Raw genomic sequence first — 144,179 nt, 5'->3', positions numbered from 1 at the left:
CAGAAGGGCAGCAGAAAATCAACAATATCCATCTCAGCTGAAATCAAGAGAGATGACAGTGTATTTGGGGCTCTGATTTTTGGGCAGGAACAGACATTACAAGCAGTAGATATGTACAATGCACATTTAGAGGAGGGAAATCAGCATGTACACAGTGTGCCTGAGGAACAAAATGGAACATCAGATGAAGAGGCTGTACTTTACCTAAAATATTTCTGCTTGTTTTTAAAGAAAAAACAGAACTCGACTGAGTTGGTTGGTGCTATAGCTCAGTATTTTGGAAAATTCAGATAATAAACAACACCTCAAAAGCATTCATCCATCTATTTCCTAGAAATAAATTCAGCTTATGAGTACATGTGTATGTTTACATAAAAATATGTCCATTTTTGTCCATGTATGTCAAGAGAATAAACAATGATGTGAAAGAGAAATAGCTTACAGGTCATAGAAGAGATCTTAACTTGTGATTATATAGAAGCGCAACTAGAAGCTAGTCTGGAGTTTAAAATGAAGGATGCTTGTGGACTTCAAGCATTTGCAGAGTCAGGAAGAAGCAGAGTGGGCACTGTTTCTTATCCTCACCCACTAGGTAGATTTAGACATCTGAATTCTACCAAAGTTACACTTTATTCTCTTACAACATATACTGAATCTAAGCCTTAGGATTTCATCAGATTGCCTAAAAATTGGTCCTCTGTGAAATTTGTGATTCCCTAGGCTGTCCCACCTGGTCTCTGGTTTGTTTTCCAGTCTAGGTGCATCTATGAACATAAACTTGAGGTCATCCTCACTCCAGTCTTTGAGGGATTTTGCCTGTTTTCCATCATTCTTAAAAACCTTCCAAGTTTTAAGCAAAGTAGTAAGTAGCAAGAAATTCACTTTTGGACTTCTAAGTTTTTTGTGTAGGGAATCTTAACGACAGTAGGCAGCACAGTTAAACTCTTGCATTTCACTCTGCTTGGTGCAGAACGTTATTACCAGAAGCCCTATTTACTCCAGAAATGTTTGACAACCATCCTGCCTGAATTCTGCATGGCTCTAGGGCCTTCACAAAGAAGTAATAGTTTTGAAAAAAAGAAATATTTTTAGAGGAAACTTCTGGTATTATAGAAAATGAATGCTGAAGGCCATCTGTGACACAAACACAGCTTTCTGTAGTAGTGTGATTAGAGCTAATTTTGTGCTGGAAAAATCCAGAACAGCCTATGTACCAGAAACAGGTCCACCTGTCAGCTGTCCTGCCATATTATTTGTAACTTCTTATGTATTTATGCTCTAAGTGCCTCTCTCCATATATATTAGTTCTACATGTATTACATAAAATCAATTCCTTTTTATCTCAAAAAGTATTCCAAGACTACTGTGTCTAAAAATAAGTATTTAGTGTCTTCCCCATGCTAACAGAAAATAATGATAATAAAAAGATATCATTCTTCTTCCTAACTGAAAAATAAATAGACTAAGGAGAAGCTTCACAGGGCACTCTGTGTTGAACCCTTTCCATTTAAATGAGCTCTGCCAGTAACTTCAGCTGGAGCATCAACAAGCCTGCAGTTATTTGTTCTCAGTTAAGTTTTCAATAAACTTTGATTGACGTATGTATACTTTGCTGAATTCAGCAGTACAGCATAGTAATCAATGCATTGTGTAAGTAAGCTGCTATTTTAAAAGCACCTGCCTCATAACAAATTTGAAAAATTCTTGAAGAACAGGCTATTTGTTTCATATGGCTCTGGAAATAGATACTCAAGTTGCATCTGTCTGTTCATTTGTATTTAATGTGAAATCCTTGAACAAAAACATTTCTTAAACTATGCAATCTCCTATTCCTTATTTTCATTACACTAGAATTAACTTTCACGTTTCAAGATAAATTAATTCTTAGAGAATGGAAGCAGTTGTCATTTTATCAAAATCACTGAGCAAAACTAGGTTTGAGTGTTCTGTCTAGAATACAAAGCTGAGGGAAGATCAACATAAATCTGTCCCACAGGGATTTTGCACAGAATGCTGAGCTCAGACACATGCCATGGAAATTGCTATGCAAGAGACGTACTGTGAATTGTAAACACCGTATCACAAAGCTGCTAGCCTCAGGCTGCAGGCTTGCTTTCTTTTTTGGTAGGCCTTTCATTGGTGGTTTCAGAGGACAACATGGATATTATTCTCTCATATCTAGCCCAGTTGAAAAGTCAGCCAAGACACAGCATTCCAGCCTTATTTGTTTTTGAGTCAGTTCATTCAGTAAAGCTAACAAAGTCATTTAACAAGCAAATAAACCTCAGTATGCACAGCATTTTCGTCCCAATACTCAAAAGTCTGCTGTGGCTTGGGTGCAAAGGACAGTGTTACCCCTGAATGAAGAAAGGGGCAACATTCTTCTCGACTGACCTACTGCAAAGCATTTATAAAGAATAATTATCTTTTGCTGTAATAAGAAAACAAGAACAAAGCAAGCTGTTACTTCTGTGAAATGTCTTTGGATATCTAGGCAATAATGACAACTTTAGGTCAACCGCCAAATAAGCTAGAACCTGCTCCAAGCATTAAGATTTTGAGTCTAAAGCTCAAATAAGCAATGAGACTTAAAATATGGATTGGGATTTTTTTCTTCTAAATATACTTTACTGCTGCTATATACTTCTATCCTGTAGATAATGATAGGAGGAATGAGACCACTGAAAACATCACAAGAAATCTTCTTTCCTAAATATTGTCAGTAAGGTCATAAACAACACTCACGCCTGGTTGCTGGTCCAGGCAAAAAAAAAAAGAGATAATGTAGCTCAAGATAAGTCACCAGAAACTCCTCCTCTTGAGTATTTCACACAGGAATGAACTGATGGCTTAGTTTGCCAGGACTTGCTTAAATCTAGTAACCTCATCCACCTATCAGTGCTTGACTCAGCTAGGCATCCTAAGGCCCTCTTGAGACAGATGAATCCAGGAAAAATTTGCTTGGTAATCAGACTGGTTGGCACAAACATATTTTCACCAGTTTCTTAGCATCAGTAAATGGCGAACATTTCTTTCAGCAATTATCACATAATTAATCACAAGTTGGTATGCCAACTAACATCAATTCCCCCAAAAAACTTCCACTCTAGTGCAAGCAGACTGCTAAGGGCTAACCATCAAAGAAAAATGCAAGATTGTATAATGTCAGATGCTTGTCAAGTGCTAATGCTCAGCAATGAGTTTTGGGACTCTGAGTTTTGGAAAAGAGAGCAGATATCTTTGGATTTCTTGCTTTTTTTACACAATATAGTCTTTAAGTAAACCAAAAGATTTTGGTATCATCCAATTAGTAGTTATAGGGAAGCTCCATATAACCAGCTATGCACTGGAAAAAGTGTATGCATAAGTATTTATAGGCCATCTGAGTCTATGAATGTCAAATTTTGCACATTCAGTTCTGCAGTCAAAAGTGTTTCATATACATAAGCAAATTCTTAATTAGATTGACATTTTAGGTCGTAATTGTGACCACAGTGAATCCTTTCAAATCAGATTTATATGTGGAGTAAACAAATGGAGAATCAGGGACACTAATTATATTTAAAGAGAGCCTAACACTGATCCCATACATTTTAACTTAATAAGGTCATAATCCAGAGGCAACAGGTACACTCATAAATTTGAGATTCAACATTCTCTGGTATGCAATATTTTAATGTATTATGTTAAATAAAATATTCCAATTACATTTGACTATCCATTCCTATTATGTTTAATGAGGCAGGGGGAATGAACACAGACTAAAAGCTAGTATTGAAATACATGGTTATACATATTGTATGTGTTATGTTGATTTTAAACTTCTACATACATGAGTTCAGCCTGAAGCAGAAGGTTTTTGGGTACGTGATCTTTTCCAGAACAAGTATTAATAATAAATATGTTAATTAATGATATACATTGAAAATAAGTGTCCTATCAAATATTATTTTTGGTATTCATGTTCTGAATTACCTTAATACTCACCATGTGATTCCCAGTCATCCAGTGGTTTACTTTTCCTTTTTTTTTTCTTTCAAGTTAATTGCTTGCAAATTAAGTTGATATGTGAGTAAATGTTAGTGTAGCTATTCAACAACCATTTATTCCAAGATGCAGATTTTTATCATTTATCTGTGAAAAATTAACATAAATGAAATCAGATTCATGCTGCTTTCCAAAATAAATCACAAACAGTTTTATTTTAGAACAAGTGCTCATTAACTTCCCAAATTAGAGGGAATTTTAGTGAATGCATTTTTTGCCATAAAAAATATTTTTGCCCATTCCAGAAAACATGTCTAATGCTTTTCTGTCTCTCTTTTCTTTTTTTTTTTTTTTTGTTAAAATCTATGTGTTGGTTATAGGTGGATACATGAAATAGCAGTTAGGCAATGTTATTAGCAATGTGAGCTTTTTGTCCCAGGTATATTCCCTCCAATTGCTAATTGGCAATTTCCATCAGCTTTGGTGTGAAATGGATCAGACAAAGTGAATATATATATATATATATATATGAATGACTCAACCCATGTTGACTGCAGCTGAGAATGGCCACATGCCCCCAGAACTGTTGACAGTCTTCATGGACCTTCCCTTAGGTAAGGGAGTAGGAGCTTGAGGTATGATCAGCAACTGTTTTACAGCAGTTTTTACACTTCTCCCTTCTTCAAAGTACAATACAGAAGAGCAGCTTTGGGGTTTTAGACTCAAATAGCTGCAAAATGTTATAAAGCAGAACATTATCTCAATCCTTCACTAGGAATTGCTATATGCTGAAGAAGGCTACAGACATTTAGAAAAATCTATATTAAATTTGCATATCAGAATCTTGTTTCCTCTCCCTTCTACCCCAGACTTTATGAAACTTGGTTCCCCGAATATATTCCTCAAACACATTTCAATAGATTTTCTGTCAGATTTCACCTGATGGTTTCTCTGGTGATATTGAAGAATGGGACAGCCTGAATTACTTTAATTTTTCAAATGTGGTGTTAATAAAATTGCCTACTACTGATCGCTATAAAATGTCTCTGGATTTTTCCTTTTTAATTTGCTTAGTTAAATTAATAGCAGCTAAGTTCGTGTCCTGATTCATTTTGTCTGTGCTCATAATTTAATATATTTGCATAAAACAAAGAGGAAAACATTGACTAAACTTTCAGCAATTTTAATAACCCCTAAGGACACATTATGATTATGCTAAAAGACTCAGGGGCAGGTGCTAATATTAAATCATCATATTCATACTATGTGGGCAACGGATTCATGTTTGGATTAACCTGTCACAGGAAACCCAAGGCACAGACTTGTGTGATTTTTTTTCCCCTTTTATAACACAGATGCAGTTTTTAAAGCTTTCTCAGCTATCAGTGAAAGAACGCTTATTTCCTTTTGTATCCTCAAAGCTTTAAAATATTCAGTTCTCAAGTTCAGCACAAATAATTTGATGAAGATAAGAAGTGTTATCTGCCTTTAGAATACTCTATTCTGGAAGATTTATTTTTCATGGATCAGCCAGCTGAACTAAGAAAACACAGGCAGGAACATTGCACTGGTTTCTTGGTTTGCCCAGTTCAGGTCTCTCCAGCACTCACAGTTGCTTCTCATACCTGCCTAACCTCCTTCCCAGCCTCTTCCCCACATACCCATTCTCTGTTGCAGTCTCTTATTCTGGCTAGCCCCAGTCTTCTCTGTAATCTATTTCCCACCAGCAGGGGAAATCCTTCCTCTCTTGATGGCTTTGCACCAATCTCTCTTTCATGAGATCAGTAGTCTTGCTAACTCTGTCACTTCAGTAATGGCCCTGAAGTAAATAACCTGTTTAAAAACTTTCAAACATTTCTGTAGGTGAGCATCCATTAAAGTTAATAAGTGAACATGATTTTTCTAAACTTATTAGAGCAACCTGATTTCTTGCAGCAAATGTCACTTTTCTGGTACTAGCAGAAAGTGTAAACCATGTTGCATACTGTATTTTGGAAGTCATCATCAGAGAACGTGCTCTGCAAGACATTGACCTGTTTGAAAGCCTTCATTTTTTTTACAACATTTTAGGGTTAGGATCTTATGCAGTAGACCAAAGCAAATCCAATTCTATTTGGACAGAAACAAATAATTGATACTTCAATAGTGATGACAAATAATCACCATTATTATTTTTCCTTTAAGGGAATGATGTTTCTGTTATGTTATCCCAATAGATAGGTGCTGCAAGAATCTAGGGGAAGAAGAATAGGAAGAGTGACTTTGTGTCTTTTCTTCCTGTTGATTTCAGCATATCCTTGTGCTATGTAAGTAATTAGTTTCCCATTGCCCATCACATCATCTTCTCACTCGTTCAGAGACATGCCCTCACATTCACTGAAGTATTGTGTCATCTTGTCAGTGTTGTCCTGCTTTCTCCTGCTCACTCTTCCTATAGTTTTGTTATCCCTTCACTGTCTTCCTTTTCAAGAAGGATCTGTCCGGCTGAACCTATCATATGAGGCTATCGTATATATACCAATCATCACATGCTTAACTTAAAGCATTAATGCACCGCTTCTCACCAAAGTCAGGACATCTGTGTTGTCAGGCAGCCTGACATAGCAATCTATAAAATAAAACCACTGTGCTGTAAGTACTGTTAAGTTCCTTCAAATTTACACTATCTGTAGATCTTTCTTCATCCTTTTGATTAGGGTTTAGGACAGTCTGTTCACGAATTGACAGTTTATATGTACTTTCTGGCTTTCAGTGGAGACATTAAATGCAAATTAACCTGTTCCTGCAGAACTGCATTTCTTTCTTTGGCTTAGAAAGGATATATGAATATTACTGATTATAAAGATGTTAGGTTTCTTATCTCCCCTCTCTCTCATGTTTCGTTAATTGTTCCTTTCCCAATTTTTACTATCTCCTATGTATGCAGGCAGCCTAATGCAGATTGCAGCCTGTAAGTAACACTTCCCTTCTGCTGATCTCACTCCTTAGTTTGGGTGCTATACCTATACTATTATATTACACAGTCCCAAGAAATTTTCTTACGTGTTGGAACCAAATTTCTGAAGAGTTACCTTGCTAGAATGGTCCCTGGCATAGTTTTGGTCTGGGCCAGCTAGCACACTCCTGAACAATTTCCGCGTATGGTTCAGGAATTAGAATGAGCAAGTGGCTGTTCCTAGCAGAGAGTTAAAAAGTGGTCACCTTGTTTCAGAGACTAGATTTCATTAGTACAGTTGGTCCTGGTTTCAGCTGGGATAAAGTTAATTTTCTTCTTAGTAGCTGGTACAGTGCTGTGTTTTGGATTTAGTGTGAGAATAATGTTGATAACATGCTGATGTTTTAGTTGTTGCTAAGTAGTGCTTATCTTAAGGACTTTTCAGTTTCCCATGCTCTGCCAACAAGCAGGTGTGCAAGAAGCTGGGAGGGAGCATAGCCAGGATAGCTGGCCCAAACTAGCCAAAGGGATATTCCATACCATTGAACACCATGCTTGGTATATAAACCGGGGGGAGTTGGCCGGGAGGGGCAGATCGCGGCTCAGGCATTGGTCAGAGAGTGGTGAGCAATTGTATTGTGCATCACTGTTGGTTTTTTTCCTTTTTTTTCTTTTTTTTTCTTTTTTTTTTGTTATATTCCTTTTCATTACTATTATTATTATTATATTTCATTATTATTGTTGTTAGTATTATATTTTACTTTAGTTATTAAACCATCCTTATCTCAACCCAGGAGTTTTACCTTTTTTCCTGATTCTCCTCCCCATCCTACTGGGAGCAGGGGGGGAGTGAGGGAGCAGCTGCGTGGTGCTTAGCTGCTGGCTGGGGTTAAAACACGACAAGTGTTGTGCGCCAGGAAGTGTTCGCATTTAATTCACAGCCATAGACATTGCAGATCTACAGAAAAGTTCAGATCAAACATCAGTAGCAAGTAGAGAAATGTTTTTAGCTGAAGGGTGGAAATACTGATTATTCCTCAAATTCTCAGTTTAGCTGATGATTATGATGTCTATAAAGTACTGGCTATAGATTTTTTACTGCTCCTCGTGATCTTTGTGCCTTTCCTGGACATCAGTTTTCTTCAATGTAACTACATGGTCAGTCTTTTTCTAAAATCTGAGTAGGCTCCTTTATCTTTGAAGGTCCTTTGTATTTTTATCTTTATCTTTATATATCTTTTTTATCATCTTTTCATAGTAGCCTATACAACACTCCTCTTTCCATGTCATTTCAGTAAGATCTGGTTGACAAGACGGTGGCAGTGAATAATACCATAGTAACAGAAAGACATACAGTGAGTTGCTGTTTAGGATGAGTAAAGGAGGTGGAATCACTTTTCGCCTAGGCTTATATGACAATGTGGTTTTGTACAAGACGTGAGTTTTGCCCTCACCCACCAGTCTGGGCTTTTTGCCTCTGAGAGCAAAGCAGACCAGGGATTCAGAGATTGTATATCTCTCACTTTCTTTTTATGATGACCTTTCCCATGCAGTCAGCTGGCTTTGGAGGCCAGTGCTTAGATATCTCTCTGTAATTCTTCCTGTCCATGCCTTCTTTTAGATACTTAGAGTACTAGAGAGAGCAGGAATAGACTAGACCACAGCTATACATCAAGCAAGAGCCTTGCCCTCTCCACCTGGCAATTGAATCCTTGAATAATACATAGAATCTAGCAATGGTTTGTATAGTATAGCTACCAGGTTTACCTTCATTAAAGGCTTGTACTGCAGCAGGTCATGGATTCTTCTGTTGCATTGGGAAAGAAAGTCTTCTGTTTCATATTTTCTCATCATTGGCTTCCAGAGTTAGGGACTACTACCTAGCTGACAACAGAAATTCCCACTGTCTTGCCATTTCTTCTCACTCAGGTTGCAGAGATTCTGATTGCTCCTTCTGCTGGGAGCTGGTGGGTTGATTCATGGTTCCCTGGTTGCTTGTTTGTCTGTTTTGTTTTGTGGGAGGGTTTTTTTGGGGAGAGAAGGGTGGTATGGGGAGGAGCAGGTAATCTACATAGTCTCATTTTTCAAGTTTTCCTTCTTGAACTTTCTGGACTTCTATTAGTTCAATAATTTTCCTAGTTTTGAATATTTTCAATAGTCATCTGAATGTCTTCCGTCATTTAACTTATAGCAGTCCTTCAAAACATCAGAGAAACTGCCATACTCTGCCTGAATGCCACAATTCACTTAATACGTCATAAGCATTTTAAAATTGTTTTTCAGTGCACGTTCACATTCTCTACTTTACTTGTTGGACACTTCATAATTTGTCTTAGTTCCAGCATATGTTATTAGTTTAAATTAGAGCTGCTGTAAGCAATTCATCAACAGGCTGATGTCTGATGAAGAAAGCTTCCTTACTTTCTTGTATAATATGATTATAGCTGCTCTGTTCTTTTCTGAGCTAGTGAAGAAGTGCAGACCAATGGAGGGAAGAAGGAGTGGAGGGGGAAAGAATAAGTTAGAAATAAGCTAGAATGATACCAAACAAGCTTGGAAAGTCAAACTGCAACAGTATGAAATTCAGTGAATAAGAACAGCTGCCTGTATTTGCAATTACAGACTTATGATGCAATTGCCTGTTAATGGCCCAGTTAAATTGTGAAGTAGATAAAAATATATTAGTTACACAGATAATAACAGAGATCTCAGGCTATGAATTTGCTTTATATGAGGACTTTTTTCCATGACATGGTCAATACATCAGCACAAAAAGTCTTCACAGAAAATAGTTGCTGAGCTGGTAACTCCATCATCCATGGAGACATCATGCTGCCTGGGAAAGAGTAGGACTTACTTCTTCCATGGATAGCTACTGTTGCATTTAGAAATGTAGCAGTGCTTGACTCAATAAATATTTATAATTTTCTCACTGACTTCTCTACGGCTACCATGCTACCAGTTTGGCCAGTGCTGGACTGTTCCTTAAGGGTTGGTACATGTGATACACAAACTCTCAGATTTCTTGCAGACACCCTACTTCATGGTAAGCACAGTTCTATCTGCGTCCCTCATTCTGGGCTGAAAACAAATCACGGAACTGGGCACATCTCCCAGAAGAGCTCTGGAAGTACATACAGCTTTCACAAAAAATGCCTCTGCTACACCCATGATTGTATGCCGATTGCCGCACAGTTTTGGAGAAACAATGACTTCTGAAGCTCCCAACACACTTGTTTAGGCAAGCTGTAAATAAAATCAGGATAGAAAGTTGATGCAAAAGTAAAATAGCATAGAAACCTTATGTTTCCTTCTCAGGCAGTACAGCAAGACTTCTTTGTATCTCAGTTATCAGTAGCCACAGGGTTAAGTCTAAGCTAAACGTCTCTGCAGTCAGAGGACCCTAGGGATTTGAAGCCATGGGCCAAAGTTCACCTTTCTGCTTGCCAATATTTCAGAGATTCCCACATTCTCCCACTGTGTTTCACAAGCAGGAGACACTGTAGCAAGTACAGTTAGAAGAAAAGAAGACCTCTGTAAAGTTTGCGGAGACAGTGTTACTGGAGCTGGAGACCAGACAGCCTGGGATCAGCGAGTTCCACAGTGCCATGCTGAAGCAGGTCCAATGCCTAATCCCCTCTTTCTAGACCTGTTTATCATAGCATAGTCTGCTTCCCATTTCAGACTCGCTGGAATCGACTTGTAAAAAAGAAGGGACTATTCTGCAGCCATCTTGACAAGACTTCTGTTTCCTTTAGTCCAGCACAAAGTATTCTACAAATGTCTAATTCTAGTTAGCTCCATTTTACAGACTGGTTAAATACCAGAGCTTGAAGGACCAAGCAGCAACCCGAAATCCATCCTTAGCCTAAAATTGCTTGACTGTGAGAATGAAAGGCTGTGATATTAAGATGAAAGAGCTAACACTGTGAATTATATAATGTCTTCAAGAAAGTTTGATATTGATGGTAGATTTCAACAAGTAAGTGCAGAATCATAGTCAGCTAAGTGTCCTTACAATCTATATAAAGAATTTGCCTTCTGACAGCCAAACTTCTGAATAAAAAGAGAACAGCCTCTATTACAATCCAGGTGTTGACAGCCAGCTACCCAAAGCCTCAACAAAAGCATTAGAGATTCCAATAAATTCCAAAATTTTATTTTCCTCTGCCTTCCCTGCACAGTTTCAATGTGTTAGACAATAGTCATTGTTTCCTGACTACTTAATCAAGAATGTGTTTGAATACAGTCGATTTCCATAAAATTCCTTGCTTGCAGTTTCTGAACAGAAGTTCTTTGGGGGGGGGGGGGGGGGGGTGTATTTATTTATTTATTTTGCTTTTTGTCTTTGTTTGTTGTAAAAATTGGAAATGACTAGTTGGAGATAAAAAGGAATAAAGAATGTTTAGGATTCATCTCAGAGGACTATATTTACTTCTATGTTTTTAATTAATGAGTTTAATGGTCTTACAGGCACTGTCACTATACAAAATTCCTACATCTATAGGAAACAACTTCATGCATGTGGCAGAAGATGAATAATTTCCTCACTTCAAGTTCATTGCTATTTTTGGAATTTGTAGAGGAATTTATTTGGCTAAGTTCCCCTCTGTTCAAATGGCCAATTTATTGGCAGAGGCCCAGGATCTGTCTGTCTCATCTATTTTAAAACATCTACAATGTAGACAGCCACATGTGAACTACCTTCCTAGATCTCTTCCATAACAAGTGGGGAGAAAGATGTACTGCTAGTGAATGATTTATGTCATCTCAAGGTAGGCATCTGAAGTATATCAGATGAATCATACACCAGAAGTCTTACTCTCCTCACAAAAGTAGTATAGGCAACTGACTCAGGCACAGACGTTCAAAATTAGATAAGTCAAATTCTTCTTTTGGGTTGTTGTGTTGCAAGATCAAAATGGAGACTAAGAATAGTGCTTCGATCTTTAGATCATTAAATACGCTTTAGCATGCAGATTCTAACTAACAGGTCTTTGAGAGATGAAATGCTTGGAGTAAGCAGACCCCTGGAACTGAAGTGAGCAAAAACAGGACTTAAGCTGCTGTAGGAAGGAGATCAGCAGGCTGTCCATCCCTGAAGGCAAGTCATAAAATAGATCAGGAGATATCTGGGCACAGAAGAAAACAAGGGACCACATAAAGCAACTACGTACTCCTTCAGGTAGACAAACTGCATGAAGAAGTACAGGAGGTTCTTATTTTACTGCATATAGTTATCTTTCTGATGGGCAGGTGACATATGTGCACACATTTCTCAAGGGAAAGGACTTTTTCCTGAACTATAGGACCAGAGGAGCTCTGTGGAGACAGGGAAGTTCAATAACTTCTATGTAGAGTCCTGCCGCCAGCCTCGCAGCTCCAGTTTTGCTGAAAAAGAGGAAACTGAAGAGGTTTATCAGTACAGCTTCCAGGAAAATAAAAAAAACAGTGTCACTGTCAGGCTAGCAGCTTCAATGTACCCATGTGCACACCTCAGAGAACCATTTGTGGTACAGGTACAGGCATAGCTATAAGCACTATAATGGGCCCACTGTCTATGAACCTATGAGCTATGTTCAGGAAGAGTTTTAAAATAATGGTACCAAAAAGTCTAAGATACACAGGTGTGATCTTTATCACCTGGCTCAGAAATTTGGACTCCTTTACTGTTTTCCCCACAAGTTCAATTATTTGCACCCTTCTGTCAAATTATCTCCAAAATATTATTATACCAATCTCACTTCTCTAAACAGTATGGTCAGCATAAACAATGTCAACCTACAAACTATGATACATAGAAAACCTGCATGCCAGAATACCTGTCTATATAAACCAGCTGCCATGTGAAACATACAGCAAAAGCTAAAAGATAGAGGTGAACCCTCTTATACCATTGCATTTGGTTCGCGATAGCCACCTTAGTAAATAAAAGAGGACTTTTATCCAGCAAAGATACCTAGAGAAATGGATCATATTTCTAAAGGTTCCCTGAACACCACATGAAGAATTATTTAGCTATAAGGAAAAAAAAAATCCCACTTAGCACATACCATTCTGTCCTGGAACTTACATAGACAATCATTAAACAGAACCTTTATTGGAAGAAAATCCTGGAAAGAAATCTTCCCACAGCCACATTCCTGAGCCTTTAAGCAGCTTCTCAGCCTCAGCAACGAATCAACGAAGCAAATTCTCCATAATCCCAAGTACACTGAATATGGACTGTACCTGTGCAGCAAAAGTGAGACTCACTAACATGTCTGTACTACTCGCTGTGAATACTCCCTACAGCAGAACCATGAGCATCTCTGGATGCTACACCTGCACTTGGACAGATGTAGAACATTTCACCCAGTGCACCAGATGTTACCAAGGCATATATGTAGTTGATACTAGGCAACTATTATGCACCAGCATGAACTCATATATCTAGGCTATGCATGACAGAAATATCCAGCTGTCAAGGAAAGGCATTTCCCAGAAAATAATTACTCCATCTCAATCTTTGTGGAGATGTCTTCATGACAATGAAATGTGGAGATGGTTTCAAGACAAACCTCAGAACTCTCTTCATAGCATATTATAATGTCTCACCCCAGCACTGACCTCTCCATATTCCACAGACTATACACTACGTGTCTTTTTCCCTTAAGTGGTCAGTATCTATTTATCTCTCTCAGCTTCTCATGTTCTTGCTTTCCCTCTCTGTTTTTCTCTCCCTTCAGTTCTTTTCACCCTCCCAATGTTCCCTCTGCTCCCTAGGTAACAAGACCTATTTTTTCCAGAGATCGTTTAACTGATATATAATTAAGTAAATTCTGACTAATGTTCTTAACATGTATTTTGTTTTGAAAGCTGCTACTTCTATTTTGAGACCTGGCAGAGACCTTGGGTGCATGCCCAAGATTATTTTTTTCCTCAAGAATATTAGTAGGTCTACTAAAGAACACTACTTCTGCCTTCAAAAACTTGTCCTGCCTAAGGATTCTTAGAAAATCATGGCAAAAGGGTAAAATATTCTCATGATTAGTTTTCCTAAATAGTTAAATTTCCTAAATACATTTCCTAAATACTTTTCATAACATACAATTTATGAAGTTATCATTTGTTCTTGCTTGTGCTGTGTAATGTATTCATGATGGAGTAGCAAAGAGATGAATAGTCAAGTTAGAAATTTTTGCTGACGGTATTAAGTTATTCAAGATAATAAAGATGGGGACTGATTATGAACAAGATCTTGATACTGAGTAACTGGGCAATAAAACAGTAGATGAAATTCAATGTAGATAAATGAAAAATGTTGCACATTGGTAAAAACAACTCAAATTTCTTTATGGAGTGCTGTGCTCTGATCTGATGAGATTGTGGGGCTGTGATAGACAGTTGGATTGAAAAATGTCATTCAATAGTTGTCAAGACAGGAAATTAAATGTTAGGTATTATTAAGAAAGTAACAGAGAAGACAATAGAAAGCATCATTATGCTACGGTGTAAATTCATGGTGCGCCACCTTCTGAGCTACTGTGTGGGATTTGGGTCTCTCCATAAAAAAGGGTAAATAGAATTTGAAAGGCAAAAAAGTGGTATGAACAATTAAGGATTTGGAACGGATTCTGTACGAGGAATGATTAAATAAATTAAATAGCCTCTTCAGGCTAAAGAGATGACAGAGAGCAGAACGGTGTGGCTATAAAATCATGTGTGACATGGTGAAGGTGAACAGTAAAAAGTTCAATCCATCTTCCAGTATAAGAAACAGGGGCAACAAATATGCCTTACAACACAAGCCAAAGGGAAGCTTCCCTTTGCACGCAATGCACAGACAAGCTGTGAAACTCCTTCCTTGAGGATGCTGTGGGTGACAAAAATTGACATTGTCTCTAAAAAGGATTGACTGATAGTAGAAAAATCCATTGAAGGATATGGAAAACAAAAATTACCTCCAGCCCAGTAAGTCTCAGGGCCACAAGAGGCTGAGGGTCAGGAGAGCAATTTGGGGAAGTATCACTGCCTGCTGTCAGAAACAGGCTATTGGTCTAAATTAACCTTTTACGTGAGTCCACACACACACTCAACAGCTTTTGCTGGGGCTGAATTGCCAAAAAGTTCTTAAGGAGAGCCCCTGCTGTCCCATAATTGATAGGAGTTTGGTCACTTCTTCATCAGAGTTACTGATCAGAACAGCTATCCTCTGGGCAAGTTGTTCATCAAGGCGACCATTTTTTAAGGATCTAGTCTCTGATGGCAGCTAGCATGTTAGCCAGAATGATCACATTTCACTGGTGAAGTCCTTAAACTGATAACCTTGGGCTGGTAGTTTTATACTGCCTGGCTCTAAACTTCCAGCACTCTAAGTCTTTCAGGAGTTTTAGCCCCAAAAGTTTTTGCAAAAGAGAGCAGAGCGGTGCTTGCCTTCTAGCAAGATGTGTGCACACCAACCACTTTGAACCAGTATGTATGAAGCATATGTAAAGAGCTTCCACAAACTCACAACCCAAGCATGCCTAACACCTTTAAAAATTATGCATGAGCTACAGGAAGGTGATGTCAGCTTGCTCTTCATAACGTTTGCTATGTCCTAAGAAGACAAAGCATCCCATGTGCATTTTAATTGATTAAACACTCCATAAAGGCTTCAAATTAGAATTCTCTTCTTGCATTAATTCTTAAAATTATTAATGCTATTCGTGGGCTCCAGAAATGTTATTCTTCCAAAAAATCCCTATACTTATGAGCTCACCTAAATTAGAACACACTATTTGCATTATTCATGTGGAGAACTTCATTTTATTTCAGTGGAATTATTCATTACAGGAAAGATTGTAGGTGAGTACAATCAGTGGACTTTAACTGCAGTTACTGTTCTCCAGTTTGAGCTGATTCCTGCCCATCTGCTTACCTGCTCACAGTTCTTTAATATTTACTATGATATCCGAGGACCTCCTTCTTTGTTACTTGCTATTACTGTTTTGGGTTTTTTTGTGAAAGATAGCATACAAAAAAAAAGGAGAGATAAAAAGTAAGATTACAGAGACAATCAATTTTGAGTATTTGTTGGCTTCTGAAAATTTTAAGCATCCTGGTAGCACACACTCAGGGTATCAAGGCTGGATGTATTTTCATGCCCTTTAGGGTCACTAAGAGTGCACTCAACAAGTCTCTTAGGTGCCTTTTCTGGTCCATGGCTGAATAGTACAATTTTCTCAGTCCTGAAACAGACTTTGATTGCAGTACCTGCACATATATACATGCATATATATGCATATATGTACACATGCACATATCTGTGTGGTTGTCCACTGTTCACCCTAAGCTAACTATAATAAGTTTAGGCACCTCTGGGTCTTGTTTTCAGAAGTCTTTGGTGAACACAATGATCAGGCATTCTTCTTAAAGCTAAACATTGTGAATGTTTAAGCAAAGTATTAGGATATAAAGGACTTTTGAAACAACAATTAATTTATCTCATCTAAATCTCCATTGTCCTGTGACCATGATTTAAGCAAGCCTCATTTCTTGAGGTGTCCTACAACATCCTATGTCTCCACCACTTTTCTCCTTAAATAACTCTTCACTTTCTCCAGAGACAGTCCTTCTCAAATTTCTTTTAACTTCTTTTAAGGGTTGTGTGTTGTACTGTTGGGTTTTTTTAAATTTGTGTAAGCAGGGTTTGCACCTTCTGTGGCACAGGAGGAAAGATGTCAGTGACAAGTTAGTCAGAGGCAGAAAACCATTTTCATGTTAGAGAGCAAATGGATGAATTCTGCGAAGTCACATACATCTTCTAGATCTTTTCAGAGACCATCTGACTCATGGTCTATAGTACTCCTTAACCCAGGGAAAAATATAGCTCCCATGTTTTTCCACCCATCCTGTCTGCCCCAGCTTAGGGACCAGGTTCTTGGTCAGTGTATGCTGAAAATGTCCATTAGCACTGAAGCTGCACCCATGAGCAGCTGAGAATCAGGTCTCCAACACTCATCTGTAGTTCCACTTCAGCCTCCTCTTTTCAGTTCATGGCAGGGTTCACCTTTTTATTTCTGGCCTCTGATCAAAAACGAGCTAATTACCAAAGCAGCATGGAGCTTGGATGTTTGACAAATAACATTCCATGAGAGAATAAAAAGCTGCATTTTGAAAGATAAAACAATAAAGATATTTCAACAGGAAGTCAAACAGCAGGCTTCCAACAGGGAGTGCTAAAAGGCTCCCAGATCATCATACCAGAATGGGTCTTTGTCAGCTGGCTTCATGAGAAGTGACAATCTCAGCTCGGAGTATTTGATCAGCTCTAGTTCATTTGTTCAACACGTGAGGCAACTGATACTCCAAGATCACTGCAGGAGAGGGGCACATGTAGCAGGTGCCTTCCAGAATTGCTTGGAAAATTAGTTGTAAGTTTCCTGGAGGCTGTTGGAGAAAGGAGACATGGAGCAGAATTAAGTGTTCAGCATACCCCCTCTTTGTAACTACTTGGAAGTGGGTAAGGAATAGATTCGAACTGAGTTAACTAACACAGCCACACAGAAAACACTCTCGTACCTAACCTGCATACAGAAATAACACAGTTACAACAAAGCTTTACATCCATCAAGCATGGCTTTTTGTATAGTTATTTTTAAAGCAATTCTAATAAGCCCTCTTGTTTCAAAATGATATTTTAAATTGTATTAGATGCGGTACCCTAGGAGGACAGGTTTTATTTGTCTGGAACACTGATTTTATCAGGACTTTCTTCATGGTGATGTTATAGTTACTCATGTCTGCAATAGTCAAAATAAACTGGATTTACTAATCCTACTAATTCAAGATGGCAAAGTCATCACAAGTTACAAGGTGCCACTCCATTCAAAATTACATTTACAGGACTGCAGTAGTCCCCCTTAGTTATATGACAAAGAGTAAATTTCAAATAAATCTTTAAATCCAAAACCAAGTTCTACCATTACAGTCAGTTTATTAATCAGTCTATTCTTAATAATCTGCTGTGCCATGATGCCTATAAAAATCTTCAAGACACAAGCCTATTTCTCTTAGTGATGTCTGGGTTTGAGAAAGAACAGAATTCAAAGCAAAACTTCTGCAGTCTTCATCTTTATGAGATCATTGCAAAGATATATGCTTTTATATCATAATGTATTAGAAGTATGAGAATTATTTCCTACTAAGGCCATTACATAATTAGAAAGTAAATAAACATGAGCAGAATATGCATGCTTTTTCTGTCTGCTACTAACCAAGAGCTAGCCCATGTCCAGATGCAATATTTTGCGTTGTATACAGTGGCATAAGTTTTCCATGATATTTTGTGAGTGGGCATTAATACAGAAAGAAATTTATATATGTGTTCTTATTTGTCTTAGGAAATTTTAATCATGTTTTTCTCTGACATGAAATCTATCTGATACATCAGTAATGAATATTTTGTGGCTTGCAGGACAGCCTCCTGTGTCAAACCGTAATAGGATCAGACAATCCATCTTGGTTCATGAAATTATAGTATATAATTGCAGCAGATTAGAATCATGCAGTGTGCTAGTAATCATATTAAATCACAGTATGGGTTCTGTTTTAGCAGATCATTTTCTGATTTTTAAAATGTGTCATGGCAAAACTATAGATCTGAAAATATAGGACCAAATACAGCTCTGGGGAAATAAACACACTTTAGAAGCCTGGTGCTTTATTTAAACTAATATTAAATTTCTATTTAACTTACATCTCAGAGAATACACAAAATTATTTTGATAATTCCCAGAGGACTGTTAGTAGTGTTTCAGACACTAATGTAAAACATATGTGAAACTGAGGTAAAAAAAACCAATAAGAAACAGAAAATATCTTCTGTAAGTCATCAAAAATGGTATGTTGGTATACTGTTATAATTTATAACTGTGTACACAGGGCTGAGGAAAAAATGCTCAACTAGATTTATTCACATTTAGGATAATTCTGGGGAAAAAAGTTAATAGGCTGCCCCAATATCACAAACCTCATTTGCAATTAAATGTAGATTTCCTGTTTTGAGGATCACCCAAGTGCAAGTATTTGCTTTTCCAAGTGCTTTGAAATACTATGGTGCATTAGTTCTACGTATAGATACAGAAAAGAATTCTGCTTAAGCACTTTGTCTTTCTAATGAGAGAAAAAACATACTGGATTCATCATATCATATAGCCCTAAGAGCAGGCCAAATCTGAAACTATATTTGACATGAACTCTCAGTATTTATTTCATGTTCCCTGTATGGTGCCAGCACATCTAAAAGGAATGAAAAAACACTACATCTCTCACACTTTCTCTATTTATAAATTGGAGTAATAATTTAACTTGTTAAGAGCCAAGTGCTATTCCTTATCCAAAGTATCAGTCTACTAAACCTTAGGCAGTCTTCATGCTGTTCCATAGGTTTTCTGCCCAACCTTCCAGTTAAAAGCCTTGGCTGAGTATTCTGTATATCAAATTGCTTCTTTTCACTGACAAGGGGAAAATGCCAGAAAATGGCTCTTGCACCTCGTATTATCTGATCACAAAATACATCTTTTGTTAAGAGATGTCCAAGTTCAGGGATGAGGAACGTCTCAAAACAAGCACACTTGGATAAGAAGGGAATCTTTACTTAGAGTTCATACTACTGGATCAGTCATAACTTCTCTTCTCAATGTTGTCATCCATATAGTGCTGAAATAGGCATCCAAGGAAACCAAACTAGAAATAGAAGAATAGAAATGGAAAAAGTAGAGGTTGAAATAGGAATATACATCTGATATATGTATTGCTTTATAACAACTAGACCCATCAGCACTACTAAAAATGATGGGGTTTGTATGTCAATGTAGTTTTGAATGCAAATGCAAGCAGGCTAAGGTTTTACTCCCATTTCCCAATATTTTCTTGTCAAACATAAACAACTTTCAGGTATATCCATTTTTAGTCTTTGAATAAAATACCTGTGAAAATTATGTGCCTAGCTTCATATGGTGTCTTGGATTGGAAGAAGTATTATTTTATCTGCACATAGGCAACCATGGAATAATAACCTAATTTAAATGATATACTGGGTTTTTAAATTGCAAAATAGGTAACATTTAGAGTAAGGTGAACAAACAGATTTCAAAATCTACCCTGTCTATAGAAAAACACAATACAATTTTACCAGTATTTTATTTCTCATCATAGTCACTCTGACTACTGTCATGAAGTCTAAATAAAGTTTCAGTAGGTCTGTCCGTCACCTTCAGTTCCTGGCTAGAATAAAATTTGAAACAATGAATTAAATTAAGTCAACTGTTCCCCACTCCCCCCCCCCCAAAAAAAAAAAGTTATGCTGAACTATGTTCATAACATTCAATTTTATTATGTTATTTCACATTAGTTCTAGAGCCCAAAGCAGGTTTTCGAAGTCCTAAATAAGATTTAGCATATATTAAAACATTTTCACTTTAAAAGTAAGAGTCCTTATTTCACCTTCCACAGTATTAAGTTTGGCCACAGAAACCTCACAGTGGTCATTAGACCATAAATCACTCTCTCTTTGCCAGTAGAGCTCACATTAGCAAGGTTCAAGACTTCATCAGCACGTCTGTTCACTTCTGCCTATCTCAAAGATTTCTGACAGGTTATTAATAGCCTTTGCATGAGTATGTGAAGTAGAAACACATGAAATATTATAAGGTACATAATTCCCTATGTCTCAATAATAGACTTAAAACAAACTGAAAACATGTCTACAATTATAGTTCTCCGTAATACACTCTTTATAATTCTGACTTCCACTTGAGATCCTCCTTATCAAGTCAGTAACTCTACCATCTTTCAGGTCTCTTCTAATAGCTGCTGACAACCAACTATTCCAAAGCCTCATCCCAGTTCTACATTTATAAATCACCAACCCAATCAGGAGTCATTATGTCATTGGAAATATTCTACATATCATGACATAGAAAGTCACATTGGAATATGAGTATAGAGGTAGTTCTCTGAGAATGTCTTACTTGCAAACACTAAGTCTTCATCTGCTTCTTGTGGTGGTTCTTGGTAGATGCAAGACAATAAAGCTTTATTTTTCTACAAAATCAATCATCTAGGACAGGCAACAGAATTTTATTTTTGCAGTCCTGTTTTTCCCTTTAAGAACTATTTACAGTCCCCTCGTGAGACTGTTTACCACAAAATTCTTTCTTTCTATGGTATCTTTCATTATTTAAAAATTTCCCTGCCTTAGTACTATTTTATATATTTATCCTGAACACAAGTCCTAATGCAAGTGATATATAGACAATCTTGTTCTGTGATACAGTATTAAAAGTTAGAAGTTTTCATTTTGTTTTTCCTTCTTTTTTCTTCCAACCTTGTTCACAATGATTTCTCAATTGACATGTCTGTAAATTCTGATATCCACTTCAGTAAATATCCAAAGTCTATGCTGCACAGTCTTCAAAGAAAATACTATATTTCATATCATCTGTAAGTTATTTTTCAAAAAGGTATTTTTTAAAATAAAAATTCAAATTGAAACTTCTTCAAGTAAACAAAGTTGCTGAACCTTATTCTATGCATTTGTGCCTTCAAGAATGCGTTCCAGAATGGCTTATGTGGAAATAATCGTATCAATGTCAATGGAAATTATTGGCACTGTTGATGCATTTCACTACTCTTAGGAATTTTTCTTCAAGATAGTTGAGTACTGTACGAAAAAAGACAATTCCTTAAGGAATACTACTTTGTTGAACACACTGCGATAATAAAGGCTTCTAAGGAGGTTGATTCTAAGGAATCAGCAGCCTATCTTTGTTTGAAGGCATAAGAACTTGGAACTCTACATATATGAAACATCACTGCCAGAGAAGCTAGGGTCATGTTAGCTAGAGTTTCTTACTTCACAATTAATTTAAAACTACTTTGATTCATTAAACCTTCATGTCAATGGGACAGTAGAAAACCATATTAAATAATAATTTTAATATAAAAATATTAAATTGCTTCAATTTCATCTTGACCAGTAGCTAGATAGCCATCCAGCAGAAGTCATTAATGGGAAAGTGTAGCTTCAGCTTCAGTGGTTAAAGGACTATTAAACACAGCTTATACTCTGTGGCACAGATATTGCTGAGTCAAAAGCAGAAACTCTATACCAAATGCATAAAGAAAATATCTCCTTTCAGAAAAAAGCATGTGGGTTGTGCAATTCCACATAATGTTCATGTTAGCAATTCACTGGCTCTAAGGGATGCTTGTGAGAAGCTCTGAAGCAATGTCTTATAACATACTTTTAATTCAAATCTTGCTTTGTTCCCAAACCAATTCACAATACCAAATTTCTGTAAAGCTGTCATGAGAAAAAGTTGAATAAATGAAAACTTAACTGGTAAATAAGAGCAACAAAATATGGTTCATAATTACTCAAGGAATCATCATCTACCCATGTGTATACATTTTGCAGCATATTCATAAAAATGTTAACTATTTTTTGAAAGACAGCACTTGCATAACAGTTTGTTATGAAATGTTTCATTGAAAGACTATGGCTGGGTAGCACAGAGGAAGTTGCAGCTCTTCCAGTATTTACTACTACACTTTGGGGCAGGTGGACCCTTCAGACAGGAAGGGGAAAATATGTTTTCCCTGGGGACATACAAGTGTCCATCAGCAAACAGAAGCTTTTAGATTGCAGGGAGAAACGAGAGCTCCCCAGGAGCGTACTTTACAGAGCAACAGATACGGATCACTTCAAAGGAGCAAGGAGCAGGCATGCTGTGAGACCTCCAAAGGGGTGGAAGGACAGAATTCCTACAAAGAGACTGTCTGTGCTCTGCTGCTACCTAGAAAGACACTTATTTAAGAGTTTTAAAAGAAATCCACGAGATAGGATATGTCCTGCAAAGACAACACAGACAGAGAAGATTTGTCCATGATGCCCTTTTTTTTTGTCTCCTTCAAGTGATTTTGTGCTTTCTCTGTTTTAGAAAATTCCATGGTCTGCTGCTGAGTAACCCCTGAGTTTTAAAACCTCTTCAGTGTTTTGATGTGCGCACCGTAAGGGGACAGTTTAGAGAGACTCAGCTTGAAGTGCTGTCACAAAACCACTCTTGAAAATATAATAAATGCTTGCACACATTATTTTTCTGAAAATCTTCCGTCAAAAATGTGTCGTTCATTGTATATAGGATCACATAATTGTCAGAGGCCATCTAAGTCTCTAGTTCTCCACCTCCTCCTTCCCCCAAAGTTTGTAGGGAATAATACAGTAAGAAAGCCCAGAGAATAGTTCATCCACATGTAAGAAATGAGAAACACTTCCCACCTCACTGTAACAAACTTAATAAATTCTAGTACAAAAGGCAAAATCTACGAAGAGCTAAGGTACCCTAGGAAAGTGCTAGAAAGATCAGAGGCAGCTAGCGTGTCCTAGGTTAACTGGTAAGTGACAGTTCTGCCACCACATTTCTGATAATAGAAGAGCAAAGTCCCAGAGTGATCTGGGGAAAAAAAATTAAAATCCTTGAACTCAAAGTTACTGGTTGCAGATTTGAAGGGGAAACTTCCCACACCTGCTGCCAATTACTGTGGCACCAACTAAGGGACACCTCTGCATGGTTACAAGCCATATTCATTACTTGATTGTACAGGATCCTGAGTAACCTGATTTAGCCTTGAAGTTAAAATCTCCCCTTCCACCCTTCCCAGATACTCAATCCAGGTCATGCCACAGCTCCTAAAATGGCCAGAATCAGGATGAGGAGAGTCTTCCAGCCCTTTCCTGTGCCACTTCAGGACCTGAGAAGACCAACGGCTCCTACAGAGCACTGTGTCAGCAGAGTAACACTTCTCAGGTAGGAAGCATGCCTGGTGCCTGCACATAGGAGAGGCACAGGGAAGCACTTGGTAGTGCTCACAGCAGCCCCAGTAATGCCCCATGACAGGCAGGTCCACAGCCTGCACAGACAACGCCACAGCAAGGACAGCAATCTGCCTCTAGTCTCTTCCCCAGTGCTCTTCCTCCCTGTTATACCTCCTGCCCACTCACCCCCTCTGCATGTCTCAGCTGCTGCAAGGGTGGATTCAAAACACGTGAAAGCTGACCCCAGTACAGTTATCCTCAACAAGCCCTAAGAAAGCTCACAACTACTTGTTGAACCAGCCTGTCTTAAGTCTGCCTCCAAGCAGTCCTTCCAGGACATAATCTGTAAAAGAAAGTCACCTCCACAGATGAGATGTTTGTGCACATGAACCATAGGTGTCTGCAGGGGGAATAGGTACAGACAACCATGCACTGAATTGTGCCTCCAACTCTAATAAAGATTGTTAATTTAATTTTTCTTTTTTTTTTTTCATTTTGAGGAATATCCAAAGGGGAGACTTCTATGTCCAAGCCCTTTCCAGGGCTGCCCCAATTTGAATTATGAGCTCCCTGAAGATGAGTGATGGGAAGCAGAGGCTGAGCCACATAGGGGCACGATCAATATTGGTAGGACAAATGGTCCGTTCTGACCTGGGAAGTAATGGCTTGATGTAACGTCTCTACTACACACTTTTATAAAGGCAATTTTTTAAAATGGTTGGTCATTTTTAAGTGCTGGTTATTTCTTTGAAGTCGTAAATATAAGAATTGTTATCAAAAGATAGGCATTTCAGCCCAGCTTTCAGTTTTTATCATTTCTTGTAAAAAACCCCAGGGCAATAGTGAATATTACTTTAAGTAAAAACTAACTGCTAAATGGTGGAAGAGGCTACCACTTTAAGAATAAAATTATTAGGCAAACAGTGTTCATGAGTTCACACTGACACAAATTCAAAAGATAATGTATGCATTTATTTGGCACCTGGCAATAAGAAACTAACAGGGGCAGACAGATAGCAAAGATCAGTTTACAGATAATCTTATTACAAGGTGTCCTTCAAAAAGAGAAAATGAAATTTACATTTATATCTGTATTAACCTAATCAAGGCAGATAGTACAGAATTAAAAATCTGGCTTAGGCCAAGAAATGAGTCTATGTAAACAACTGTATTCAAACAAAAAATCTGCAAATTTGGTACCCTCCTTGTGAGCGTTGCCTGTGGGCTGGGTCACTGTGCTTTGCATGGCAGGTGAAGAAAAAGCAACTGGCCATATTTTAGCTATGACTCAATTTTTTTTGCAAATCTGTTCTAAAATTATTGAAAGAAGAAAGGAAAATGTACTGTATATTTCCCTGTAAAATATTTTTACAAGACAAGTAAATGTCCCCAAAGTTGGACACACAAAGTTCAGTCTTAAAAATCATCCTGAAATAATGTGGGTAGATTTTTTAAGACTAAGGAGTTACAGACCTCTTTGATTATTTATCTTTTATCCTCAAGAGCCATTTGATTTTTGCTCAGGATCAATTTCCATGTTAATCTGTAGCATGCTGCACCCCTGATTTCTGGCAAACATCTTTGATATGTCTGGTGTTCTGTCACTATCAGAAAAAAATGATGCACCTTTAAGCATATTTCAAATCTGGAATTTGTTTAACTAATTAAATCTACAGCTCACTAACTAAATCAGCACAAATTTACTCATATTAAAGCCTGATATTACATTCAATTTATTTTATGCTTCTTACAATATTATTTTTTTTAATGTTACATAATTATATGCTGAGAACATACAACTGCATTGGATGTTGTCTGAGGAGATGTACTGGGTTTACCTGTTGTTTTGGACTGGGCTTCCTGAACTGTAGCTAGAAAAGAACATATGTATAAGCAAAATGACTTGAAATTATATGTTTTTAAAATGCTGTTGAAGTATCCATGTCTTCAGTTGCTGGGGAACTCAGTAGAAGAGACATGGTAGGGATACTAGATTTTTGTGTATCTTTTTAAATTTGGGGTTTGCTAAAAACTCCTTGACAGGTTTTACTTAAAATTATAGCAAATCAGATTTCTACAAGACTGTTGAAGAAAAATGTGCTCCTCAAAAATGTATAGCAAAGTGACTGTGAGAAAAAGAGTTCTGTGGAATGTGGATTACGTTGTTAATAATTACATTATATTATAAATAGGATTTATATGATAAATCTTATGTGTTTATATTTCATTAATTCATTCATTCAATATCAGTGACACTACAGCTGGCGTAACAGCACACTCTAATATCAGCTGTCTACTGAGTCACAAGGCTCAGTTGTGGCCACTTGTGCTCCAGCCACACCAATGCAATAAGGACGAGACTATAAATGCAAGCAACTGTGATCAACAAACCCTGATAATCTGAATGCATAAAATAAAATGCTAAGTATTCATAACAGAAATGTAATTCCAAGTCTAATACCCACCTACTCATAGCTCATACGCTTCTAAAAAAAGGAAGCCAGTTTTCTACCAGTTTCAGTGAAATGTAGCTGGGTGTCCCCTTCTTTCCAAGAGATTGTTTTCTCTTCCCAAAATATATTTATCAGTAAAAAGACCTTCCTCAGGAGCAGCAGTTAAGAGAACTTCCCTCTTATCCAACTTGTGCAAAGTCTTGAAGGACAAAAAACGGATATCAACACAGAAAGAACTGAATCTTGTGGCTCTCAAGAATTCAGAGCACTGTATTTGGCACTCAAGCTGCTTAGATAGTGCCTGGGCAGGGTTAAGCATCTCATGGTAGAAATCAAAATAGCCTAGGTTTTCAGCTGTTCATTCCTAAAACACTGGAAAATACTTAGAGGTAGAAGCGGCCACCGTAAGGAAGGACTTCCATTCATCCATGGTGATTCAAAGTGGGAGAATAATTTATCTGTATAACAATGTTCTGTCTCCTGAAATGTTTACCTTCGTGTGGCACATATGACCATAACTATAATCTTAGTTCCAACCAAGACTGCTATTTGACAATTAAACCTCATATCCTTATAATGGTAGAGTCTATCCTCAAGACTGAAAAAAAAGTATTTGTAAAGGCATGAAAATTAACATTTGGTGGGGAAATAAAATGTACCCTTTACTCTAGGTGGTTTCTAAACCTTAGCTGACGGTGCATGCGTTCCCTGGCAGACTCCTCAGGGAACCACGATACCAATGTTGGATAGAAGCCTTTAGATGCAACTAACTCATACATACTGAGTAGTTTTCATCTTTAAGTATCTCAAAATGCTTTACATGATTTTTTGCATAGATCCTTTCATTCATCAACAAAATGATGCCATTTTTGCAGTAAAATATGATATTTTGTTCCATTAGCATTATAGATCATATTTAAGAAGGGATCTTTGCAAAGGCTAATTACAAAAAGGCTTAGCTTTTAGTACTCTAACTACAGTGAACATTTGATTAATAACACTGAGGCAATTATTTTAGCAGGCTCAAGGAGGAATGAGAATCATTTCTAGTAACACCCAAGTTTGCTTTAATGGATTCATTAGATCTTGGTCATACTCAACCTGAGATTGCAGTCCAAGGGGATATGTCCATAAGCATTAGATGCTAAAAATCTAACAAAGCATAACGTCATAATGTTCTCTACAAAAATCATAAAGTCATCATGCTCTCTAACTAATCAAAAATCAGTTCTACAGAGAACTGGGTGGGAATTTTTCAAAAAAATGTTTTTTCTCACAGATTGGAAAATACTGATCCATCAGAAATAGGGCAAGAGTTAATGATTGTACAACTTCGGATTCAGATCATTCACCTGAATCGAAATAGAACTAAACCAGACTCTCTGCTTTGGTTAACATTACATTTAATATAAAAAAAAACTAGAAAGACATAAAAGATACTAGAAAGCAGATGTCCCTGGCTAGCCAATACCTATATGACTGAGTGAGTCTTTTTCATGAGAAGAGAAATACCTAGAGTTCAGACTAAAGACCGAATTTGGCAAAACAGAAATCCGAACCAGCAGATCACATTCCAAGTGAGACTTCTCTCCTGAAGCTCATTGGGTCTTCTGTGCTGTCACTCTAATTTTTGCAGTCCTCGCCAGGTTTTGGGCTAGCTTACTCCACAACGGGAAAATCCTTGAAACTTCAGTAAAGTTATATAAAATGGTAAAAATTGTTTCTTTTACAGCTATAGTTCCAAACATTTTCTTATAATCCCATTAGGAATTAGTAAACCTTAAAATGGATTAAGTAAATCATATTTTATGCTACCCGTTATCAAGACATGTTTTTGCCAGCATTCACATAAGAGTAGTTTGATATATATTCTCCACTAAAAGGGAGAAGCCCTCAATATCAATACACTTCTCACTTACAAATCATATAAATTTATTTTACATCAAAGAGTGAGTCACTGGGGATTGAAAAATTAAATTTAATTCCACTTCCCTCATAAAAAGAAAAATAAAGTGCTTTAGCATTTCCCTTGGTTACTTAAAAATGGTATAATTGATTAGCTTTGAGAGGGAATACTTATTGAAATTAACCTTTAAGTTGTCAAAGATCAAAATATTAAAAACACCCACATAAAATGCCTCAAAATTTAAGCTTCTGTTTTACAGATTGTTACTATACCTCTGAGCAGATGGGTAATTGCTTAAAACTGAGCTGATCCACTGCTTTCTCATCAGATGTACTTATTTCCTTGAAAAAAGTTCTAAAGACATGACAGACAGGAATGCCTTCAGAAAGGTAACTTTTACAAAATCATAGTTCCTGTGATTTTAAAAAGCACAAACTTCTGAGCCATTTACTTAAAACTCAGTTTTATCCTATGAAGATATTAATACAGAAGTTGATTAATATGAAAGGCTTTATCAAAATGGCAATTCAGTGCAGTTCTAGTGTTGGAAGAAAATTGGGTTATGTTTGATGATTTGACAGAGCTGATTAAGGCCGGAGAAAAAAATTATTAACATTATGTTTAATTTGGTAAAGCTATTAACCTTTTTTTTAAGCTTGTAAAATAGAATGGTTTATTACATTTTTCTTTTCCAAATGGTCTACACAACAATCATTTGATCACTACTAGCCTGTTTCTAACTACAACCTTGAGAAGGATATTAAGTCACTCATCAGTTTAAGTCCAGTTGTTCTCTAATATGCCTTCTTTTCTAAAAGTGACATTTACTTTAAAGAAACATACCTCTACTATCACAACATAGTTTCCTTCTTGCGATCGTGACCTTTCTGAGATAGTGGGAATGATGCTGTAACGACATATACACTAAAACAGACAAGAAAGAAGACCAAATCAAGATAAAAAAACCTCATTATTAAAAAAAAAAAAAAATCATTGTTATCCCAATGTATGTGAGAGGCTTGCTTTTGTCATTTATATTTTCCATGGCAGATTCTTGGACTGAAAGATCAGAGGATAAACTGGCCCTAGACAACAGTACGCAAGAGATTCCTTTTGTAAAATCTTTCCCTTTCCTCTTTTCCCATCCTTCCAGAAACAATCCCATTATCTCCACTTTCAGTCTCATTCCTCAAAAAAGATTCTATATTGTTTCCAGATTAAATCTGCCTTTCGTCTTTGCTCTCTCCTCTGCCAGTGTCTTGTGGAAGATCATGCCTTTCCACACCAACAGCTCAGATTTTTCTAATAAGCGATGGAGTTTCTGTGGCCGTTGATGGAAGCTGTGGTAGCCAGGGATTTTGCTTGCAACTTCGGGTTTCGCAGTGGTTCCTTGGAGAAGGAGAAAATTTCTTACTGTAAAGAGAAAAAAAAAAGTCAACTGTGGAACAGCAGGTCAACCATTCATCCTTCCCTTTAGCAGCTGCAATGGCTGTGACAAAGTATGCGAAATAGCCATTGAAGCACTTTCCAGGAAACAACATCTGTCTCAGTCCCGCTCTCAGAGAAGGGTAAAATGTTGCCAAAAAACTACTTTAGAAATTTGCTGAGGCCTTTGGAACAATTTTGTACCCCTCGGCTCCTTTCAAACCAGAACCCTTCCCTGTTCAGCCTGGATGCTTCATCAGCTTTTTCTAGGCTATTCATTTAGAGACGCTCATTGAAAAAAACCCGCAGTCCACCATGTATTTAGACCACTTAGTTTGTAAAAAGCTAAGTGAGGAGCAAGGCAGAGATTTTTGTGCTTTCCTCCTGTCCCCTCACCTGCCCAGCTTTCTGCAGCAGGAGCAGATTCCCCCCCTTTATTCTTCTCAGCCTTCCAGTCAATCTATTCTTCCACAAGGAAGGTAACTAGTATCATTTAAATCAAAGATTACATCCTCTCTCATGTTTCCAAAATGATGATGTCTTTGTAAGTTCCTTTTCTACTTCAGTTCTCTGGGAAATATTTATACTCGCAAGACACTGCACAGGTTCAAGGAAAGTTCTGAGGGCCTCCAGTGTCCCAGTGCCTGACCAGCTTCATGCAGATATTTTGAGCTAAGTGTTTTTAATATTTAGTATAAGCCAAAAGGATTGATTTTTTAAAATATATAGGAAACCTCCACTAGAAAAGATGAAATATCATAAATTTATTCATGCATAAATTGGAGAACTTATTTTGCTTTGTCTAAAAGTATTTCAAGGCCAGGTTGGATGAGACTTTGAGCAACCTGATCTAGTGGAAGGTATCCCTGCCCATGGCAGGGGAGTTGGAACTAGATGATCTTTAAGGTCCCTTCCAACCCAAACCATTCTATGATTCTGTGATTCTAGGATTGTATTTTAAAAGATTGCAAAAACTGGGAAAAGATAGCAGAAATTACGAAAGAAATTCACTGTAGACAGAAATATAAAAGTGAAAAGCAGTCAGAAATGCCCTTATTTTTAGAGGTGAATCCAAAATCCTGCACAGGAATACTCCTCATCTCTTGCACGATTTGTATTTTCAATCCACCTAATCTTTGTAACAAATGGAACTTGCACCTACTCCCTGCAGCCTGCAGTTTTTGCAGCTCTTGCTAAGTTACTGCAGTCTGTCATAGCATGCTTTTTTATCCAGCACAAACTTTTAGATCCCATGTTCCATCTGGGCTTGTGGTGGAACCAGTCATTTATTTTGTCTCTGGTCTTTACTCTAAAACGCAGTTCCTCGCCTGCATTTCTGTACTTGAGACATCAGACTCCAAACGCTAAGTGCCAGTCATCACTGAGGGCTGAGCTGTACCTCCCCAGCCTCCTGCCACTCCCCAGGTAACTCTGAAGTATAGGTTAAGTGTTCGGGAACAAGAACTTAAAGTGAGGAGAAAGCATTTTTTAATTTTCTTTCCCCGCAAACAAAAACATACCTCTATCAGCATGAAAGAGTTGCAAATGTTGGCAAAACACAGACATCTGACTGCAATTCCTTTTTCCTTCAGTCCTGGCAATGCCTGGTAGTTCTGCATTTTTTTATTGATGTACTTTTAGAAACGGCAAAGCCTCTTTTGGCTCTTTTCCTTATCCACAAGCAGAGCCTTGAGAAATGCCTGGCTGACTTGACTCTATATCTCTCTGCAAGGTGAGAAACACCCACGCCTTCCCCAGCCATGTTATACATCACGGTGAAGATACTCGCTTTCCAGCCTAGACCTGCCATCATCACACAACACAAAGTACAATCAGAAACAGAGTTTCAGCCTACCGTGCAGGTTACAGTAGTGAATGAGATTCACAAAACAAAATTAAATTCACAGACTGGCACACACTTATTCCAAAGGCTGTCATGCAACTGTTTTGGTGTTCAGATTTGGATACAGGTTTGGGTATCCAATCACTCCATCAATTTCCATTCAAGCACGTGTTAACAACTCAGTGTACCCTTCCTGAATTAAACCTTATTCTCTGACACTATTATGAGTGCATTAATGGTAATGACCCTTGATGTACCAACACTATGAAGACACGAGAAATATCTAAGCAGAATGAAGTCAACAGCAGTTTTCCTTAAGTTGATATACATAAATTATTTTAATCCTCTAAAAGCCAGTTTGGGTGAACTTGGAAGGCAAGGGAAGGCGTCTTGTCACATGGGGTCAGGAAATCAGCATCTGAGACACTCTGGGGACTGCTTTTTAAAAAAAAGGATATAGAAACTGAAAGAGTTAAAGGAGGCCTTCAAGTACACAATATCCAGTTTCTCTTCTCCTCCAGGAATTTTTTGGGCGGACAGAACCCACAGAAGCAACAGAGAAGGAGCTTTGTACACAGTGGTCTCTACACAACGGGCCGGATGGAGCCAGAGTCACAAAGGTTCACCACGTGAGGAACATGCTTATTGATAAATTTACTCCTGCACTTGAGGTGGGTATTCTTCAGTTAGTGGCAGGGGCAGCTGGTGCCAGTTTTAGTGCAAAAAAAGGGCAGGCAGTGGTTTGTAGTGGGAACAAAACAACACTCCCTCTTACCCTTGGTCTAACTCCTTGTTTCAGAGAGTGAACTATATATGTCTCCAGTATATATTTCTCTTTTCATCTGGAGGAATTCTGCTGTGCCACAGGGCTTCTAGACAAGGCCGCAGACTATACTATGCACCTAACCTTTTTCTAGCCGCAGACAAACACAGTCTGCTTAAAGTCAGAGTTCAAGTATGTTAATAAAGCTGCAAATACTCCTGTTGGCATTATAGACACTGAATGCTCCAATCCCTTTTCAGTGAGCCCGTTAGCTTCTTAGGGCCAATCAAGAATTCCCCCAAAAGAGAAACAAAATCCTCCTTTCATTCAGTTCTTCAGCTGGTGGTTTGGTTTTTTGGTTTTCGGGGGGGGGGGGGGGGGCGGGCAGGGGGGGAGTGTCATTTTGGTTTGTTGGTTTGTTGGGTTTTTTTCCTGCATGTTCCACTAGAAACTGCAGGAAAACTGTGGAATACACTACTGAACAGCAGTGCAAATATATAGTTTTGTTTTGTTTTGTTTTATTTTCATACCTTTGCCATTGGTCATTGTTTTTCTTCCACATTTGAAAGCTGCTCAGAATTACTCACAGCAGGCAACTGTCTGGGCTTCACTGACTGAATTAATTTGATGCAGGGACCAGACCGCTAACTGATAGTGGTTTTTTCCTCATTACATTTGTGTTTAAAAATGAGTTCGGGAGAATAGACACAATCTGAAAATCAAAATTTCAAGGGATTAAAAGAAAGATTTTTCCAATTATGATTTTATCAGAGAGCTTTCAGAGGTTTTATCACACAAAGAGCCAAAACCTGCTAAAATCCAGATTAACTCTAGTGAAACATATATAATTAGACTGGGAAATGGCCTTAAGCTTTTAATCATAGAAATATCATTCAAACACTTTTTAATTATAATAAAAAGCATAATATAAATTGGATGAGGAAAATATGAAACCCTTAATACTTACTGTTCTTACCCACTCATAAACCAAAAATTTATGTATCTCAAATTTCTGGGTGCACTGTTCTTTGGCTTTTTTTGGCTTGGTTGTTTGGTTTGGTTTGGTTTTTTATCTCTGTTGTTTCTTTCCTGTTAGTTCTGAATTCTGGTTAAGTTTTTATTCTGAAAGTCTTTTGTCATTACTGCAATTATCTTTCCTGGTATCAAATCTATTTTCAAAGAACATGCACAACATCATATGCTGCTTTTATGTATGTATGTTTCATGACTGGCAAAGCTACATCACCAGCATTCCCCAGGCAGACTGTGCAGGTTATCTCTGAGATAACTGCATTCTTAGAATTCCATTTACTTTTTTTTTTAAATAAAACATAATCTATTAACATGATTTCTTCTCTGTGTGGAAATAACTGTGAAAAATGAAGAACTTTGCTTGATATACTTCAAATTAAACATCAGTGATAATTCAGTGAAAATATTCCACTGATAGACTTATGAGAAAAGGCTAAGAGAAATGGATTTGCTTAGCCTGGAAAAGAGAAGGTTGACGGCAGCTGTACAGAGATGAAACCAGACTTTTATCAGAGGCGCGCAAAGAGAGGATGAGTCAACAGTTGCAAATGAAGAATTTAAATTGGAAATAAGTGTGGTTAAGCACTGGAAAAGGCTGCCTGCAGAGGCTGTAGAATCCCCATCCTTGGGAATTTTCAAAACTCTCCTGGACAAGGCCATAAGCCACCTGATCTAGCTTTGGAGTTAGCCCTGCTTGGAGCAGGACGTTGGACTTGATGGCCTTCAGAGGTCTCACAGGGCTACAGATAAGCAGCAGTAGAACTGCTAACATAAACTGTAGAGAACAGTTTTTGTTACAGAAAACATAGCTGCAAATAAGATTATCTTCATACATTGCTGAAGTGCAAGTTACATTAAACAAGTCTAACATTTTCAGATCCATAGGCCCATGAAATCATTCTGGATCTCCTGTTAGTAGCATTTGCTGATAATCTTGTGCACCTGACATATCCTAGCCTGTTTGAAGAATTTTTATAAAACCTTTTCTAATACATGTAACAATTCTTCAATGAAGAGACAGAATACACCTCTGGAAGGAAAGAGCAACCTGAGGAATAAAGCATAAAAATCAGTTTAGCATTAAAAAAAAAAATTTTTTTCAACAAAAATGAAAGAGTGTCCTAAAGATAGATCTTGACCAATCTTCCTCTGCTCCACTTGTGTTTAGGCTCCTGGTAATAATATGCTTTTGCTCTAATTAGAGGTCCAGCTAAAAGTGTGTGGGCTTTTTTTAATACTTTAGAGACACATCAGAGATGTTCAGAAATTTTTTTATACACTACAGTGTTCATGACCAAAGCACAGACTTTTAGAAAACTGTTTTGTCCTAGCATCTCTGTATAGTCACTAGAAGTGGGAAGATGCTGCTGACAAAATATAACTAGTTCTGTGCAACACCTTGAACCCCATTTCTCCTCTTTGCCCAAATTCCTGCAGTTTTGATATAGTGATTTTTCATGTGGCAAAAACCTGAATGTGACAATTTAGGAATGTAATTGACATTAGCTAATATGTCCATAATTCACTTCGTTACAATATCAGTTTTTACCTATAGGCCACTAAGAGAAGACACCTTTAAATTTTTCTTCAGCTTCTTAAAATCCTTATCTGCCAATGTGGTGGCTCATCTGATATATTTGTTTATATATTGATCTTGCACAGACATCTCTTTTGCACAGAATATTTATGCCAATGGAGAAAAACAGTTACAGGGGTGGCTTCGGGTCTCAAAACACTTCTCTTCAGATCATATGTACAAGACTTAAATACTCAATATTCTGAAAATCATAGCAGGTTTGTAGCAGTATTATTACAGGTGTGGCAATTGTAAATGAAATATCACCTTTTTATGTTAAATTTATAAAGTAGATACAGTTGGGAGACATCTGGAAAGCAGGAAGTATCTAAACACTTTAAGTTATCTGAGTCTGTGCCACTGCAACTTGCAAAAAATGTAATCAAAACTGCAGTGCCATCTTCTGGAATATGGTCATGATTCTGACCTTTAAAGAAATATCATTTTGCTCATAGGTCATGCCACAAAGGACCCCAAATTATAATGGGAGTGCTAAAAGACTGTGGTTTCTGGTTTTTTTTTCTTTTTTTTTCCTAAGTATTTCATGTTCTGCTAGAATACGACCCACTTCTGAGTTCTCCACATTCATGCAGTTGCTTCAGAAGTACATGCTTTCAATAGTCCATTGAAAATCAACTTCAAGCTTTATCCTTTCTCCTTTGCATATTAACTAAAAAATGAAAATTGTGAAATTGTGAAAAAGTATGGTTTGATACTAGATAAAAGGAACAACATAAAAATCACTTCAAAGTAGTCTAGCATGCCTTGGAATCACAAATTCACCTTACAGCATGTGGAAAATGAGTTAATACCTAATCTTTTCTTTCATAGCTCTAAGTGATTCCCAGTGAAAAGACACTTATTGAAAATACCTATTTTAGCAGAATAGCCTTAATAGCTCCTTGCATTTTCTTGTATATCCCAAATTTCCTGGGGTGAAATCCCAACTACTCGTAATTTTGGAGAGTCTGATGAGATATTGGAGAATTGTGTTCCCTTTTATTTATCACTTTTTTCTCTTTTGTTTCCATGTTGATCGTCTCTCTGTAAAAAGCTGGCTTTCTAACACATTATTTAAGTCACAATGAAAAGCATAAATGGGGTGGACTACAAGCAACTCAGGTACAATTTAAGAAGTATACATCATTGAAATGATCCAGGAGAAAGTTAACTATGGTAGAGTGATGAGGATTATCTTTTTATTTCATGGATCCAGAAATTCAACACCTAACAGCAAGGTCCCCTTGCATTCAAATCTGACAAGAAAATAGCATCTCTATAATTTCATTTATACCAAATAACTTCCAAACTGATGAAGGGAACATGGCAGTTTCCATATGCCCTTTCTAAGCGATTATTATCATAAACAACTCTGCAATACTGAGAAAACAGAGATATGTGGGTGTAATGCCAGTCTGTGTTCTGGGAAGTCCTAAAGAAAGTGTCTCCCCTCTTATGTCACAGAACAAGGAGTAGAGGCTGGAAGAGCCTGCCCTGGGTCGCAGAATCCCAGAAGAGATGGTTAGATGGGACCTGTGGAGGTCTCTAGTCCGACCTCCTGCTAAAAGCAAGATTAACACCAAACTACATCAGGTTAGCAGTGGCTTTGTCTAGCCAAGTCTTGAAAACCTTCAGGGATGGAGATTCTACTACTTCTCTGGGTGACTGAAGACATGTCCAGTCTAAGTTACTCAACTTCCAATTTGTGGCTGTTGTCCCTTATATTGTCTGCCACAACCAAGAAGAGTTTCTTTGTAACTCCCCTTCAAGCAGTTGTAGACTGCTGTGAGTTTACTTACCACTTTTAACCTCCTGTCTTCCAAACTAAACAAGCCCAGGTCTGTCAACCACTCCTCATAACTTCTGTGCTCTGGGCCCTGACCACCTTGGTAGTCTTTTGCTGGACCCTCTGCAACCTACTGACATCCTCTTTGGTTATCAAGTCCCATACCCTTCCATTGCAAGCCACCGTGCAATAGATGACCAGTTCAGAAGGTGCTAAAGAAAACCTTTTAAATGTGCCTCACACCACATGCTCAGTTACTGTTTACTGAAGGAATGCAGCTTTGGGAGTGGGGTAGAATCGATTTCAGGGCATGACAGAGGCAAAATGGAATATATGTACAACATACTGTATATGGTGAAAACAGAGGGAAGATAACAAAAAGGGGTAAAAGACAGTCACAGCCCCTGTAAGAACGGGAACAAAGGAAGAACAGGTAGACAGGAATTGCTCCAGCATTGTGACCCCCAGTTAAGGACACTGCTCTAGATTACCACTAATTAAGCCCCAACAAGTTCCTTTCCCTTCGGTAGAGTGAAAGCACTGCTTTTCGAGTTGCCATTTACTACATTTTGTTACTGTAGTCTCAGCAATCTTATTATCTTTTCCTGTATAATTGGGTTTAGTAAATGAGAGTTTTAAAGAGCAGGGTATGTGTCTGTGTGTTTTCTGCTCCAACCTTTTACATGACAAGGTAATTGATACTGCAGCACTGAGTCAGAGTAAACTCAGTGACACCACCAGTAACCCTTGTTTAGTATTCAATGTGAAAGCATCCAGTCTGTTAGCGCTGCTGCTGTGCCTTCAGATGCCACTGCTTCTGCCTTTGTGCTGCTACCTGAGAACCAAAAAATCACCAAAGGCCCATCACCGGGTTTCATTCTTCTCTGCTAGCTGACCAGGTGTCATTACGATTCTGATATTTGACTTTCCCAACAGTCAGTGAGAGGCTTCCCGAAGTCCTGCATTATGCTGAGAAATGCCTTACACTGTTAACATCAAACTTTCCTTGTGAATTGTAGTCTAACTAAAGACAGACACAGAATGCAAATTAGAGGTAGAAAGAAAACTTAATTTCCCAGAAAGTTAAATAAAGTGGGTAAAGAAATCAACCATATCCTAAAAAATATAGTTGCAAATAAATAATAGTAAAATGAAACACAGTCCTTTTTAAGTCTCATTACAAATCATTAGCAGAAATCACCGCTTCTGCATATGAGCACTACATTAAAACATTTTTACTTGTTAATGTTTATATTAACTATACAAGTATGGGAAAGAGACACTATATCACACAAATCATCCTTCTTGGCTTTTAAACTGCATTTTTTCCTCAAGTTTTTTTCTACATTAACACCTTCAGATTATTCTGTTTTCTTATGTCATGTCAGGGAATTGTGTAATTAGTTTTTGTAAATGTCCTGATTTCGGCTGGGACAGAGTTAACTTTCTTTTTAGTAGCTGGTACAGTGCTGTGTTTTGGATTTAGTGTGAGAATAATGTTGATAACAACCTGATGTTTTAGTTGTTGCTAAGTAGCACTTAAGGATTTTTTTTTCAGTTTCCCATGCTCTGCCAGCAAGCAGGTGTGCAAGAAGCTGGGAGGGAGCATAGCCAGGACAGCTGGCCCAAACTAGCCAAAGGGATATTCCATACCATGGAATGTCATGCCCAGTATATAAACTGGGGGGGAGTTGGCCGGGAGGGGCGGATCACTGCTCAGGCATCGGTCAGTGGGTGGTGAGCAATTGCATTGTGCATCACTGTTGGTTTTTTCCCTCCCCCCTCCTTTTTTTTTTTTGCTATATTCCTTTCCATTACTATTATTATTATTATATTTCATTATTATTATTGTTAGTATTATATTTTACTTTAGTTATTAAACTGTTCTTATCTCAACCCATGAATTTTACCTTCTTTCCCAATTCTCCTCCACATCCCACTGGGAGCAGGGAGGTAGCGGGGGGAATGAGGGAGCGGCTGTGTGGTGCTTAGCTGCTGGCTGGTGTTAAACCATGACAGTAAAATAATTGTACAATTTATTTCTGGACATAAGTACTGTATATTGAACTCACTTGACTTAAATGAAGCACCCTGTCTAAGGATTTATCATCTCTGCTTTTTGAAATTATAATTCTTGTATAGCATGCCTAGTTTTCAAACTGCTATCATTCCTGTCATATAGCGTTTCCTTAGCAAAATGCATAATAGTATAAAATACTTAAAAGAGCTTTATGGCTCCTCTTTCAAAACAACAAACATTGTTCTTAAATATATACAGCATTTTCTATATTAGACAATAAAGCATGGATGGATGCTTTTACAGAACATGTCCTATTACATGGCTCATTAGAGAAGGTGTAATGTAATATATGTATTTCTGATGCATTTCTCAATTAGAACAAAAGGATGAAGGCTAAAAGCATGTTCAAAGCAAACCAGGTAGAAAGTCTCTTTTGTATTAGTTCATAGCTATTTGGAAATTCTGTGTGTTCTGTGCAGCTCATGTGCTGATTCAAATGCTGAGATGTGAGTTTCTTTTATTCAAGACTGAAAAACACATTTTCATACAAGTACATATAAATAATTAAAGTATTGAAATAAAAGAATATTTCTGTGGGAGTTTGTATATGATACTGTTACACATACCTATGCTGTACAGTTTGGGGAGGAAAGGGTAGCAAAAGGAATGACAGGAATGGCAGGAAAACCAGAGTAACTGTAATGAATTTGTCTTTCTAATCAACTCCTGATGCTGAGTCACTTTTCTGGGACTATGGTTTGTTTGTTTCTCTGTGATGCAAGGTCTAAAAGAGCACTATATCGACTCTTCCTTATAAAAGGCTTGTTTACCTGTTATAAATACAGAAAGAACACTTAGATGCTACTCAGTTTTGATGTCACTAACTTCTTCCCAGGTAGGAAACTGGCATGAAAAAGCTGGGCAAGCACACAGCTGCTTTAATTCTAAAGGCAGCAACACATTCAAACGCTGTACAACAGGTGCAGTTATGCTGTCCTTGCCATATTGAAGTCATGTACGTCATGGTTGTCTTTTGGACTGGCTCACTAATCTTGAACTTTAGTTTTGACAAGAAATGCCAGGTAGTTTTATACATGCTCCTTAGGAAGGATACAGACCCTCTGAGGAGGAGGAGTTGCCCTTTGTAGCAGAGAGCAGCTGGAACGGATGGAGCTCTGCCTGGGGACAGACGATGAGGGCTTCCACAGGAATATCAGCAGCAAAGGGAAAACTAGGGAATGCTAGGAATGCCTCTGTGCTGAATGGGGCAGAAGCCCTGGTGACGAGGGGCAAGGAAAACACCGAGGTACAGAATGTCGTCTTCATCTCTTTCTTTTTCTGGCTAGAATCGCCCTCAGGAATACCAGGACCCTCAGACCCATGGGAAAGTCTGCAGAAATGTAGACTTACCCTCAGTAGAGCAGGATCCATTTAGGAAACATTTAAATGAACTGGACACGCACAAGTCCATGGCACCTGACAGGATGCACCCGTGAGTACTAAGGGAGTTGTCATTGCGAGGCCACTCATTATCATCTTTGAAAGGTCATGGTGATGGGGGAAGTTTCCTGAGTACTGAAAAAAAGCAAATGTCACTCCTGTCTTCAAGAACGGCAAGAAGGAAGATCCAGAGAACTACAGCCCAGTCAGCCTCACTGTATTCCCTTGAGAGGTGATAGATCAAATCCTCCTGGAAGCCATTTCCAACCATATTAAGCACAAGTCGGTCATTGGGATTAGCCAGCATAGATTTATGAAGGAGAAATGCCTGACCAACCACCCTTCTATGATGAGATGACTGGCTCAGTGGACAAGGGCAGAGCAGTGGATGTTGTTCATCTTGACTTTAGCAAGACTTTTGACACCATCTCCCATGACATCCATAACAAATTCTTCCTTCTTCTCTAACGCAATTTCTTCTCACTCTCTCAAAGATACATATATTGATGTGCTGAGATTTTATACACAAATTGTGGAAATTATTTCCTGTCAAAGTGATTTTGCCTATTTTGTTCAGATTACCCCTTGCCCTCAAAACTGAATATTCATCTATGAGCATATTCATACTGGAAACTGACAGACATGATAGATTATGTATTTATTTTGTCCATAGCTTCAGTGTGGCTTTGAGCTTATATTTATATTTGCTGTTAGCACAGGGAACACCCGTCAGAAGATCTGAGAATTAGGATGGCATAATAAAGTTGACAACAGAAGGATAATCAAGAAAACAGATATTTTTCAACAGGCATTAGCGTACTATGAGCTTGCCATAAAACCCAAAGTCAAAGCGACACTGACAAATCATACCGAATTACTGATACTGAAAGATCAATAAGGCAGCAGCAATGTTTTAAGAAATACCCCAGATTTTTTTTAAATTAATATCTGTCTAATATGCTTTTATCTGTAAAAGTAAAAGCTGCATTAATTTTGATAATTAAGGAAGAGTCTTCTATGTTCAAACACTACAGTTCTTTGCTTTGTATCATAAAAGCTGGCTTGTACTCTTTCACATCACAGATGTTGTGTTCATATAATGATCCCACATGCCACATTATGCAGATGACTTTGTTACACTTAACACACTGACTGAACCATGCACATCTCAGAAAACCTCAGAAGAAACACTTTTTTTCATTTGGAAACTTCTGAAAGTGACATTATAATCAATGGAGTGAAAAATATGGAGGAAGCACAGAAAATTGGAAAGTTTTAAGAGGTTGGTGCTTTTGAGATAGTAGAAAATAGCCTAGCTCTCCTGACCTTTATCTTAAAAGTTACAAGGAGATCAGCAGTGTGGAAAAGCAGAAAGCGCAACCAGAGATGAGTTTAGCTGGTAGACAAGAGAGAGAAGCAATAATTGGAATCATTAATGGACCTACATTACAATGAATCCTACAAATGGATTCTACAGAATGGCATGATTATTGATGCAAAAACACACCAGTATTTGCATTTGGCTTTGTGAACGGGTGTCCAAGATATTTCTGCTTGTTTCCCCAAGACTAGGTCAGTCATCTGTACAATAATGTTAGTTTGGGGAAAGAAGATGTGGTACACTGGAGGAGAGTCAGCAATCTTTATTCCAGCAAATATCAAATTTCAATTTAAAATTGAAGTTGAAAATTTAAACTGAACCTTCAAATATCAAATATCAGATTTCTCAGCTCTTAGAAAGGAGTGGAATACAGTGAAGGGAATATAGTGACATTCTAGCTTCCATTCATGTCATTTTTCAATAATTTATATAATTCAATCATTTATATACTCTATAATCCTGTTAAAAAGCAACACATTTTTACTTTGTTAACCATTACAAGCACACAGTCTATTAGGCATCTGAAAGTCAACTTGAAGATATAGTCAACAACTAAAGTTACGTCTCTTCATTGCCTAATGCTAGTTCAGGCTTGTTAAGGCTTTTTAAATGTAAGACCCCTGCTTTCAACATACAGCAGAGAAATCTGCAGATATAAGTAGCTGAAACAAAAATGTCCATGGTCTTCACCACGGGCTGCAGGGGAATCTCTGCTCTGGTGCCTGGAGCAGCTCCTCCCTCTCCTTCTTCACTGATTTTGGTGTCTGCGTAGTCGTTCCTCTCACATATTCTCACTCCTCTCCTCCAGCTGCTGTTGCGCAGCATTTTTTTCCTCTTCTTAAATATGTTATCACAGAAGCACTACCACTGTCTATGATGGGCTTAGCCTTGGCCAGCGGCGGGTCTGTCTAGGAGCCAGCCGGCATTGGCTCTGTCTGACATAGGGGAAGCTTCTAGCAGCTTCTCACATAACTCACCCCTGTGGCCCCCGCTGCTACCAAAACCTTGCCATGCAAACCCAATACATTCCATTCCTCGTCTCTGTGAATCACATTTTTAAGAATTGTCATTAAAATACACATACATCACACAATCTTCACAATCTTCACAAACTTCACCTACATCAACAAAAAAAATTCCCCACACCAAAATCAAAACAACATCATCACAACACTAGCAAAAGTGGACAATTTACACACAATCCACCCCTCATCCCTGCACCACAATTACAACCAAAATTCCCCACGATCATTCCGCTCTTCGCTCTCTAGCTGTGTTCAGTCCATGTTTTGCCCGTTACCTCTCCCAATTACTATCCTTATCTTGACCCATGAGCCTTTCGTTGTATTTTCTCTCCCCTGTCTTTTTGAGGAGGAGGAGTGATAGAGTGGCATCCAGCCAGGATAAACCCACCACAATAACTGAGGCATTTGGTATGTAACAAGGAGTGGTAGCCATTCATACACACTGCTCAATACGGTGTATATATATATAGTATATTCATGATATCATAGGATGTGGCCAATATCTCCACACAGCTCTGCAATCTGCATGCTTTTTTGTACATGTATAACAAGATGGTAATTTCCTAGACATGCTGACAAAAATTTTGTTGCATAAAGTACATTTCTGGCTAAGAAACTATATAGCAGGTTCTCAGTTCTCAAAAATTAAATTAGAAGATTAAGTTAAACTAAAGTTAAAAAAATAGAAGTTCAAGTTAAACAAAATGTGCATAGTTTCAAGCTTCAAAGCATTAAGTTTTTTTTACAAATAATATACACAAGTGCAAGCTTTTTTATGAAATGAAGTGTGGCTACTTAATGCACAAAACTGAGGTTGATTTTTCCCTAGAACTGAAAAAAACATTCTGCGTTAGAATCAGCCTGATGCTCATAAGACATAGAGCTGAATACCTGAGGCCTGCCTGAGGTGGCTAAATTTTTAATCACTTTGGAAAATTCATCTGTTATGTATATTTTTATTAGCACATTATATTACAGCAAGTCCCAGAGAATGTAAAATGATAAATGCATTAAAGTGACTCAGGATAGTCACAGTCTGAAGACCATTAGACCATTCTGAAGACCAGCCTTGATAATCGGGCAGTTCCCTGCTTTATAGGCACCAGTAGCCTGGACTCCATTCAGGTCAAAGCTCAGCTGGTAATAAAATAAGAGTTGGTAATAAAATAAGAGTTTATTTCAATTATACTTTTAATTTCAATTTGCTGTCCCTTCTGCTGCAGGTTTCTTCTCCATCACTGCAGCTACTGAAGTGCAAAAGCACAAAAGTACTGCTCAGTTTAGGCTGAAGTTGTGGTTTTCAGTGGAAATCTGAACACCAAGGCAGACAAAATGTTCTGCTCAAAGTATGGGACTAAACCCCACAGGCTCCTACATTCAAGTGCCCTGAAAATGTACATAATCTCAAAAGTAGAATGTAAAATTGCTATTCTAATTTATTCTGTACTACCCTAGTCTAGTTTTTATGCAGTCAGTTCTATTTGGGTTCATAAAGTGAAATCATGTGGGAAAGAAATGAGAAAGTAAGAACAAGTCATAGTAAAAAGCCAAAGGTATCAGAAGAGAGTGGTAGTGTTATAAGCCATTATGTCCATGACCCAGCAGGCCATCATTTTATTTAAGCACAAAAATATCAGTTCATAGCAGTCTTATGAGTCATTGCCTGTAATTATTTAACCAGTTAACTTCCTTGATAGTTCATTTTGAAACTGCTTTCCTACTATTGCAAGTTCTTTTATCAATATGGGTGCATCTGCTTTCATAAATGATCAAGAAATCAACTTTAAAAGCAGATATGCACCTCATTTAAACTTTGCACTTACTTTGAAAGAACTATTTTAATGTGCAGAGTGCATCAGTGAAGCAGGTGTCATTTCTGTTCTCATATTACAGCTCTTAAGTCTGAGAAGTCAAAAAAGCATTTAGTCTGAAGAATCAAGTACTCAAAATTCGAAAGAACATATGAGGCAATATTGCATTGCCTCAGTCCTATGGTACACAATCCCACCAAGTAAGTGGGGTGTGGAAAATCCCCTTGGAGTTTTTCAAGATTTGTCTGGACAAAGCCATGGCTGACCTGACTTTGTGTTGGCAGTAGCCTTGCTGCAGGTCAGAAATTGGATGAGCCACCGCCAGTGATCCCTTCTAACCATACAACGTCTGTGGTTCAATGAAATATGCCTGAGCACTGTAAGCTGCTGCTGACATCGGCGCTATCCAGGAAAAGAAAAATGAGCAGCGGCGATGACTGGAAGGAGCCCAAGGCTGGGAATGGGACATCCAATGCTTCAGGTATCTCTCCCTGTTTTTTCAGTTGTTTCACTATGGCTCAGACTTCCTGTCTTATTAAATCAGAGAGGAAAATGCCTGCAATTAGTTAGTGCTTAACTTAACCTAATTACCAAATCCAACAGAAACAAAGTAATTTCCCCTTGGAGAACAGAGCCACCTATAGCCTATTGCCCAGTTGTTCATGCTTTGGTTAAAGGAAAGGAAAAAAATGCGTTTTGTTCATTCTGAATAGCAAACTAGTCTTTAACTTCTTGTGTTCCAGCCTACCATTGCAGGATAAAAATCATGACAAATATAATTTGAACTATAGCATACCTTGGATTGCATTTTCAATAGGGTCTTCTGAACAAAACTTTGAGTCCTGTAACAGGTATTAAGCAAATTCAGCCCAGCAACAACGCATTTCTTTTGGAAAACTTGTTAACACACAATGTATACACCAGGGTGATTTTCATACAAATAAAGTGATGTTTAAAAATATGTTCAACCTTTCTGTTCTGATGGAAACTAGTATTTATTTACCTAAATTTACCTTAGTTGCTGTTGAAAAGCAGAGACTGCAGCCATTCAGGAATGCTTAATACTCCAGGCAACCAGCAAAGCATAACTGCTGACAGCATTGCCACTTTTGGAACAACCTTTATAAAAAGGCATGCCTGTTAGTACTTTCAGTATCCGATCTACCCAATGAAATGCAAATGCTCTGGTTTCTGGTCTCCTCTGCCTGTCAGCCATGACCTTTAAAGGTGAAATTTAAGACACCAATGTTTTTCAATAAAATTATCAATATTATCTTACATTATCCTAAAAGATCAAGAACTATTACTTCTCCTAGTTTATAGAAATGTAGCTTGTCACACAGAAACATTACAAGAGCTGATGCAGAAAAGAACAAATGTTTAAAGTGGGATCCAAAGCCTACTGAAGTCAACAGAACTATCTGGAAATATTTTTACTTGTGTGCTTAATTTGCATAAAACTGACCTTTTATTTTCTGGCAAATTTTGTATCTGTAAACGTAGACCACACAATTTAGCTAGTCACAGGTACAGCTATATATAGCCACTAAGTACTGGTGATAATTACACCTGCAGAGTTCTACAGTGACTTTTCATAAGCACCTTTGAAAGGTAATCTATATATGACTTAACAAAGGACAAAGAAAAAAATTTAAAGACATGATCCAGTCTGGAGAACTGAGCTTCTTTTTCCCCATTTTATCCATTGACATCTCTGTCCAGTGAATTTGTCAAGATGTGGGTACTATAAGCTCAGTTGATAATCTCTGCAAACATTTCTTCTTTCAATAAAACAGATTTCCCAATAATCCAAGTTTATGTGTAAAGCCCATCACATCTTCCTACACACCTCACCGTCAGAACAGTGTCCATACTAACTCCTTACTTTGTACATAATTTTACCATATCTTAGATCTGAAAGTGATGATATAAGAGCAAGTATAGTTCTGTATTTTCCACAATTTGAGTATTTTCTGCTTTAAATCATCAGGTGTCTCAGACATTTTCTTGGCACTACTTCTGAATTCAATATATTCTTCTAAATAGCCTATCTTCTTATTTATTGTATTTTGCAAAATTTGAAGTATCTTTAAGGGTGAGAAGAGATATGATTACTGTCTATAAATACATCATCAGAAGCACAAACTCTGGGAGGAAAAGAAACTACTTAAGCTAAAAGACATTTTTTGGCACAGGAACAAATGGTTCTCTGTTAATGAATAAATGTATGCTTGAATCTAGAGGTTTAATTCTACTTGAGGAGTGAGTTCTGGAACAGCTTTTTAAGTGACACAAGGGAGAAAACATAATTGCTGTTAAAAATGGAGTTTCTATCAGTGTATGAAAGAGATCAGGTAGTGTGGTTGTCTGCAACAGCAGGAAACTGGTCTCAGTGAGCCAAGTGGCCCCTTCCTAGTATATGTTCCTACTCTTTTTTACAATAAAATTAGGCGAGAAAACTTTAGCCACTGAAGTACTAGCACTGCAAAACTTGGAAAGCTCTTCATAATGGGTGACATTTATATTACTTTTTAACCCAGTAAAAACTGCTTTATTATACAGAATCTTATCTCACAGTAAAAATATTATCTTCTGGCATTTTCCATTCCAACAGACATTAAGCAACACCTGTAGAACCAAGATGGAAATTATTTTTCCTTAGTGTAAATCTATTTAGATGAAATGTGTATTAAAACCACACACATACATCACTGAAGACAAGCATTTGAGAGGAGGAAAAAGTATTCATGGGATATAAACATTTTGTGCAAAACATCTTCCCTAAATGCAAAAAGAATTGTCTCAAGTTACCAGGTGGTGTTGGGTTATGGACATGCCACTGCAAATGGCCTGGGCAACAACCTCTCGGTGGAACTTCAAATGAAATTTTCTTCTGAGCCTTGTGTTTCAACAGCATACTGATTTCACTTGATCTGACTAATTTAATTTTGGATGAGCCCTTCTCTCCAGTGAGAATCTGATACTATCTTTATCCAGGAATTTTAAGGGGGAAAATGTGACTGATGCTTTATATCTTACTCTGCCTTTCAAATTCTTTGACCTATCTTCTACTTCCTATGCAGGAATACCCTGCCTGGGAACTGGCAGAACATAGGACCTTTTCCTTTCAGTTGCATACATCACCACTGGTTGCTTTAACTATTGAAGATCTCTTTATTTTTTATATTGTGCCGTTTGATATGAGAAACCCTTGAAGATGCTCTACACAAAGTTTACTCATTGCTTATGTGGTCCACCTTTTTGGAAGTATGTCTCAAGAAAAGGAGGCTGCAGTATGACCAAGATAGAAATGCCTACACAATATTGTTGTTTACAGCTGCACTTTCCTCATACAGGATGTTGAAATTTGGCAGTGCTGTGATCACTACTAAATACTGTAATCTTGCAAGTCATTCTGTTAATTCACTGCACCAGAGCTCCTGTTGAAACCTTTCTATGCTATTAGACTTTGTACTCTTGGGTGTAATAAACAAATCAAAGAGAAGTTGTACATTTGGTCTGTGAGGTATTTTAAGTCAATATAAGCCTCCAAGCAAAGGAGTCAATTCAACACTTGTAAACAGTCAATCAGACAGGACTTCATTAGCAGAGGTCAGGGTAAGAACCACTACATGATTTCTAGGATGCTCGTGCTTTCATTCTCTTTGCAACAAACAGAATGCCACTGATAGGAAGAAAAAGTAGGTGATTACAAGAGAAGTTGACTCAGAATGAGGAGTCTCGAGAGAGCATCTGAGAGGCTCTTTGAAAGCTAATGGTTACTGGAAATTGTTGACTTGATTGTCCAATATTTCCTGTCTTAAAACTAAGATATCTTTTGCTTATGGACTTTGCAATACTGATTAATTCTTAATACATTGCCTTTGTCTATTATGCTAGAGAACCCACTGGCTTTACTTAAACCTCTGATTGCTTCCACCTATTATCCTCCACTGGAGCAATTAATTAGCTGTTTCACTTGTAAATGCTTACAGTTGGTTTCAAATTGCACTTAAGGAAGCAATATTTTGTGGGCAGGAATTTGATGTCACTAGAGACTCTCCTTATTTAATCTTTTCTTGATTTGTTTTTCAACTAAATTAGCTGAAAGTTAGTTGGCATATCCACGTGTAAGGACATGAGGGTATCATGAGACATTTTCCTGTGTGAGTCTAAGAGCTACTAGCAGCTGTACGACAGCTAATTTTACAATAGATAGAGTTTAATACCAAACGCAGTATCTGTAGGGCATTAATCTGATGAGGAAAGCATATATTTCTTGATCATTTGAGAATATTGGAGAAGTAACCTTTTATTGGTATGCAGTACTTCCAAAAGAGCAAAAAGAGGTACAGAATAGCATAACAAATTGGCCATTTTGATATCCAGCTTGCTGGTACCTGAATAACTAGGTCCCAAGTTCTGAATTTCAGTTCATGAGGGAACATGGCCACTGTTATTCCAGATGGATTATGGAATTAATGTCTTTACTCACAGTTGCTCCAGGTTGTGTTTCTTCTGCAGGGACACAAATGGTTTCTTTCTTCAGGCTGCTATGCAGAAGGCTCTGTGGTGCCCACTGGAGCAGCAGTTCCTGGGAGCAGCTGTGTGTGGGAGACAGATGTTTACAGACCAGTGAGACAAAGGAGGAGACAGGGTAGGAACGACCTAGCCAGCTGGGAGCCTTCTACAGAACGAAGGGCCTCCAGGCTGTGGAGGAAAGGAGAGCCCACATATCACCCCAAGGTGGCAGAAGAGAGGTGGTGTGGGGATTTGCACCATCCAGTATAGTCTCTGAACTGACATAAGAGAAAACCTGACAGAAAAAGCCATTTGAATGTAAAGGTCCTTTTGGAGATGTTCACTTTAGGGAAAAGGATAGCCTGGGCAGCCCAGCCCAAGCATTCAACATGACCTAAGGTCCCACCACAGTGCCTATGAAGAAATACAGCCTGCACGACAGTAGCCTTCTCTGCACCATGAGACAGTGTTCATGTGATAAGCCTACAAGCAGGTTCCCAGAAACGCAATAATGTTGCTGCTTAAATCTTCACCCCTCTTTCCTCATTCAAAGAACTTAAACAACCTTCCCTAATGCATCTGGGAGTTCAGCTCTGTACAGGCAAGCATTATTAGCACCCACAGGTTCCTTGTTCAGTGTATCTATCTGGCATGTGTATTTTCAAAGTAAATAAATGCAGTTGCAAGTCCATGACCATTTCTACACCAGCACAAAGTTAATTCATCTAGAGAACCAACGCACCAGCCACACAGGCTATGAAGCAATAGCACAGCAGGCAACTTGCATGCTTGTCTAAACCATGTTGTCTAGGTGTGAGGAAAGTGCCATTTTTGTCTCCTGCAGATGCAGTGTTCAGCCATCATTTCACTTACTGTGGTTAATTTTCTGAGAAAAATGTGGTATTTTATGTTGCTGTCAAAAGTACCCCTTGTTATTTTTTTGAGTGCTCAGACACCAGGACTGTTTCCCTGATGATTTCATAGTGTTATATTGCATCACCAAATGGAACTGGTTTTGCCCCTTTTCCCCGGCTCTGAAATCCCTGCCCTTTTAGCTATTAAAGAGAAGGACAGGACTAAGAGGCAAAGGAAAAATCTACTCAAAATTTGATTAATGGTATTTGTATTTGTCTCACACATGGCCAAGAACCAGTCACACACAGAGCACATTTAATGTCTGGCTGAGAAAGTGTTCATTTACATTTATTCCATTTAGGTCATCCTTTATATCAGCAGTGCGCCTCTGTTGTGATTGAAATGCCAGGTTTTAATATAGCAGTATTAACATGCTGGGTGTGGGGAGGGGAGATTAGGGTGCTTTATCATATGGTCTCATTTTTATTTGTTTATGATTTCAATTTTCATGATGGGCTGACAAGTTTATGACTTCAATTCTGGGGATGAAAAATACAAAAAGTGCTTGTGGGAACATAGATCCTGAAAAGATTTCACTTTCAAATTTTGCAGACACAACTTATATTCATCAACACCCCCATATAAATGATCAACCTTTAAAGCCCACAGGGATAGTTTCAAGCTTCACTCTATTGTAACAACATGTCAGCCAGAGAGTCGTTAGTGAGCAGATAAAAGTGATGCAGTTAGTTAGATTTGAAGGTCTCAGGACTGAAAGGTATGAAATAAAAATCATAAATGCTGCAGCTGGAGTTATCAAGACTAGAATTTGCCATTGTTCAGAAGTACAAGGTGAAAATGGAGAATGTGATAACATGATAAATGGAACTGATCATATCTGTGACAGTCTTTTGATCTTCAAAAGCCCAGAGGGCTTGAATTTTGCTGATAAAGCTTGCTATAATTACTTCATGTCATTCAAACTCTATGCGGCACAAGATCGGGGAAGGCTGCAGGTGATATTGTTATGGAAAACAGGGGCTTGTGAGCCTTCTGATCACCTCTGCATCCAAGATAGCAGGAAAAAACAAGCTACAACTGATGGGATTTGCACTGACAAGTAGGTTTTTACTGTTTCTCATGATCCCAGGATTTCTTGGGTTTTCAAGCAGCTTTTGGAAATAAGGCTCATGTATCTTTCAGACATACTGCCTTTCAGAGATATTTAACTTCTCCAGTTCAGTGAGGAAAATATGAATTCTCCAGTATTGAGTAAATTCTACTGCAAGTTTTTAAGGCCTATGTTGATTTGCTACAGTGATTTGACCTGTATCTTCTAATCTTTATTTGTTGAAGTATGACTTTAAACCAGTTATTAGAGTAAGCAGGAGCACGTGAGAACAGTCCCTTCTCCACGAAAAGCTAAAGCAGGGATTTCTGTACGTGACATCTGCGATCACCAGACCTGCTCAGCAGCCCTCTAAATCTGCTCTGCTTTACTGCCTGTTTGTACAGGGCAGTCAAATGCTGTTGGCCACAGAGGGGAGTGAGGGAAGACGGGCTGACCTGAGTAACCTAAGAGGGGCTGCCTGTAGCATCAGGACCCCAGCTCATGCAGCATCACCTGGACCCTTTGAGGATTGAGAAAGGGCTGTCTGCAATGGGATCAAACAAAGCAACACAGGGGCTCCTCTGTCTCTTGGGCAAAAGGCGCTCTGCTGGGAGGCCAGCAGTTCCCACTTTCCCAAGGGTTGCCTCCTGCCAGAGAGGAAGAAACATCCTGCATGGACAAAACTTTCACCAAAAAGGAAGGAGGGGGATCCGTAACCTCACCCCACAGGTTTAGGAGGACCTGGGGTAACTACAAATAAATACAAGGTAGTATATAATTTCAGGGGTAGACTAAACTATCTAAAGAAAATTATTTCCAGCAGATGGTGGGGAATCTGAGTCAGAATGAGTGAGTGCACATGACTGCTGTATGCTGGCAGCAAAGATTAGGCTTCAAGATACTCTGAATTCTAGCAGAAAGTAAGGAAAAAGGATTTTTAAAAAATCCTATACCTAAATTGCATTCTGCGTATTCTTGACTCATTTATTCTAATAGGAATTTTGAGAGAAAGAAATTTTCAAAATGCAGAGCTTCTGTGAGTTATAGACTTACCAGAAGTATGGTCTCAAGGAGTTTTATCATTACTCTACAGCAAAGAAAAATGAACTTACACTCTTCCACTAAATGATAATACATCTTTTCTGTGACTAATACAGAGAGGGAGGAAAGAGCAAACACAGCAGCACTGCTACTGTTTATTCCCAGCAAGCAGCAGTAGCCAGTTCTTTTGGATGCAAACAAGAACAGTGATCCTTAAAGAGCTGATTAAACAAACCCTTACTATCTAGGGATCCTCCGGAGATCATGGGTTCTGGAAATAGAAATTCACATTGAAAAAAATAATTTCTTCCTGTGTTCATCTTAAGACAGACTGTAATAAGTTTGACAGACTCTGCTGCCATGGTGGTCACTTCTTTCGGTAAAGGTATAATAGTTCTGGCAGAAAAATTGGTGTGTGGAATAATTGTCCGCACCTATTAAATGAACCTGTTCTTCTAACCAATTAGAATTCCCTGAAGTAAAAAACAGCATACATGCAGAAGTTATCTATGTACATTCATTAATCACAGGAGAAGATGGCAGAGGACTTCCTTGGATAATTCATGGGGTAGCATTAAAAGATGCGCAGAAGGTCATCAAGGCCAGCCAGGTTTGTGATAACTGGAAGTCCAGTCATGACAGTCACCATAGCACTTGGCCTACAAGGAATCTGTGAGATTATGAACATGTGCCTTGGTGCATGTCACGTGCCAAACAAGTGTCATTTCCTTCTGAAAATACCACAGTCTTCACAAGGATAGTGACTAAAAGGGATTTTTGTTGTAAAGAGAAAGGTAAACTCATGTTGGAAGATTATTGAAAGAAATTATGTTCTAAGTAGGAAAGTGTTAAAAACTAAAAAAGGGTTTTTCTCAAAAAAACAAATTTTCCATGCTAACATAAATTGAAAATTAAATTTGACATATTATTAACTCAAAATAAATCTGTAAAAGCCATTTAATATGATGGTTTATCCCTGAACTAGAGCACCAAAAAAAAGGGAAAACAATTTGTTGTTTTTAGTCAACCTAAAATATGAAGGCATACCATATTTATTAGTCTGAATACTGTTACAATGTGTTGCACCAGTGATCACTGGTGTAAGAAAGATACATCATTACTGAATTTCTAAGGTGCGTGCAGTGACATGAGCCCTTCTACTAACACCGAGATTAGAACTGGAATTAGCTCTCGATTACTTCCTCAAAACTGGCTAAGCAAAAAGATACACCAGACACTGTTCAAAATTATTTCAAAAGAGTTCAGAACTAAGATATAGTACAAAGGTTCTCTATATAATCTAAAATTAAATTATTAACTCCTCATTTTCAGGCATTGTGATATCTACCGTAATGTTAACTAGCACCATCTCTCTCTCACCGCAGTCAAAATCACCTCTGTGCAAGCTAAAACACAGCTACATAACACCAAATCGACCAGAGGAGTACCCCATATACTCAGATTTGGATGGGTGGCATTCTGGAAATCTTATGTCAGAAAATGTTTCATTTAATCTGACGGCTATGCGTTTGTAGAAGGTCCTTGGCTTGTCTGAACTTGTCCAGTTTGACTGGCTAAGAACACCTAATCTTCAAATGCTGGGCATGTTGAGTGTGTATCTATATAAGTATAAACACATACATTACACAAATAATATATTAAATACATATATATTGATCTTTTATTTGAATCTGAGTTTTCCTGTGACACAAAGATATATGGCAAATATATAAATGTTTACTCAGGGATTTTTTTTAACTGATGGCGTGTTTATCAGCTATGTTTTCTTCTACACCTAAAACAAGCTTTTGCTGCAATTCATCTGCAACCATTTCAGATCACAGGTCCTGTAAGAATGCTTTTTAACGCTGTGCTTCAGAACTTGTAATATCACCAGGAGCCACCAGAGGACACTGTTACAGAAAATGCCTAAGAAGAAACTTTTTTTATCAATAGTTCCTTTTAATAATTTCATGCATCAATAGAAAAGTCTGTTTCTGCCTGACTGTCTTACTGGGAATTATTTTCTAAGATGTTGCCTCATAATTATCTATCCACAAATAAATGTTTTAAAACATCAAACTTTATAAGGAAAAAAAGGTCACTTCATTTTTCTGTTCCTAGTGCCTCGGGGTAGGGCAGTGAAGGGCTTGCCCAAGCTTCAACAACTTGCACGAAGCTATGGCAGCTGTTTCACAGATTTTTCACTCAACTTCCAGGTCAGCATAAGTCCATTCAAACATAAAAATGAAGATATAAAACTTCTCCTTTCACTGAGAAAAAACAAGCAGCTCTTGAGACAACGATGCGAGAGAACAAGCTGAGGCAAGGTAGGAGGATCCCTTAGGACGGAAGAACTGTGGGATAAAGTGTAGCTGAGTGAATGAACCGTGCACAAGAGAATGGAAAGCTGCAATAACAAACCAAACTGTTGGCTGAAAGCCCCAAGTCTCTGTCTGATGCCAAATGTCTGAATCTTCTGAGAGTCCCCGATACAGAATCCCAGCCAATACAACCATTGCCTGTTTGGACTTGACTGCAAATCCCATCTGCTTTATTAAGCTGCTCTCATTTGACCTTTAGCCACGTACGTCTCTGCAGTTCACTACAAATGGAAGACTTTCTATCTTGCCAACGGCAATGAATGTTGCCTGCTAGGGCTGGTAACAGGGAATTGTATGGACATGAACACATTCAGAAACCCAGCACGAGGCAAAACTGTTTGCAGTTTGACATTAATCCTAACAATACCTGAGTAAGAACAATACAGTGCTTACAGTAACATTACATTAGTGTATCAGTGATTGGATAATGGAATGGAGTTAGTTAAAATACCAGAGATCTATAATGTGTCTGAGAGACTGCAGAATCCACACCTCACAATCGATCAGGCAGCCAGAACTGGAAAAATAGAATGTGCCTTGTAATAGCTCGGTAGACTGAAATGCACAAAATCAGCAAGAATTTTAGATTGGTTGATTTTTTACTGTATTGGTCATTTATTTACATTTTTTGCTTTTTATATATGCCCTATTATATATTATGTGAATACAGTCTATTTATACTTGGGTTATTTGAAGAATAGATAAGTGAAATAGTTGTATGCTAATGCTCTTGCCATGGATCCCAATGCTCTTGCTCTGTACCCCAAATCAACTACTGTTTTGAGGTGATCTCAGTAATAAGCTTACAGTAAACTTCTGTAAGAATGGCATGTTTTTAAATGAGACAAAGCAAAAAAAAAAAAAGGAAAGCAAGTTTTATCTTGTATCTAAGAATGTAGAATGCTTAACTTTCTAAACAGAGAAAGTAAAACGTGACAAAACCCCTAAATGATAAAAATGGGCAAACCAGAAATTTTAAAAGCTCATAAACCACTTTTCCCCCTGTCTATTGTAATCTTGCTTTCAGTTTAATCAAGAACTTTCTGGACTGCATGAAACTCTGCACAATCCTCTTTAGCCTTTGGGTTTTCACTCTCACCTCTCAGGCATGGTTTTTGTCTGCTCCCTGTTCATCCCAGTAGTGTCTCCCTGTGAACTGCAGGCTCCAGTTCTTTGCCTCTGCCCCCCAGTCTGTGGGCTCCAAGATCCCTCCAGGAACAGACTCAGCTACTCCCAAGAGAAAGGACAATCTGCCCTGGAAGGTCTGATCCACTTATTTGCTTTTCGAAGAAACATAGCACACAAACTGAAAACAAACCAAACGAATGGATGCTCTCCATTGCACCCTGCAATCCCTTGGATACCATTTGCGTTGTGGTCCAATATAAACAATCCCTGTAGTTCACTATTCTTCATGTACACAAAGAGCTCTTTAAAAAAATAAAAATTGCTATGTCTTCTGCCTTATAGCAAAACCATATAGGAAAAATTCTTAAAGCTTAGAATGTAATAACTATTTATTGAGGTGGATGATTTGTCTGAAATGAACATTTTTCCCCTACTCTCCACTGTCAATAACCTATACAATAAACTGGCTGAGTTGTATTGCCTTATTTTCATCATATGCATCTGATATTGATAATTTTTTTGTATTTCTGACTTGGAATGTTATCTTTTGAAAAGACAGCACACCCCTGAAAGCAAAGAAAACACATGTAGCAAAGCTTAAAACAAAAATCAAACCAATTTTGTATATTTAAGTAATCCATTCTTGAATCAAATATGCTGTAAACACACTGCTAGTCCTCCTGGACAGTATTGCTATACACGGTCTTTGAGAGACCTGAAAGAAAGAAAATTTAGTAGGACCTAGAGGCAGAGCAGCCTGAAGGGAATCAGTCATTTTGTCAGCAGCACATTACTGCCTTGAAATTTGTTTTCATGAAACACTAGAACAACTGCAGAAACTTTGCGCAATATTATCTTTAAGAACTGAATTGTTTGGAACTGGAGATGAAGCTGGCCAGGGAGTGGTGAGGAAGAGTCCACTCATGCAGCTGTGAAACTGTCTCAGATGCCTGTCCCCTCCCCACAATTTTTATTAAAGTAATTTAAACTTTAACAAAGGTCCATTTCATCAAAATTAGTTTTGACAGGCTCTTAGTAATAGCACTAACAAGTACACTGAAGTGCATCAATTCCAATGAAAGCCTCTCCGATTCCAGCACATCCAAGTTATTCCAAGGAATTGTGAGCAGTCTCATTGCCACAGCACACAGCATCTCCCAGCAGAGCCATCACCCTCCAGTTTGATGGCAACCTTCCTAGGATTAGGAAATAATCACTGAGGGCAGCACCTTGAATGGGATTTCTGTTCTCCAAGCTGCCTTGGTTTTCACTGCTGCCTATAATCTCTCCCATTGCAGGCCTCAAGCATCACGTACAGCAGGATACATGAGTGATGGGAAGACATGCAAGGTGTGTTGAGGGGTAGTGGAAGGGATTGGGGGGTGGTTCTGAGTACAGGATCCATCGTAGACAGTAACCGGGGGGGACCTAGAACAGCAGAGAGGGTTGCCAGAGCTCAAGGCACACTAGAAGAATGGACGGGGTTGGAAAAAGAGGACTTTCATGAAAGCAGCTTATCAGGGAGAAGCAGGAGGACTGTGATAACACAGGAAACAATAAAAAAAAAGAATGAAGAAACATGGAAATAAATACAGAATAAAGCTAGAATGAACTCTTCTGAGAGTGCAAAACAGTGAAAGATAGGAAAAAGGACATTTCAGGTAGGCATAGAAAGTTCATGTCAAAGGGTAAAACCTAATAACATTTATTTTGGTTTAAACTACTTCTGCAGCTTCCTTGCAAACTTATCTCTCAGTCCCAAAGACCACATGGCCAGTGAAAGGAGAGACTGTGCAACATGACTTCTCATGTTGGTTCAGTAGGTGGTTTTTTTGATGCTGGGGCTGTTCCAGCTCCTGCCAATGCAAGTATCTGCTTCCAAAGTTCAGGCTGCCACCTTAAATCCTTGCGCTTTATCGCTCCTTGCTCAGTCTCCTGCTTGTCTCCTGCTTGTCTTCTGCTACAGATGCCAGAAACTCAGTCAAGATTTCTCCTCTGGAGGTCCTCAGTTACACAGAATTGGAGGAACTCCAATGCTATCCGTGCGTGATTTGACAAAAAGTGCTACACAACATATGCATCAACGATTCTTTTGCTTTGCTTCTACTGTCTCCTTCAGTGGCAAAAAAACCCTCTCAAAAATGCAAAAAACTTTGAAAAGTAGAATCTCATGTGAGTCAAATGGTTTTTCTAGACAGTGAACTCTCTCAACAAGTCAAGAAAAAAAGAGTTTGTGACAGCTTTCCTAATGATTTTCACTGTGACAGCCTGAAGTCTTGGATATTACACCGTTAAGAGTTGCAAGTTTTAAATCAGATTTATAAGTGCTTCAGTATTCATTCTACCATGACTTTGTGTGCAGAATCTCCTTCAGGAACCACCAGGGTTCAAGTCCTGTCTTGTCAATGATTGCGGTTGCACTAAGTGCTGCCAAATTTTGAAAATTCTTTGATGCTTTCCAATAGTCCGAGCTAGGCGAGTGGTTGTCAGCTCTCCACGTGGGCTGCCAGGGCGGAATATTAAACTAACCTGAACATTTGTTTCTGGTCCGCTTTTGTCAGAACTGATTTGTGTGTGAAACTTCCCAACTCTCAGCCTGTATATTGAATACATTTCTCCAGTGAACTGCTTTGAATCTGCTAAACAAACAGCCACAGGGATTTCTTTAGATTCAGGGAGAACAGCATGAATTCTCATTTTCTGGAGAAACTGGGCTAAACCCCAGTGATCACTACCAGCATTTGTGAATATGCAAACAAAGGACGCAGGGATCTTACTTCATGTCAGATGCTAACTGTTCACCTTCAGGGGTCAGGAAAGGCTATTGTACCCAAGTGTGGGATAGTATAATTGTCCAGCCTTTTTATTACTTTTCTGGAAGTTAGCTCTTGAGAGCTGCTGGATACAGAGGATGTGACCAGCCAAATTAAGTATTTCGAAGTAACTTGAAGGTGAAATGATTTGTTTTCTTATTTCCTGTTTGAATTTGGAGAGCTTTCCCTGGGAAGTCAGAAATTAGGTTTTGAGTGTAAAACCACGCATTCCTTATAAAATATAAAATACAACTTATATAAAATACAACTTTATCCATGTCCACTAAGGAAAAAAGATGTGGAATGTGATTCAGTTTCATTCTGAAGCTTCAGATGAAATTAGGATAAGTAGATATTAGATCCCTTCCTTTCTGGAGGAATTCTATATAATTCTTAATAAACCTGATAATTCTTGCAATGTGGATTTCTGACATTGGACATCATTCTAATGAAATGCATGTAAACCTTGTAGGCACTCTCTCCAAACTGGTGCACCAAGGACTCGTTTCAGCCTTCCACTCATTCCACACACTTACAGCATTGTCCTGGTCCAGGGGACGGCACATCGTCCCTGACAAAGGGTTAAGAAAGGGTTGCCAGTTCAGACACAAATCTATTTCGCTGGTATTTATGGGTGACAGAGTCTGATGAAGAAATGTTTTCTTCACTGTTTTTCTCTGATTCTTAGAGCCATCCTCTGGATAAATGATAGAAAATTAGAAATGGCTGGTGTGTACAACTCTACAACACATTAATGCCGTGCCTCCAGGATATGTCACAGAAGGCCCACCTATTATTTTCCATTGAACATACACAAAAAGAGGGATGATTTGTTGCTTCTAACACTATTCTTTGTGTTACTGTGGACCCAAAGGAGCCTGCAGACCACTGTTCTAACCATCATGTAAATGTAGTAAAAGTTATAGCATTTTCTGAAAACATTGTAATGCAATAGCAAGGTAAATACAAAGTGGAGGAATTACCATTATCATGTTTATACAGCTTGGATTCTGAACCTACACAATTCTCTAGAGGCCACATAAGAATTGTGTGGCAGGACCACAAATTAAAACAAATTTTCTGAGTCCTGTACAAAAGCCTTACTCACAAGGCCATTCTTTCTTGCTTTCTCTGTACTCATCATCAACAGTTGATGGCTTGTAAGTACCGAAGGAACATGCAGTTTGCAAGTCACCATTTTCCTGACTGATGCTTATTAACAAAAGACGGTGCCTACAAAAGGTCAGCCAAAAAATAAATAAGTAAAGCATGTGATGACTGAAATAATTGCTGGAGATAGAGAACTCTGGCACTGGACAGAAAATCCTACCAGTAAATCATCGCATTAATACAAATACACATGTTGTACTTTGATGAAGTCTCTGTGTGTAGGGATAAGCTTATTCCAAAAAATAAATCATTCAAACAAATTATTAATTTAGATAAAAGGAGGAAGGCAACTGGATGTAAAATTAAATGTGAGGAATTTTGTATTTTTAAATAGTAAATTCTCAGTCTGGGAAAATCTCTCATGAAAGTACCAGATAAACTAGACTGTCTCCAACAACCAACAGATCATCTTCTAGGAAAAAAGTGGCGTATGGGTGAAGCTAGTTTTAAGGATTTCATTTATACACTAAATAAACAATAAACAATATTTCAGCCTATTCTGCAACAGCTTCTACTTTTATACCAAGATCTCCATCGTCCTGTCCTTGTGGGGCTTCTTTCACCTCATCACCTCTGGACTAGATCTGAAAAAGTAGCACAGAAGAGCCAGTGCCCACGAAGTGAAGCATAACCAGCTTCAGTAATTTTCTCCAGGAAAATGAGAGAGACTAGGCTAAGAGAAACTTGAAAAAGTGTGGCATAAGGGGGTAGTATAAAAATGTAAATGTGAGAGCAGTTGAATGCAAGTACCATTGTGCAGTGATTTTATCCATCAGACTGTAACTGAGGAGAGGGGCCACCACTGTCCAGTGCTAGTGATCTCATCTCTGGAGTGTTCTGTCAGAAGGACCTTCCAACATCTCAGCAACCATATGCCCGCTGGGACCTGCCAAGCCTGACAAAGAGGCAAGGAGACAACCAAGGCAGATGCAAGCTGGGCTTTCCCCGTTTTGTCACAGGCAACAGCACCCAGGCTGGCACCTGGGGCTTTGGAGCTCTCATGGATGAGGTAGTGAGAGCAGCAGCAGTGGGAATTAGAGGAAAATAGCAAAATGAATTATTTCCCCCCAGGTAGGTCTGACAAGAACTTTGAGTTTATGTAGAAACAATTAGTGGAGGCTCTCCTTTTTACTGATACTTGAAAGCAAGAGGACATTTCAAGCTCTTCTGTCTCTTTTCCATATGCTCATCCTCTTGTGGTGTTTCTGACGCCTTTTCTGTCTGTCACCTGTATTTTTGCTTCATATTTTTTTCTCCTTGTGCTCCATTTGTGCCCTTCTAACACTTCTGAAGCAATTCAGCTAACATTTTAGCACTTAGATGATGCATAATCAAATTCAGAGCTATGTGGTCTTTCTTGCTGTCCTGAGGCCTGAATATGTGGGATCAATTCTCTCAAAAAGAAATTCATCATGACTTGGGTGAAAGCTAGAAAGATGAACAGACCCAAATAGTATACTGTGAAGGGAATGAGTCCAAAATGCTGGCATTTCACAGCTCAGCTGCAGTTCCCAAATACTGATACTATGGTGACTTGCTGGGGGTCCCAGAGGAGATCCCTTCTTTCCTTCTGGCTCCTTTTGTACCCTGTATCCAGGAGCGGTACTTGCGCAAATGAAGGTGCAAGCACAATTGCATCTACCGGCTGCTCCCCGCTGTCACCACAACAATGGCAATTTTTCCACAGACTTAACAGTGAGTAGTCAACCAAGTCCACAGGCACCCAGAAAGGGAGAGAAAACAAGTCTCAGAGATCATGAGGCTTTCTGTCTCCAGAAAAGCAATGGTTTAATCTATTTTTTGCATGCTTATCATGCAGAAGAGCCAGACTACAAACCTTGTACCACCAGCAGGTTACTCAAACAGATACCAAGGCAGGTTTTTCTAGCACATAATGAAGAGATTTTTGATCGCATTTTAATTTTGCTTCATTCTTTATGTAAACGTACAGTTGTAACAGGGCCAGCAAGGTTGTTCATACAGTTTATACATCATTTATGTTAGGACCTTTTAATTCAAACACTGTCAGTAGAGCGTGACCCTAAGACAGTGAGTTTTGCCAGAAGCAGGTCATTTTTAGCTTAGAATTCACTTTATTTGTTTACCTGGGGTGGGGCAGGGGAGGCCAAGGAGCCACTTTTGATAAATCTGAGTTGTGCCTGTAGGATCCTGTGTCTTAAAACTGTGCTGCTCCTTTTTAGCTGCCATCTGAGGGCAAAGTTAAAGCTTAACATTTGGCTTTAGGGCACAACAAACTTGGGTTTTATTGGCTTAGTGTGGAAAGTACATTTAAGAGTCTGTTACACCTCTCATTTTCCTCCCTCTTCCCCATCTTTCCCTGAAATGCTTCTCCAACACAGACAACCAAAGAAAGGCAATATATTTATATGATTTAAAACTATTCTTAAACTATATATCACAAAAATGAAACATTCACTTTCATAATTATTTTATCATGGGCTCAATCCTCATGTAATAACAGCTCATTCTAAAATCAAACTCTGTGTCATACAGCTTCAGTTTTTAGAGACTGTGTGATGGTAGTTCGTAAGGCAAGCCCACCCCTTCACTTTCCAAAACATTGGAATCTTTCACCATTTTTTGAATTAAAAAAGAGGTAATATCACACTTCTCAGCCAAATCAGTTCTCAAAAGAACACAGGTTCAAAAAAAAAAATCACTGTTATTTCTACTTACTCTCTTGCTTTGGCTTGATACGTTATTGTTTTATATGGCAAAACTTATTTTGTAAGTGAAATTAGAAAGTAAATAAATAAATGAAAGTAAATAATAAACAAAACAAATAATAAATAAAAGCAAATAAAACAAAAATTTATTATGTAAATAAGATGTTATTTTGTTATTATTATGACACATGCTCCAATTCCTTAATCATCTTCGTGGCCTTTTGCTGGACATGCTACAATATGTCCATGCCCTTCTTCCACTGGGGAGACCAAAACCAGGCACAGCAGACCAGAGGTGCCTCACCAGTGCTGAGCAGAGGGGAAGGATCACCTCCCTTGACCTGCTGGAAACACCTTTCCTAATGCAGCCTAGGATGCTGTTGGCCCTTTTTATGGCAAGGGCACACTGCTGGCTCATGTTCAACTTGTTGTCCATCAGGACCCCCTGGTCCTTTTCTGCAGAGCCGCTTGCCATCCACTTGGCCCTCAGCGTATGGTGGGGCATGAGGTTATTCCTCCTGGTGTTTAGGACTTTGTATTTCCTGTTGTTAAACTTCATGAGGTTATTCCTCCCATGTGCAGGACTTGGCATTCCTCTTTGCTAAACTTCATGAGGTTCCTGCTGGCTCCATGCTCCAGCCTGTCAGGGTCCCCCTGAAAGACAGCACATTCATCTTGTTAATTAACCACTAACCTCTCTGGCCTGCTTCTGCATTATCTGCCAACTTGCTGAGAGTGCACTGCCCCACCGTCCAGGTCATTAATGATGTTATCCAGGATTGGCCCCAGTATTGGCCCCTGGGGCACACCACTAGTGCCTGGCCTCCAGCTGGGCTTCGTGCTGCTGATGACAACTGTCTGAGCCCAGCAGTTCAGCTAGTTTTCAATCACTGTCTACTCATCTACCTTAGACTTCATCAGCTTGTCTAAGAGGGATGTTATAGGAGGCAATGTCGAAAGCCTTTCCAAACTCAAGACAAACAACATCCACTGCTCTCCCATCATCTGCCAAACCAGTCATCTCGTTGTGGAAGGCTGTCAGGTTGTTCAGACATGATTTCCCCTTCATAAATCTATGCTGACTACTCCCAAACACCTTCAAAGTGCTATTATAGTCCTTTTGATGTGGGTAAGAACCCATATCTCTGCCTGTAACTGCAGCCACAGATTCTCTGCTTCTTTCTCGTGTGATGTTTCCCTGTAAGCTTTTTCAGATAATATGATGTGACAATCTGCAAAGAAATCTGCCGTGAAAGGGAGATCAGGGGATAAACTGGAATTTTACAAGAAAGTGTCCAATGACTTAAAAGAAACCTGCTTTTAGTTAACCCAGAAAATTTACTTCTACATACACTACCTAAGAAAGAGCTCATCCAAGAAAATCACATTGTCCTAATACCAGAAACAAGTTTGCAAGTGCTGACGTGCTGATAACAGGCTGTCACACAATTCGTTGTCATACTTCATTCTAGTGTTATTACAAAAAAAAGTTTCATCCCTTCCATTGCAAAAACTTCACTTCTGTTGACTTAATGTACTATATTTCCCCCTTTGCAGTGGAGTAAAAGGCGCAATTTCTGAACCACCATCCATATTCTCTGTTAATGTTTTTCTGGTTTAGCAAGAGATGACAACAGTTGATTATTCTCCAACAATTACTATTCTTTTAAGTAGAGAAAAATGTATTATTATGCAGTAAAAACACCAGCACATACTAAGAACAGGATACTTCAAAACGTGAAGTAATATTGACAGGAAAGAGATGGAATTCAGGAGATACAATAGACAGAAAGAAAAGATTGTTCCCTAAGAATAAGCAATACTTTCAAGACCAGCTCTTTACATAAATCAAGTCACTGCAGAGATGTTTAAATATTAAAACATAGAAGTTAAATCATATATAATGAGATCGTCAGTCATGAACCTCTCTTCTGATTATTGGTAAGACAGGCAAGCAATCACATATAGTAAGTAGTATAGACACATTCAAATATTACAGACTCTTATAAATGAATTTACCTCATCATTTTTCACCAACCAAATAAAATACCTAAAAGCACACTTCTTCTTTATGTTCAAAAATGTCTCCTGTTTCAAAGGCTTAGAATCATGCTCTGCCTAAAATCACACCTATACCCTGCCCAGTTTAGTATACTCAACGTTCATTCTGCATCCCATCTTGCACAACTTTTACTGTGTTTATTCCATGCCTGAGAAGAGGCAACACCACAAACTACAAGAAAGCAGCTCCTCTCACCCTTTCTATTGATTTTACAGATGTTGTAGAGTAGATCTGCCCACGGAAGGTCTGATTAAGGCCTGATCTAGAAAGCAATTGCTGCTTCCTGCAAACCTTGAAACAAATCCATCCAGCAGAGAGGATGAAATGCCAACAGACTCAAAAAAAATCTAATGGAAGTGAAACCCTGCCACATGTCATTTTGGTCCCAAAGGGAATCTGGAAACCTTGTGTTAGAGCAGCCTGTGGGTGACCTGCTGAGGAGCGAAGAGGCAGGCAGCCAAACCGGCCAGAAACAAGGCAGAAAGATACTTAATATTTTTGGAAAGCTTCATCAGTGTTGACACATTTCCACGGAGTGTTTCACCTTTGGTGCATCAGCACTCTGTGGTAGAAATGTACCTGTGTGGAAAATTTCCACTGATCCTAAAGCGGTGGCTGTGACTGCGCTCAGGTCTGCTCTTTTTCCCTGATGCCTGTTGATTTCAAAAGGGTTTAGAACAGATCCTGAACAATTCGATAGAGGACCACCAGCAAAGCTGTGAAACTTTCTAAAATTAAACCAGAATTTATTAAAAAGAGACTATCTTCCACTCTCTTCCATTAATTCTCTCTGTATAACTGTAATAGTTTTAGAATTTGAAACAGAAATCTAAACTTTGAAAAGTTGTACTGATGTATGTATAAATACATATCCTTCTCTACCCTTAGCAGTTTTTGAGACAGCTGGACAGTGCCACAGCTGACCTGAGGTAGTGCTGGTGGTAGGAGTGCTCTGAGCAGGAGGTTGGACTAGAGACCTCCAGAGAAGGAGGTCTTCCAACCAAGAATTCCCAATGCTGCCTTATTTTCACCGTGGAAAAAAACAATGTTGGAAAGGGAATCACTGGTTTAAAGACCTTTGAGTGGTTCTAGAAGAACATATCGTGAGATATCTTCTGAACACTAAAGCAAAAGCCTCACTAAAATTAGTGAACTATTTTACTGAACTGTAGCTACAAATATAAAAGAATTACATGAAAATATAATATAAAATCAAACTAATTTATATTATTTTTTATAATATAAAATCAAACTGATTTCACAGTTCAGTTTGAGTACAATTCAAAATTATGATGTGTACTTCCTTTTGAAGCCAATGGAGCCTATTGTTTTCTGGTTAATACTTACTTTTAACAGAAATGTAATGAGAAATTTGCACTTAGTCATTTAAATGTGAGAATATTTTTTCAAAGCTAAATTTGCCACAGGTATGAAGAAATCAATCAGTGTTTGGATTTTATTATTTATCTGCTTTAAAAGCTTCCATGGCATGTAACTTGACTGTCTGAGAGAAAAATGGGCTGTACAGGCTAGATAAAGTAACTTGCTACAAGGAGAGAGATCATTATCTCAACCATTTTAAATTGAATCCTGCTAACACTTGGCATGCAAGCTGAAAAAACAAAGACCTGACTGCCAATATTTGTTAATCATTTGAATTCACTAAATCCTTTGTGCATTGGGAGAAATACAGAACAAAATTAAAGTGCACATTTAAATATACAAACTTTTCAAGACCAAAGGGTGAACTTAAAAAAACGTCCTAGTGCGGTGCAGTACCACACTGCAAAAAAGACTTTGAACAATATTTCTATATTTCCATGTAACTCATAATGGAAATGGACTCAAAGTGTAAAAGAATAAAAAAGACTTGATAAGAAAACCAGGTCCTGTAGTTGTCCAAAAGAGCAGTGCCACGCATGGTGCTTCCTACTTCATCACTTCGGGAGTTAGACTCCTGAAACTTCTGACAGCGTCGTCTCAGTCAGCCTTGACCAGTTCCCCCACAGCAGTGATGAGAGCTGATAGGAAATCTACTCAGCTGTACATATTCTGTCTACACATACATTATCTCTTAGCCATACACACTGTCTTTATCATTAAGTATCGCTATTTGCTAATCGCTTTTCTCTCTCTCCCAGCTGCAGGAAGGACAGTTTGCTTATTTTCATGCTTACCTGGGCACATGAATGCGTACAGATAATTGTGCTTTGCATTTAGCCTTATGTGATTAGACATGATCATTTCATAGGATCATCGAAGGATTTAGGTTGAAAGAGAATTCTGACTGTCATCTAAGTCCTTCCTCTGCTCCAGACGAGGCTAACTTCCAAAGCTAGATCGAGTTGCTCAAGGTCCAATTCAGGCACATTTCAAAAATCCCCAACAACAGAGATTCTACCTCTGCTCTGCGCACCCGATCCAATGCAGCATTTGAGATGCTCCACTCATAGTGGCAGTCTCCCTTGCGCACACAGCATCAGGCTGTAACAGACCTTTGTTCACTAGCTTGCAAACTTCTCTCACACCATCATTTCCCAGTTCTGATGGAATATAATGTCCTAGAACTGCAGAAGAAACAGCAGCCTCTGAAACAGGGGAGTGAAAAGCTGGGAATATACACATGGGAATCATGACCTCTCTCATGGAGAGAAAGTGCAGATGTTAGCCTGTGCTCAAGGAGTGTGTCCAATTGGAAACCATTCAAATCTGATAAAACCGATGGTTCCATCAGGAACACATCTATATGATCCAGCAGCGTAGCTGCAGACATCCAAGCAGTATATCCCACACACATCACTGCAAATATGAGCTGATTATCTCTGCTGCAGGGTAAGATTCATTTGTGCAGTACCACACCCAAGCTCAGATAACACTCTCTCTTTGGGCAGTTCAGTCAGCCTGGTAGCCCAACACTGCACAACTGACCATATCTACCTGTAGTGCAGAAAGAGAACACAGATGATGATAAAGCTCAGGTGTGAAACAGGAAACAACAGTTCAAATGAAGCCCCAGGTGTACAGGGGGCATCAAAATAAGCAAACAGACAGGACCACTGGCAGGATCAAGGAGAAAACCATCTGGGTCTCAAGCCCTTGACCATCACCCCTAGAGCCATGTAGTCATGCTTGACATACTCCAGGTGTCCCCTGGCAGCATTGCTGGTGACCTCATGGAATAGCAGCAGGGATTAATAGTCTGAGGACTGGATAAACCTCAGGAGTCTCTCCACACTCTACTGAATTGGAGCCCCTGACAAGCAGCAAACTGATCCAGAGGACATGTCAGGCTGGCAGATGGGGTCCTCCATCCATCTCAGCAAAGAGTATTCCTCCTGCTTGCCACTTTCTCCTGGTGCTGCTGCGTGCCTGAGGTTCAGCTGATTTGGATGCCTCATTAGACAGAGGTCTCAGCCCCTTGTCTGCTACCAGGGCTCTGAGTCTATCCCATAGTTGCAAACCTTCAGGTGGAGCAGGAGCCCCTCCCCTGGTGCCAGAAGTCGCAGCCAGCTTTAGCCACCCTGGGAGTTTCCACTTCCAAACCTGATATAGGCAAAAACTCTGCCTGCCCCTCCTTCAGTGCAGTGGGGAAGTTGGGCTCTTGAATCTGCGAAGTCTCAGACAAGGTCCTGTTAATCTCTTTCTCATCATCTCTGATGCTGTGCACTCTTGTGACTGCCTCCCACAGCTCCCTTACCTGGCAGCACAGATCCTCAACAAGTGCACATCTCCTGCACGCTTCAAGACCATCTTCCACTGCCCAGGCCCAGCGAGGGGCCCCAGGCATGCCCTGCACCCTAAGACCTGCAGAGAGGCATCCTCCTTCTGGAGGAAAGTAAAAATACCGATCTATATATGTAAACTTTAGTGATTATTCCAGCATTTTGTAACAAACACTTCCATTTAAAGAATGAATGTATTAACAGCATTTTTTTGCCTCCACAGAGAAGCTTTTGCGGTCAGGAGGATCAGTGCAGGGTCGGAGTAAGATGCGTTCCCGCAATGGCAAAGGAGCACCCAGATGGATGAAGTGAGAATCCTGTGTTGGTTTCCATCCCAGGCCTGAAGGCATCAGTCGATACCCTCCACTTGATAATGATGTCCAGAGGCCTCATTCAATTTAAATTTCCCTTTATTCTATTGTAAACTTTTTCAGTCACATTGCAAGCTAAAAGGCTGTTTCACGCAGACTTTTCGCAAAATGACTGAAAACAATAAACAGACATTATGTTGAGATATGTTTGCAGCATGGCATGGAATTGGACCAGTTATTAACTGGGAACATGTTATGCTAACTTAAATAGTTTATGGACTGTGGTGTTAAACTTCTGCAAATAAACAAAGAGACTATTACTAGTAACATTTTGAATACCTGCGAAGCAAATTGTTAGCAAAAAGGAGACAAGTTTCTGCAAAGTTTGGGAAGTTTCATGACACTGGGCATTTTCAGGGCTTCTGCCCATAGAGTCTCAGCTGTGAAGGTTGTTCTGCTGCGCTCAGGGACGTTCTGCTGGTATAGACTGAAGGCACCTGCCACAGGCAGGAGGACCTGGGGCTGGCAAACTGGTTGTTGACGCCTAGAGCTCACCAGAAGAGCAAAGTGGGTAGAAAATTCTCTGGTTCCAGAGAAAACTGGACAGACAGAATGAAATGTTGTGACGGAGCAATCTCCCCTTGAGTAGTAGAGACAGTGTGGTTATCTGTGGCTGCAGCAAGCACAGACACTGAACATCTATCAGATTTGTCGATTCAGTAGAGCTGATAAAACAGAATACTAAACCTAACCAACCTTATTGTACAGGCCGCTGACAATCACTGACAGCAGCAAGTTCACACTTGAGATCAGTACAGAACAGCAGGTTTATAGCAAAATTTTAATCCAGAAAAATGGCTGGTAAATTCTTGGTAAACAGGTGAGCGGGAATTCGCACAATCCATTCCTGTGAATTAGTGTCTGCCATCCATATCACAAACATAAAGGTAATATTCTCATTGCAGTAATCACCTAAAAACTGGCTTTGAAGATGTCTTAGCTTCTCATGTACCACCACAAGCCACAGCTGTCAAAACTTCCCTTCTCGGATATTTTATTATTTACTTTATTCAGTTCTGGTGTTTCTCTGCAGCATGTAAAAGTTGTGAAAATCAAAAAGATATCACAAGTTGAAAGCACACAGTCCCCATCCATCCCTTGCTACGAGTCTGATAGTACAAAATTGGGAGATGTAGTTTTGGATGAGCTATTGTATGCATGGTTAGTATGGAAAAGGAAGAAGCAGCAGGCTGCATCCACTCGGGGAACCAGACTTGTTACAGCTTTTTGTGTCCGAAGATTTCCTGAAGAGTTGTTTTGGGAAATGGGCCTGATTCAGGTGCCGTGTAACACACAGTTGCCAACATGTCTTACCAAAGTTGATGGATGTCTTCAGGTTATTAAGTGGCAATTTTAGCTAATTTTGGTATATTTTAAAACTGTGCAATCGTTTCTTTCCCAACACACATACACACAAATATTTAGCCCTTCCCACCCTCACAAAACTCAAAATTATTTTTTTCCAAATATTAAGCATGTTTGTTTCCTATCCTAAATGTGAATGAAAGCAGCTTTATAAGCTTTACCACAAAAACTATGCTTAGTAACTCCAAATCTAGATGTCTGTAAATATTTGAGAACACCTAACTTCCTAAGTCATATTTAAATAAGTTTAGATTATGTGAATGTTTCTGAGTTTTAAGGGTAATTTCATTCAGGCTCTCAGCCCAACCTCCTACATTTCAAGGAACTGAGCATGTCACTTTCAAAAAAGGATACACGCATGTAAAACTTCTCTCCGCTAGATATCAAAGCCTACAGAATAGTACACTGTACAAAATTATTACCATTACTTTGATTGAGTATCTGAAGGCAAATGGGCCTTAACAATTATATTGGCAATAAAATAGATTGATCTACTTATAGGTAATAAAACTAGAATACATTTTAAATATTGGAATTTTCTTTTCCAGTTCTCAAACTATATGTACTCCTGAAGAAGGTACTTCTCTCTGTAAACTATCTATTGATTTTCTGGCAGCATCAATTGCTTCTTCACGTATTATCCAAAACCATAGCTGAGGAGACAATGGGATCCAATATAACTGGGTCTTTTCTTTTTTTTTTTTATTCACAGGCAGAAAGCATCTGATTTTCCTGTATGTCCAAAGAAATAGGACTAACAACTATTCATTTGATGCTTTTCTGCAGAAACTTCTTCCACAAGTCAGTGGTTGCTTTTAACATTTTTGCTTGCAAAAGACTCCGGTGCTGAATTCCTGCTAAGAGCAAAAACAGAGCTCTGAAAATGTTATTGAAGATAAGCAGACAGAATAGCCATTCAAAACTCAGGAAGAGGATTCAGACTACAACCTGATGCAGACTACACTTCTTCATTACTTCAAAAACGGAAATAGACATTGTGAGTAAATTTGTTCTCTCCCTATGTGGGAACAGGAGAGATGGCCGTGGTTTTTGCTTGCCAAATGAAGGTTAATGTCTGATGACTGGCTTTTTTCCCTCTGTCTCTGAGGTAATCTCACTGAAAACGATGATTTTGCAAAGTGAAAGGGCTGCACCAAGTATTCAGCTTAGATAGGTCAGGCCAGACTAGTTCAACACTGAAGGAGCTCCAGGCAGCTTCACCAGAACCTTATGCAATAGCACGGCCACTTCTGATAGAGATCTCTCAGCCAACCTGGGCAGTCTGGGGGAGAGCAGGTCTGTGCTGGTTTTGGCTGGGACAGAGTTAATTTTCTTCACAGGAGCTAGTATGGGGCTATGGTTTGGAGTTGTGCTGGAAACAGTGTTGATAATACAGGGATGTTTTAGTAAGTGCTGAGCAGTGCTTACACAGAGTCAAGGCCTTTCCTGCTTCTCACACCACCCCACCAGCGAGGAGGCTGGGGGTGCACAAGAAGTTGGGAGGGGACACAGCCGGGACAGCTGACCTCAACTGACCAAAGGGATATTCCATACCATAGGACGTCATGCTCAGCATATAAAGCTGGGGGAAGAAGGAAGGGGGGAACATTTCGAGTTACGGCGTTTGTCTTCCCAAGTAACCGTTATGTGTGATGGAGCCCTGCTTTCCTGGAGATGGCTGAACACCTGCCTGCCGATGGGAAGTGGTGAATGAATTCCTTGTTTTGCTTTGCTTGTGCACGCAGCTTTTGCTTTACCTATTAAACTGTCTTTATCTCAACCCATGAGTTTTCTGACTTTTACCCTTCGGATTCTCTCTCCCATCCCACCAGGGGGAGTGAGCGAGCGGCTGTGTGGTGCTTAGTTGCTGGCTGGGGTTAAATCACGACAAGGTCAAACGAAAATCAAACTACAGCTCCTGAAGCCTGTCATGCTGAAGCCTGGATAAATAACATTTTTGCTTTCTGAAGACTTAATACCAACTCACTGAGTCTATACCACAGAGATTTGATTTTTGCACATATGTTTTTATGTGGTTATACCTAATGGGCTCCTACTATCTAGGAACCAGAGCAAGAACTTCATGGATTTCTAATGTTAACAGGCAAGTACTGATGTGAAGTAAAAATTATACCATCCTTCAGCCCCAGCCAAATGAAGAATTCCCATCATCAGGAAACCTGTTTAGTTCATCACTTTTTCTCTCAAAAGAAGAAAAAAGATGGGGTCAAATAAAATACAGAATGTCTGGTATTTCACTGCTGGTATTTTCCAGTTTCCCTAGTGAAATGGTTCAAATTCTCACCCTCAAGGGCAGTAATAAAATCTACATTTTTTTGGCTTTTGGAGATAAAGGAGAGATCTCCCCCAGGTAGAATCTGAGAACACTTTACTTCAAAAACAAGATGAATATTCAGATTGTCTTTTCTTTGTTACCTGTGATCTGGAGAGCTGACCCTGGATGATGACCAGCCTTGCCTCCAGCACTGCATGTTGCAATGGCAGCACCCCAGAGCTACTTGCCTTCACACAAAACAGAAGCAGAAGCTCAGAAAGGAAACACAAGGTATTAGTAATTTATTCAATTTCATACCTCACATTTTTTTCCTTAGATTTTTGTTTCCCAAATATTAAAATAAAAAGATTGAAAAATCAGGCAAGTTGGCTTCCTCATTTAAAGAAAATTACATTATACTACCTTAACAGTTTATTAGATGGGTTTTACCTGCTATGCATCCTTACTGACTGGATTCAAAAAACCAAAGCAACACAAGCACACATACAAAATCCTCTTCATTGTCTCTCACAAAAAAAAGCAATAAATGTAGATAAATAGACTTAAGGCTGAATGTTCAATTACTTTTGTGCAGTGGGTACACATGTTTTATTTATAACTGGTTTTATTTACAACTGGTATCATGCCTGGTTGTTTTGCCTCAGTGCAATCCTGCAAACATATATCAAACATGATACAGATAGTCTGTAGCTATCTAATGACACTCAGGAGATATTCTAAAATTGTATCAAAGCTGGTTTGTTCTGGTATTCTGGAAATCCCTATATATGGTATTCTGGGAAGAAACAATGCTTGGCTTAGCTAGTAGCACATCCACATTCTTCAGCAAACTGTTTTCCTCATAATGAAAGAAAAATCATAGCTAATTCCATCCCATTAATATCCTGATAGGGATCCAAAGTCACCTCCTTCATGCTGTATTTTTCTCACATTACATTTCATTACAAACTATCACTAGAAGCAGATTTATTAACGCATCCCAATTCATACATCATCATAGGAAACAGACATACACATGTGTACACTCACATGCACACATATTATGATAAAACAATTCTCTTAATTCCCAGCTTCAGGTGAACTCCAAAGTGAGCACCTTTTCAGACAGCGAACACTGACACTGATCAGTTGGTCAGTTCTGTCTTGCCATTCGAGAAACGGTATCTCCTGGCAGCTAGAGCTCCTAAAAGCTCTTTGGCTTTGTCCTTTCCTTTCTTACTGTAGTATGCCACGCTACCCTGCCAAGACTGCAAGGTTGGCTCCCATTATGCTGCATACTTCCACACATGTATAGTGAAACGGAGTGTCCCTACTTCAGGTGGCCACCCTGATATTTGGACCTAAAGATGAATTTTGACTCTGCAACTTATACTGTGTTCATAGGACCATAGGATAATTTGAGTTGGAGAGGACCTCAGCAGGTTTCTAGTCACACTTCCAGGTCAAAGTAGGGTCAGCTACAGGTCAGGTCTTTATCCAGTCCAAACTTGAAATAAACCATGAATGAAGACTGCACAGCCTCTCTGGGCAACCTGATCCACTGCATGGCACTCCTCATGGTGAAAAAAAACTTTCCTTATATTCTTCCTGGACCTCACTTGTTTTAACTTATGCCCCTTGTCTTGTCCTCCCATTATGCAACACCATTTTGAAACTTCTGGTCCCATCTTTTGCTGAGTTATAAGCATCAGATGGCTGCTGTTAGGTCCCCCTAACACAGTCTTTCCTGTATTAAGGGGCCAAAACTGGATACAGTATTCTAGATGTGGTCTTACAAGTGCTGAGTAAAGGGGAATAGTTGCTTCCCTCAGCCTACTGGCTGTTAACACAATCCAGGATACTGCTGGGCCTTCTTTGCTGCCAGAGCACACTGCTGTCTCATATTTAGCTTGGGTCTACCAAGACCCCCGAGTCTTCTTCTGCAGAGCTGCTCTCCAGGCACCCAGTCTTCCAAGCTGTTGTTCAGAAACTGGCTGGGCATTGGTCTGCTGGTGGGAGGTGGTGAGTGATTGCCTTTGCACCACTGTTGTGTGTTTCCCCCGCCCCCCGCCACTTCTTTCCTTCACTTATTAAACTATCTTTATCTCAACTGATGAGTTTTTTCACTTTTGCTCTTCCTATTCTCTCTCCCGTCCTGCTGGGGGGAGGAGGAGGCTGTGAGTAGAGAGATTGTGTGGTGCTTAGCTGCTGACCAGGATCAACCTGTAACACAGATACAGAAATATTGTGGACGACAGTGCCAAAAGTCTTGCTAAAGTTAAGGTAAATGACATCCACTGCTCTCTCCTTATCCACAAATCCAGTCATGTTATTCTAGAAGGAACTCACATTGCTCAGGCATGATATGCCTTTGTTAAATCCATGCTGACTTTCCCAATCAACTTCCACCCAGAAATGTATTCCACGAAGACTTGCTCCATGATTTTTGCAGAAAACAAAGAGAAGTTAATCAGTCTGTCACTCCTCTAGTTGTTCTAGTTTGTATTGAAGCTGGTGCAATGTTTGCTTTCCTTCAGTCACTGGGGATCGTCCCCAGTCTCCTCAACATGTCAGAAACGATAGAGAGTAGCCTCACTATGACATACATCAGCCAGTTTTCTCAGCACTTTTGGATGCAGCCTGTCTGGTCTTCTGGGCTTGGATGGGTTGAGCTCTTTCAAGTAATTCCTGACCTGATCCACATTCACTGCTGGTAGTTCCTTCTCTTTAAGGAGAGAGGCCTGGCAGACCTTGTGGGTGAAGACTGAGGCAAAGCAGCAACTGAGTATCTCAACCCTCTATGTTTCAAATGGCACTAGAGCACCTGCCCTACTCAGCAACTGGCCATATTTTCTCTGCTCAGCCTTTTGTTATTAATCTAGGGTTTTCTTGATGCTCTCAACATCCCTCGCAAGTGTTAACTCCTGATGACCTTTGGCTTTCTTGATACCATTCCTACACGAATGGGCAATGTTTCTAAAATCCTCCTTTATTGCTTGTTCTTGCTGAAAAACAAATCTAACACATATTTAAATACTAGAGCAAAGCAATGAGAAAGAGTGGGTGGGAAAGGAAAGAGAATAAAAGATAACCAAATAAACTCAAATGCTAAAATGCTAAGGACAGGGTCAACTTTCTAAATGCATCCAAGACAATAAGAAGTGTAAATAATTAAGCCCACTTGAGACATCTTGCTAAGTTCTGATATGTGTCTACCTTTGGGAGAGCAGAAGCACCAACGTTCATAAAGGTTTCCCTAAACTAAAGCCCAGCCAGGCCCAGAGTTCCAGCTCCCAAACTCTCTCGCTGCCCAGCTTCTTAGTCATTGCAGTTGCCTAAAATGTAAACATTACAGTTAAGCCATACTAAGAAGCATAGATCCAAGCCTGGAACAAAAACATCAGTTTTGAAAAAACAAGTTGCTGCTTTAAAAACATTTTCAAACTCATTGGTGGTTTGGGGTTTTTTTTGACATCTTATTAACAGCAGTTTCACTACAAAAGATTATATCTCTTAAAAAGAAAATTAAATAGAGCATCAAGATTGATGAATCTCTTTTGTAAGATGTGACTTTGTGGCTACACTAGGAACTTGCCTTACCTTCTGTTGGAGATCAATCCTCCCATAGGTCAATACAATAGATTTCTGCTACAAGGGTTTTAAGAGGCTATTTCAGGCCTCAGCCAAAATATATCATAAATCAAGAAGTCTATCTGTCATTGCTTCTGAAATGAAGCTAATTCTACCAGCCAAAAATGACAAATAGAAGTGCTTGAGGTTAAATTTGTTAAACAGTCTCTAGACTTTGCAATCATTTTCAGCTCTTCTAAAATTGTTCTGAACTTAAATCAATGGACAGCCTCATTTTGCTTTCTCTCTTACTGTTTCCTTTGAAAGTGATCTTTTATTTACTTCTGAACATTGTCATGATACTTTCAACTCTCCTTACAAAGGTCATCACAACAGGTATCTCTTTATGTACGTTCTCTCTGGTTGTCTCTCTGTTTGTGTGGTACTGATGCTATTGAGGCATGTCCACATGAGCAGGAATAGTAAAAAGAATACAGCCACAAAAATGAAAAGAGTAAAACCAGCTATAGCTCTTGTATTCTTTTTCTGATCCAACCGGTAAAAATAAAACTGTGGGAAGAGAGCAGAGGAATATATAGGTAATGGCAGGTAAGTGGAATGGACTGAATGTAAAGCTTTGCAGAAGTGGGATGTCAGGTATTAGCTAGACTAGAACACACACAACAGACAACAATGGATCATAGCAATAATTACTGTGACACAATGAGGATGGGACACTGCAAAAATGTGTTTGATTATCTGAAATAAAGACACAATGGATTTCTTTTATGTTTCACTCTTAACATTATGATGTTTTCATTGATGATTTCACAAAAGACTTGGGTTACAGAGAGGTTGTGCCATCCACCCACAATCTCTAATTTAGGACATAAGAACTCCATACTGATGCCCAAGCACAGATTTCTGCTGACTGACAGTATTATTTGCTCAGTAGTTCCATCCCTGTTCACTTCTGATATAACATCATATTTGGCCTTATTTTAATGAGTAACAATTTCCTCTAAAGCAATTAGAAATTTTTTCCCCCTAGTAAATCTGTGCTCTCCTCAGTTTTTTCTTTCTACAAGATAATGTCAGACAACTTCTTTTAACATCACCGAGGCTGACATTTCCAAAAGCATTTTGCCCTTTTCATCCTTGCCCACCTTAAAGAAGGTAGGTATTATAAACACCATCAAAATGTATTCTCTGGCACTGCAGCTGCCCAAGGCCCTGGCAATGAATGATCGGTGGTGTAGTCTTCATGTAACAGGGCAAGAGTGTTTGAGGAGCACAGGAGGCTACTGTTAATATACTCAGTAGTATTCCACATTGGGACACGCTGCGGGACACACTTGCTCTCCTGGAGAGGTCAAAGAATCCACTGAAGGCAGATGTGCATGCTACTCTCCAAAACACTAGCTCACCAGGAACATAAGTTGGCCATCAAAGCAGGTGATTGACTGTGTTAGTTCAGCACGTTTCCCATATTGCTGACTTTGGTGGAATTTTTATCTAACTTCAACTGCAAATTAAAGCTGACTGCAAGACAGCAGAGTCCCCAGCAGCTGACAGCAGTACAAGCATCCTCTACCTCCTCAGAAAGCAAGGCCACCTGTGGCAGAACTGCCTTTATTGTATTGCACTACTACAGTTTGCTAGCAGAGATAGACTGGGCAGTCTGTCTCAGGAAAGCCACCGTGTTTACACTGAACGATGCCAGCAATGAATCACAGGTGCCCTGCCAAGAAATCTTCTCAACCCCAGCATGCAGCAAGGAGAGAAAAATCCGAGAATGAAAACCAAGTATACTGAAAACTAATACTCATGACTCTTCAGATACATTATTCCCACTTTAATGACCCTTCTCCTCGTTTCTTAAAAAAAGGCTGATGCATATGCCATGGGCAGATTTACAGCAACAGAAATCTGTGTATGCTACATTGATCATTGATTGCTTATTTGCTGGCTTGCCAGGGGCTGATTTACACACACACACCCTGCCTGGGTGATGATAAGAACAGGAAAAAGAGGATGCACACTCTTTTTCTGTCATCTTACACACGACCAGTGCTGGAGGCATGTATATTATGCATGTATATTTTTGGTTTCCCTTAACAGGAGATTTTTGAACCTGGAATTAAATAAACCCAAAGGATGACATGGCTATCCGCATTATATTCACTAGGAGTTCACCAGTATCAGTGCTACAGGAAACAATACTTCCATCTCTTTCTCTATTCTGAATGGTCTGTCAGAGAAAAAGAAGGGCATACCCTCTGCAGAAGACAACCCAGAATCTGCAGAAATTCCCTTGTATGAGTTCAGAGACATAGAATCAATTCATTGAGAGACAAATAAAGTATTTGTTCTATTAAAAAAAGGGGATTTGATAGTAATCATTTCTGAAATACACAGCAAGAGGTAGGAAAAAGTTCTTCCATTGCTGACTCCTGGCTTTCAGCCATTTCTATATGGTTCTTTACACTTTATTGCAACAGAAGTCCCAGATCTCTACAAGAGAAAAAAAAAGACAGAATTCCAGCCTAGATGCTGCCATTGGAATTATTGCCATGAAACACAAAAATGCATGGAAAACATGAGATACCTTCAGGAGGGCAGAACAACCTTTGGAAGTAGATATGTTCAAATGCAAATATTCAAACTGCCAACAGGGTACCTTCTAGCATGAGAAACCCAGCCACGAGTATGTACAGAGGAGAGAGGAGAGGTTATCAGTGGAATACATGCATCTGCAAAAGAAGATAAGCAGATGACAGAAGTGTATACATGAAGGTGCAAGGACAAAGAAGCAAGAAAGAAAATAAGAAAATAGAAAGAGAAAATAGCTAAACCTTTTCAAAGATTCCACATGGTTACATTATAGAAAAAGACCTCTTTAGTCCAGCTTTTCCATACAATTAACAGTGGGAGTTGACACTAAGGTATGATACAAGAATTAAGAGGCAAGGAGGTGGTTTGTGCAATCTGGCGATGGAGGATTGCATGACACAAGATAAATTGTTAAATTAAAATGTGCATAATACTATAAGACATTTGAAACACCTTGATTTACAGTGGTTCACATTTATACTCAGAGCTACACAGAATCTGAAAGCTAGTTATTTAACAAGAATTATACATTTTTGGAGATTTTATGGATTTTAATGAGAAAATAATTTAAAGCAACTGTGTTGCCCCAAGTAACCATAACTCACCAGTGAGGGGATTAAGAATTTCATGGAGATCTTTGGCAAAATGATCCAGAAGTCCTAACAGTAATTTAGCTGCTATGTTATCATATATGATAAAACATGGATTGGCATGCTGCACATACAAGGTAATGACAAATAACTTGTGAAACAGTTCACTTCACTATTCAGCCATCACCAGGTCATAAATACAAGAATTTAAAGAGTCCCTCATTGACAGGAGCACATGCATTCAAAATCTGTGAGTCCCTTATTTCAAAGTAGAGCGTTGTGGGTTAGCCCTGGTAGGCTTAGCCATATATTAACTTGTTCTTTCTACTTGAAACTTTCAGAGTTGTCTACCCTGCACATCAACATTACAAGTAAGTATTAACCATCCTCTTCAGATGCATTAGAAATTTAATTATAAGTGATCATCTGAAACTCACAATTACCTGGATCTCTGTCCAGATCAAAGCTGACTATCCTCCAGTGCTGCAGAGCCTCAATACATGACTCAAAAAACAGCAATGTAATCATTCTTTGCACAAGCCCAACAGTAAAAATATAAAACAAAATTTGGTTTATTAGGCCAGCTGGCACATATACTTTGTCTTACTGAAGCCTGTGTGTACCCTTTCTTGCAGCCTGACTGACAGTAAGTCAACCAGTTTGTTTTTAATTTAGCTCTGTTGAGGATGAACTTGCCGAGATGTACTGAATGGCAGAAGTTCATACCATGCCTTGAATATTTTCTTTGAAGAGATTAATCTGGCTTTGGCCCAAAACAAAGCAGGAACACAAAACTAATGCAGTCACATACCAGTGCTTAAGATGCTGCTGAAAATCTTATAATGGAAAAATACTGTTGAACTTCAACATAAAGTTTTATGAAGAAACAAATGTGCTCATTTTTAATGCAAACATCACGGAAAGGGAAACAGCTCTACTGGATAGACTGCAGCAGTGGTCCCCTCCCCCAACCCACCCCTTCCAAATATGTGTAATATTGAATATTTCAGAAAGCATTAAGTGTCAGGAAAACAAAACGTAGACCACAGAGCATCACATAATGTTGTAGATATCAGAGGCATCAAAGAACACCTCAAACTCCCTAACATGCAAGCTTCGAGTAACCTCTACAGGACTCCCTCTTCATTTGCAGGTTTCATTGTCTGAAGCTCAAGTCAGAAGCTTTCTATCTGGGGGAAACTACACTCCGTATAGGAGACGTGCCAGCAGTCAAGCTGAAGACAAGCACTTGCAAAGGGCACTTGCAAGTGAGATTCCTGTTGGCTCTGTGCTCCAGCTTGTCAGGGTCCTTCTAAAAGGCAGCACACTCATCTTGTCTATCAACCACTACTGCACCCCCTGTTCTGCATCATTTGCCAACTTGCTGAGCGTGCACTCTGCCCCATCATCCAGGTCATTAATGAAGATGTTAAACAGGACTGGACGCAGTATTCTCCCCCAGGGCACACCACTAGTGACTGGCATCCAGCTGAGCTAATCACAACCACTGGAGGTCAGCAGTTCAGCCAGTTTTCAATCCACCTCACTGCTCCCTTCTTTAGTCCGTATTTCATCAGTAAGACAGTGTTGAAAGCCTCACTACAACTGAGATCAAACAACATCCACTGCTCTCCCCTGATTCAGCAAGCCAGTCTTCTTATTCTAGAAGGCTACCACATTGGTCAGGCACTATTTCCTCATTATCTATGATGACTAATCCAGGTCACCATTTTGCCCTTAGAAATGGTTTCCAGGAGGATTTGCTCCATCACCTTCCCAGGGATCAAGGTGAAGCTGACCAGCCTGTAGTTATTCCTATCTTCCTTCTGGTCCATGTTGAAGATAGGAGTGACATTTGCTTTCCTCCAGCCCTTAGGAACCTCTCCTGGTCATCATGACCTTTCAAAGATAATCTAGAGTGGACTCACAATCTACTTGTTGAATAAATAAATAGAAACATTGGATAATAACCTATTTACAGAATACACAGATTCTCTCACTCCCCTGTATTTTGACAGCAATGTCAGTTGGTAATATGCACCTCTACAAAAGCCTTTATAGTTAGTGAGATTAATATGAACTAGATCAGTTGTGTTTCTTCATGTGTTTGAAAGCCCCTAGCATGCTACAGGCACTATAAGAAACAATGAATGAGGGAAATAAATATTTCTACCGCATCTGTACAGCAGTTTACAGATTTATGCCCTCCTTTTTATTTACCATTTGTGCACTCATAAGGTTCTTTCGCTCTGCAAAATGAAAAAGGAAAATCCTATATTCTTCTGATAGCACTGAATGAATAGAGGGAACTACCCAGCGGCTATATTTTTCTTGGAAGTGTTCATTTGACATTTTATGAATAAAGGTCTACATATATTTTAATAGTGAAATACAGCTGTGTAAACTGAAGGACACAGTTATCGAGACAGGTATTTCAAAATATGTCTCACCTGTAAAGCAAGGACAAAAACTAAATTGAGATCTTGGCAATGCATAGATATATATATTTATATTTAGATATATACTTTTATATTTAGATATATACATGCAGGTGTATGAAGAAAACAAAGATGTTTTACACAGCCCATTAAAAAAGAAAAAGCAAAAGAACTACAAATTGCTGAAAGAATTATTATCCCCATTTCCTATGAGTTCTGAATTGACTTTGCTGGAATTTTTACAAACATGAAAAACGTTTCCATTTACCTTAAAATGCAATACTCTCCTTGTGCAAAGCTGTAAGAGCCTTAAACTTGCCCACTGGTAAAGAAATATAGCCATTTCTACTTAGGAATTAGCTTTTTGTTTGAGAATTTTACGAAAATAACTTTAAAAAAAAATCTGTGTGTTCTGCTTCTCATAGGAACAGATGTTTTAAAAACCAGCTTGCGTGAAATTCTTGGACATCCAATCATTTACTTAAAAAATGTTACAGGATCCCTTTCTCCCCCCTCCCCATCTGTGTTTGCTCTAGCTGTTCTTCAGCAAGGAAAACCTAAAAATTTACTACCATCAAGCTGTGCCTCTGGGGCTTCTGTTGGCATCAATGCCACCCCTCCCAGCATGTTTAGGAACTGTAACATGAAAAAGGGAAAGAGATTCTGCCTTGAAAACAGTGTCTTCCAAGAGCCACAAGCTGTTTATCTGACTGCAGTTTCGGTAGCTCCTATACTGCTCCTTTCTCATCTTTAGAGAAAACAAAAAGGAGTGCTGGTGACATAGAGTGGCTTATTCTATAGGAATCTGTCCCCACCAAAAGAAAAAGAGTGCAGTATTATCTTAGTCTGAAGAAGTAGTGATCTGTAAGAATCACAAGCAGGGAGCTGGCATTTAACTGGAAAACAGAGTAGTTTATACAAACACATAGAAAGAGATACATGTACGCACAAGTGCCTATTTCAACATCTGGCCCTGCCCAAAAATGCTGAGTAGTCATAGCCCTGTAATTCTGCTTTGGTTTGGTGACATTCATAAATCGAGGGCAATTGACACTGTTTTCTTACAACACCTGAAAAACAATTTAAAAATGCCATTGTCCCACCATTGAGGAGAAAGTACTGGAAACAGCCCTGTTGATCTTCTAGCAAGTTACAATAAAATGCATTTAAAAAAAAAAAAAAAATTAAGAAAATCAATCGATCACCTCAGCAATAAAGTTAAAAGCAGATTAGAAATTAATATATATCCCTGACTGACGGAGACTTACAAAACTGCTGTTTTCAAACCAACTGTAGAACCTTTTCTTTTTTAATAAGCACAATTGGCTTTGAGTGCTTTGTCAACGTGACAAACTTTTTCCACTAGAAGTGGAGCATTTATTCAAATGCTAATAAAAGTGAATGTAATTTGTAGTGGTGCTGAATCAACTTTTCAAGACTGTAATTTGCATTTGTATAAAACTCCAATTTTTTCCATATGAAACATATTTGAATAGGGTTTTGAGACTAAACAAATTGACATACTGCTTTTGCCATCAATTTAAAAGCATTTTGACTTCTTTATGATAGGCAACTCTAATAATACTGAGCAGCTTTTTATATTTACACATTTTCTTCAACTGGAGAGCAGACTCTCAAGATTTGTTAAAATAGTCTATAGTTTTATATTAAACCATTGTATCAACTAGCTCAATTTTCAGATCAAAATCAATGGCTTATACCATTCTGCCAGTGTAGATTCATCTCTCAATTCACCATAACTGACCAGGGCTTGTAGACCATAACTTTTCGTGATGTAATATTCTTCCTATAATCACCAGCAGGCATGCAGTGATTCTCCCATTTTTATTCCTCCACGACACCCCCAAAACCAAAACAGAATAGAAAATAATACTGAAAATATTCTGTTGTTACTTATTATATAATCACTGTCATGTCTGAAATTGGACTACTGGATTCAGTTTTGGTCTTCCCAACTCAGATGAAGCATAACTGGAGTGAAACAGATCCAGAGATGGAGGCATAAAGTTTCGGTTTGAAGAGCAGGAAAAAATCTGAAGCTGTCAGGTTGAGACACAGGATGACAGTTACTAAAAAAACCCCCAAAAATTCCCTTTTATACAAGGGACATCCAGTGAAACTGAGACACTAATAAATTGGTTGTGCAAGGCCATCAACATACCAAACTGCTAAATGCATAAATATCCAATGAGAATATCCATATTTACATTATAGAAAACAAAAGTTGTAAGCATATGACTTCATGTGAACCAAAAAGCTCAAAGCTGAGCTTCAGGCAGGTCATTTCATATCTGCTTGCTATAAGTGTTCTTTTATTCTTCTTTTAAAAAAAAATCACCTACAGAATAATGGACTGAATATAAATGGTTATTTACATGGAATTTAGCACTTATTACAGCTGCAGCTGAATTTGTCCATTCAAGCAGAGGATTTGTGAGTCAGATACATTTAAAATTACCTATGACACAGTGTTGACAAAGGTTTTAAAAAGCACAAAGTCTTCAGGTATAGGCATCTGATACCATATCCACCATGGACACTACTTTAGCCACGCATGGAACCTGAAAAAATATTTCTGTCCTCAACAGCACAGAAATACTACCATCTGGGAAGTAGTATTAGTACGGCTACATGATAACATCTAGATAAAACATGCAGTGTGTATTTTCCGTATGGTTTACGTGACAACACATCTTTGTCTAGTAAAAGTAATTGCTATTAGGCAGCATAAAATGTAACTGCTGGAGAAGTATTTGCGTAACATTCAGGGATGGTTTCAAAAGAGTTAGGATTTTCAGAGTATTTACAATAATGAACAGCGCAGTAAGCCACTGGATAATGGAAGAGTCCACATAAAACGTGCACAGATGCCACTAACTTCGACATTCCATGCATCTCCTGCCCTATGCAGCAATATGAATGACCACAAAGAACAAGCAGGAAACTGAAGAACATCTAACAAGCAGAAATGGAATATTTTTTTCATTGACTATATTGGAATAGTAACACTTTCACTGTCTTGATCGTATCTAACCAGCTGAATAAAAACCGAACAATGTAACCTGCCTGGCAAATGCTCTTAAAAGCCTTAATGGAAACTAATTGTCACTGCTGGGCTCTATTAAAAAAAAAAAATAATCTGAAAGCACAAGAAAAATAAATAAAAATCATTACAGAAGAAGGAAGGGTCAGGTGAGGAAGACACTTCCACTAGAAGAAATATCCTGCTGCATGGATATTTCTGTTGGGCAAGGAAGAGAAAAATCCTTCTGTCCCATGAGTCTCCCTAAGAGCAGGACATATCTGAAGCTAGCATGTAACAGTGGATGCAGCCGACGGGAACAATAAAAAATACACCTTGTCAAAAAAACAAGCAAACAAACAAACAAAACCCCACAACATGATTTCACCATGTTCCTGAGTATAAGCTAAGCAGTACCTGGGCTTCAGACGCCTCCAGTCTGGAATCTGCACAAGAACACAAGAGATACTGCCATTTCTGACACTGGCCACTGAGATACCTGGCGTGACTGGCACAGGCAGAGGAAAAAAAAAAAAGGCATTTTAACTAACCACCTCATAGTGGCTTGAAGAGATGGTGGCAGCAGCTAATGTGTTAATCACCAGCCATACAGCTACACTGAGAATAGCTGGAGAGTAAAAAGGATGTCACGGGAGTAAGAAAAGGCTCATGACTTCACTGAACTTCTGCTTAGCCCTACACAGATGTGCAGTCATTTGTGAAACTGGGGCAGGGGGGAGCAGGCACAAGACCTCTGCTACAAATTCTGTGTGTGGCTTCCCATGTAGACAAATATACACGTTCCCACATGTGGCCTCTTCTTCAGTTACACTGGATGCACTAAATACCAGGTGATGAAACATTAAAAAAAAAAAAAAAAAAACCACAACCAAACACACCACTAAGTTTTGGCAAATATAGGCTTGGGGTTTTATTTAAAAATACATTTAAAAATGCATTCTTTCAGGGATGAAATTTGAGGGCAAGAACATTCCCTGGTATACACATATACACCAGTCTGTATCAGGCCCTGATCTGAACCGGCAGTGATCCCAGGTCCAGCCAGAAATTGTCCCTCTCTCTAGCTGACCAGACTAAAGGTCATTAGTGGGAAATACATACATACATACATACATACAAAGTGGATCCCACCAACACGAACAAACACGTAACACTGTGGATCCAAGTGGCTGGGCTTAGACACACAGTCCACCCAGTAGCTGGCCCTGAATCCCTGCTCTCCCCAATTGCCTCATGCACAGACACACACACACATGCGCAAACGGGCCTCAGTTGACCTCCAGACCCCGTGGTCTCTCCAGCAGTTGGCCTGAACCTCATGGTCCCTCCAGTAGCCAACTCCTCCAGCTGTCTCACAAGAGACACACACACGTACCTGTCTCACAAGACACTTACCCTACTTGCTGGCTAGTCCAGCTTGATACTCACCAACAATCCCACACTGACACACGTACCTTCACGCACCCACTGCTGGCACATCTGACACACCGGTTCCAGGACAGAATTTGTGTAGAGCGCAGCAGGACCTAACCCTTCCCACAAAGTCTGGGAAGCTTAGATTTTCCATCCCACTGTACAAAAGTTACTCAAACTTATTATTAAAAGACACCTCTGCATTTTTGGAAAGTAACTAGATTTTCTGTGGTATCAGATAGTGCAATTATTGAGGAAACGTGTGAGAAAGATGGATCTATGAGCTAAAAAGTAGCATGGCACTTGGACAAACAGCAGCTCAAGTCTCTGTTCATTTCCTTCTTTACTTTGGGCAATTCAGTAGCCTTTCCCTGCCTGGGTTTCCCTTTGTATAAAATGAAGGTAAGTTTATCTAAGAGCAGTGCAGAGTAATAGCTGTTAGGATCGTGTACATAGCTGACAAGTGCTCAGATAAACTAACAGAAGTACCAAAGACAGAAAGGAAGAGAGTTATGAGCATGATTGCTAATTACACTATTGGTAAGACTTACTAGACTAATTTTCTCTTAAGTTAATATTCTTTCCCCATTTCTAGTTCTAAAGGAAAACTGGAATGCAGTTAAGCCAAAAACTTAAGGCCTTGGGGCTTAACTTCCAAAGGAAACAAGCAGACAGCAACACACTACACATTCCCCAGGAGCGATCAAAAATAGGATGAGGCTTATGTGTGAAACAGGTTCGACAAGCACAGCACGCAACTTGATGTTGCCCTGTTCCTTTGAGGTAAAAAGCAAAGTTAATCAGCCAAGGGGTTTTTTTTGTGTTTTCTTTTTTTGTTTGTTTATTTGTTTGTTTTAAAGTCTTTTCCTATTCTACTCACAAAGTTGGGCAGAACAACAGTATTTACGGAGGCCAAGTCAATTTTACCAAATAAACCAATGTTTGGAGAACCCCTCAAAATGTTTCAGCTCAGTGATCTAAGTTTCCTCAGAACAAAACGTTTCATTTTGGGTAAAATGCTGTCGGATTCATCTCCAAATCATGGTTGCTGATAACTTGGAATGGTGAAAGAACGAAAAAGCTATTTCCATATTTTCAAATTGCCTACAAACTCTATGGTTTGCAACACAGCCCCTGCCTTATTCCACAAACTTATTTTATTTGGAGACTTAATTGACTTTGACTTTTACTTCCAATAACCTCCCCCCCACCCCCCCATCCCTGTGCCATTCAACACCTAAGGTGCCATTCAGTAGCTAAGTTCAATCCTTAAATGGACACACAAGTCATGTTCTGTGATTTTGCCTTTTCTCTCATCTGGCCTTGTCATTTTTCAGAAGAAACTTCTCAAGACGCTCAGTATCTTCAGAGACTGCTAAAAGGTGTATTCATCCTATTTCTACCAATATTCTAGATTTTCTGAAAAGCTGGGAGAGAAGGAGGAAGGAAAGGGAGAGGAAATAGAGGTGCAAGAAACATGGAAATACTACTTCTGCTTCCAGACGCAGTAAAGTCAGCTTGAATTTAGAAACAACAAACTGAAAAAATTTGGCATGAGTTTAGTAATTGAAAAGTAAACCCTCTTTTGAAACTGTAGATTAAAAGAGATACAGTAACACCAACCCTATTTCACAAACTCAGAATAACATTCAAAAACTGATGAGAAAACAGGCCATAAGGAATGCTTCACCATTAATGCTTCTCTCGAACAACAGCTTTAGCGTAACAACCAGTCCTTTTTACCAGCATAAAGACTGTAAGCCTCTCAAATATAAGAAACAGCACACAACCTTCACTATTTCTTTTAAACGACAAAGGAATTCTGTAACCAACTCTGGAATTACAAGGAAAAGCACATACATGGTATTTCTCTAATAAAAGAAAACTAAAAGATGTTAAAAAAAATCCCCTGCTTAGCTTTAGGAGATATAGTAAAATCTACCCTGCATGCTTTTCTAAAAGACACACTGAGGAGGAGTCATAAATCAGCACTATCCAATTATACAGAGACACAATTTAATTAAGAAAAACATACAGTTCCTACTGCAAGCCTTCTCCATCTCCATGATTCCTGTATCTCAGAAGTACTTTCCTCCCTGCCTTTCCTGCTCGTTCAATATCACTGAATGTGAATGCAAAAATACTTCCTTCAGGTAACACATGGTGGTGTTTGTTGGGGTTATTTTCGTTTGTTTGAACTTTGGGCTTCGCATCATGCAGTTATAAATTCAAGAGTAAGCTGCAACTATTTTTTGTTATTCTAAGAGATCATAATAAAGCTCATGTGCTTCACTATGGATTTACCACTACATTACTAAATAATCCAAGTGTTTCAGTTTTGTAGAGAATTGGTAACAGGAGAGGGGAGATGCATGGATACCAGTTGTATATCAGACCCTGTCAAATGCAACACACACAATCAGAAAAGGACACTCAACTGTTAATAACCCAAAAGGTGCTATGCTATTACCTGTAGTATTACTAAAACGGTCATCGCAACTTCTGTATTGCGACATGTAAGTAACACAAAAATGAATACCTGTAAGAGATCTGGGAAAAGCTGCAACTTGCAGTCAGAAAAAACATTGTTTTCTCTGTAATCTCCAAGAACTTCCAAGTGGCAATGAAAATTATATATCCTATCTGAGAACACATATGATATAATAAGTGCTACTTCCAAACAAACTCCAGTTAACAGAAGGTAGTTAATGATTTATCTTTACTATTGCAATACTGGTAGCTTTTTCTTTTATTAGTAATTTTTAAAAACATGCAAAGATGATTGGCTGATGCAAAATGTCGATGTTTATATCACCTTAGTAATTTCCATTAAAGTCTAAAATTGGAGTACTTTTCAAAAAGAAGCACTTCTTTCCTTCTTATGTGCCAAAGATCAAAAAATGCACTGTTTGCAATTACTGTAAGCTGTCTCTCCCTATGGAGCTTTTTTTGTAGAGATTACTTGACAGTGACTGATATAACTGCTCTGCTGAAGAATTTCTGCACAAAATTTTAGTTGATCTCTTCCAAGGATATTTAAATAATCATTACGCAGGTTATATCAAAAACCTTAATTCCAGGCACTTCACTAGAACGTTTCTTCTTTAAACACATGATTTTATTCTAACTGAACATCCTATTTTTTCCATTTTTTTTTCTTGATTTACCTACCAATTAACTAATAATCACTAGACAACCATAAGACTTGGAATAAGTGATGTGGTTTTGATTATGCGTAAGGCAAAACAAAACAAGAATTCTCCCCAGGAAATAAACAATTATTTGCCTAAAATATTCTCTCATACATTGTGTTTATCTTTAAAGACCTAAGTATGACAAGGAACCAAGAAGACAACATGGATGTTTAGAAGTTAGAAAAAGCAGAGGGAAGAGAGAAGGGATCTGAAGAGAAGCATGAATGACTTACACTTTTACCCTTCCACCTATTTGCACTCCTAATGGCCCTTGTTAGAAAGAAGACCAGATACTTCAACAATTTGCTTTCAACAACTTGATTTTTGCAGTGCATTGTCATATGTAAGGGCAATTGTTTTCAAATCACCATATTTTACTATGTCTTCAACTTAAAAAAATTAGTTTAGTAATCTGAGAAAGTATTTGCTAAGCAATATTTCTCCAGCAACCAAATTCAACCCAACTGGTGAGTTTGCTCATAAACTAAACCACAAACATTTTAGAGACAGGAATGAAAATAATTTCAAAAGAATTATGCAGGAAAGTCGAATAAGGATTAGCATGGAGTGTGGCAAAACTTTGAGATATGATGTAATGATGGCATGAAAAAGCTAAGTATTTAAAGAAAACTTTGCAGTTGAAATTCTGCAGTAACCTTTCTGTGCAACACTGAACATTCATTCCTTTTGGCAGTTAATGTCATTATGCAAGCTGAAAAAATATAAACAGTCTCAGGAAGTATCTAGGAAGTGTTCAAATAAATCTTGGCAAGTCAGCAACGTATTTTGATGGTGCATAGATCAGTGTGTAATGTATTTACTCTGTAGCTCCTTTATGTATACATTATAGGAAAAAATACATGATGTAATGTAAACATACAATTATACTTGTACCAGCGCAGAAGTTTTTACTTTCTACATTAAACCAATCTTAAAATGAGAAAATAAGGCACTGAGACAGTCCACTATGTAACATCGTTAAAAAACTATACACTTCAAAAGGCAGCCTGGTTTGTTGTAATTTAAAAGGTTTCATATTCCTGCTTGAAAGGTCAATAGAGAAAGTTAAGATTTGGGTGACTACAGACAGCACTTTTGACAATAACTTTTAGTCAAAAGCACATGTTTGAAACAAAATCTTTTGTGTTACAAAGGCATAGGAAAAGCGAAATATTTAGGTCCAAACATCCTGCAAATATCGTTTTGCTTCTCGAAGCATAGCCAGGGTTTTCATTGCTTCCAATTTGTCAGCTTCCATTTCCATGCTTAAAATGTCCACTACAGCATCACTTACACCATCAGCCATGTGCTTCTTATCTCTGAAAAAAAAAAAAAAAAAAACAGAGAGGAAGAAAATGCATAATAGTATATTTTTCCTTTTATCAATAGCTTCAGAGGCAGGATAATATTGGAAAAGAGGCATTAAAAAAAAACCCAAACAAAAATATAGCTTGTCTATTGTATGGCAAGATTCTCACTGAGTCTTCACGTAGCTGAGCATTGACAGTATCAAGGGTTTCTTTCAATCAAAGATTAAAAAGTTTTCAGCACGCTGTAATTTATAAGAAAAAAACCTTGGAACCCTAGTTGAATTGTCACAGAATAATTGTTTTCTTTTAGGGAGAACTGGACCTGCTGAAGTATTTTTTATTATTATATCACCATATGGTTCCAGTATTAAAAAAAACACAAACAAACCCCTCTACTTATTAATAATGCTATTTTTAACACAAATAGCTGACATTTATTCCTGCAGGAGAACATATCGACATTGGGTTCTATATTCAAACAGTTTGTCCATTTATCAAACTTCCTAAAAATCTCAAACCTCCAGGTAAGTTAGCATCCACAGATAAAACTTCCCACTGGAGCTTTAGCATTCTGGCCCACCCAAGCCTGAAACACAGCAGAAGACTGCTGCTATCTCACAGCTGTGCAGTTTATCATCACATGTATTCAAATACCTCATTTTCTCAAGAGAAATCTATTAGCTTGAAACCCCCTATAGCTTAATTGAATACTAAAAAAGAAAAAGAAATAGTGACTAAAGCAACCAGTGGAACTGTGTGGTTACAAGCCACACTTTCAAGACTATATTGGAAAAAATGGACGTAGTGATGAAATTCTAGCATTCCAGGAAGGCTCTTTCAGCATCATGTTGGTCCTTTCTTTCAGACAGCTCTAAGCCTTTCTAAAGCCTCAAACTTCTGCTAACTCTGTTCTCTTTCTGAGACAGTCCGTCTCCACTCTACTCACCCACAAATATAGAAGTAACCTCTCTCTTTCAGCAGGACTCTGGCAACTTCCTTAGCATAAAGCCTAATGACATCTTGCACATATTTAGGCGGGGCTACTTCTGCAGTTGAAGAGTCTCTTGAGAAACAAACCTTAAGATGAGTTAAAGTGCCATTTTCAAGAAAGCATCTGAGCTCATCTCTGAAAGGCAATAAAAACTGTTAGTAATGGCTCAGAGATAAGCATTCCCTCATGAATACAAAATTAATGCTAAATAGTGAACTTGCTTGAACAAATAGTCTCGATCCTGATGCCGACAACCAAAAAACAGCCATGTCTCTCCAAATTCCCAGTCTGTATGTTCTTCTCTGAGCTTTTGCCTAAACAGACCAAAAAAAGAAAAAAAAAAATCCAATCCTGTTTTATCAAGTGCAGAACCTAAAACATCTATAACCTAATTCTCATTTAAAGCAGTGCTTTAATAAACCTCTGGATTGGCAGAAATGTGAAACTACTTAAGGTAAGTCACAGTCAAACCCTCCTTATTTGATTTTCTTGACTGCTCACTTTTGGCCCAGCTCAAAATCAATCAACTTCAAAGGGTTTTTTTTTTGCCACAGTTCATATTGGAATAGTCAAGACTGATGCTTCCAAACATCTCACAAAACAATCCTGACTGCTGAATAAGGTGATCACTACCCTTTATCCTTCATTGGAAGCCCTGTAAAAACACCTGGGAAAATTCAGCACAAAGCAGTTTTAGCATGCTTTCCATTTAGCTGTAGAAACCTGCTAGACTTTATGAATAACAATCTATTTACTACCACATCATCAGAAGAGTTATTGCATTTTCTTGAAATAATGCTGAAGGTATTACTTTAGAGGGGTTTTAGCTGCAACTTTCTAGTTACATTTTGAGAGAGAGATTTCATTTATCATTGATCAAATGCTTACAAAACGCTAGGAATCCTTTAAAATAAAATGCAAAATACTTCAGAGAGATAAAGGTATATTTGGGAGTTAAAATTAAGGAGTAAGGATTGTACATAATGTTTTCGTTAAAGCGGAAGCACAGAGTGAGAAACGTCATGTCAAAATTTCACTTTTCTCTCAAATAAAATGGTTGAAAAATAATTGTTACAGGATGCAAGAAAATCCATTATCTTGCTGGAACTAATGAGTCACGTAGGAATTATATGTGTTGGTTACCTATAAGACTTGCAAACATTCCCACCCAAATATTCCACTCTTCCTGTTCCTCGTTTCCCCCGAATGATCATGTTTTTACACATTCTTGGTGATGTGGTATCTGTCACTTTTTCAACAAGCATCTCTTTGCTTTGCAAAATTACGCTGCCGGAGTTAGGGGGGAAAAAAGGGATCTACCTTCCCTCAAATACAAACCCACAAAACCCAAGACTACTGCCCAGTTGAGGGTTCAGGTGTCAAGCTCATCATCTTAAAACATCAAAATGTGTAAACACACAGAAATAAGGGAATGTGGGAGAAAACTTGACATCATGTCAAGGCTTTTAATATAGACGCCACTTCTGAAGGAAAAGGATTTTGAATATCAAACTTAAGCCAATCAACACTAATTCTAAAAACTACCAACCTCTTACAGGACTTCCACTAGCAACACACAGATAAAGGATTTAATTTCTTATTACTGTTTCTGCAATTCACCCAATTCCTCATATAACCGCTACAGATATTAAATACAGTCAGATGAAAGTGTAAGTTTTACTTATTTGAAAAACAAATAAATACGTAAGGACTGCTTGTTTAAAATTAATAAGACTGTTTCTAATCAGCATACCACTGTGTCCTGGTTTCGGCTGAGATAGGGTTAATTTTCTTCCTAGTAGCTGGTATAGCGTTATGTTTTGGATTTAGTATGAGAATAATATTGATAACACACTGATGCTTTTAGTTGTTGTTAAGTAGTGTTTATATTAAGTCAAGGATTTTTCAGCTTCTCATGCCCAGCCAGCAAGTTAGGAGGGGACACAGCTGGGACAGCTGACTCAAACTGGCCAAAGGGATATTCCATACCATGTGACATCATGTCCAGTGTATAAACTGGGGGGAGTTGGCCAGGAGGGGCGGATCGCTGCTCGGGAACTAACTGGGCATCGGTCGGCAAGTGGTGAGCAATTGCATTGTGCATCACTTGTTTTGTATAGTCCAATTCTTTTAGTTTTATTATTGTCATATTATTATTATCATTATTTTCCTTCCTTTCTGTCCTATTAAACTGTCTTTATCTCAACCCACGAGGCGGGTTTTTTTTTTTCGATTCTCTCCCCCATCCCACTGGGTGAGGGGAGTGAGCAAGCGGCTGTGTCGTGCTTAGTTGTTGGCTGGGATTAAACCATGACACACTGTTACAAAGAAGGAAAAAAAAAAAAATGAAAAAAGATTAAATGCATTTGTACTCAAAACCTGAGGCTGTATTTTCTTCAACATAAAAAGGCTGCTTTCCAGGTAACAACTTGGTACATACCTATGTTGTAGGAAACCAATAAATGGTGAAATTCCTGTTCCTGGACCAACCATCATGAACGGGACAGATGGGTCTGCAGGTAAGTGGAAAGTATTGTTTGGACGAGCAAAAATAGATATCTAAAATGAAATTAGATAGAATACAATTGAAGAATATTCTTAAGCAGTGAAAATACCATGAAATTTTTAGAACCTTCAGGATATTTACATAGCGTATGTGTCCACAAACCTTTCCAAATCCTGAGTTTCAGAGTTTAATGCCACACAGACATTTAGAATAAAATTTCACATGAGTTTCTGAAAAAAAACGCACCATATTTACAAACCTATTAATCCGTCTGGAGGAAAACTAGGGAAAACCACACAAACATGAGTTTCTGAATATGAGAGTTGACTGTGGACCATATATTTGGGCAATACTGTTAGAGAATTCATGGAAAGTTTGGTGTTGGTACTCAAAGGGAAGTAAAGCTAGTTTATTGCTATTATAGACAACTCAACCTGTTTTTACATTGTGGACACCTCCATCCAGTGGAGGTGAGGATTTGTTTATAGCGAATTGAAGCCTGCTGATACTGAGCTTGCTTTCTTAATTCTCATAAAAGTTTTTCATGATCTCCAAAAATGCATATGGGTGAGGGGAGGCACATAACTGCTCAAAGATGTTCGAAAATGGTTTATATCATTCCACCGATAAACTCTAATTCTCATCTTCAGATCTGTGTCTGAAAGGAAGTCTAAATATAATTTTCATAGGAGCTCCACAACTATTCTCTGAGGCATAGCTAACAATGTATAGAAAATGAGATGACTATTTTTAATCCTTTAAAAGGTTATTCAAGACTCAGCAGCAGCCGTAGCAGAGCTTCATCCATTAAAGTCATAAGCAAACATCCGATTTATTTTGCATATTAATTATGAAAGGATTTGAATTTACTTTCAAGTTTAAGGAAGGAGTGAAGTACTAGACCAAGTTATTTAAACTCTGTTCTGTAAACCTGAGTGATTTAGCACTACTCATTTCTTATCATTTAATTCACTACAGATACTACAATGTTAAACAGGATTATTTTTCTAGTTTCATGATGATAAAAAAATAGTATAATTCTCGCTGGTGAGGGGCAATATTTGTATTTCTGTTATACTTACTACTTCAAACCACGCTTGAGTTAGGAGGCTATTTTCCCTATTAATGATTCCAAACTGGTCATTCCTTTAAAAATACTGCAAATGGTAAACACATTTATACTGTAAAGTCTCTTCAATTAATCTAAGATATTTTTGTATAAGATCACACTCATCTGTTTTGTATTGGTATTCCATGTATTTCTGCAATCTACATGTATTGCTGCACATTTATCTATGCTGAATTCTGGCTTGCACAGCAGATGCAAATAGTTCTGAACTTTATTCAGACTCGTTTTGTAATCTTTTTTTTTCTTTTTAACTCCACCTCTTTTTAATGTTTGATCTTTAATATACTGCAAATCAATTATATTTTAAATAAAGAGCAGATGTGAATACTGGACTAAGATACACGATGCACATATTAATCAGTTTGTCTTTTAAGTTAGTTTTAAAAAATGAAGATAAGTTGTATGGGTTTTCCTTCCATTTTGCCAGACCAACACCTTGAATTATTGGCACAGTTTTCTTGTAACCAAATTCTACGCCTGTTTCCATTTTTCTTAATCAAATATAGATTAGACTGGTAGTAGTTCTTTTTTCATATTAATTATATAGTAGAAGGTGTATACTGCCAAAACACCTGCATTACATCAGAGCAGTGAAAGAAGAAACCTGCAGTTGTTTCAAACATGCATAAATTTAACGGTTAAGGAGTTTAGATCTAATATTCATACCTTTTCAGATGAAGACCTTCCTCCTTTTGTATCCAGAGTGTTTTTATTGGGGTGCAGTAGAGGTGCAACTAACTCAGCAAGCCACCCTGTACATACTCCTTTCCGTGAGACTGGTCTAGCGGGACAGGCAGGGAACTCCACAATATTAAATACAAAACACAGTTTTCCTGGCTGATATAAGTTTGAACTGCAAAGACAAAAGTATAAAAAAAAAAAACCCCAAACCCTAAGAAATAGCTGTACAATCTTACAGCAAGTCCATTTGCAGCCCAAACCACCTCAATCGAATCAAGATTCTCAGTGTTCAGCTAACTGTGTGATATTTATATATAGTTAGAAAATGTCTTAAGGTTGGACTCAGAGGCCAGTGCCTATAGAAGGGAATCCAAATTCCTACCAGCTTCACACGTGTGTAAGCTTGTTCTTGAGAACTCTACCAAAGTCTTGCCAGACACTCAAAACAACGTTGTTTGAAATAGTCAAACCCTGTGGTTTTTTGCAACAGGGACACAATCACTTTTTCCTCAGGTTTTATCCTTCATTCCTCTCTTTCTTCTTTAGATTATAACATACACACACACATTTGAGAAAAAAGCATACCTAAATTACCAAGGAGATAAAATTTGAATATTTCATTACCTTGACACTGAATAGGATCTCGCTTGTAATTTAGGAAGATGTTCTGAAAAATTTAAAAAAAAAAAAAAAAAGCATCACTTATTATTTGATTCACTCCAATGAAAATGAAAATATCATATAATGTGTGTTTACACTACAACAGATTACAAGCATATTATAATTTAACTGTAATTTTACTCTATTAACATTCAGTGTTTGTGGTTCAGAAATAAGCTATTAAGACTTGAACTCTATTTTGAATGTTTTTTAGACTGTGGAACATCTGTTAGAGATCCTATAAAATGAGGCCACAACAGTTAATTTATGGGGTTCTTGGTCAATTAAAAACAACTGTAAGGTGCACAGAAGAGATGCCAGCAGCTAGTGGACAAGGTGAAGCTTGAAATTTAATTTTCCCCACCTTTCATCTAAGAGCTCAAAAGCTCTCAGAATAGGAATTGCTTGATTGAAAGTTTCCTAGAAGCAGATGTGCCAGTTCAAACAACTATGAGTACCTATGCAAATTTTTGAAATCACAGCTAAAAAAAGAACAACAGAGACAGGAGTTTACTGGGCATTTTTAAAATGAGAAACTCACTATATATTTCACACACACACATTTATATCTACGTATGTATGTACACATACAGAAAAGGTGAAACTCACTGGTGCCTTCAAAAGAATGACTTGCATGCTGACTGCACATTTTGGCTGAGGAGAAGGGCATATTAGAAGGAGACAGACGTATCGCTAAGTGAACAATGTGGTGGGGAATGGTGACAATAAGCGAGTAATACCAGAAAAAGTGGGCATAGCAAATGCCAGAAAACATACAGTGGAGTAACAGGGTAACAAACAGTTTAACTGCTTTTTAGTTGTTTTTCCACACGTACCACCCTTTTGCAGATGTTCCAACCAGTACATCGACACCCTGACATATTTTACAGATGCTCTGCTACATAAGATAGTTGCAAGTCAGAGTTAAGGTTCAGTCAAATCACTTAAAGAAGACGGTAAGCTCACTCAGCACATTACTTCCCTGGGGAAACACATTTAAAAAACCTTTCAAAATTTCCTTTTATTCAGTTCAATTGCTACAGCACGTTTCACACCACCTTTGAAAAGCTAAGTGTTTTTGCTTTCACTGTGAAAATTCATGTATTTGTATAAAGCGGAGCAGAGCTTGTATTTATTTTTTTAAATCCCCACAGTGTACTAAGGAGAGATTTGGGGTAGGCATAGAGAAGACGATTGCAAGAACATAAAAAGCAATTTTTTTGTTTCATATAATGAAACATGTTAAGAAATTCTGTTTTTTAATCTGGAAAATAACTGCCAGTATTTTCAGATGTATTTGAGATGATTACAGTTGGAGTCTCATTTCTTCAATGTTTTATATAAGGAACTCAGTCAGTGTGTTGGACATTACATAAATACAAATATACAGGGAAAAGCTTTCCATTTTAACACGTAAAAGTGCAAGAAAAGAACATGTAGGCAGGGAAATCAAGAGTTGTAAAACCATGTCTTTTTTAACTGTAAGCAGTTGATGAACTGTTTCTTAAAGACCCTAATCCTGCAAACACCTTATGCTTATTTTTTATGCACAGGAGCAATCCAGAGTCAATTGAAGCACAGGTATATATCGAAGTGTTTGCAGAATGAAGGCCAAAGACTACAAACTGGAGAACAGAGCTTTCTTCCCCAACAATAGTTTTAGTTTGATCACTGTGGATACTATAATATTTCTAAAACAGTTAACTGAACATTTATTCCCCTTTCTTGGGAAACTGAACATTTAGTCTGATGCATTTTCAGAAACCAAATCTAATTAAATCAGTCACTTACCAATTAACAGGTTAAGTGAAGGCTTGCAGCTTGGAAAAGCATGAAGTAAATCCAGCAAGCAAACATTAGAATCTCTAATAAAGCGTGTGTAATCAGAGGCTCCTTGTCTGCTGCAAAGCTCTTGAAGCCTCCGTTTTTCTCCTGCATCACTGGTACATTCTACAAGAGCTCGCAAAAATGCCTGTGGGGAAGAAAAGAAGAGTGAAGGGTAAAAAAACTTGTCCATTTGTGAAAATGGTCACAAAACTAGGAAAAACTTGGGTTGCCTGGGGACAGGAAGCAGTCACCTGACAGGTTAATGGATAATACAATTTATTTCCCAATACACACTTTCACCTACTATGAAAAATTTACATTTTCCTTTTTTTTTTTTTTTTTTGGCTGCTCCTCTAATGTCTGGGACAAGCTAGCAGGTCAGAAAATCCTACTTAGGCTGAGTGGGGGAGAGACAAATAGGCACAACCCATTCCCTGAAAAATCCCAAATTTATGAAAGGCTTTCTTATTTATGTGTTTGCACTTCTGTTAAGTAAACAGCTCCATAACACAAATTTATTCAAGACAAAACACCATTTGCTAAGTTACAGAAGCCAGGAAAGGAATAATAAAAAGTCTTAGAATAGGTATTACTGTAAATAAAGTATGGTATTTAATGAGTCATGTAAACATCGCTGTGGTGTTTTATTCCATACTTTATGCCTACATAATGGATAATGGTACTGCAAGCTTTTCTTAAGGGAAAATTAAATTGAGCATTCTAAGATAAAGTAAAAATCAGATGTAAATAGTTACAAGGTTTTTTCCAAAACCAAGGTGGAAATAGACACAGTGCATAAAAGAAAAGTGATCCAAAACACCAAGTGCAATCAGATGACATATTCTACACAACAGAATACTTGGAAAGTAATTTGAGTGTGCTCAAACACTGAGCTTCCAGACAATAGTTTTGAATACAGAGTTACATAAAGCACATTCTACACTGAACAGGTAATAAAGTAGATAGGTTATAAAAACTGGCTTGGGCGATATTCCCCAGCCAGCACTCTCTGCCTACTCTTATTGTTGAGACAAATGTTCAAAATTGTTAAATGCAGTTTTGAAAAGGTTGAAACAATTGGAAGATTCTCTTCTCTTGTGCTGTGAAATCCACTAAATTGAGTGAAAAGGTCCTTCCAAAAACTGATTTCCCTCAGAGACCCAACCAATACAACTGCTTAGCTTCATCCTTCATACAAAGTTATCTTTAAAATGTATTTTGACAATACCAGAAACACACATGCATTTCCAGTTGCAAGCTTCCAGCTTTTTGCAGGCACAGAATGAACGGAAAATAATATTCACATGTTGTGAGAACAAATACTATACAAGCAAAAATCTTTCTTCGAATTCTGCCAGGTTACTGAAATGCTAAAGAAAAATTTTAAAATAATTTAAAAGACATTATGGTATGTTTGCATAGAGCGACATGCATATTTTCAGTGACAAAACTTGACACATATGGCTCCCTCTGATTAGAAAGAACGATTTCTCTAAAATGCCTACGGGGCCAGGTTCAGTCAGCCTTCCAGTTATCTGGCACCAAATATCTAATACTTTTCTCTTTACTTCCAGAATAGTTATGAATCAAGGTACTGCAGAACAGAAATAGAGATTTCAGTATCTCATAGTTTGCCAGATAAAGTACCAGAAGTGAAATTTCTCAGAATAAAGTACAAACAGCAGCATACAAACTGACAATCCTTATTCACCAAGAAACTTGGTAACTACACGCGAAGCAAGTACAGATCTGTAAGAGCCCATACAGCACAGAATTACTAAGGATTTCTCTTTAAAAGAACAAACACATAAACACCTTTTTGGGAACTGATCTTATTTCCAGACACCAGGTTAGAATGAATTTCAAAGTGCTTCTTTCAGGGATGTGTTGTGGATGAGCTGCTCCTAGTTCAGTGGGAGAAAAAAACAAAACAAAACGTGCATCCATTAACATCCAAAAATGGCATCACAGAGTGCTTGTTCCTTCAAGAAATACAAAAGAGCTAAACTGCATTAAATTCTGTATGTTTGAGCCCCAGCTGGTTAGTGGAAATTATAAACTAAAACAGCAAGACAGTTTTCCAATGAAGTATCAATGACAATTTTCCAATTAAAAGTCAAAACTTAACAGGAAAGCAGGAAACAAAAAGAGGGCTATAATACATGAGTGTTCAAATAAATTTCATTTCTAAACCACTCAAGGCTTTGTTGTCACTTTCCACCTTGAAGAAATTCACAGGAATGCTTACCAGGGAAAGGAACATCCATGTTTTTTCCCCTCTATCAGCAAGCACTCCTGAAAATTGGAACACGCTGAAGTTTTCTAATGATCTAACCAAAGGTGTATGCAGCCAGTGCCAAACTGGAGCTTCTGAGGCCCAGCAGATCCAAGGGGTTTCTGTACAAGCAAACAATCCCTCCTGTACTACTTACAGGTTCAATTTCTGGGAACAAGGTACACTGACATCCCATCTATCCCTTCATGGAGTCAGGGTGCAGCCAGGCTTATCAGCCTCATGTCATGTCATGCTAAAGCGGCTGTTCTAAGTTAACCCAAAAAGCAATAGAAGAGCATTTATGTGACAAAACACCTTAATTAATAAGCTCTGCAGGTCCCAAATTATTTCCTTACAGACCCAACTTGCATATTAAGATTTCTCTTGACAATGTTTCTTGGCTTTGACATCTAGCTACCGATTCTTACTATGCTTTTTTTCCATGTTCAAGAGCCCTTTAATACTACAGAATTTTCGCTCCAAGGATATACCTATATAACTTGCTAAATTACCTCTTCGTATCAGTATTACTTGACTGAACTCTTGCTACAAAGAACAGAATTTACTTTTAGAAGAGGACTGGCATAAATATAATGCAGGAAAGAAACATCCATTTTCACATTTATATAAACTTCCTTTTCTTGGACATGCTGACAGCATGTTACAAGAAGTACTTAATCCTCTTCCTAGGATGGTTGTACATACAATAAAAAAACAACTACAGAAATCCAGTGTTTCAACAATAGACTTTGTACCAGACTGCAAATAATTTCTGTTTTGTCCTCTCAATTGATCTCATCTACCTCATCAAAGAATTCATAGACTGAACAAAGAGAGGTTGTGAACAAAATTCAGTGGAATTCCTGGTAAATCTTAAAAATGTAGCAGAGGCACAGCCTGCTGTTCATGCTCATCTCTTCTCCCAGGTTTTTCAGCTCTCTTCATTCAGTAAAACCACAACCATAATAGTTTGTAGTAACTATTACAAATTCCTCAGAAACTTGAATGCAGTTAAGAGACAACCATCTCAAAAGGAAAGCAATTCTGGAACGTTGCTAGGAATTGCAAAGCTCCATTATAGAGCTGAATTCTTCGATACAGATTGGCAACAAGTAACGAAGTTACAGTAACTTAATGAGTCTCTGCTCACCAGCACAGCTCCAAAGAAATGAATTTGGGTTTGATCCTAAACCATTTAACTTCATAACTGCAGTGGATGGAAGTCAGTGTACAAGCCATGACTGAAGATCAGTGAATCAGCAGCAACTTGCTAGGTCCTGGCCAAGTATCCAGGGCCAGTGTAAAAAGCCAGCGTGATTTGCTCTGAGTCACCCAGAAGACTCAAGAGCAGAACCAAGAACTTTGATTCTCTGTGCTGCAACCCAGTGCTATGAGCTTCCTTTCCATTATCATTCATTAAGATTCACAAACAGGCATGCCATTTTACACACAAGATATGACAAAATGTTGCATAAATAACACATAATTTCACCTTTTTTCCCTGATTAGTGCTACATTAGGTAGCCAGACATGCAAAAACCTGGATTATTTACACATAGGATGAAAGCACTGATATTCCAAGTTTCACTCAATTATTTTACCAACTTTGCCTTGCAAGGACAGGGTTTTTTTGTATACAAGAACAATCAAGGGGCTAAGCTATGCTCATTTGGCTATACAGGCTCTGTTCTACATGGAAAGTGCTCTGACACTGATGAACTCGAAGTGCCCTGTTAGGGCAGCTTTATGTCCTTCCTGAAACATCAGTATAGCAGAAGAGAGGGAACTACTGTAGGCAGGAAGGAGAGAATATCCCTCTGTGCCTATTCAAGGACACCTTCACTTTGAACATGCTGTTGACATTGTCTTTAACTCACAGAGAGAGATTCAAATTTTATGCAGCCAGGTAGCAGGGCTCTGATTTGCACAGAAAAACCTACTAGCCTTCATGAGGGACAAAATTTCAAGCCCACGTTCCTATGAAGATCTGATGCTTTTGGCCCTCCATTACCTCCTCCTTTGCTATACCCTTCCCTTTTAATCGCTTCCTTTGTAAATGTGCTTTATTCTGCAAAATCTGTAAGTAGTGTAAACAGTAGAAGTGGCATACCTGTGAAATCCCCCACCACCACCCAATCTCTTGCTGCTTGCCTGTGCACGGTTGTTGGGCCCTGGATGGGGTGACACTGCCTTGAGCCTGAGGGTGCTCAGGACCAGCCCTGATCCAAAGGGAGATTGTTACAAAGCTGGGACCCTCTTGGGACCTTTTCTTTTTTCTTTTTTTTTGGGGGGGGCGGGGGGGGGGAAGAAGCAGGTGTGTTTGGAGGGGGTCTGTCCCAGAGGAACAAGGACAATGGAGGTTCCCCAAGACGGGGGGCGCAGAGGGAGGGGGTTCAGCACAGTGGGGCTGGATAACAGCCAGACCAGCCCTGCAGACACAGGGCTCATCCCCAGTGCAGGGACCAGGCTGTAACTGATACTGGCTCTGCACCAAATCTAACTGGTGACCCCCTCCCAGCAGAGGTTAGTTACTGGAGTGGGGGTCAAGGATGGGGACCAGTTGGGCCTGGACATCCCATATGATATGTTACAACATAGCCTGTCATGTAAACTCACCTCATTAACAAGTGAGTTAATCACCAAGTCCAAGAACAGGGGCCCATTTACATCTCATACTTAAGGGACAACTTATGTTGCCCTCAATGATGCAGGGAATCTTGCCATGGGAACTGATTTACCCATAGACTGGAACAACAAAGAGCCCTTCCCCATTCTGCACAACTACAGGCACAACTCAGCAGCACCATTAAGACACCAACTGAAAGGCAAGAGAAGAGTAATTCTCACAGGTCCAGCTGGCAGTACATGAGCATACCCTGAACTTGCAGCTACTCCTTCTGAGGCGTGGGATCATAAGACTCAGCAGAACACATCCACATAGACCTACAAGCCCCTAAGTCTTCTGCTTCAGGAGTGCAGCCCTCTTAGGATGTAAAACAGATTGATGCGAAGTGCTGTGCAAGGAGAGATTTTACTTTCAAGTGGGGGATTGTTAGGTTATGTGATTAAAGACTCATCTCCATAAACATGAAGGAGCACAGAGGAAGAATGAGATGGATGAACGCCAATGCCAGGCTCAAGTTCCCAGTCAGAAGCTAACTCATCTATAGTAAAACCAGCAGTAGCATTCTATACATCCTCTCTTTTTTAATACATCTCTGTGACTTCCAACATGCCTCCATGAAATGACAGCTGTGTCCCAATACTAAAGACAAAACCGTTCAAAAGTATGCATACCAACTACTACCAACAGAGAAAGGAGTATTTGTTCATCACCAGTGCATCACACTGTACCTTTCTTTTTAGTGCCATGCTTAACCTTTACACAAACGAAGTACTCTCCTTTTTCAGACAGTCCCAAGATTTGAAGAAGTTCTTCCACCTCATTGACATTGTTGGGACATATTACACAGAAGGCATCTCCAGGTTGGTAGTCAAAGACTGTATCCTGTTTTAAAATATGAGATCATTTCTATTCAGTTGTATCATAAACCAAGGCCAACAGCATCCCCATTCCTAACAGCAGCAATCTTCCTACTATCGCAGTCACATAAAGTCATATGTTCTTTTAGCCTGTACTAGCACTTCACTGTTTGGATCACATCAGAAACTAAATACTCATGTTTTCTTTTCAGGTTTAACCTTACTAATCAGAAAAATCTTCCTTATCACTTGATCATACTAGTCAAATCATTACTAGATTACCCACCACAAGGAATAGTCATAATTTACTATACAGTTTCTGAATATTTCCTGACTTGTATACTTACAAACTGAAAGCTTATTCATTTTCAATATTCCCTTCTCCACTGCAAATTCCCTTCAAAAAGGTATTTCAGTCAATACAATATCCATGGAACAACAAAGAAATTAATTTGACACTTTATTTCTGTTTCGACTTCCATGGAGTCATACCTTTCAGTGAACAAATCAAGCTTTGCATTCACAAAATGGATCAGCCTGAGCTCAAATCCTGTTGTATAGGGAATTATTTTTTTCTTTTTAATCAGTCAAATAAATAATTTCCCCCCCAGTTATGTATTATACATAACACACATGCATTTTACCCTTTATTTTAACCCACTAAAGAAAAATTCATCACTAACTTACTGCAATATCAAGTTCTAAGAGCAATGCAGTTTTTATTGCATCTTCTCTAGTGAGCTGAACTGCTTTTGTAACTGGCACTTCAAAGGTTGTTCCCTCTGAAATCAGTGAGGACAGATGAGGATTCTGAAAAAGAGGACACGAAAACTTACACTAAAAATGCATGACAGCTTACTATGACATACTGGAATTAGTGTTGGTACAATTTTTTTTTGAAACAATCTTAGAAAACAATTCAAAACAATGAGGAAAAACATGAATCTTCTATATACATAGAGTGTTTTGCTCTACATTTTTAAAAATCACATCCAAGCAGTAAAAGGCATACATTCAACTATAAAAAGTCAGTAGGCTTGAACAGTCTAATGGGCCTAAACTACTATCAAATGCAGCTAGCTGTTTCCTTTTTCAAGAGCTGCCTTGAAAACAGCCAATTAGAGAATGGCATTTATGTTAAAACCCAAAAAACTCCTGCTTAATTAAAGGATAACTAGGTGTACAGAACAGACATAAGAACTAAGAACAGAAGCTATTTAAAAACATCATTGCAGATTTACAGATTAAGACTTTGGGGTGCAGATGAGGTTATTATCACAGGCAATTTATAAGAGGAATTTTAAAAACTAGTTAAATTTAGAGCTAATCAGCAAACTCCACACTACAAAACAGCATCATGTTACGCCACAACATTTCTACACAGGTGTGCCCCAAGACTTGTTAATGGGCACCAAGAATAATTCCAGACCACCTTTTTCAAAGGCTGTCACTTGAAGACCAGACTACAGCCCTCGTTTCTCCATCATTATTGTCAGCAAGCTTAATCTGAGATCAATACAGACAAAAATGGAAAGAGGTGGGAGAGATACCATATGGGTATAACAATACTCTGTCAAATGGAAAGGAATTATTTAACCAATATTCTCTTACTGGTAGATCTGAAGATTTCCTATTTTTAAAAAAAGTAGATAGGAGAATCACTTGAGGCAAACAGGTAGAAGTTTTATTATTCTTTTAAAATTTTGACATGGTGATTAACGGCTTCGGCCATATCAAGTTATTGTGCATCAGCTGGACTGTGATAGCTGCCTACATTCATATTCCCTCCAAGTCAAGTTTAAGGCGTAATGAAATGAAGATTTAAGCTAAATTGTACTGTCTTACACTTGCCACAAAGGCTTAAGATGCAGATCGTTACTGCTCTGCTACTAATAAGCAGCAGCTTGTTAATTCAACCCTGAGACTCAACAGCCGAGGACATAGATCATATAACTAACTAGAGAGACTGTGTACCCAGACTTCTTTAAATGGCAGGGAGCCTCTTTTTGGCAATATCCAAACCTCAAGTTGATGCATTTCAAAACAAGCCAACTTCAGCTGTGCTTGGCAAAAAATACCCAAAGTTGCTGCAATGTGAGATACCGGAAAAGGACATGAATTGTAGGGTCATGTTCGTTTTTACAATTATGATGCATGGGACCTACTTGTTGACAAGGCCTAGCCAACTATGTCAAAAATAGTGCCAAAGGAAAAAAAACCAAACCTGCATTTGATTCTTTCCAAGCCTCAAGACAACCATCCAGCTTTACATCTGAAATCTGGACTATAATCTTTAATCTGTCACTGAATTCCAGATTAGCAGATTCAACTTTTTCAATTCGCTGTTGAAAAGCAAAATTTACTTTTTTTCTATTTACAGAACAGTTAAGGCATCAATATTAGAACCTGATCAATTATTTCAGAGATCAGCCTGAATATATGCTATGACTTTAAAATAAGAAAATGGGCTCTTTTAACCACTGTAGCACCACTTTCAGCCCGAGTATTAGTCTTTAATCAGAGAATACCTCTATATCATAAATCTTTGTTTCAGTAATTTGGATTATTTAATTCATCAACCTGAGCAAAACCAATCACAATATGAGGTTTAAAAGAAAAGCAAAATTATCCAGTGTTTAAATTCATACACTCTTACATAATTATATTAGCTAGACTAAGTGATTCTGTCAGCATTACCATTGACACTCTCAACAGAGAGAGCGTCAGAGCCCTGAGGATACTAATGGGCTTTCATGGTCCTGACCAGCCTCACCAGAAGACTCTGCTCATGGGCCCAGGAGCCCCATCTCAGCTCAGCCCTGGGTCTTCAGTCCCTGCCCGAGCTACATCACAGGAGTACTGGTTGGCAGCTCAGCCACAACCATGCCCATGGCTGGCCACAGATCCTGTTGATCCAGGCCTGGATCTGCAGACTGACTTCCTGGCTTGGCCCCAGACCTGCCTCATTCCCACAAACTTGCCTGATGATGTGCAGTCTTGGCTGATCCTGGCTGCCATCTCCTGGTTTGCATCACTTGGGTATCGGGGGACAGGGCCAGCTGCGTTACCACACTCAGCTCCTGGCTCCCTGTCATTTAAAGAGCAGCCAGACCTCACTGCTCCCTCGCACAGACAACCAAAACGTCTGTCCTTTGGCAGGCAACCAGAAAAGTTTGAGTCATGCTTTCCAGTTCATTTTGAACACTAAATATGCCAACTGGAGATGATTCCCAGCTCATGATAATTCTTCTCTTGGTACAGCAGGTCTTTGTTCAACATGGCTTCATAGGAAAAGCACACTGGCTTTTGATCTACAATTCATCTTCCATTTCCAATAGTAAAATTATGATGATGTTTTTACAATGACAAGTTTCTCTGTTATTAAATATGCAGCAAGATTTTGAGCAATTTTACACCCTCTTAAGGCATTCTGAAAGTACTAAAAATTTGAACAGAAATTGTACTCTACTCCTTACTACAGGAAGATGTTTTCATTGTCCTAACATAAGCCACAGAGGATTTTAATTCTTCCATTCCTGGCACTGCAATGTCAAATTATTATTTAGCTAAATTATACCTTGACATAAGTGTCCATAACTCATATGGTGGTAACTACATTTTCACAATATAAATGGACCTTTCACTTAAAATTCAAAAACTTCCTGCGTTCAGGGACGTATCTCCTTTATGTAAGTATCCACTTGCTCTTTTGAGCCGTATGTAGGAGTATACACTCATGCTCCTACCAGAGCTGGAGACTTTCATCATTCAAAGCGAAGTCCTTACCTCGCCATGGGTGTCCTGAAACTGCACCTCTATATATTCTGGTGGCAAGGCAGGAATATTAAGAGCAGACTGAGAGACAGGAGGGACAGAATGAACAAGTGAAGGTTCAGTGTCTCTAGCTGAAGCCACAAGATTGATGTCAACCAGTTTCTGTGACAGAACATCAGAACTCCTCACTCCCTCATCTTCTAGCTTCAAGTTCTGTACTTCTGAGCTTAAGTACGGGGCTGCAGAGAGCGAGCTAGAAACAGCATCGACAACACTGCTCATGCCTTCCTTTTCTTTCCGCAGTAGAAATGCTTCCTTGAGGGCAAGCCAAAGTCCATCAATCCAAGGATCAACCACTAATTCCAAACTGGAAAGGGAGGGGAAAAAAAAAAAAAAAGAGAAAGGAATGGATGAATTATTGTGTCTTACTGGACTATTAATTTACAAATAATGAAAAGACCACAGAAGCTAAAAACACTATTCATTTTCCATTTTTAATACAGATCTGCAGCTGTTACCAAGATGACTTTTTTAAAAAAAAAAAAAATTTTTCATTTAGTTATTACCACTATGTAAATTTATGGAGCCTAAAGTGTATAACAGCCTTGCTCTTATTCCAGTTTCTCATTTTTATTTTCTTATGCTGAACTTTATGACAGGAAGTTGAAGGGATGGTAGCAAAATCTGCAACTTTTCATTATGCAATAGCAACATCAATAGCTTACACTAATGGTCCATTTTTATTATTTTAGAACACAAGATATAAGTTTTATGGTTATGGCAATGTTTGTGTTCAACTGTCTTGCACCATCATGCACAGAATCAATATAATCTGCAGTTCAAAATAAATAAGCCAAGACTGCAGTCTACTGGCCAGAAAGAGCAACAGAACAGGGACAGAGTTGTTTTCGTTCATAATTCCTCTACAGCAATCAAAAAACCTTCTTACATAATTCCTCTACAGTTGTTAAAAAAAAAAAAAAAAAGGATATTTTATGGAAGAGAGAAAGAAATTAAAAAACGTTGTAGCGGTTGCCTGAAGCAGCTCTACTGCAAGATGTGAGCTTGGATAAAAGTCTGATGTGTATGTAGAAAGAGATCCCATTACCCAGTACCACACATACTAGGAATTGGATTTATTTTTATTTGCTTCAGTAAACAGACGACATTTTTAAACCCCTCCACTTATTGTGAATTACTTAATTTCTAAAACTGCTAAATAACCTCCATTTTTCCACGCATTACAGATGTTTGCTCACACTTTAAAAATGGAGTTTTATTTAATGGCAATTGAGATTGAAAAGGCATACTGTGTTCAGAAAGGACTCATTTCTATGAGGTGCTGAGTATTCAGGTTCAAGTGATTTCAAAGAGTCAGAATGTTTAGCCAAGTTCACATGTAATTGTTGCATCTTGAAGAAATAAAATCCAAACTCATTCAGCTCTTACCCTACACAATCATCTGCTAATCCTGTGTCATAGAAGTGCTGGGCACCAAGTTCTTGAAGTCGTCGGTCTACTGTCTTTCCACCATTACAAAAGAACGTGTACTCTGAATCTCCCAGACCTAGCAAATTCAAGAAAAGAGGAATCATGTCAATCAGCCAGCCACCCAGGCTACACAGACAAAGATCTGCAAAGACAACATAGGATTTTCTTGCAGGCAAACAGAAGAATCTGATAGAGCAAATTGCATATTATCAGGACACTTTTATGACCTTCAAAAAAAATTGTTTGTCCCAAAGTAGAGCTAAAAAAGTGACTCCTCCTTCACAAATGTAAGACACAGAATTTCTCTGAAAACACTTTGCTTTCAATATTTCACATTTCAGAAGAATGTTGCTTTAGTTTGAGGCTTTTAAAAAACACAAAACTGCTCTTACAGGAAAAATGTAAGGAACTGAAATAATTAAAAAGAGTGAAACTGATAAACTGTATGTGAATTACCAAAAGAAATTATCTCACCGCAGGTTAAAATTGTTAATATAGGTCAACAACATAAGGGAGAGAGTATTAAAAGTAATTTAAAAATATTGGAACCTTGGAAAAAATAACCAAACACAGGAGTGATTTTAAACAATATGAAGTAAGAAATGTAGGAAAATGTGCATAAGGGAATCTGGTCCAACATCCTCCTCCTCAGGAATCAGAGATTTCTTTGCAGATCTCATTTTCACTGCACTTGGTTTTCTGCCCTTTAACAGTTGTGAAGATGTTCTGTTAGAAGACGACACTCTTTTTTAGCAGTTAAACAGTCAGTGGACTCAGGAGGTATGTTCATGGAGGACCTGAGATTTTAAGAGGTCAACTAAACCACTGACCCATCCTAAAACTGATCAACCACACATACCTCATCCTTAACAGATGCTTATCTAACAATCCCAAAGACCACTGGTTAGGTAGTCTTCACAAATTCTGTAAGTAATCCACACCACTGTTTCACTATCCTAACCCTCACAATTTTTCACAGCCTGACCCTTTCTTGAGTGCACTTTCAAACCACTAGATCCTTATTATCCCCACCTAACAATGGATTATTCCTTTCTCCTTTATAACAGCCTTTTTTTTCTTTTTAAAAAGACTTCTGCTTCCTCTCAAGTATGGTACTTAGAGTGAACACTTCACTGGACAAGCTGAAATGGATACCATTAATGTATTTTAAGACTGATAACTTTTTAGACTAGAATCACAAAACATATTATAACTTAGATACTATAATATCTGTTACAACAAAAATCAGTATTAATACAAGGCTGTCCTGGTTTTGGCTGGGATAGAGTTAATTTTCTTCTTAGTAGCTGGTACAGTGCTGTGTTTTGGATTTAGTGTGAGAATGATGTTGATAACACTCTGATGTTTTAGTTGTTGCTAAGTAGCGCTTATCTTAAGCCAAGGACTTTTCAGTTTCCCATGCTCTGCCAGCAAGCAGGTGTGCAAGAAGCTGGGAGGGAGCAGAGCCGGGCAGCTGACCTGAACTAGCCAAAGGGGTATTCCATACCATGGAATGTCATGCCCAGTATATAAACAGGGGGGAATTGGCCGGGAGGAGCGGATCACTGCTCGGGCATCGGTCAGTGGGTGGTGAGCAATTGCATTGTGCATCACTTGTCTTTTCTTGGGTGTTATTTCTTTTTTTTTTGTCATATTCATTTTCATTACAATTATTATTACTATTATTATTATTCTTAGTTAGTAGTGTATTTTATTGTACTTTAGTTATTAAACTGTTCTTATCTCAACCCACGAGTTTTACTTTTTTTTTCCCTCCTCCCCACCCCACTGGGAGGGGGGAGGGGGAAGCGGCTGCGTGGTGCTTAGTTGCTGGCTGGGGTTAAACCATGACAAAGGCTTATCTTCACATATGCATATATGCATTCAGTGAGCTATGAAAAACCTAACCATTTCACAAACTGTAATGTATAACCAGGCAATAGCATAACATCTTCTCAAAACATTACATGATTAGGATGCATATATTTCAGACTTCCACATTATATATCCACCAGAAATTTCCTTCTAGTGGGTACTTTCCTCACTAGAAATCTAGAATTTTCCTCACTCCTACCTATCAACTTAAACTTGTCAGGCAAAAATAACCTAGGTTCAAACAGAAGTTTCTGGAGTTTGTTTAAACACAACCTGAATACTCAACAAACTGACCTCACCATCAACTCAAGATACACCAGATGCATTTTGCCAAATCTGTATTTTGCATATCAATCTTTAACCTGAAGTTACATTCCTTCTATTGATGAGTATGACATTCAAAATTTTAAAAATTATTGCAAAATTAAAGGGATGGGATGATCTTAAAACCTTATTTTGTAAGAACATTTTATACTGCCTTTCCCTCTGTATAGAAAAATGCCAAATTACTCACAAAGTCAAGTAAACTCATCTAGCCCATAGAGACTTGACATGAAATTAAAACTTCAACAATTATAGACAGCTTATATCGTATGTTGTTTACGCAAAGAAAATTAAACTATAAAAAAATTAAATTGGTAGCTTACATTCGGATCATTTCTGTGACACTTTTTCTTTATTGCTCATAGAGGACATTACACAAAAAAGCTGTTCATGTTATAAAAATAAATGTTTTATAAGCACTTAAAAAACCCAAACAACCTATTCACAAGTAAAAAAATATAAAAATTATTCACTGACAGACAACTGCTGCAATAATATAGAAAATACTAAATCACCTAGCAATCCATACTGGAGATGTGCGAAATGATCAGGTGGCAAGGTCGTGTCTTGAATTTTCTTTACAAACTTGCAGGCAGTGTCTGGTGGGTCTCCAGTACCGGTAGTGGAAATAACAATAACTACAGGATCCTTTTCTGATTCCAGATTATACTACGAGTAATAGAATAAGTAAGTTACAATGTGCCATTTGATACCCATTTGTACCTATATATTATCTTCCACCCTTCTTTTTCCCAAAGGTACACAGAAAAAGGTTTAATCTCATCTTACCTGTATTAAACCACAGAACGTCTTTCAAGTAATTACAAGTCATTTTGGGGATGCAGCTTATAATCTTGGTTGGAGTTTTCAAGACCGGATCGGGTAAAGCCCTAAGGAACCTTCTCTGACCTCAGCTGACCCTGCTGTGAGATGACCTCACGGAGTCCCTTCCAACCTGAACTATCCTATGATCCCATACACAAACGTCGAAGGGCAGCATTTCAAGCAGGCTAGCACGCACACAAAGAATACTTCACAACTGTGCTCAGACAATTTAAATACACAACTCCTACAGTATTTGCTTTGTCAAGTGGAAAAAGTATTTTTGTATATATGATGACAATCACAGTTAGCCATAATCCTGATAATTTCACACAGACAACTGGGGTGCAGCCATACAAACTGTGGGGTTCATTTTTAAGTTCCATTAGGGATCATTTGGTTCTGTCCGACAACTTCCATGTTACATCTGTCTTTGCCACAAAAAAACCCCTGTGTTTTGGGGGAACTAAGGTAGCTCTGAACAGAGATAATCAGTCACCATGCTCTACAGTCTGATTCATTTTGGCCCCTTCCCCCTGCCCCCAATACATTTCTCTCCTCTCTGCTAATACCGATCTTCCACATTTCCCACGGTTTTATGGCGGCTACTCCCACTATACCAGGTTGACAAGAACTTCCTATATTTGGGATTGTGCGCCAGTTCCATAAATTCAGGTCTCATGCAAGCATTTTTTACTTCTCAAGTAAAAAGCATTGTGTTTCTTTGATTATTCCAGCCTTCCACCGATAGTGGGCTGCAGCACCGTGCTAGTGTGCTGTCTGTCAGGTCACCCACACAACACGCTCTTTCACAGCACCCCTACGGGCTACGAGTTTTGAATCACACGGACAGCTAGCAACCTATGTGAAACACAGCTCCACAGAATCAGACACCTTGGTTGGGAGTGACCTCTGGAGGTCACCTAGTCCCACCCCGTGCTCCAAGTGGGACTAACTGCCAATGCTGCATTAGCTCAGCTATGACTCTGGCTTAATTTTGACAACTTCTAAAGGTAGAGATTCCACTTTTCTGGGCAGCCTCTTCCATCCAGGAGAGCTTCTCCACTAGTGTCAAATCTGAGTTTATCAGGCTGCACTCAGTGGATTTTGCCTCCTGTTGTACAGTCTTCTGCTGCCAAGAAGTTTGGCTCAAGTAGGCTGCTATTAGGTCACTCCTTAGCCTCCTTTTTGCCATAATAAGCAACTCAAGCTCCTTTTACTGCTCCCTGTAGGTTTCAGTTTAAACTCTCTCCCAGCATTCCAAGTTTAATAAAATAGTAGGGTTACGAGAAAATATAAAGATAGATTGCAAGAGATGCTATGTTTCATTTCAAGCAGTTTCAGGACTGCAATTCAAAACTTCAGAGTTTGAGGAGTTATGTTCTAAACACTTCACTCAATAAATCACTTAAACCTTATCCCCTCCTCAAGCCATGTAAAAAATTACCCCTTACACCTACAATCCGAAAACATTAGGAATACAAAGAAATGGAGTATCAAGGGGTTTTGCTGTTGTCATTTTTTCCAAAACCTTCCTGAAGAACCTAAAAGCAGTTGCATGGAGCAACTTAAATTATCATCTGGAACAGTGTCCTGCCTCTGACAGTGGCCAATAGCAGGTGCCTAGACAAGTATAAGAGAAGAGTGTAAGCACGCAAGGATATTCCCCAAGTACTTTGCAAGAGTTCAGTGAGTTGTGGTCCAGGGATGTTACAAACAGAGGTTTTGTCTTTTACAAGTTCAGGTGAACTCCAAGTACCCACAAATTCCCGAGACTTCCAAAACTGAACTATAAGTTGTGCAAAAAAAGGCCTTAAGGGTCCTGTTGCAGTAAACCCAGATTTTCAAAACTTCCATAGCTGATTTGATAAGTACAAATACAACAGCTTCTGCAGTGCATTGTCACAGGTGACTACTGCATTAACAAACAAAAGCAAATTCTTCAAGTAAAAAAAGCAAGGGTTTACTGGTATCACATAAAAATTTACACTAAATTGTGTTCCATTAAAAAAAAAAAAAAGAAAAAAGATACAAGCTCAGAAAGTAAAAAGTGGTGCATTAGAATAGAGGTATAATTAGTTCACTAAATTCTTGCTTGCTCCACTGCACATTCTCCTCTGCATACCTAAAGACCTTTTGGAAGCCAAACGTTTGGCGACAGAGGTCCTGCATTAATTTGTGTCAATTACTGGGAGGTCTGATATATCACCAGACCAACAAGAACCTTATACAATTACATAGTTTTTTACTCTACCTTCCACTTCTTCCTATATCTTTAGTGTTATATCTTTGTCCCATTCTTTCTCTTTCCTTCGAAAGTACTGCTCAGCTGAGGACAGCAAGGCCACACAAGAGCAGCAAGCAGCCTGCTCAAGCTGTGAATGATTGCTGAAGGAAGAGGATGGGATCAGACACCCAGATATGTCTTATACAGAACAATACATATCATGGCAAACGTGCTTATTCAGATAACTCATTCAAGACTGACTACATGCACTGTGACCCAAGATGATCTCCATTTAGCCTCCTATTTTACTGCTCCTACCTCACTTCCACTTCATTTCAGCCTTTCATCAAGCATAAAAAGCAATCACAGTAACCAACCAAAGATTTATGACCTTTTTTCACCTACAAGAGTGTAGGTGAGAGACACTACTTGGAAACAGCCAGTGTTTCCGAGACTTGAGCAGTATCTGACCACTCATTTTTCTATGGCAACAGGATCACATTATGACTATTGACTCTGTAGCCACCTATTCCATCCATAGACCTTCACAGCAATCCCTTTAAGTGATGACAAGGTCTGAAAAATACCCAACAGCCGCATAAAGACAGGCCTTCTAACTGGGACAAAACAGAAACCTCTTACTTCCTCGCCTAAAGCACACACACCCCCCTCTCTGAGCTGTGCATGTTGTGGAATCAACTCTCAGATATAACACGCCCAAAGGACTTCACAAGAGGCCCCACAAAACTCAAGCAAGCTCTTGCTCCAGTACATTGTATTGGTTTCAACTGGGATAGAGTTCATTTTCTTCTTAGTAGCTGGTACAGTGCTGTGTTTTGGATTTAGTGTGAGAATAATGTTGATAACACTCTGATGTTTTAGTTGTTGCTAAGTAGCACTTATCTCAAGCCAAGGACTTTTCAGTTTCCCATGCTCTGCCAGCAAGCAGGTGTGCAAGAAGCTGGGAGGGAGCAGAGCCAGGGCAGCTGACCCAAACTAGCCAAAGGGGTATTCCATACCATAGAATGTCAGGTCCAGTTTATAAACAGGGGTGAGTTGGCTGCGAGGTGTGGATCGCTGCTCAGGCATCAGTCACTGAGTGGTGAGCAATTGCATTGTGCATCACTTGTCTCTTGCTTTTTATTTCTTTTTGTCATATTCCTTTTCATTACTATTATTATTATTATTATTAGTAGTATTATTATATTATATTTTGTTTTAGTTATTAAACTGTTCTTATCTCAATCCACAAGTTTTACTTTTTTTTTCCCCGATCCTCCTCCTCCTCGCCCTCCCACTGGGGGGGGGAGGGGGAAGCGGCTGCGTGGTGCTTAGTTGCTGGCTGGGTTAAACCACGACATACATTATGCCACCCTGCCTTCCCCTCCCCAATTATTCTTAAGCTTCTAGAAGTTCTCTTTATTTACAGTAAAGGGTAAGGAAAAGTTTAAGGGATGAAATCTACACAGCTGCAGAAATTACTTTTTTCCTCAGTGCCCAATTCTCAGATTCTCAATTCAGTACATCTTTCCACCTCGTCAATAACTAGCAGCTCTGAGCTGTCTTGCCAAATTTGACAAAATAGATTTATTCAAGTGGCAGACCAATAACAGGGCTAGAAATATCCTGCCTACCACCTTCCTGAAACTAATCTCCAAGCCTGTCAAATGCAGAAGAAATGAAATGGAAGAATATAAGGAGAACCTTCACATTCCCTGCTGGCTGCATAAAAGTCTCTTTGTAACGCTCTGCTACATACTCAGGGAACGTTCATTCAAAAGCAGATGTCCAGCTACCCAACATGTAGTGTATCCCAAGAAAGCAACTTGCTAAAAGGGAACTAATTTATTTTTATAAACTTCTCCCATTTTCAAGTGCATGAAAAAACCTCTTTTAGATGTTATTTTCTGCTCATCTCATATGAAATACCAGGCTATCAAGTTTTGGGTTTTTTGGTTTTTTAAATGTTTTGGTTTGAGGACATACAGTTGAAAGTACTTTGTGAAGGAAATTACAGTCCATATTGCTTTTAGTTACAGACAGACACTAACAGTTTTCAGATCCTTACCCTTGGATAACAGCAAATAATAAAAACCCACTTCCTTGCTCCAGTCAAGGTTTTTATTTCTCACAGAATATAACTTGAGTGTATCCAGTGTGAACTGGAGTGAGTGCATATGCTAAGTAACTCAAGAAGACCCCACAAAAGCTCAGGGTCATGCTGGAGCCCGCAGTTAACAGAACACAGGACCTCAATGCAACACAAAAACAACAGAAAAAAACCAAAAGTGTCATTTCCAACAACAGGAGACCTGACCAGTAAATACAGAATTCATTCACTACTGCGTACATAAATACTTTTCAAGAAGTCACTGCACTGTTGTTAGAAGAGACATCAAAGATATATTTATTTACTGTTCTAATAAGAAAAATCACAAGAAAGATGTACCTTTGGCAGAAGGCTATTAACGCGTCTGTGAGTATTGGTCCAAATTACTGATTCATAAGACACAAAAATTTAAAACTAGATGGTATAGTTTAGGCGGGTGCATGTGCTCGGTCTTCATGATTATTAACAGCCACCACTCAAGCACATGGAAAAAAATGCAGCTCTTACATACGTATTTTTCAAAACGGCAAAACAGCATGGAGTATCTCACCTTGTCCATTTCACTTATACAGTGCATATCAGCTTCAAGTCCGTGGGCACCTGCTTGCTGCCATATTTCCTCAGCTATGGCTTTTGCCTGCCCCTTTTGTGTTGCATAGAGAAGCAAAAATCTCCTTTTTAAATCACAGCACATTTCCCAAAACAGAGCACTTTTTTTTTTTCTTTAAAGACACTGCAGGGGAAAAAAGAAGGGAAAAAAAAGTGAATTTATTGCATGCCGAACAGCAAGATTTTGCTTTGCTTATTAAATTAAAGAGAGGTACTTTAAAGGATAGCAGTATTGGTGTTTAACTTGGAAATGAAGCATCTATTCTGAAGAGAAGCCATTTCTCACAACCAAGCTTTGTAGGCCAGGTTGCATAGGACTCGTGGTATTGGTCATATGTGCTGTACTGCCTTGATATTGCAGTAATATTGCAATATGCCCAGTATCAAGAATCTAGTTTGTAAACAATAAAATAGAGAAACTAGTTTCATGAACATAAATACTATTTTTATTACGTAAGTTATATTTTTCACTTTAAGTCAGTGACTGCTTTGGTCACTTTTCTGAGATGTATTTGAAAACAAAACAAAACAAAAAAACCCATAGACCTGGTGAAGTCAAACTACAATGCCTGAGAAAAAAAAAATTAAAATTCTCAGTTTCTTCTTTTCTGGAACCAGTATTTTTTGCCTGAATACCTTTACGCTTTACTGTGCACTATGTCTATATTTTAGAACACAAACATTGTTTTTCACTTCATATTTCAAAAAGGAGTTTCTTACACAAGGGCAACTACAGAATTGACTGTTTGGGTTTTTTTCTCCTAAAAATAAGAAACCACCTTAGAGAAATCTGCTGTAGTGTAAAATGCCACTGCCTCACAAAGTCTTGCAAGCAGTAGGATGAATAAGATGCATATCCTTATCCATTCACCTGTCCCATGCAAGTTTGAATGTGAGAAGTTTTCTTTCATGATTTTGACACAGACAGAACACAACAGATCTAAGGACAACTTCAAGAATTATACGTCTCTCATGCATATATTACAAATTAATCTTCTGTCAATATTTTGTCACTGCTAGGGAGCTGCAGTAGAACTCAAATACCTAGAATTACAACTGAGTAATTTTCAGTTCCCAACTTGAGGTTTTTTTCACGTGCCTGGGCCCAGTTTGCTGTACTTCACCTATTGCTCACACACAGATTCAACTACAGAAAGCATTCACTGTCCTAGCCACACACACTGATTTATGGAAACCTGTGGCTAAGTAATTTGAGGCATACCTTTTCCCTGTTTCTCTCAAGGAAAAACAAACATAGCTCAACTGCATCAGAAGAATACTGCACTCTATTGATACGGCATGATATTTCTCCCCACTGTATTGTGGAAGGTTTCTCCTATTAGATTTTTTTTTTTTAAAGCGTATTTGTAAATCAAAAGTGGTAAAACTACGTGATAGCTTCTTAAGAGTACAGTGCCTGTATCATACATGAATTCCATGAAAAATGTAATTACTAGAGAATTTTAAGGCTTTCATTGTATTTTGTTCTACTACATTTTCCATTACAGTTTTCACTTGAAATTGATTACATTATATTACCTAAAAATATTAATAATTACCTTAACAGTCACTTTAAATAAATTCTTTTAAATAACTGGCTTCACGTGCATGTGCACAGAAGAAGATGCATACGCCAAAACAATCCACAAAATGATTTTTCAGCCTCCTTTTCCAAAAGAAATACAAAGAAATTTGATGACACACAAATGTCCTGGTTTCAGCTGGGACAGAGTTAACTTCTTCTTAGTAGCTGGTACAGTGCTGTGTTTTGGATTTAGTGTGAGAATGATGTTGATAACACACTGATGGTTTAGTTGTTGCTAAGTAGCGCTTATCTTAAGCCAAGGACTTTTCAGTTTCCCATGCTCTGCCAGCAAGCAGGTGTGCAAGAAGCTGGGAGGGAGCAGAGCCGGGGCAGCTGACCTGAACTAGCCAAAGGGATATTCCATACCATGGAACGTCATGCCCAGTGTATAAACAGGGGGAGTTGGCCGGGAGGCGCGGATCGCGGCTCGGGAACTAACTGGGCATTGGTCAGTGGGTGGTGAGCAATCGCATTGTGCATCACTGGTTTTTTTCCTTTCCCCCCCTTCCTTTTTTTTGTTGTATTCCTTTTCATTACTATTATTATTATATTTCATTATTACTATTGTTAGTATTATATTTTACTTTAGTTATTAAACCGTTCTTATCTCAACCCACGAGTTTTACTTTTTTTTCTTTCCTTTCCTCCTCCTCACCCCACTGGGAGGGGGAGGGGGAAACGGCTGTGTGGTGCTTAGTTGCTGACTGGGGTTAAACCACGACAACAAATTATGACGATTCATATGAAATAGTTTAAATACAGTTTAAATACCCTCAGATCCCTGTAGTAATACAGACTCATCCTAGTCACGTGCTATGTTTTCACCGTAATTGTTCTCTTGCCAGCAGGTGGCAATGCCCGACTATAAATGGAGAAAAACAATAAACATGAAGCGGTGTTTCATTACTACATTCTTTCTCATACCTCAGAAAGGGAGAAAGATAATCATTTTTCCACTGGGACAACACCATAGCAAAGAAGCCTTCTATACACAAAAAGCTGAGGGGTAAGCTGCCAACATCATAGCCAGGGGATTTCCAACAGACTTCAAACAAGAGTCAACTTGGGAAGATGTATAAGAGAAGCCTGAAAATTTGCAACAGCAGGGGGAGAGGAGAGGGCAACAGAAAGAACAGCAGTCATGATGTGGTTTGACACGGCCAGATGTTGCCCTAACAGCACCATGACCTCCGCCTAGGCCAGGCAGAGCAGCTTCCCTGTAAGACACTGTGAGCTGCTACCACTCCAGCTAGGACAGTAACAATAAAGGGTGCAAAAAGTAGCTACCCGCATCTTGGGTGCATGTATGTGAACTTGCAGGAAGCCTTCTCACTGGTGTGTGGACTAGTAGATTGCATAGACACACAAAAGTTAGAGCAACCACATCTCCCACAGAAGGCGTGTGTAAAGAAGAGAACCCACATGGCCAGAAGAGGGGATCGTGCTTGAGATGCATACCTCCTGAGAGAGGGGACTTTGTGCGTGTACGTAACAGTGCGAATGTGTGCTTGTGGGAAGGAGGGGAGGCCACAATTAGACAATTCCTTAGAATTAGATACAGAAGGCTGTTTAAATATTTGTAGGCATTTATTAACATTTTGTAAGTGCCTAGTATCATATCTGTTGCATTGTTGCTATTGATCTTGAATATATAGTTCAATTAACTGATTAAACAGTAGTTAAATTAACTGCCTGATAGTTAATTATGTCATTAACAGATCAATAAACTCCTTTGATCCTGATTCGATCTAAACTACACAAGTTGAGGAGTTTCTCCCTGTGAGAGCATCTTCTCTCTGTCATCAACCAGAAGAGCTTCATGCACAAACTGATCAAGTGATGCCTGCTAAAAGAAAGGAAGATTAGTCATGCCTACCTGCAGATGAACACAATCATAAACCAGGAACACACTTGCACTCAGATGAACATACTGCCCACATTGCTCTTGCTTTGCTGCACTACACACTCTTCAAAGACGATATGCCACTTCCACTTATGTGATATGAGTTCAACTGAAATAAAGAGAGGAAAAAATGGTAATTCTTGACTATCGAGCTTTCTAGAGAATCCCTCTAACTTTGATAGTATTACCACACCAGCAGCCTTTAACATGTTGATGTGTTGGTAGTCACATGTCAAAAAACAAAACAATGTTTAAGCTGGGAAAACAACCCAGGATTTGCTGGCTCAAACCAGGGCTTAACATGAAACTAAGGATAAAATTCCAAATTATAGCTCGTCTGACCCAGTAGTCAGAAAAGTCAGAAAACTAACAGTCCACAAAAGATTAACAGGGAGTCCATCAGCTCCATAAGTCAACACACTGTAGGAGCAAACAAGCCATCTACGAATGTCAGCCACACAGTTTCACTGAACCAGATGTGCTGGCCCTAGCAATTACATACCTGTGCTGTAAGGCCAAACTACCTACTTCATGTACCTGGTCTGTCAAAAATGTCAAACTGTGTGGCCATGGACAGGATAAAAACGCAAGAAACTTCTGCAGTAGTTTGACACACTTCTGTGTGACTTTAAACCAGGCTGTGGGACCGTGCCTTCAGAGCCACAAAGCCATTCCTATGTCACTTTTGCAACAGTTAGTGACTTGCTCAGAATTACTTTCACTCTACGACCAAGACAAATATAAAAATCACAAAAACTTCAATGAAACCCGCATGTGAAATCCTCCACGGCCCAGGGCTGACCTTCCGTCCAGAAAAATTCTGTTGGACCAACCGACACCCCGCTAGGAAGGGGAAGAGCTGTCCCTGAAGAAGGACGGTGATTTTAGGGAGCTAAAGCCAGGTCCACACCGGAGGGCTGAACGCCGCTACAGCAACAGAAGCCTCCCAGAGAGCCGGCGCCGCCGGGCCGGGCCGGGCCGGGCCGCGCACCTCGCCTCCCGCCCGGGCCGCCCGGTCCCCCAGCTGTCCCTCAGAGCGCGTACCCGCCGCCAGCCTGCGGGGAACGGGATTACTTGCGCTGAAGGACGCGCTTCTGATCCATACGTACACAGGCACAAATCCGACTCCCGAGGCAAAGCGCCCGCGCCAGCCTGCACACCGCCGCGCCACGCCGGACCTCCGGCGGCAGCGAGGAGCCGTCCGGGGCAGGGCGGGATGAGCCGGCGCCCGCGGGGGAAGGCAGCGGCTGCCGGCGCCCGGAGGTACCCGCCGGGAGAGCGCCGGAAGCTCCCGGCAGCCCCTGCGCTGCCCGTCATGGCGGCGGAGGTGAGGCTGCCCCTGCTCCCGCACCTTGCCCTCCGGCACCGCCGGGTGCTCCCAGCGGCGGAGGGAGGAAGAGGACGGAGGGGGAGCGATGCCCCGGCCCGTGGCAGACAGCAGTAGGCGCTGGGGTGGAAGGGACGCATCTCGGCCCGCGGCAGCGCCTTCGGGCCCTGCCTGTCCCTCGCCGCTCTCGGCGGCGGGAGGCGTCGGGCCTGTCAGGCGGAGGGGGGCGGAGAGGCCGCGCCGGTGCCGCCGGGCCCGTGTCAGACTCACCCATCGCCCCCCCCCCCCCCCCCCGGCTGCGACCCCGCCTTGGCCTGCTCCCGCCGCGGGTAACGGCGGTGTGCCCCTCTGCTGCCCAGCGCCCCGGCCCGCCAGGGTAAAGAGAAGCGTCGCCGTGCAGTTCCTGCTTGGGGAAACGTCCCCGCCGTAGTGTCCGTACGGAGACACGGGGCAGAGATGCGTTGCAACCTGTCACGCAGGTCTTGCCGCTCCCGGCAGTTTCTTCCTCTCTGTGCATTGCCTTGTGCTGGTGGTCGTGGGAGAGGGATCATCCCAGTTGTGTCCACCCGCTAAAAGTTTTTTTTTTTTGCTGCATTTTAATGACACTGGTGCTGTTTTCCAAACTATATATTTATATGTATTTTTCTTCCTCTAGGTATCTTTTGAGAACCCACTTGATCCAATATGGCTTTGATTAGCCGGAAAAGTTTCCAGTTTTATTCATCCAGCATACCAGCAAGCAGGTCCATTTTGATGACCCTAAGCAAAAGGTTGAGCTTTATCAGTGGGCAGCGAAAGGCCCAAAACTGTAGCTCCATAGCCCTGAGGATGGTATGTTTCAAAGATAAATCTCAGTATATGTTTTGTAGAAAAAACCACATACAATTGCGGACACAGTCTCTTTCTGTTAATGAAACTGTGCATCTTTGTGGAGATACTGGGAGCAGTACTAAATCTAATAACGTGTGGATGGATGAACGACTATTTTTCAAGAAGTTAAACAGCCTTTGTACATCGAAAGAGATTTTTGACTTTCTTAGCTCTCTGGAAGTCATGTCTGATACTATGGCATCAGGAGCCCTGCAGAGGATTTCTGAAGTTGAGGTGGATGACAACGGTCTGAAAAACCCTGAAGAAGTGTTGGAGAATGAAGTTTTCAGGGCATTATGCTTCCAGTTTGAATTTGAATCCTCAAAACTGTCAAACACTGGGCTGCTGAATGCATTGCAAGCTTTGATAAAACTACGTATAGATCCCCAGAGTACACTGATGGCAAGCTTGCTTTCAGAGGGTGAGGAACGGCTTGGTAAAGGACAGTTGACTGTTAAAAATCTGTGTGCTCTTGGAGAGAGTTTGCTTGAGTTGGAAGGCCCAAGCTGTGCGACGCTGGAACAAATTGTGAACCACATGCAAGAAAAAGACATTGAGAAGTGGAGTCCTAGGGAAATGGTGGTGGTTTATAAGATGCTGCAGGTGACTGTCAGGGAAGGGGAACAATACCAAGACTTGCTAAACAGAATGAACAGTGTTGCTTTAACCATAGTTTCCCAGCTAAGCCCAGAGTTCACAAGCATAATACTGAATTCACTGGTTGTTCTTCGTCAGACTCAGGCAGTTCCCTTAGTCACAGCACTGTGTAAACATTCTGTGAAGCATATTCCGTATTTCACAGGTGATGAACTGGTAAATGTACTGGAAGCCTTCCTATACTTTGGACATCGTGAACAAATTTTTACAGAGGCACTGGAAACACATGTTGCCAAGTCCATCTTTACCATGCATCCTCAAACAGTCAGCAAAGTCATGCAGTATTGCTGCCGAAAGATGATCCTTTCTAAGCCCATCTTTGATGCAGTGGCAGAAGGTTTCATTTCCGATGCTGACAGATTTACCACTGACCAGATTGCTGGGTATATTATACCATTTGGGACTCTTAACTATCTACCTCCAAGTGCTTCTTCCTTGTTTAGGAAGCTTGAAACCGTACTGCATACTCGCCTTAGTCACTTTCAGCCTCACACCTTGCTGAACCTGCTGCACTCGTGTGTTCTTATTCAACGTTATCCAGTAAATTTTCTGCCAAAAATATTTAGTCCCTATTTTCTGCAACAGCTTCAAGGTAAGGAGCAGTGTTTCTTCTGTGATGTTCCGCATTTCTTTCTATTACATGGTGTGTCTCTTGTCAAGCACCCATTTCTTATCACTTTCATCTGTCACATCAACAATGACCTGATTAAGGTGACTGGAGAATAGTGATCAGGAGGCCAAAGACTGTTGCTTCCTTGTCACAGTTGCAGTTGTCTTTCAGTTTATATCATTTAGAGGAGTTTGAAAATTGCACTGTACAATCTTAGACAGAGATTTGAATTCCCTTAAAAATTTTATTTCAGTTAATCCTTCTGCTTTTCTAAAAAATACTGCCCTTCTGGTTTTCCCCATGTTTGTCCTTTGTCTCATACAGGTTTTAGACGCTAAGTTATTCTGTGCAGGAAGTGTGTTACTTTTAACTCTGGCTGTTTAAACTTCTGTGCCTATGCAACGACTGATGTGAATACTCACAATGAAGTGAGACTATGTTACTATGAGACTGGTAACACTAGGAAGGCTAGTGAGACCAATTGTTATGGAACTAAGAAGACTTGAGACCAAAGTGGTAGATTTTTTAATGGCAGTGATACTTGGAGTAATGCATGAGTGATGTAAAATATAGTTTAGTGATTCTGGGTTCATTTTTCTCTAAATTGTTCCATTGTAATGACTGCTACATGAGGGATGTGGCATAAAGGTGGAACGCTATATAGTAAGTCCTGAGACTTGACTTTTATGCTGGGTGTAGCCCCACACTTGCTTTGCAGCTTTGGGCAAGTCACTTCACTTTTCTGTATCTTTTTCTTCCCCCACAATTGTTTGCTTTGCTTACTTGGATCTCGTACTCCTTAGGGTCGGGACTGGCTCTTAGGCATTTTACTCAGGGGCTTAGCCCAAGGGAGGACGTATTTCAAAAAATGATAGAAATACTAGTAGTACTGATTGTGAAGCTAAAATAATTACCTTCTGCTTGTGTCCTGCTGGTTACATTTAAGATTTCACTGCCTGTCTTTTTAAGGTTAAGTCCTCTGTGACTTTGCATAATCCTTATTTCTGGATATTTTCCTAAGCATTGAAACCACTCTCTTCCTGAGGCTCTAAGGGTAAGGTACATGATCACAGTTGTCAGAAAACCTGTTCATAGCCTTTAAAATTGGGACCAAATTATAATATGCAAGAAAAGTGACAATAACTGTTCCACAGCTTATAATTGTGTTATTAGCAAGCTCACCCATTACTACAGAAATAATTCATTGTTGTATTTAAAAAAATAGTCTAAAACTCCCTATAAACTTTAGTCAAGATTAGTACAAATTCTAGAGAGAAGTGAGGTGAAGTGTAGCATTGGGACAAAAAGAATTTAAAATACTATTATTGATAAGAATATGTTACAATTATATACACATAATTTGTAAATCTCAGGCAGTACAAAATGTGTTTTTCAAAGACTGTTTTGCCTTATGATTCAAATAAGGTCCATTGCATGTAAGTGATGCTAGTGCTTTAGTCCTTACCTTCCACCAGCCTGCGTCGTGTCCAGCTTTTCAGGTGGGGGTAAGGTAGAACCGGGTATGGACTTCTGCTGTCATCTCTACTCTTCTGTTCTTTCAGGATAAGGATTATTGTGTTATATTCTTGCTTCCAACTTGGTTGTATTTCTCTTTTATACTGTATTACGATCAGCTTGTGAAAGCTGAAAAGCGTAAATGGATAAAACTGAGAAAATTAATTTGCAGTGCATAATTGTTGGCTTAATTAAAATAGAAGTGAGATGTGAACCAGTAAAACGTAACAGCATCATAAATGTGAGCAGTTAAGGATAGGCTGGTATGGTTTTTTTAATTATCTAGGTAAAAATGTAAATTGAATTCTAAGGCTCACATATGTTTTAACAAGGCATAAAGATTGGTGCTTCGTCTTGGTTTTTAAATTACTTTTAATTTAGAATCTGATACGGTTATGTGATGCTTCTTTCCACTGGCATCCTGTCTGCTGACTACACTCCTCTGGTGGAGGCTTCCTGTGCCCATCTTTGTTCTGTGCCCTGAGCTCCTTTCCTTTCTACCTCTGAGCAAGCACTACAGTCCCATCCTTGGCCCTCTGTCTTACCATACTGAGGAAAACATTACGAAATTTAAAAATCTACGCCATGGTTTATCCCATCTTGCTGAGGAGATCTCAGAGTCTGCTCACCCGCTGCTTTTAAGACTGTCTTGTCTGCAACAGCTGCCTTCACCTAATTGTTTTTTTTCCCCCGTCTAGTAAGCTTCTAGAACATCCCACATGTGATAGCCTGTCCTTGGCTCTAACTATTGCATAATCCAATGCTTTTGGACACAAACCTATTATGAACAACACAATTGTAAGCTATAGATTTTAAGTAATTCTGTGTGAGATAGAAAAGCATATTTAGTGGCATTATAGGGATATGTAAGCTATGCCAGAAAGATGAGTGACTTCTCAAGATCTCAGCTAAGGTTGCTCTGTTAATAAAACTCCACATAAGGTCAAGTTTTCAAAGTGATTAGAAACTTGAGTGACCACTCAATTTTTAGCTGTTCAACATGAAATACCTTAAGGGGTTGATTTTTAGGAAGCAGACATTCCTCATGTCCTAAAAAACAGAATGTCTTTTAAAGTTCTTAAGCTGATACTTAGAAAATGAGAAACCTCATAGTACCAGTTACTTTGAATATGTTCTTTTAAATCAATAAAGGTATTCCACTAGAGTGGTCAAAGTTCAGAACAGGAACTTGAGAAGATGACCTGCATGATTAGCATCTTATACTACATCAGGTTTTTACCATTCTGTAATAATACTTTGCACGTAACATGAAAGATGCTTCAAGTATACACTTGTAGACAAATCTCTAGAAATTATTCAGTATTATCCACTACTTTCAGATTAAAAAAAAAAACTGAGTGAAACAATGAGATCCTGGGATTATAACTTGGGGAGAAGGAGTCATAGGAAGAAGGAAATGGCATATTTCTCAAAGACGTCAACTCAAACTTATTCCTCCCTGTAGAACGTCCTGCATCTCTCGGATCCTCATTTTTTTTGGTGAAAGAATATGACAGTCTTAACTAAGATCCTGCTAGTTGTATATATCTTTTTTATGTTGATATTTCTGTGAATCATTTCCTCATTTTTCTAACTACGTCATTTCACAACTGATCTTTCTGTTCATTCAAACAATGATCAAGAATGATAATGATCAAGTAGCTTCTCTGCGTGTTAAACTGAATAGCTCTTCCTAACTTCTGCATGGTGGTTTGTGTAAAGATACTTTGTTGAAGGTACACCTGAAAGCCTGAATATTGTTGTTTCAGCTCAGCCACCTGGTTTGGACAGAATTGTTACCTCCCAGCTAACCCAGCTTTTTCTGACTATTACCCTGGAGTGCCCATTTTATGAGGTATGGTACATGTGAAACCAGAACTGATGTTAACGAGACGTGATAAGGTCAGTAGGGCCCTGTTGATAATTAGTTGAGGACTGTCTTCCCCTTAAAAACATTGGAATTGGACAAAACAGCTTTTTTTTTTTCCCTTGATGAAAATATGAAGCATTTCTACCTGTTTGTTTGACTTGATATATTTGTATGTTTGACAGAACTGACTAGCTCTAAGTTAAAGTGCTTTTTGTGTATTTCTGAGTACTTTTCCAACAACTATTCCTTTTTTATGTTTGCTTTGTGAAGTCTTGGAGCACAAAAGAGATCGAGCACTTTGATGCTGGCCTGACTGCAGGGGAATGGAAACAGTTGTGCATTTCTCATAAGCAATATGTTCAGCGTGATAGCATGGAAGCTTGCTGAGGATGTTCTGGTGGTTGTTTTGGGGCTTTTTTAAAGTTTCCAGCAGATCATACCTCAGACTGTAAGTCTCTCAATAGACATGGCTTCAAAATGCACAGAATACATTTTGCTACGTTAATATGAGGTAATTACAAAAATGTTATCTCCCTTTCTCTTTTGTTTGATTTGGTTTTCTGTCATTATGTAGGGTCCCAAACTCCTTCCCAAGTATCAAGTAAAGGCCTTTCTCACACCTCGCAATTCTCTGGATGTTCACCTCCTCAAAAGGGTGAAGACTGGATTACTTTATTTACTGAAAAAAAGAATGTATTTTGCATCAGAGGTATCAACACCATATTTCTATACAGTTGGTAAGTAACATTTCTTCAGATTAATAATAAAATGTGTGCTTATGCTGTCACAACTTTAGGCTCGGTTATTTTCCAGACATAAAAATGATTGATTTCATTCCCTTTGTGGGCATTCTAAATTGTGCAAATACAGAAAAAGTAAACTGGAATACAAAACTCTGTAGAAGGTCTGAAATGAGGAAATGTCACAGGAACTTTACATCAATGCATTTTCAAAGTCAGAGAAGAACAGGGAGAGAAAAGAACTGCAATGTTGGACTTTACACAGCCAGTCTGCACTGAAAATAGCTGCTAACTCTTGTATTCTGTATTTTTACTATCAGCTGTTCTTTTACTTATCCTGTAAACAATTTGTATAATGTAAAGCAAAATGAGGCAATGCCACTTGCCTGATCTCTCTGCTCTGGTGGTGAGTAGAGCAAGGAAGAGCTGGAACGTTGTCAGCCCTCTGCCCTGCTCAGCTGGGCTCCTCTCCCTTAGCAAGAACTATTGACTACATATAGTCAGTGGGAGGTTGTGGACTGAAAGAGAGGAGTGAGCTAAACAGTGTTTCATGTGCCAGGAAAGGAAACTGAGAGAAGGTAATGATGAGGAAAGATGTGTGCCCAGGAGGGGTGGATGATAAACAAGGTGTTGAGGGAAGGGTCTCTTGGACCTCATGGACATCAGAGGAATAAAAAAAAAAAAAAATCAAGAGAGAGGGATGATTCCAGAATTATTCTGCATTTTGGCTTCCACATGGGGTTGAAGTTGGCAGGGTTTAGGTCCAAAGCTCTGTTTGCAAATTGACATCATCTATAAAATTAGGGAATTAGTGAGAAAAAATAAAGGCGAGGGGCAGAGAGAGAGTCTGTCCCCAAAGCCCTCAAAATTCCAGAGGCCCTAGCCAGCCCAGCAAAGTGCCATTTAACCACATTATGGTTTTTAGTGGACTTGGAATACTACTTTGCTGTTAGCATTATGAAAGGCTGAAGTGTTACTAATTATCACTCATTTGTGTTAAATAGTCTATACACATCTTTTGCAAGTGTCTGTGATTCAGAAAAAAGTATTGCAATAGTATTTTAGTTATTTTTATAAAACAATGAACTGTAAGAGGATGGGAATTACAGTAAACAGTTTGTTATATGAAAAGAGTTTTAATGTCACTTCTCTTTTCATTTATACTAGATATTGAGATTAAATTAGATGAAGAAGGTTTTGTATTGCCTGCTGCCCAATGTGAAGAGGTACACAGACGGTAAGAGAATAAAAGAAACCACTGGTAAAATGTTGGTTAACATTGACAAAGAGCATCCAAGGTGAAACCCTGGCAAAATTTAAGCTAATTGGAATTAAGCTAATTGGAGTACCTGACCTCAACAAAGTTCAGGTTTCACATTGAAACCACTGGTAAAAGGACAAAGTTTGCAAAATTAACCATCTGTACTTTTTCCTCATTGTATTGCCTCCTGACTGCACAGTGTCAGACAATTAGTCTCTTTACCCAGTGACAGTCAGGATCAAAGTGATCCTGATTTGGCTTCTAGTAATGTATTTTGATCTTCTGTAATTAATTTTCAAATTAAAACGAAATTAATTCTAATTGAGCGTGTCTGCATAGATTTAACACAGTTTAAGCCAGTTTGAGTTCACAAATTTACTTCTGTAAGGAATCCTGTGTAATGAGGATATTTGCTACAGATGCTGTTTTTTATTGAAAAATGCGTAGATGTTTAAAAAATATTGTTAAACAAGGATTATTTTGAGAAACCTTGGATACAAAGTTAAGCAACCTGCCTGTGTGGTATTTGCAACTGCACTTCTGTGGATAAACCAAAAGTCTTTGAAAAGGTTATGTTTTCTCCAGCTTAACCTTCACAAGACTCACAGACTAATATAGGTTCTTTCAAAAATCCCATGCTTAAATGTTTAAGAATGAGCTTTGATTTTTTTTTTTTAAATTACAGCTTTCATGTGTAAATAAGGTCACAATATACTTAACATACTGAAAATTTAAGCAACTTTTTTACAGTGGATATACAAATTTTGGTTTAAGTTGATGTGATTTTTATCACCAAGGATGCTGCCAACCATACGTACAGGTTTAACTTAAACAGATTTAGCTTAAACTTAACTTTAACTTGAACTCTAACATATTTCACAGGTACACTAGTAAGTTGAATCAATTTAGCTGCTGAAATGTTTTCAAGCCGAGACAAGTATTTTCTATGTTTTTCCTTCTAGAAGAATTCAAAACAGCTTACCAATAGTAGCATTAAAAATAGCAAACTCTTATTAACTTGTATGGTAATTTTTGTTCAGAGCATATAAATAAGCTTTTCACATCAGTTTCACTAAGCTGCAGGCTTTTCCCCTCCCACCCTTAAATTGAGTGACTGAAATTGTCCTGAACTAGGTAACTGCCATCCTAAAACATCTAATTCTAGGAGGTATTGTCTCATGCTTCTTAGGAACTGCAGTAGTTGTGGTGATTAAAATAACTAATATTTTTTTTTTGATACTACACTTGTGCTTGATTTTAGAATTGCCCTCTGTGTTGATGGTCAAAATAGATTTTGTGTTAATAGCCACAATCTATTGGGAGAAGAAGCTATTAAACAGAGACATCTTCAGTTACTTGGTTATGAAGTTGTGCAGGTAAAGTCCAAAGACAGTGGTTTGCTTTTGCTCTGGCTAACAAAACAAGTGAAAAATGATTATTTTATAATGCTTAAAACTGTAGTTGTAATTACTTTCCAAGGCAGATGTAGTCTTGTCCTTTCTATATTATGTTCTCTGGGCCTAGCTTTTGCCTTTTTGAGGGTGTTACACAAATTCCTTTTTCTTCCTTGATCAATTAGTGTATTCTGCCTGTATTTTCTGCCAAATAGTGGCTGCTTGAAAGAGTACTTCTCTGCAGTGATTAACGTTCAAATCTTGACTTAAAGGCAAATGTTGTCTAAGAGTTCAGTAGAATTGGGATTGATAATTAAATACTTTTTAAAAAAGGTCTGAATTTGGAGTTTAAAAAGAGGAGTTAAAAAAAAAAGAAACTGCTTTGTATTGTAAATAATATTTTCACAACAGAGTATATCCTTTATTTTGCCTGTTGAATTAATAGGGGTATTTTTATCTTTAAACATATTTTGGACCAAAACAGTTACTTTAGATTTTTGAGATTTTCTTTCCCATTTATAATTACTTATCACATAAGCCTAATTCTGTTATATTTCATTTAGTTTAAACTGTAATGGATATCACTCTTTGTTTTACAATAATCTCTATTCAGGTGATTTACATATCAATAATACATTTAGGATTAAATGTTTAATTTTAAGACAGACAGATCCTTGATGTGTAATTTTACATTTGCTTAATGAACATCAGTCTTACCCAGTTGTTTAATAAAAGGTATTTCCAGCAATCATTTTTGTTTTGTTTCCAGATTCCATTTTTTGAGATTGAGAGTCTACAAAATTGCAGAAAAATGGCAGAATATCTACACAAAAAAATCTTTCCTCATACATATGGACTCAGCTGCTGACACTGGAGAATAATACTAAATCACAAGTTGACGTCCTGTACCATCAAGTGAAAATACTGTGCATGGAGGAACAATTCTGTTTTCTAAATAACTCCACCTAAGATCATTTGAGCTTCTGAATGTGAGACTTTCCAATATTTGGAACAATTTACATATAAAGAGTAATAAAGAGCAACATATTTTCTTAAGTTGTGTGTCAATGTTTATTATAAATTAACAGATGTAAGTGCCAGACACACAGTCAGCACTGTGTTTCCTTTGTATTTTCACTGGTTCTAACTCACAACTGCAAATGGACAGATGTGACTATTCAAGGATACTGGCTAGTCTGAATGTACAGAATGTGCCATGCTACCTAGCAATCAGGGCTTTTCTTGACAGTATAAAAAGAAATTGTGCAGTTTACTCATAGCTGTTTGTGTGATTTCCCAAGTGTTTCATAAAACTAAAATTTGCAGTAGTTGCACAAGCAGTATTGGCTTATTGCTCATACTTAAGAGATGTAGAGTGCTGTTCACTAAATAGCAGTGCCTTACAGAAAATGAGAGCGTTTTTACTAAAAAGATTTACTTTACTTTGTAAAAGGACAGCTGCCACAGGGTAGTGGACTTGCACAGCTGGCTCTGTGGGGGCCACCCAGTGTTGTGGATATGTACTATTTGTAGTTCTGTCTTTAGCGGCTGTTTTAGCTAAACTGTCTAAATGGGGTCATGTATGTGCTTCAGAGTTCCTTCAGCTTACAGCCTGCCATTCAAGCCTAAACTGAAAGTCATTACGCTCTGAAGCTCAGAAGAACTATGTCTCATGGAGTCCTTTTTTCTATACGAGTATAAATTCTGGCAGAAGGGTGGAACTGAGAACTGGAACCAGTAACCACTTCAGCTGGAACAAGCATGCCCTAACTTGGGTCAGCGTTTTGCTTTACAGATGGACGAAGGGAAAATAACATAGCCTTAGTTCCGATCACATAATGTATACTTGATGTATCAGGTCAGCTTGTGCATCCTGTCCTGTGTGGAATTACTGTTTATAAGTAGCAAAGCAGAATTCCCAGCATCACCTGGTTTGATTTTAACTGTTATGATTTGATACAAAAAAGGTGAAACTTTGACATCCTTGAAGTTCTATATGTTTCACCAGTAGATACAGAACGTGGCCATTTTTTCCTTCCAAGGCTACTGTTAGTAATTTGTGAGTTGCAGGTGTCTGTCAGTTGTCCCAACAATCCCTGGAGATTTTTGGACCCAAAATCCAGATCCAAAATATGATTTACATTGTGTCATGCTGTGCATTCTGTTCATGTTAATTTGTTGCATGTATAAAACCCTTACTCACAGTAGCACGTCAGCACTGACAGGTGAGGGAGCACCAAGAGGTAATGAGATACTTTCCAGCAGTGTAATAGGAAGCTTATAGCACATCGGTAACCTAACAGTTGTTGTCCTAGCAAAAGAGAAATTGAAGGAGAATAACTGAAATGTCTTTTCAGACATTTATAAGGAACTTCCCCTTAATACAGAAGAAATCGTCAAGGTATTCTTTTGACACTAACTGAGCACTGAAGGGAGAAGTCAACCACTCAGAACTGAATGAGAAACAAGTAGTAGGAGGAACAACCTGTGAAAAGCCTTCAAAAGTGAGGAGGGATGAGAAAAGACTGAAAGAGAAGGGGGTGACATAAGCAAAGAAATGAGATAGGAAAACTCATACTGCTGTTTTGATGACTTAAGAGACTCCACAGTGGAAGTGAGCTGGTGATGCCTATTTCTCACACAGGCCAGAAGGTGGTGGTGTTCTCAAACAAATCTGATTTCCAGTAGTTTTTCAAACACAGATGGTTTGTAAATATAGTAAGACTACTTAAAAGACGTAATTTGTACTGACTGTCCCAAACTAAAAATAACCTGCCTAGAATATGGCCATATTCGATCTCATTCTTCACTGGTAGCATTCTGATAGTTAGAAAATATTTCCTTCTCACTTTGTTCTTACTGTGATTCCTCTCATTTAATGCTGCTGGATTTGTTTAACGAAGTATTTATTGTTGAAAAGGAATGTAGCAGTTACTGCCCTCTTGTCCCTAGCTCTGAATATAGAGGAACTTGCAGGTCATGAATAATCAAAGTAACAAACACCTCTCGGAATGGGCTGCTCTGTGTGCTCTGCTTCTCACATTGTGCCAAACAAGTGCTATTGATTGCCTAATTTACTGCTTATCCAGGCCCCAGATTAAGAAGTTTTTTGGTTTTATTATTTTTTTACTAGGAGACTCACTGTGTTCACAAATTATACAGGTTTCCTACGTGTAAGTACCTGACAGAACTCCAGCGTCAATCAAAGCTGTGGACTTCCAGTCCTTGTTCTGGTATGATCCATCTGGCTGTTGTTCCTTTCTGAACAATACTGCCTCAGCTTTAAACAACAGCAGGACTGATGCATACCCTGCAGGAGATATTCCTTCTGAAATTACCTTAAAACTTTAGTACTGGATTCAGTGAGAGTACAAGGCACTAAATATTTAAGCAGGTTAGACATTTACTCTAAACATGCTTTTTAAATTACTACTGCTCAAATCCTTGTGTTTTCTCCATCCTTTCTACCAAACTATTTAGTGCTTGTTCCGCTAGTGTTACTTTTTTTTCCCCCAGCATTGCATACTGACCAAAGATGATTTTTCTTGTGACACTCTTGAACAGATCAATCCCTCAGACACCATTCGTATAGTGAAAGTCAGCAAAATGGATGTCTGAAATCAGCTAAGCCCAGATTTTGTCTATTTAAATGCTAAGTACTCAGAAGTTCCATTTAACTTTACTTCCACTTGAAGTCTACTGGAACTGCTAAGCACTTCTGGAAGTCAGATCATTTCTTTACTTGACCATTTATGGGTAAGCCCATCCATTTTGGAAAATCTGGGTTGAATCCCCGTTTCAGCTGTTGTGCAGATAAAATGACGCCTCACAATTCTGTAGCAACACTGTAAGGATTAAGAAGTCAGTGACCACTGATACCTTGAGGAGCAAGCTTGCTTAAATATTAAGTCTGTGAATAGTTATGTAGAAGCACTGCCTAAAATTGCAGAGACAGCTGTTGACCCAACAGGTCTCACTTCCAATGTTGCTGTGTAAAATGTTCAGCTCTTGCTGATGCTGTTCTTCATGAGATTTTTATGAGACTGTAAGGAGAAGACATGCATTTGAATTAGCATGAGGAACAGTACAGCTGCTATTTCATCCTATTTTTAATCCAAATCATTCTCATTAACTAAAATGTAGAGGAAAAGGCAAAAGCACCATATTGCTTTTTGATGCAAAGTGGGTTTTTTTCCACATAAATGTTGCTGGCAATGACAGATAGAAGAGATTTAGCATGGATCCAGGCTTGGAGAAGGTTTTTCCAATAAGCAGGTGATGCCATTTTTCCTGTAGAATTCTGCCTGCACGTGATTAATCCTTGCATGATCTCTGATCGGCTGCTCTATGGGCTTATTTATGCGTCTCCCGTACTCTGAAGATGACAAAACAGCGACAGGTCTTGCCATTTCCTGTGAAAAAATAAAAGTCTCCTTATAAGAAAATCACAGAGCGAATACTTGGCAGTTATCTGTTGCTAGATGTACTGTGGCCAGGGGCAAAATAACAGAACTGTACAGCATCTGCTATACGGATGTACATTTATTTAGCAGTGATCCACACTCTTACTGTTCCATCCCTGACCTAGTTTTTTACGTGTATTAATAAATCATGAATGTATCACTAGATGACAAGATGATAAGATACGGAGCTGTGCCATGAGTTACTGTGGACTGATAATTTTTTACACGCGTACACACACACACACACACACTGGAAAGTGGCACAGATTTTATTTTCATTCTTATTTTTGTTGTGCACTGACTTGCATGATTCATTTGAAAAATAGGAGAGATTTAATTTTTGTCCCGTTACAGGAACACCTACCCTGCTTGCACAATTCCGTGAAAGCACCGCATGAAAAAAATCAAAGCCTAAAGAAAAACCCTGAGCAACCACTAGTCCACACAAGCTTTCCCTGAAGGACATAAAGCATATACTACTGTATTTTTACACAATGAAAGGTTTTACTAAAAATGCTTGTAGCTGTAAGATTACAGAAATAACTGCTCTGCAGTGATTGGAAGTGGACTTGGTGAAAAATAACCTGACCAAGAAAAGATTATTTTAAGCTTGTTCTTAGTAAACTGCACTTTAAGTAACTGTGCAATCACTATCTGCAATCTGCAGTTCCTTCCTGTGCTACAGCAACGGGGAGCTCTGGAGTCAGAAGGGAAAGACAGGATTTGTTTGTTTTTCTTTCCCTAGCCAAAGGTCTCAGATTTATCAGGCTGCTTGTATGTTTGCGCACTGGCTAACACAGTAAGTGTTGGTCCCCAATGTGTTTACCTAGTCTTACAATATAAATAATATCTAAAAGGAGAATCAAAATGCGGATGCCACACCACAGTTTGAGTGCAAACAAATTTCTTCTTTGCTACAACAGACACAAGTTTGAGCCATATCAGCACTTATGATAGAACCCATGAAGTACATGAACCTCTGCATTTCCTGCGAGGATGCAGGTGGGAGCACAGATCCGAGGGGTCTCATAGCAGGGCAGTCAGCTAAGAGACATTTCCAGACTCGTGGACAGAACTGGACCTGAGATTCTTGAGAAGATGCTGTAAACTCTTTTTTCAAAAAAAAAAAAAAAAGCAGCCAACAGAAAAGCCCATTCCAAAACAACCATTCATCCCCCAACTCCCCCTCAACCCTTCCTGCCTACCTTGCTCCACCCCATTAAAAGCTATTCAGTACTCCAACTTTTAACCCCACCAGCATAAAAATCAAGTCAAGAAGAGTGGCAGGCAAAAAATAAGACCATTTCCTCCCCTGCCCCAGTTGTGGATAAATATTGAAAAAGGAGAAATGACAATCTTTGTACCATCAGGAAAGACTTTGCTAGCGATACAGGGTTTACAGTGCTAATGTCAGGCAGCAGTATGTAATTCCGATAGTTTGTGTTTCCTTTAAATAAATAAGATTCAGTTTTCAGCATCCTTGATAGCACAGCACTGACTGTGCACAGTGGCATTTCATCTTTGCAGGTTCGGCATTCAGCAGATTTCAGATTTTCCAACAGTTGGCTGGGAAGCGTCCTGCTACACGCCTTCGCAACGGGTAATTCTAGCGCTGCTAACGCTTGAAATCAGCAACGGCAGCCTTGTGCAAACACTCCGCTGCAGTCACTGTGCTACGTGTAGCTAAACTGAGTATCTGTGACTGTACTCTTGGATTCCCTGGGTGCACCCAGGCTCTCTGCAGGAAATGAAGGGCTTACTTGCAGTGGTTTGGTTTTTTCCACTTCAAGGAAAGCAGTGTACTGTGGTGGATTCAGCCTGTCTGCTTCCAGTGTTGTACTATAAAGATGTCAATTGTGGCCTCTTTATTTATTATGTTTTATAATACAGTTATTATTATATAAAGTCTGTGAGGGCCACTGAGGTAATTAAAGAGCAGGAGTTGAGTATGTGACCTGCACTTAGTTACGGGTAAGTCCAGTGTTGGGTGTCATCACGTACAGGAGGATCATGTTGTAACATTTAACAGCTGTGGGTTTGATGTGTCTCCATGCTAATTAAAGGGCTGGATTAAGGGACACCTGTTCAGGCAGAGTCCCTTGCGTGCACTGCCCAGCAGAGATATGAATTCTGGCCCATACGTGTTCGCTTTAGGAAGCAAACTGGTAGGAAAGTGAGTTTTGTTGATACAAGAGCTCAGTAAGAAACCTTAACTCTGCATTGATAAACTGTTTCTACACAAATTTCCCAGCTGGAGGTTGGGCTTGGTATTGGGAGAGGGGGGTTGGCTTTGTTTTGTTTAAATAAAAAGGCCCACTTTTAATGAAAGTAGTCACTTACATGGCTTTTGGCCTCATGCAGATTTGCAGTTGAGTTACCGGGCATGAGCAGGTGATGGTAATGGGCACTCCTGGAATTCCCTTCGGAGCACCTAATACTCCCTGCACTGTCTGATAGAGTTGAAGGGCATTATGGCTATGCACTTGCACTGAAATGTCTGGCATATATAGCTGCTAGTGAGATGAATCACAAGCAGTGGCCTTTGTCACAAAATATCAACAGTTTTATTACACAGCGATTACATTAATTTTAACTTTTGTCTCTCTTCCTTCTTCCATCTCTATCATACATAATCACCAACACGGGCAGCCTACCCATCTCTTTACATCCCATGAACCCACTGGGATTTTGAGGCCATTAACACACAGACATTGCACTTCATTTGGTTTTTGACAGCCTCTGCCTCTGTGTGTGTGTATAAATATAAGTGTATATATATATATATACACACACTCGTGTATGTATGTGTATTATTCAGATGCTGCATGGGAAAATACATACGCACATATAGGTGTACATATTATAGTATTTCTGTTTTTAAGGCAACTGTTTAAAAACATGGCTGCATACTTCCTTAGCTATCAGGCTGCACACCAAACCCAGATTCTGCTGGCCTTGAATGCTTTGCTCAGCCTTTTCCAGGCATGTCTGTGGTCTTCTGATCGACCCCTTCTTTGCATTAGCTCCCTATGAATTTCCTTCCTGCAGGGCAATCTGGTGTAAGTTAGCGTAACAAACTCGCCAGCTTCACAGACTTGGGCTCTCTCAGCAAATGCTGGCGTAGGGAGGGTGGATGTCAGAGGACAGTGGTTGAGTTGGGGCCCCTGAATCTAGTCCTCTCAGGGAGAAGAGTTTTCAAGCATCACAGAAATAGCTGCAGGACCACCTGAACTGCAACTCTCAAGGGGCACAGACAGTTCAGAAGTCACTCTCAGTGACCCTGAAGCTCTGTAACAGAGGGTTTGCCTTCCTGTGTGTATCTCTCTCCCCATACTTTAATTTGCATGTGGCTTGTCACCTGGAAATCTACAGGATGCCAAAGAGCAGGAGCTAACTCAGGTGTCTTCACTGGCTAATGCTTTCTCCTAAACCTTCAGGCTGAGGACAATGATGTCCTCCTTCCGATTCCTTTGCTACCATATAGGCTGCATTATAAAGGGTAAAACAATGCCTATAGTCTCCAGCCATGTCAAAAAGTACAAAATACCTTTAACAAAGATAATCATGAATTTATCAAAGAGTTACCTCCTCATTAATGTTAAGACCATGACTCTTTGCGTGTTCTCTGTCACATCGGTGAAGACTTTTGTTGTAACCCTCTGGTCTTTTAAAAATGGCATCATAAGTGGAAACATCTCCTGTCTTGAGAAAAAGGGAAAAAATGGCTAATTCACAGTATTGCTTTACAGGTTACAGAATATATGTAGTCAAATCAATACTTAAACAGTGCACATATAGCATTAGATGATGACAACTGTAATATTACTGAGCTACCATTAGCAAGTTTGGGTCACTCCTTTGGAATAGTGTGCAATAAAAATACCTAATGACATGTGATATCTTTTTTTAAGTCTGTTCAGCTCTGAAATTTCCCTTGTGGCAACTTACCTCATTTTTCCCTGTAATCTGTTGTAACTTTTTGAAATTTAACTGCTTTATTTGTTTTAATTTTCTGAACTTGATATTCTCCTTCCTAAATTCATATATTTGTCAAATGATCTGGTACTGTAATGTAAAAGAAAAGCAGGCAGTTTCAAAATTCATTTGGAATGAAAAAGACAAAGGTATCCTGCAGTGGAATCACCATTTAATTTCTGATTAAAGCAGAATTGGGAAGAGTTCAGAAACATGCCACAGTGGTAATCCTGTGATCCAGTAGTATGCATGTATCTGTCACGTATGAAAATACAGCACACCCCAAGCCAGAATATTATTGTATTTATGATACCTGTTGACATAGTTGCATCCAAATAAGCAACATTAAAGATCTGATCTGCTAACAAATGCATTTGTGAGATCCAATCAAGAAGTTCTCATCAATGGAATCAAAGGAATTTCAAAACCAAAAAAGTTTTCAGGGAAAGAAAAGCAAAATCCCCTGTTGAAATACACTGTTAGTTGTTAATGAACTTCATTAAAAGGTTCATATTCTGGTAAACATGTCAATCATTGGTTTTATGCATGGCTGACTACAAATTTGAAAAATTGTGCATTTTTGGGGGCTTTTTTTTACCTCTAAATTTACAGTGTGCCCAATTTAGCCTTTGAAAAACTCTTGTATTTTGAGTCTTACAATTTACAATGCTATCCTCCAAAAATAGTCAAGTCAGGACAGGTTAAGAAGGCTATAATGGTTCCATTAAAAGGAAACTATAGTTAAGAGCGCTAGTGAGGCACTGCTGTAATCACAGGCTTCATTTGGAAGGGTATCTCCATTACTTGGTTCTGCCAAGAGGAGAGGTGGTTTGATATTTAACGTCTCCATCCCTTCATTTCTCAGAAACCATCAAGCCTCAGAGAATTTCAGGCATGTTCAAGAGCATCCTGCATCTGATTTGTCACTTCCATTATTATTACTATTTCTGTTCTTCCTTGCTTCTCCTTTCCTCCCCATAGTATCAGTTTCATTCAGAATTTTAGTGGGCATCTAATTTGTGCTCACCATTGGGAATGTTATTTGCTCCTTTGTTTTTATTCACGTGGCATTATTTGTCCATTGTGTCTTACCTGTGTCAGAGCAGATAATTCATTCTTTCTGGAACTCGCAGATAGGTAGCCAGCCTGTTATGTTAAAAACTAGCCCTGTCTCAGATGATCTGTTTAAGATCTTCTGCCAAGTGTCTAGAGGGAACACTTCTGTGCTCAATATAATAATAACTTTTTGCTGTTGTTTCTCTTTGTTGCCAAATGCTGACTTGGCCTAGGTGGTGGTGGTGGGAGCTGTTTCTTAAACCCATCAGAGCAAGTGAATCACGCAGAGCAGACAATCAATTTGCACTCAGGGCGGGCATCCTCTGTGTACTGCTACTAAAGCTAACCACTTTGCAAACATTCATTAATATCCAGACACACATAAAACCGCTAATAACTTTCTCCATGTCACAGAAGAGGAAACACAATGCAAACTGGCTACAGTAACTTATGTAAAGCAATCGAGGGAGCCACTATCAGCCAATGGATTAAAAGGCAGGAATTTCTGGCTTCTGGCCATGTGCTGAGCACATCTTCCTCTATTTCTCTCTGCTTCAGTCTCTGACACACAGTTGGTTTTAGGTATTTAAGCTGCAAAAAGTAATGAAATTCCTTTTCCTATATAAATAAAAAATTTCAAATGATCTAATTCCTTAATTGTGCAGAAGAATGGGTTGAATCTGCTTCCTCCCCTGTGGCTGAGGCCTGTGCTGTGAAGAAACCTATTAAACAGCTGTTACCACTTTTTGTTTCCATGCCACTGGAGCAGCATTTTCCACAAACCAGGTCATCGGGAGTGTGAAAGCAGACTTTATATCATAAGCAAAAGCTCTACCATATGGTTGCTAATTCTGTGCAGATTGGATAGACTGCGAGCTCCACCAGCCCCAAGTGCACCACACCAGCCCTCTGACCTGCCCTAGCCTTATTCTTGTTGTGCTCTCCCTACTGTGTTTTGTTAAGCATGGCACCAACTATGCCTGCTCACCTTTGATTCAGAGCACCTTCCCAAGGTAACGCTGAAATCAACACGAAAGAGTCTGAAATTAAAAATCTACCTGTCTTTTAGCAGGGCCACCCAGTCAATGCTGGAAATTTGCTGTTCCTTTAATGCCCAGCGCTGTGCTGTGGTCTGCACCCTGCCCATATCTCAGGGCCACATGACCTGCAAACTCTGACAAGTCACCAGTCATCGCTGCCCAGTGCTCTGCACATTTAGCAGCCTGTCACTTGGGTGGGGAGGGGATTCACAGGGTGTATTTATTGTTATTGTCATGGTTTAACCCCAGTCAGCAGCTAAGCACCACGCAGCCGCTTCCCCCTTCCCCCTCCCAGTGGGGTGAGGAGGAGGAAAGGAAAAAACAAAGTAAAACTCGTGGGTTGAGATAAGAACAGTTTAATAACTAAAGTAAAATATAATACTAACAATAGTAATAATGAAATATAATAATAATAATAGTAATGAAAAGGAATATAATAAAAAAGGAAGGGGGGGAGGAAAAAAACAGTGATACACAATGCAATTGCTCACCACCTGCTGACCGATGCCCAGTTAGTTCCCAAGCTACGATCCATGCCTCCCGGCCAACTCCCCCCAGTTTATATACTAGAAATGTGGGGATCGAACCCGCGACCTTTTTGTGTTATTAGCACCACACTCTAATCAACTGAGCTAACCACTGGGCATGACGTTCCATGGTATGGAATATCCCTTTGGCTAGTTCAGGTCAGCTGCCCCGGCTCTGCTCCCTCCCAGCTTCTTGCACACCTGCTTGCTGGCAGAGCACGGGAAACTGAAAAGTCCTTGGCTTAAGATAAGCGCTACTTAGCAACAACTCAAACATCAGTGTTATCAACATCATTCTCACACTAAATCCAAAACACAGCACTGTACCAGCTACTAAGAAGAAAATTAACTCTGTCCCAGCTGAAACCAGGACAGTTATCAATAAATACCTGTTGCCATAATACTGCTATATTACATTGATATAATAAACATTTCAGAACTTTTTAATTTTTTGGAGGCAAAAGCTGCTAAGTTCAATGTCTCATATGACTCTTTTCAGAGAGAGAAAATTTTGTCACCCAGGAAGTATAGCCCTGCTGAGCCTGAAGGTGTAAGATTGTTTTCATTTCTGATTTTAAATATGAGGACAGAGAGAATGAGGAAAAAGGGTGATATAATGCAGCAGAGAGTGAGGAGTGAGGCTCCCTGCTAGTCTACTTGAGTTGCTACATGTTAAGTGTCAGTTTAACACCTTCAGAAGCATTCAGTTATCAAGGCATATGTTGATGTTATTGTTATGAGTAGCTCTATTGATTTTCTTTATGAAAGCTGAGCACATGGAAAATTTGTGCAATGCACACTGAAGACCTTTTCCCTCGACTGAAAATGGAGCACTTTCTTATTAAAGGGTCCCCGAGAGTGTGCGTTACCAGAAAAAACACAGGTGCCGCATCCAACCCTAGTGACAGATGATGCCTTTCCTAGTGTTCCCCCTACAGACGTCTGCATTTCGGTGATACCACGTGCTCTGTTGGTCCTTAATCCTTGGCAAACCATGTCTCTGCCTTCTCTTGCCATCCAGTGAAAGGCATTACCCTCATTTTCCATCCACACGTAGCAAACACCCGTTACACTTCGCAAAGGCCTCTGAAGATGAAACCTGCTATTTAGGCATTAGATGGCCTAGCTCACGGCTAACGTGCGGCATTTCTACCAGCCTCTGAACTATTAATGGGACTTTTTTAGGCACTCGCCTGACCAGGTCCCTCATGATGAGGGCCGAGCCCTTGCACACGGACCGAGCACAATGTCGTTACGCTGTGCAGAAACCCACGGGGAAGGCTTGTCCCTCCGGCCCCGCCGGGCCCTGAGAGGTTCCCCGGCTCTGCCCGGCTGTACCCGGCTCCGTCCCGGCTCCCTCCCTTACCTCCCTCACCTTGGCCTCCCGGTGGAAATAGCTGAGCTCCGGAGGCCCTTCCCGTCTGGCCGGGATGCAGCTGAAGGCGGAGAGGGCGGAGAGGGGAGGCCGTCGCCTCCTTCCCGCCGCGCTACCGACTGCTTCCTCTGCCCCACCCGACCCTCCTGCGCCCGGGGTCCCCGGGCCGACCGGGGGTGCCGCCGGGGCGGGCGAGGCCATGCTGCCGGGCGGCCGCCGTTACCCGGCAACGCTCTGCCGCCGCCCGGCGGCCCGCGGGGAAGGGAAGGCGCGGGCGGCGGGGCCGAGGCGGGCAGGAGGGCCCGTAGCGCCGCGAAACGGGCTGCCGACGCGAGGAGCACCAGGCCGAGGCCTTCCCGGGAGCGACCCGGAGTGTGAGGCAGCCTGACAGGAACCGGCCCCCCGGGCGCGGCTGGGCTCGAGTGGTCGCGGCCCCGGGGGCCCCGGGGAAGATCTGGGTGTTTCCACAGAGTGGTGTTAAAACCTGGAAGTGTGGATTCCCGGGCACCCAGACTTGAGGTTTTGGGCCCAGTTTTGAGCAGCGGCCTCCGTGCCATCTCAGCGGCCAGCCTGCCCCGCGGCCCAGCCAGGGCTCCAGCACCGCCCTCCCTCAGGCCTGCTCCCTGATTCCTAATGTCCTTGGAAGCTGGGGAAGAAGGTTAGAGCAAAGGCTGGCCGAAAGGGACTGACTTGTTGCTGTGGCAGTTTGCGCTAATCCAGAAATCCCCTTGTAAGTGGAGAAGTTGACTAAAACCACACCGCAGCGTGGAGTTTCCACCAGAATGAGGACCCTGAGTCTTGAGGAACTTGGGGTTCCTTTGGCCAGCGCCTCCTCGCCCACTCGGGCGCAGGTTTTAATGGGATGTTTAGCCATTTCAGGCAATGCACTTGGAAATCTCTCTCACACACAAACACTCGTGTTGGGGGCACTGAAAGTAAGTGTCTCCCGGGTGCAAATCTCTAACAACAGATTGGCTCTAAAACTACTCTGCCCTAGTAGCACCTGGCTCCTAGTTTCAATACTCACCCCATGGTTATCCTGCTTTAATACATACATGTAAGTATGCCCATGCTGCTTCTTACCATGCTGCTTGGGGAGCTGTGACTAGCTTGGTTTGTTTTACCTTTCTTTTCTGCAACCACAGTTGCAGAACTAATGTGCCGTAGGTACAGCATTACTATTATTATTGCTACTAGTATCTTTTGGCAAGCACTTTCGTAACAGCGCTCTTACAGGCATCTTGAATTTTACTGAACATCCAAGATTTATTTAAAAAAACCCAACATTCAGAGTACCAGAAATC

General features: G+C 39.1%; 3 protein-coding genes across 6 annotated transcripts; 1 reads left to right on the top strand and 2 right to left on the bottom strand.

Moving 5' to 3' along the window:
* Positions 1-89,414: 89,414 nt before the first annotated feature.
* MTRR (5-methyltetrahydrofolate-homocysteine methyltransferase reductase) lies at positions 89,415-121,296 on the bottom strand. Of its 2 annotated transcripts, none has more exons than XM_050892475.1 (16): positions 121,240-121,296; positions 120,169-120,304; positions 116,649-116,831; positions 111,455-111,608; positions 108,699-108,816; positions 107,262-107,616; positions 104,163-104,285; positions 103,347-103,500; positions 99,533-99,621; positions 97,682-97,862; positions 95,855-95,897; positions 95,216-95,402; positions 93,355-93,473; positions 91,136-91,228; positions 90,870-91,049; positions 89,415-89,932 (listed from the first exon to the last, which is right to left on the bottom strand). In XM_050892475.1, exons 3-16 carry the CDS (start codon positions 116,790-116,792, stop codon positions 89,788-89,790), a joined length of 2,085 nt encoding a protein of 694 aa, XP_050748432.1. In that variant the 5' UTR covers positions 116,793-116,831; positions 120,169-120,304; positions 121,240-121,296; the 3' UTR covers positions 89,415-89,787. The 2 variants fall into 2 exon arrangements, with proteins under 2 accessions (XP_050748432.1, XP_050748433.1); XM_050892476.1 differs by having other exon boundaries at positions 95,216-95,330.
* A 169-nt stretch (positions 121,297-121,465) lies between these two features.
* FASTKD3 (FAST kinase domains 3) lies at positions 121,466-131,495 on the top strand. Of its 3 annotated transcripts, none has more exons than XM_050892795.1 (7): positions 121,466-121,522; positions 122,178-123,641; positions 126,944-127,029; positions 127,619-127,781; positions 128,952-129,021; positions 130,307-130,421; positions 131,209-131,495. In XM_050892795.1, the coding sequence occupies exons 2-7, from the start codon at positions 122,207-122,209 to the stop codon at positions 131,305-131,307; spliced, it is 1,968 nt and encodes a 655-aa protein (XP_050748752.1). In that variant the 5' UTR covers positions 121,466-121,522; positions 122,178-122,206; the 3' UTR covers positions 131,308-131,495. The 3 variants fall into 3 exon arrangements, with proteins under 3 accessions (XP_050748752.1, XP_050748751.1, XP_050748753.1); XM_050892794.1 differs by lacking the exon at positions 121,466-121,522 and adding an exon at positions 121,579-121,635; XM_050892796.1 differs by lacking the exon at positions 121,466-121,522 and adding an exon at positions 121,845-121,898.
* Positions 131,496-134,494: 2,999 nt separating this feature from the next.
* Positions 134,495-143,076, bottom strand: CFAP90 (cilia and flagella associated protein 90). Its single transcript, XM_050890882.1, has 3 exons — positions 142,876-143,076; positions 138,488-138,604; positions 134,495-134,851 (listed from the first exon to the last, which is right to left on the bottom strand). The coding sequence occupies exons 1-3, from the start codon at positions 143,074-143,076 to the stop codon at positions 134,672-134,674; spliced, it is 498 nt and encodes a 165-aa protein (XP_050746839.1). The 3' UTR covers positions 134,495-134,671.
* Between the last annotated feature and the right edge of the window lie 1,103 nt (positions 143,077-144,179).

The sequence above is a fragment of the Gymnogyps californianus genome, chromosome 2 (genome assembly GCF_018139145.2).
Source record: "Gymnogyps californianus isolate 813 chromosome 2, ASM1813914v2, whole genome shotgun sequence".
Lineage (NCBI taxonomy): Eukaryota > Metazoa > Chordata > Aves > Accipitriformes > Cathartidae > Gymnogyps > Gymnogyps californianus.
The sequence above is the reverse complement of the archived record's forward strand: the minus strand, read 5'-3'. Positions and strand labels throughout refer to the sequence as shown.

Bases quoted from the DNA above. Each gene is read 5' to 3' on its own strand.
- MTRR (XM_050892475.1), bottom strand. From the start codon at position 116,792: ATGTGCTGTGATTTAAAAAGGAGATTTTTGCTTCTCTATGCAACACAA. The intron at 99,622-103,346 runs GTACAGTGTGAT...CCACTGAACTAG, and splicing joins GCATGGCACTAAAAAGAAAG to GAGCAGCTCATCCACAACAC. The intron at 93,474-95,215 runs GTATGAATATTA...ATTTCATTTTAG, and splicing joins GAAGGTCTTCATCTGAAAAG to ATATCTATTTTTGCTCGTCC.
- FASTKD3 (XM_050892795.1), top strand. From the start codon at position 122,207: ATGGCTTTGATTAGCCGGAAAAGTTTCCAGTTTTATTCATCCAGCATA. The intron at 123,642-126,943 runs GTAAGGAGCAGT...TTGTTGTTTCAG, and splicing joins TTTTCTGCAACAGCTTCAAG to CTCAGCCACCTGGTTTGGAC. The intron at 130,422-131,208 runs GTAAAGTCCAAA...TTTTGTTTCCAG, and splicing joins TTGGTTATGAAGTTGTGCAG to ATTCCATTTTTTGAGATTGA.
- CFAP90 (XM_050890882.1), bottom strand. From the start codon at position 143,076: ATGGCCTCGCCCGCCCCGGCGGCACCCCCGGTCGGCCCGGGGACCCCG. The intron at 138,605-142,875 runs GTGAGGGAGGTA...CTTTTTCTCAAG, and splicing joins ATTTCCACCGGGAGGCCAAG to ACAGGAGATGTTTCCACTTA. The intron at 134,852-138,487 runs GTAACTCTTTGA...ATTTTTTCACAG, and splicing joins GTCTTAACATTAATGAGGAG to GAAATGGCAAGACCTGTCGC.